The 129990-nt window shown below is 34.4% G+C and overlaps 10 protein-coding genes, 1 non-coding gene and 1 pseudogene across 18 annotated transcripts; 7 read left to right on the top strand and 5 right to left on the bottom strand.

The window, feature by feature from the left end:
- Window positions 1-1757: 1757 nt before the first annotated feature.
- LOC133298630 (small nucleolar RNA snoR117) lies at window positions 1758-1836 on the top strand. Its single transcript, XR_009749834.1, has one exon. It is a non-coding gene; the product is annotated as a small nucleolar RNA snoR117 (small nucleolar RNA).
- A 9444-nt stretch (window positions 1837-11280) lies between these two features.
- Window positions 11281-15415, top strand: LOC133298356 (growth-regulating factor 5-like). 2 transcript variants are annotated; one of them, XM_061497634.1, is made up of 4 exons: window positions 11281-11656; window positions 12570-12924; window positions 14670-15076; window positions 15150-15415. In XM_061497634.1, the coding sequence occupies exons 1-4, from the start codon at window positions 11434-11436 to the stop codon at window positions 15155-15157; spliced, it is 993 nt and encodes a 330-aa protein (XP_061353618.1). In that variant the 5' UTR covers window positions 11281-11433; the 3' UTR covers window positions 15158-15415. The 2 variants fall into 2 exon arrangements, with proteins under 2 accessions (XP_061353618.1, XP_061353611.1); XM_061497627.1 differs by having other exon boundaries at window positions 14670-15415.
- Window positions 15416-17960: 2545 nt separating this feature from the next.
- On the top strand, window positions 17961-20732 carry LOC133297678 (disease resistance protein RPP13-like). The gene is made up of 2 exons (XM_061496848.1): window positions 17961-19788; window positions 20482-20732. Exons 1-2 carry the CDS (start codon window positions 17961-17963, stop codon window positions 20730-20732), a joined length of 2079 nt encoding a protein of 692 aa, XP_061352832.1.
- A 9230-nt stretch (window positions 20733-29962) lies between these two features.
- LOC133297469 (GPCR-type G protein 2) lies at window positions 29963-40015 on the top strand. Of its 4 annotated transcripts, XM_061496632.1 has the most exons (14): window positions 29972-30373; window positions 30475-30683; window positions 31067-31187; window positions 31844-31973; window positions 32909-32987; window positions 33633-33721; window positions 34614-34706; window positions 36211-36237; window positions 36380-36466; window positions 37135-37206; window positions 38601-38731; window positions 39255-39406; window positions 39524-39574; window positions 39680-40015. In XM_061496632.1, coding segments are annotated over exons 1-13 (1407 nt in total). In that variant the 5' UTR covers window positions 29972-30158; the 3' UTR covers window positions 39526-39574; window positions 39680-40015. The 4 variants fall into 4 exon arrangements, with proteins under 4 accessions (XP_061352635.1, XP_061352630.1, XP_061352616.1 ...); XM_061496640.1 differs by lacking the exon at window positions 36211-36237; XM_061496646.1 differs by lacking the exons at window positions 39524-39574; window positions 39680-40015 and having other exon boundaries at window positions 29967-30373; window positions 39269-39334.
- Window positions 40016-43084: 3069 nt separating this feature from the next.
- Window positions 43085-50921, top strand: LOC133297376 (protein PARALOG OF AIPP2-like). 4 transcript variants are annotated; one of them, XM_061496518.1, is made up of 11 exons: window positions 43085-43505; window positions 44048-44862; window positions 45146-45231; window positions 45336-45430; window positions 45637-45939; window positions 46101-46610; window positions 46851-47535; window positions 47649-47879; window positions 47989-48113; window positions 48729-49132; window positions 49539-50921. In XM_061496518.1, the coding sequence occupies exons 2-11, from the start codon at window positions 44086-44088 to the stop codon at window positions 50565-50567; spliced, it is 4245 nt and encodes a 1414-aa protein (XP_061352502.1). In that variant the 5' UTR covers window positions 43085-43505; window positions 44048-44085; the 3' UTR covers window positions 50568-50921. The 4 variants fall into 4 exon arrangements, with proteins under 4 accessions (XP_061352502.1, XP_061352493.1, XP_061352506.1 ...); XM_061496509.1 differs by having other exon boundaries at window positions 43085-43968; XM_061496522.1 differs by having other exon boundaries at window positions 43085-44862; window positions 48729-48920; window positions 49019-49132; window positions 49539-49720.
- A 3483-nt stretch (window positions 50922-54404) lies between these two features.
- Window positions 54405-57793, bottom strand: LOC133298138 (8-hydroxygeraniol oxidoreductase-like). The gene is made up of 7 exons (XM_061497377.1): window positions 57646-57793; window positions 57352-57494; window positions 57191-57228; window positions 56689-57094; window positions 56345-56581; window positions 56032-56190; window positions 54405-55017 (listed from the first exon to the last, which is right to left on the bottom strand). The coding sequence occupies exons 1-7, from the start codon at window positions 57677-57679 to the stop codon at window positions 54907-54909; spliced, it is 1128 nt and encodes a 375-aa protein (XP_061353361.1). The 5' UTR covers window positions 57680-57793; the 3' UTR covers window positions 54405-54906.
- Window positions 57794-60069: 2276 nt separating this feature from the next.
- On the bottom strand, window positions 60070-63637 carry LOC133297666 (8-hydroxygeraniol oxidoreductase-like). Its single transcript, XM_061496837.1, has 7 exons — window positions 63523-63637; window positions 63240-63382; window positions 62825-62862; window positions 62296-62698; window positions 61955-62191; window positions 61630-61788; window positions 60070-60180 (listed from the first exon to the last, which is right to left on the bottom strand). Exons 1-7 carry the CDS (start codon window positions 63635-63637, stop codon window positions 60070-60072), a joined length of 1206 nt encoding a protein of 401 aa, XP_061352821.1.
- Window positions 63638-70578: 6941 nt separating this feature from the next.
- LOC133298218 (uncharacterized) lies at window positions 70579-75066 on the top strand. Its single transcript, XM_061497475.1, has 7 exons — window positions 70579-70892; window positions 71673-71750; window positions 71875-71950; window positions 73120-73193; window positions 73330-73400; window positions 74516-74559; window positions 74723-75066. The coding sequence occupies exons 1-6, from the start codon at window positions 70863-70865 to the stop codon at window positions 74556-74558; spliced, it is 372 nt and encodes a 123-aa protein (XP_061353459.1). The 5' UTR covers window positions 70579-70862; the 3' UTR covers window position 74559; window positions 74723-75066.
- Window positions 75067-84010: 8944 nt separating this feature from the next.
- LOC133298552 (putative gamma-glutamylcyclotransferase At3g02910) lies at window positions 84011-84842 on the bottom strand. Its single transcript, XM_061497877.1, has one exon. It carries the CDS (start codon window positions 84757-84759, stop codon window positions 84163-84165), a length of 597 nt encoding a protein of 198 aa, XP_061353861.1. The 5' UTR covers window positions 84760-84842; the 3' UTR covers window positions 84011-84162.
- Window positions 84843-85513: 671 nt separating this feature from the next.
- Window positions 85514-92648, bottom strand: LOC133297651 (spindle pole body component 110-like). Its single transcript, XM_061496821.1, has 6 exons — window positions 92634-92648; window positions 90788-92534; window positions 89459-89974; window positions 88946-89118; window positions 88078-88858; window positions 85514-85605 (listed from the first exon to the last, which is right to left on the bottom strand). The coding sequence occupies exons 1-6, from the start codon at window positions 92646-92648 to the stop codon at window positions 85514-85516; spliced, it is 3324 nt and encodes a 1107-aa protein (XP_061352805.1).
- An 87-nt stretch (window positions 92649-92735) lies between these two features.
- On the bottom strand, window positions 92736-93800 carry LOC133297642 (cilia- and flagella-associated protein 58-like). The gene has a single exon (XM_061496812.1). The coding sequence runs from the start codon at window positions 93798-93800 to the stop codon at window positions 92736-92738; it is 1065 nt and encodes a 354-aa protein (XP_061352796.1).
- A 6892-nt stretch (window positions 93801-100692) lies between these two features.
- LOC133297634 (phosphatidylinositol/phosphatidylcholine transfer protein SFH6-like) lies at window positions 100693-114307 on the top strand (annotated as a pseudogene).
- The last annotated feature ends 15683 nt before the right edge of the window (window positions 114308-129990 follow it).

Genomic DNA, 129990 nt, shown 5'->3' with positions numbered 1-129990 from the left:
TTATAAATATAATCTTCCTTTTAGTCCTTTTCCCATTCATTTCCCCCTCTTCTTCTTTTCCCATTCTTTTTCTACTTTTATATATACACATACATATATATATATATATATATATATATATATATATATTATTACTATTCTATTCTATTTATTTTTATTATTTGTTAATTTTTATTTATTAATTTTTTTATTTTTATTTTTTTTAGTTTATTTATATCTTTTATTTGAGTTCATCTACCACCGACCTCAATTAATTTTAAATAAAGGTATTGTTGATGTTGATGTTGATTATAAATTGGTTCATCACTTCATAAATAATGTGATTTAAACTAATTTCAGATTAAAATTTTAAACCCCTAAAAAAAATGAAACTCATATTCTTATCCCATTTGATGAATTTGTCGACCCCAACATCATTTGGTTAAAAAAAAAAAAACAACACTTTAGTTTAAAGAAACTACGAATATCAGCGCATTTGATTGTGATTTTTTCCAGGGGAAGAAGTATTTTTTGTTTTAACTAAAAATGATTGAAATATTTTAGAATAATTAAATCAGGTTCCAAAAAATAATTACAGTAATATTCTCATAAAACAAGTAAGCGTAGATAAAAAAAAAACTAAAATTATGGGAAAAGTGTTTTTTTTTCCTGCATTGAAAAATGAAGTTATTTTCTACAATTCAAAATTACATAGTTTTGGGTTTAATTTACTATACTTTACCTTATTTTTATATCATAATTTTTTTTAAAATACCTTATATATATATATATTTGTTTTTTTTTTAATTTGCTTATATATATTTTTTAAAACTTCAAAAGAATATGGTTTTGGAGATGGTAAGAGAAACGTCAATTTCTAAAATTAATATAAAAATGGTTTTTTGAGATTCATTCAAATGAAAATTCTTAATTATTTTTTTTAAAATTAATTATATTGATATTTACATATTAAGCTTAATTGCACTTTTAATTCTTTATCATAACTAATGTGCAACTGTAATTCTCTACTAAACTTTTGTGCAAATTTGATATTTTTATTTGTTAACTACTATAATTAAATATTTTCGTTAATTTGTGTTTTTGGTAAACTCGTTAATTTGTTTTTACTTAATGATTTCAATGATTCAGAATTTAGACATTCAAATAATTTTATAAGAAAAGAGGTTAGGGATTTTATGAAGGAAAATAGATTTTCTTATGAAACTTAATGTTTTTCTGAAATTTTTTTGAAATTTTTTTTGGTAAAAATGAAATTTAATATTTTAATTGGTGAATTTTGACCTGAAGTGGATTAATTTTCTGATTTTCAGATTTAATTGTAGCAATTAAAAAAAAATATTAATTTTGAACAAAAAATTATTAAATGTTACCAATGACACATTAATCAAAGAACGAAAATTATAATTAAAACTAAATATTAAGAGATACTAACTCTATCGCTTTAATGAAGTTATTTTTTTTTTTTTATTGTTCTGTTTTTATTTTATTTTATTTTTTCTTTAAGGTGGCATTGGGCCAAGAAGCCCAGCATGGTCCTCAACAACGGGCGAAGAGAATAAAGGATACAAGCGTAACTTCACTCATGGTAGACAATTAGGGTTTCATTTCATTTACGCCTATTTAATCTCCAACACTGGTTCACTCCAGGTGCGCGCGCCACCCTATTCTTCCATTCTCTTCATCTCATCTAGTTTAATTTCATCCCTAATTTTTTCCTATTTAGTTTTAGTCTTTATGCGTTCGTGATTTTTCTCTCTGGCCTGTGATGCATGAATAATTTGTCCGTACCATCTGAGACTTCTCTGATGTATACTCCAATTCTTGAATCTGAGGCCTCCCATACTCTCTTAAATAATTTAACATTTTTTAATAAAATTGTTCTCTTTCTAGTTTTTGTGCTGTTGACTGGGTGCAGCGATGGCATAATTATATATCATCGAATCACGAATGGTTTCCTATTTTTATTTTTACTTTTTTCTTCAGTTTTTTTATTTTTTATTTTTTTACTTAACTTTTCCACACCAAGGCTTGATTGTGAATGAAAAGGCAATAAATTAGAGTCTCTGATTTGCTTAATTAATAGCATTATCAGTGCTGTACGTTGCCGATAATAATTCGGACCTGAGATTTTGACATTGGTCTCCTTAGACTTGTGCATTCAGATGTTCCTACAGTTTTTTCCCTTTTTATATCAGTAAATCCTACTTTTGGAATTCACTTGTTTAAAAAACAAAAACAAAGGATAAAATGTGTGTCATTTTAAAGTATGTAAGTTGTTTAATAAGATAAACACTTTTCCTAAAAACAAAACATGAGAACTATGTTTTGTCTATAACATGTTTTAAAAATGGAGCGAACTTGTTTTTATAATTTCTTTTTTCTTAACATTTGTTGTTATTATTTCAACGGTAACAAACTAATACTAACCGCCGTTTTTTATTTAACATGCATTTTTGAAATTAAGAAATATTTTACTTATATACATTGTGTATTCATAGGTTTTGAAAAAAATAAAAATTGGATCTGCATGTCTGTGAAAGAATTTTACAAAAAAAAACGCAGGCTTTTGCAAAACCTCCGTGTGTAACCCCACACACACAAACAGCTTTCTCTGCTAAAAGACTAGTTCGTCAACTTTATCTTTCAGGCTGAGATCATGGACCCGATTAGATTGTGATACTCCACAAAATTTATTATACTTAAGCGATGTGATAGTCCTTCAAGATGGTATTTATTGAATTGTCGAGTATCACACTCGATCAGGTCTTGCAGAATTCAGCAACTTGAGCCGTTGGAGGCTTCAGCAACCACTCCGTTGGTACACTCGATAAGAGCTTTTTTTTTTTTTTTTTTGGTGAGGAGAGCTTTTTATTTTTATTGTAAACTACAAATAGAGGCATTATTGTTATGTGGGTTTAATATTTCTTTATTTTTTGTTGTACAAGAAAAAAAAATTATTAAACCCACATAACAATACTGATATATAAAAAAATTTCTAGTTCTGTATATCATTATTATTTTGAGGGTTTAATATTTCTGTTTTAATTTTTCATAATTTTTTTTCTCTTTCTTTTCTTTACAACAGCGAGAGACCTAATTTTTTCTGCAAATATTTTTTCCATTATTGTAATTGGCGACAATAATTTATCAAAATTTGGGTTCTAGTGTTCAATTTTCTGTCAAGAAAATTTGGTAATTTTTTTTTTTTTTGGTAAGCTGATTTTGTAATTTCTTTTTAATTTAGTATTATGTTGTATACAAGTTTTTGGTTTATTATTTAATTAAAAAGTTTCACTTAATCTCATTCATCACTTTTAAAAAACAAATTAACGGTTTGGTCCCGAGCTGAAATTGGTATTCGCGTGTTATACTGCTAAAGAGCATATTCTATTTTGATGGGAACAAAACTCGCATTTTTTAGTGGGAAAAATGTGTTATTTTAAAAGACTTAAAGTTGTCTCATTTTAAAGAGAGAGATAGATAAAAGAGGATGAGAAAGAATTGATAAAAAAAATAAAGGTGTGAGTCTTACTTTGAAATGACACAAGTTGTGTCGTTTAAAATGACAAGTATTTTACCTTTTTTATTTGGTCAAGAAAGTTGAACGAATGAAAGGGAAAATCATAGAAACATCAATGGAATAGTATTATTCGCCCATTTTTTATCGCGTATGACAATATGAATATGAGAATTTATTTAGAAATAATTTGGTATTTATTATTTTATTTTTGTTTGAGGGGGAGATTATTTCCCAGATGTTGGGTGAAGAGAAAAGAACAATACGAGACCAATGTATTATCAAAATTATGCAATCTTTAGATCAGATAATGAGAGGTTTTTATACACCTAATCAACACACTACACATCAACCTATTCCCATGCTCTATTAGCAACTAACTGCAATTAACTCCTAATGCACAGTAACTAACTAACTTATTCACATGCTCTGTTAGCAACTAATTGCAAATTACTTGCCATCTCTTCACTTTACACGAAGCCATGTAGAAGTCTTTCTCTGTCTCGTTGGTCTTGCTGTCTCAGCTACAGCTGGTTTTGCTTCCATTGCCGTAACATTTGCCCTGCCTTCCAAAGGGACCTTGTCTTCAAGGTCTAAATCAAGATAAACAGTAGCAAGCTCTGAGGCTGGTTCCCACGAAGCATCTTCAGGAAGTGAATAAAACCACTGGACCAAAAATTCCTTACGAGGATGCTCACCCACCATACGAGTCCTAGACATGAGCAAGGCAATTGGTTGCTGAACTGGATGATTGTTAACACTAGCCTCTGGAAAAGAAGGAAGATGAGGCGGAGGTTGGCCAGAAAAAGCTTTCAGAACTGACACGTGAAATATTGGATGGATACGAGAGCTTTCTGGAAGTGTCACTTGATAGGCTACAGAGCTAATGACACGCTTTATAGGAAAGGGTCCAAAATAACGTTTGGAGAGCTTGTGACATCCACGGCGAGCGACAGAAATTTGGCGGTAAAGTTGCAACTTCACCAAAATTAAATCACCTTCCTCAAATATGTGTTCGCGACGATGTTTATCAGTGCTCACCTTCATACGGTTCCTGGCCTGGTCCAAGTTCCTTTTAAGACTAGCGAGTAGCTCATCACAATGCCTCAAATTAAAATCAACAACTTCGACCGAAACTTCAGCAGGCAAGTAAGGGGAAATCATGGTGGGAACCTTACCAAACAAAGCCTGATAAGGAGACATTTTAATAGAGGAATGCACAAATGTATTATAGTGCAACTCAGTCCAACACAAATAGGTAGACCAATGGTTGTTTTGCTCACTGCAAAAAGCCCATAGATATTGCTCCAAATACCGATTAGTTACCTTCAATTGTCCATAGGTTTGAGGATGATAGGAGGAACTAGTCCCAAGGTTGTTCCACTGAGTCGAAACAAATAAACCCAAAATTTACTAAGGAAGATACTGTCTCTATCAGAAATAATTGTCTTTGGGAAGCCATGATGCTTAACAACCATTGTGCAGAATAATTGAGCAACCGTAGAAGCATTATTTGAAGATGGGAGGCCTCCAAAATGAGCGTGCTTGGTGAAACGGTCAACAACAACCAAGATGGTGGACAGACCTTTGGATAAAAGTAAACCAGTGATAAGTCCATTGTGAGGTCTTCATAGGCTCCTTCAGGTACCGGAAGAGGTTGCAACAGACCTTGAGATGGGATGGTACCAGACTTCACTTGCTGACAAATAATACAATCACGGACAAAGGCCTTGACATTACCATGCATGGTTTTCCAATAAAAAGATGTTGAAAGTCATAAGAATGTGTGTAATGCTCCAGCATAGCCCCCAATCTGAGTGGTATGAGCCTCTTTAATCAGCTCCAATCTAAGGGGGGAGTGTGGTCCCAAGAAGAAACGACGGTGATGGAAAAGGATACCATCCTTAAGAGTAATAGCAGGGTCAGCACAAGTTCCCACAGATAGCTGCTGATGGATGACCAAAAGCTCCTGATCAGTGGCATTCTCCTCACGAATGCGTTGCACTATATCAAAGGTAGGAGAGGAGATTAGCGCAAGTAAACCAGCAGCCTCGGCATCTTCAAATTGTCCGGATAAGGCATCAACAACAATATTACTGCTTCCAGACTTAAAATCAATTGAAAAGCTATAACCAAGCAACTTGCACACATAACGTTGTTGCTCAGGTGTTTGAATAACCTGAGAAAGCAATTATTAAAGTAGAAATATTTTAAATTTTTTTACCCCATTACTCCCCCTAAATAGAAACAGATACATCTTCGAACGGTTTTAAATGTCTCCTTTTGGTTACTGGAATTCTAATTTAAAATTTCGTAATCTCTTATCACCAAGAATTCCTTTCAAAACAAAAAGTTAGTTATAATTAATATTTTAAAAACAATAATTCAGTCAAATATTAGACATGATGTGATATATTTTTTTAGGCAAATCATGCATGATTAAAACCTATAATTTAACAGATTACATAAATCTCTTATTACTTGTCCAGTTCTAATTTCACATGGTATGGCAATGTAAATAATTTGATAATTTGATACAAATAATTTGATAATTATTGCATTAAATGTCATATTTTTCGGTAGTAATTACAACTTTAAAATTTTATAATATCTTTGATTCCATTCAATGTCTATCACTATTCAACATAAGTAGTATAAATATCAGAGACGTCTGATTCATTGGAAATTCTATCAACTGAAAATGGAAATGTAAAATAACATCTTTTGACAAACACTTTTCCATTGATTTATTGTGTTCCACCGAGCCAAATAACATCTTTTGGTCATAGCTAAAATAAGCTACAAGGACTTATAATTAAAAAGTAACAAAACACTGAGATAGAGGTGGTGAAAATTTAACCGACAAAAGCAAGGAACCTAGATGAGATATAAGCACAATAAAATTAAGATCAGAAGTCACAATGGTATAGTTTCAGCAAGTACACGTGACTTAAATTGATTTTTTCCCTTGACTTTTGCCAATGTGACATACTAACATTAATACGTTTTAGAAGTCTTGCAAACCCTTTCGAGCTCCATAAAATTGAGAAATTTATTTTCATATATGAGAAAGTGATGCTGCAGCATGACAGTATGATATTCGCAGTTTAAATATTGTTTTTTTAATAACAAATTAGGAAAATATAGTCATTTTAAATGTATTTACAAATATATAGCACTAGAACCCCACGGGGATGTGATCGGTTGGTGAGAGACACTTCTCACAAGGGCGTGTTTGATGAGAGAGACACTCCTCCAAGGGGCGTGTTTGACACGTGATACAAAAGTCAATAGTTTGACCGTAAAACTTTGAAAGTCCATAATAACTTTTGACTTGGATGTCTTAATTAGGTAAAAAAAATTTGATTCCACATAACTTTTCGATATCTACGCCGCAATGACACTCCATTTGACATATTTTGTCTCTCACAAAAAAGTTTGAATTTACAACTATAATACTATAAGAACGTTTAAACTTAAATACATCGTTCACACTCACAGATATAAAAAAATGTAATTCGAAGCACAAGGAAGCATTTTTTGAAAAAAAAATTTGACCAATGGAACTTGCCAACACGTTCGTCTCAAAAGTTATACGGAGTAAAAAAAAACTTGATTTAAGCACCCGAGGCAAAAGTTATGACCTTCCGAAGTTTTATAATGAAATATTCAAAATTTTGAAATGTTTTTCACCAAATCCCCTTCAAGAAGATCTCATTGTGTATATCTCGAAAAGTTGTGTGAAATTATTTTTTTTTTACCTGATTCGGACACCAAAGTCAAAAGTTATGGACTCCCAAAGTTTTACTATCAAATTATTGACTTTTTGTGCCACATGTCAGCACCAAGTGTTACACCCCCTATATGGCGTGTCTTTCTTCTAAAATTTTTAAAGTCCATAACTTTTGACTCGGGTTTCTGAATTAGATAATTTTTTTGTAATTCAAACTTTTTCAATAAATAACACAATGGTACCATAATTATAAGGATCTTTATTATGAATGTTTCTAATCATAACAATAGTTTTCTCTTTATTAATTTGGGTTTATTTCACCCAAAAAAAAAAAGGGTTTAAACGTTCTTATGATATCATTGTTGTAAAATCGAACTTTTTTTTTGTGAGAGACAAAATATATCAAATGACATGTCATTGCGTAGATATCAAAAAGTTGTGTGGAATCAATTTTTTTTTACCTAATTCGGACACAAAAGTTATGAACTTCCAAAGTTTTATGGGTATATTGTTGACTTTTGTGCCACGTATCAGCACCAGTGAAACATGCCCCTTGAGGAGTGTCTCTCTGATCAAACATGCCCTTGTGGGGAGTGTCTCTCCAACCGTCACGCATCTATGGAATGTATTTGAGTGTTATACATTTATAAATACATTTAAAATGATTATATTTATGTAATTTTTTATTAAATTATTATTTAATTTTTTTCCCCATCAGGAAACCACAAACACTGGGAACTTGCTTTATAGGGTGACTTTTTCTTCCGTCTCCTGAGCAAAGTCATGTAAATGTAATATTGATTTCTTGAGGAATGATGCAATTAGTTGACGTTATCTCATTCCTCACGAGGAATCGTTGGTGAACCATGCCAAAAACACAAAAACAGGAACCAACAAATAGTAGATGCTATAGAGGGCCTAGGGGTGTGGTCCATGAATGAAATAAAAGTATGGGTACCAGCAACCCATGAATAATTAAACCATTCTTGACCATGAGTTGTAAAACGTTGGCTGAGTTCATCCATTCATTCATCTAGATTTGCTAAAACATAAAAGTACGATATGGGAAAAAAAAAGTACTTTATTTAATTATTTAAATAATAGAAAAAATAAAAGTGAAATACAAGAGCCCGTTTGATTGTGTTTTGGTTTTTTTTGTTCTTAAAACTGTTTTGTAGAATAAGTATGGAAACATTTGTTTTCTGTGTTTTTTTGTTTTGAAAGTTAAAAACCAAAACAAAAAACAAAAACAACTCAGACATGTTCTTTAAATTTGATTCTAAAAACAAAAAAATAGTTACAGTTTTTAATTTTTTTTTTACAAAATAAGTCTTATCAAACAAATTTTTTAGTTTTTTTGTTCTGAAAACTAAAAAACTGTTTTTAAAAACACTAATCAAACAGAGAATCTCTAAATTTTTATTGTTCACTCAAATTAAGATATAAAATTTTACCCACGACACACAGTGAAAAAATCAGTAATTTTTTATTTCATTATCCCATGAAATGGCTTGGAACAGGGGTGGAGAGGTTGTTTGTTAGAAAATGATACTAGCTCAGTGATCACTTTGCTTATCAAAAGTGGAGGAGCAGCTCGAGTCTCAGTGAGCACTTTGTTCATCAAAAGTGGAGGAGCAGCTCGAGAGTCTCGTTTGATGATTCACATTCGAGCATGGTTACAAAAAGATTGGAAGGTGCAACTGGTTCATGTCTTTAGGGAAAACAGTAGTTGTGCGGACTGGCTGTCTAAATATCCATTGGAGTACCATTTGGAGAGTAATTATAGAGTCTTTGATTCCCCTCCTCCTGGAATTTTGCCACTGTATTTGACTGAAATTTCTTTGGTTTATAATTCTCGTAGGGTGTTTCTGAACTGAGTTTGTGTTTGGAGTTTTAGCCCCTTCTTATTTATCAAATAAATAAATATATATATATATATATATATATATATATATATATATATATATATATATATACGATACAAAGAGCATCATAATAAATTTTGCTTTATTTTATTAATGGAAATCACAAATTTTTGGTTCTCTATGTTTATCATTAAACAATTAATAACAAAAAAATTAAAGAAATATTATACTTATTATTTATTTTCTCTTATAAATTTTTACAATTTTTTTCTTACTCTTGAATTAAAATCAAATCAACAATTTCAAAATGATATTAATTTTAAACAATAATTATAAAAAATTATTGCAAAAAAAATTGTAAACTTAATCTTTCTCTAAAAATTATCCTATTATTCAACGAGTTCATTTTTTCTGCAGATAAGTTATCTGTACTAAACTCAATACGACGTTATTTTGGGATAGAAATCATGATATTTTTGTAATCTTAATTTATTTTAAAGTTATTATAATTTTTATAATTATAATTTTTTAAACTTTCCCGTAATTATCTGCATTAACTACACAGATGTTTTTCAGTTATTCAATATACCTATTCTATTTGTCGTCTCCTTCAATCTCAATTATAAGCATGAAACGCAAGGACCATGATACAGTGCCTACGGCCAAAGGTACAGGGTACATAGACAATGATACAGAACCGAGAAGCGTAAAACTGGAATTGCAAACTTTTGTATCGCTTTGTACCACATTTTGGTGATTTACGATTTTGCTTTTGCCAATGTCAGAGTTTGAGCCCCACATCAAATGTTACCTGCATTCCGGCAACCAGTGGATGGTTTCCTCCAGCGGTGGCCATTCCAAAAATCACCGTCACTTGGTGCTTTGGGCCACTGGGCCCGGCCTTACTCCAGCCCATCACGTGTTGTTGCTGTCCGCCAACGGGTAGCATTTTAAAAGAGTAAATGCCCTCGCGATAAAATGAGTAAAATGATACTTCACTAACAAAGCATTTTGCTGGTAATTTTTTTTTTTTTTATTGAAATATTTCGATCGATTTATCACTTCATCACAAGTCTGATTTGGGGTGGTCTAGAGATTTAGACTTTAAATTTCTCTTAAATACAAGGAAGATCAAACACATACTTTTATCTAACCTACTCAATTCTTTTTTTTTTCTTTAATGTCAATTAAATTATCATCATTTGCTTCCGTGTTCATTTTTGGTAATGGTTTCTTTTGCAAATCTCCGGTTGACAGCAAAAGAAGTGGAAACCACTCTCACCGCGAGAAAAAAATCTTCTCGTATAAGAAATTATTATTTTTTACATTTCGATTTCATCTTTCATCTCGCTTGATGTTATAGAAATGGATTTAAATAAGAATTTTTTTTTAGCTGTGAATGCAAATAAGTTATCTGTATTGAGTCTAAAATAATATTATTTTGTGATAAAATATTAATGTATTTTTATAATTATAATTTATTTTAAATTTATAATAATCTTTATCATTATAATTTTTTAATCTTTTAACTCAAAATAATATAGTTTATCTATATTAACTATATGAACATTAAAGCCTTTAAATAATTAAAGAAAAGTAATCTTATGTATGCAATATTATTAATTTAGATGGATTACATTTATCTTATGTTACATAAGATAATCAAATTTCTAGCACACACAAATGAGAGATTAATTCAACCTCTATTTTTTTTCTTCTCTTATTATAATTTTTTATTTTTTGGTGAACTTCTCTTATTATAATCTTTTTTTTTTTTGGAGTTACTCAACCCTAATTATCTCTTTAAGACGAGTTGGCTCCCTCCGGTATCCCCACGAGCTTCGACTCTTTGAGCCGGCTATAGGACTAATCCGGAGTGCGGGGGAACAGTGATGGCTAAAGGTTTAGCCCCCCAAGAATGCATTTAGCGGGAATCGAACACATATCCAACCCCACTAACTCAGCGCCAAGTTACCAACTGAGCTGCACCCGTTGGGTCTCTTGTTATAATCTTATTTCTACTAGATAATATAACTTTTTTTTTTACGATATAAGGAAATTATTTTCCATTTAAATAAGAGAAGAAATTATAAGCGTTAAACATATTAGCTTACTTTAACTTGGGAGCATCGCCATCCGGACAGAATCCACACGCGCGGAGTGTTAAAAAGGAAGAAACAGAGCAAAACCAAATGGCTCCGACAAAGCTCGATCTGAGTGTGATAACATATTTTTGTGTCTGACTATGTTTGGTTTTGATATTGACATTGAAGAAGAGTGTTGTATTATTCATAGGAGTAGTAAAAGTAGTGGAAAATATGAATGTGAGTAGCAGTGGTGGCAGTGGGGGAGGGATGATGATGGGTTTCAGTAACAGTTATAATAGGTCGCCTTTCACAGTGTCTCAGTGGCAGGAACTGGAGCACCAAGCTTTGATCTTCAAGTACATGGTGGCGGGTCTTCCTGTGCCACCTGATCTTGTGCTTCCCATTCAGAAGAGCTTCGAGTCTATTTCACATAGCTTCTTTCACCATCCCACTTGTGAGTTCTCAAATCCTCTTCCTAACCATTGGTTTTCTATTGTTGTACATGAGGAATTCGTTTTGATAATGTTTTCCTATTTTCATGTTTTAAGATTGAAATAAATAAATAAATAAAGAGACTGAAATATTCTTTTTTTTGTTTTTTTTTTGTTTTTGTCTAAATCTCTATTCTTTAATTGGCATTCGTTAGTTCCTTTAGGAATCCAAACATGACATTTATGTGCAAGTAACAGTAATGTTTTCCTTTCAATTTTCAACCCTAAAAAGTGTAAATGGATATATAGCCCTTTTGTCCCTGAGGACCCAATAAACTTATGGTAAGGATCCATGAAGCTTGGTCGGTGGATTGTTATCTAAGAAGGTGGAGGGTTTTCTTTTATTTTTGGAAATTAAACACTATATCTTAATAAGATATTTGCAATCATATTCCGTATCTTTCATAGGAATTTGCTTTTCCCTTTCTGGATGAAATTATTGAGAGACACAGATTTCTAATTGTTGATAGGTTTGTTTCCCTTGTCTTCATATTTTTATACTTATTAGTAAATCTTACAACTGGTATAATATTTCATGATAGGTTATATTTACAATTGCTTTTTCCTTACAACCACTTACCACCATTTTTGTTATTGTTGGACTAAAATCAACTGTTCTCATTTTACATCATTTTGTAACCGTTGATTTGATTTTAATCTAACGATGGCAAAAATGGTTGTAAGGGAAAATAGTTAGGTATAACCTACCCCATATTTCATATTTAGTGCTGGAGTTTTCACCTATAGCTATGTACACTTCTAGTTTGTCTTTATTGCTGCTAAATGAATGTCTCTAATTCATTGTGGCATAGGATGTGTCTGGAATGTTGTTAATAAAGTACCTATGCATAACTAAGCGTGCATGTAAATTTGCAGTGAGCTACTGTTCCTTCTATGGGAAGAAGGTGGACCCAGAGCCAGGAAGATGCAGGAGAACTGATGGAAAAAAGTGGAGGTGCTCCAAGGAAGCATACCCAGACTCCAAGTACTGTGAGCGCCACATGCACCGTGGCCGCAACCGTTCAAGAAAGCCTGTGGAATCACAAACTATGACACCATCATCATCCTCTGTGACATCACTGACTGTCACTGGTGGCAGCAGTGGAACTGAAAACTTCCAGAACCTTCCCAGAAATGCCTTTGGTAATCTCCAAGGTACTGGTTCTGGAACCGAACATACCAACTATCATCTAGATTCCATTCCCTATGGGATTCCAAGTAAAGAATACAGGTATAGAAATCCTTATTATATTTCACACCAGTTGATTGCTTGGAATTGGAAAAAAACCTTTAGCTAGAGAGAACAGAACACAAAATATGCCCTTAATTAAGGTCATATTGCTTGGCATATTTAATGGAACTGCCTTTACTTCTTCATGTTCTCGTGTTTTAATATTTTCATCTGAATTTGCTGCAGTTCTTTTGAAATTTATTACTGTACAGACGAATATCTGTTATGTGGATAATGGTATGCTTGTACCGTGGATTTCTATTTTTTTGTTAGAATGTTATTCACTGCAGAAGTATCTACTCCATTTTTTGTCTGTATATTGTCAAGAGTAAGACTGGAGCTGTTAGCTATCTATCTTTGCTTCATCTTCTGTATTTTTATTTATGTTTTTTGAATATTTTAGAGGGAAATTGTAGCTCTTTCACTAAATCTTGAACTGTTATTTTGTTTATGTCCGGTTGCTGCTTTTTGTTCTCTTTTCTAGTGTTGGGTGACACTTTGACATGTGGACTAGGTATTAGAATCAAGAGACCTTCATCAAATCGAAATTGTCTCCAAACTACTTATTGTTGGGTACTTTGACAAAATATTGAGGGTGAAAGATGGCCCTTTAATTGCATTCTGATTTTCTTTTCTTTGCATTCATTTATTCCTTAAATATGAAGGGCATTGTGAAACTTTTCTTTTGGGTGAAATTTTGTGGAACATTTTAGCATGCTAATGTGAGGCTCTGTTGTCCGCCTACAGTATCTGTCACATGGGGATAACGAGAAAGGTAGGCACACTAACTAAATGTCTTCTAGTTTTCCTTTTGGTAGAAAGGATGCATTTCCTTCAATATATGTCAACAAAAGTTTGTCTAACTCGTTCTCCATACATCGTTAAATATAGCTGTGAATCTTGTTCTGTACTGCAGCCATATTTCTTTGACTTTTTGAAATCATAAGTTATAAATCAAAATCACCCCCTATGAAACCCCAACTTGTGAGGGTAGGAATCAAGGAAATCTTTTTACATAGCCCAATTCTTACATTTTTGCAAGAGGTTATTTCCCGGATTTGAAACCTTCACTTTTCGGTCTCAAAGGAGCTGTTTTACTACTCCAAAGAAAAAATAATATTTCTATTCCTTTGAATATCTATATAACTTCACAATTAAATATCAAATTAATAATGCTCTGCTGTTGGGTTTGTGGAAGATACAAAAGAAGAAAAAGCTTGGAATTTATTCAAGTTTTGACTTTAGCCAAATTTGTTAGGGAGACTGCGGTCACTGATTCAATTCAAAGATGTCATTGCACTCTGAAGAGTTTGAACTTCTGGTGGTTTTGATCACCTTTGCTTTCTACTTATGTTTCATTCATCCAATTTAAATGGGATTTTGATTTAGGAATTTCATATAATATTCTTTAAGTCATTGTAGCATCCACCATATATATTTCAATTTTACGAGTTTATTCAAAATAATGAGACCTAAATTGTATTAATTTCATTCAATAATAGTACCTTCGTAACTTGGATAGCATTGGTGACCTTGTCTAGTCTATTGCTCTTTGCCTTCTTCAATTTGTTCTTGTTGCTTATGTCATATAATCGACGTCATAATTATTTGTTTGTGCTATTCAACTTTGCCAATAAGGCACCTTGCTCCATGATAAGTTTCAGTATAATTAAACATGACTATGGAATATGTTAGCAATATCACTCATCCCCTGAACCGTGGGTAATTTTACTTGAACTAAACAGGTATCTTGAAGGACTTAAATCTGAGGGTGGTGAACATAGCTTCTTTTCTGAAGCTTCAGGAAGCAACAAGGTTCTCCAAATGGAGTCGCAGCTGGAAAACACCTGGCCTTTGATGTCAACCAGAGTTGCCTCTTTTTCTTCATCGAAATCGAGTAATAATTCCATGTTGCAGGGTGATTATCCCCAGCATTCATTTTTATCTAGTGAATATGTGTCAGGAGAACCTGTGAAGCATGAGGGTCAGCCTCTTCGACCTTTTTTTGATGAATGGCCTAAAAGCAGAGAATCATGGTCTGGTCTAGAAGATGAGAGATCCAACCAGATAGCATTCTCCTCAACTCAACTCTCAATATCCCTTCCTATGTCATCTTCTGGCTTCTCAACAACAAGCTCTCAATCACCACATGGTGAGATTTGAATTAGATAAAGTTTCAGCTTGTAAGCATCAACTAGCTGAATCCTTTAATTAAATTGTTGCAGATAACTAGGAACAGGATTTTCAGTGCAATGTTATGCAATGCCCAAACAAGTCCTTGTCGGGTATGTGTGGTCCAAACTCCAAAGTAATCCCATGTTTGTGTATTTTCATTTAAGCTGAGCTATGTACAACTTTATGGAACCTCAGCCGTTTGATATAAGCAAGACCAACATCTACTCTCATCTAGTGGGTGGCTATTTGTGGAACCCTGGAACACTCTTCGTTTTGTATCTAATGAGCGAACATAAATATTTCAACCTGATTTATTGCATGCTGAATAAAGTTACTGGTTTTGTTCGTGAATTAATGCATCCCTAGAAATTAGAACTCCGAGTTATCCAGTCCTGTGCTTTGCTTTGACTTTTGGCCAGTTTGGGGGAAACATTGAGACTCAGTTTTACTTTTGCAATATAATAATAGAGTTTTATTAGTCTCCTTTCACTATAGATAACTATTTTATGTTTTAGAGAGAAAATGAGTGCGTCTCACAATTACAAGAAAAAAGAAAAGAAAAAGAAAAAGGTGGGATGTGAAAATCGAAGTGAGAGAACATGAGAGAAGTTATCTTATGTAAAATGAGAGTAATATTTTTTATAATAATAATACAGAAAAATGTCTTTCCTTGAAAAAACATATAGAAAGCCATTTTTTTTTATGTTTGTAAAGAATTAATTTAATCCAAAAATTTCTTTAATAGTTTATATTATATTCTAACACGTTCCGTCACAGAAGAGTTCATTGGGCGTCTTGTGATAAGAAGTTTTATAAGAGAAAATGGGGGACAATGAGGATCAAATCTGGGATACCGAGACTTTGATATTATGTAAAAAAATCAATTCAATGCAAAAGTTGAAAAAATTCCATTTGCAGTTACCGTATAAAAAAGGGACCCATGATAATAAGGGTTTAATATTTTTAATATTGTAGGAAATAATTTTATCTCTCATGTACATATAAAAGTATATGTGATCCATATTTGTCTCTCTTTTTTTATATGGATTCACATGGGGTTCTACAAATTTTTATGTGTGTATAGAAATATGAACTAATAATAAAGATTTTTATGAATATAATGTTGCATGACACTTATTGTTGTAGACACATAAATATTATAGGTCTCATTGCATAGAAAAAAAGAAGAAAAAAGAGAATCGGTTTCACACCTTTTATTTCTCATAAAGGGCTTTATTAATATCATGTTATAGGAGAATACTCAAAATAGTTCTCTCTTAGTATAGACAATAGACATAATTATGGGTCGAACCCATTCACTTATAAAAAATAAAAAATAAAAATTGAGGTATACAAAAATATTGATATATACAAAAAGAGCTACTCTCTAACAAAGAGAAGCATTATTTTCGCATCACGGATGTACAAGATTTTCCTAAGAAAACCGAAATTAAAAAAGAAAGAAAGGGCAATTAGAAAACTTTTAAAAAGCAAATCATTTTTTAAAAAAATGTAGATATATAAGGCAAATTAGTGGAAGGTGCAATTTACGCGCCTAACCGGAAGGTGCAATTGAGCTTTGCCGTGGACGCAGACTCACGCAGCAAAACAAAAAACAAAACAAAACTCTTGACCCCAAGTCTTTCTGAATTATTGAGTGCAATTGCTTCACCTAACGGGAAGGTGCAATCAAACTTTTATGGTTGACCTCAAGTCTTTCTGAATTATGGAAATACATACACAATGTAACAGGACAGAAAACAAATTTTATGGTAAGGCTCACTCAAATAGCCCTATCTTTACATTTTTGAAAGAGGCTATTTCCTGACTTTAAAATTTTGATTTTGTTTTGAAAAGAGCAACTTTACTACTAATCGAGTGAAAAAAATATATATTTCTATTCTTTTGAATATTTATATAACATCACAATTAAATATCAAATCAATAACGCTCTGCTGTTGGATTTGTGAAAAAAATAAGGAAGAGCTTGGAATTTATTTTTGACTTTAGCCAAATTTGTTAAGGAGACTGCGATCACTGATTCAATTCAAAGATGTCATTGCACTGTGAATAGTTTGAACTTCTGGTGGTTTTGAGCACCTCTGCTTTCTCCTTATGTTCCACTTTCATCCAATTTAAATGGGACTTTGATTTAGTAATTTCATATAATATTCTCTAAGTCATCGTTGTATCCACCATATATATTTCAATGTTATGAGTTTATTCAAAATAATGAAATCCAAAATCCATTAATTTCATTCAAACTTCTACGGAAATGGATCCTCTCATGTCTAATTTAACATGATCATGTCATGTGAGAGGATCTTAACCATTAATAATTAAATCAACGGTGATGATTGTGTAACTTCTTATCCTTATATTTTTCTCTCTCCTTCCCTATCACCATTAACTCACCCATGTATGATTATGATTGCTCCACATGACATGATCATATTAACTAGCACATGAGAGGATCCACTCCCAACTTCTACTATAAAATAGTAGGTTACAAAGAAATCAAACTTCAAAAGCTTTCAAAAGCTTTGTGTCTCTATATTCCAAAAGGTGTTCATATGTATATATAAATATGAATGAGGAGGGAATCTTCTTTGATTAGGTAGGTGGGTAGCATTTCTTCAGCCTTGCACCAAGCAAGGGATGTCTTGAGAGGCTTGCAACAAGCAAGGAATGCCTTGAACCTTGCACAAGTCATCAAAGGAAGGAATACCTACGCAACACCCTTGGCATAAACCCGTGCCAATCAATGCTTTATAACACCAACTATCAGTTTAATTTCTTTCATCAACAATCTCTTTCTATTTATAATCACATATCTATTCTCATACACTCACATCCCTATAATGGCTGAGAGCGTGGTTCCCTTCCTTCTAGAAAAATTGTCCCAACTGCTGGAACACGAAGCCAAGTTGCTCTTGGGCGTGGAAGGCAAAATCAAATCCCTTCACACCGAGCTCCAATTTATAAATGCTTACCTCAAAACCTTCGATGGGAATAAGAAGAGCAAGACGGAGATAGAACAAGAATTTGTTAATCAAATCAGAGATGTCTCCCACGAAGCTGAGGATGTCATTGACACGTACATTGCCAACATCACCATTCACAAAAGGAGAAGCATGCTGACTAGGATGCTCTGCGGCCTTGGCAACGCAAAGTTGCTCCACGAAGTAGCCGAGAAAATAGAGAATATAACAACCACTCTCAACAACATAAGCGACAACAAGATCAAATACAACTTTGAAAAAAGTGATGATCAATCCACATTAAGAGAAGAAGAGGAGAGGGCGCAGTTAGTGCACAAGCGAAGGAGAGATGTGGAAGAGGAAGATGTAGTTGGCTTTGTCCATGCCTCCGAGGTAATCATCAAGCGCCTCATGGAAGAAGGGGGTTCACGGCGTAACATCGTGCCGATCATCGGCATGGGTGGATTGGGCAAGACCACACTTGCTCGAAAGGTCTACAAAAGCAACGAGGTGAAACAATACTTCGATTGCAGTGTGTGGGTTTATGTGTCAAACGAGTACAGAGCTAAGGAGCTTTTGGTTGGTCTTTTCAAGCAGTTGACGTTGAACCCTGAATATGAACGTAGAAGCAACAAGAAGGGTAAGAAACACAAGGAAATAGATAAGCCTCAAGACTTTTCTATATTGAGCACTGATGAGCTGAAGATAATAGTGCGGGAATGCTTGAAGGGGAAAAAGTATCTACTTGTGCTCGATGACTTGTGGAAAACCCAAGATTGGGACGAGGTACAAGATGCTTTTCCCGATGAAAACACAGGCAGCAAAATATTGATTACTAGTCGTTTGAAAGAGGTGGCCTCGCATACCAGCCAAGATCCTCCACACGAACTTCAATTTCTCAATGATGAAGAAAGCTGGGAGCTCTTCTCCAAGAAAGTGTTTCGGGGAGAAGAGTACCCTACTGATCTAGAGTCTCTAGGTAAACAAATAGTTCAAAGTTGTGGCGGTTTGCCTCTCTCCATTGTCGTATTGGCAGGGCTTCTAGCAAACAAGGAAAAGTCTCACAGAGAATGGTCAAAAGTGGTGGGCCATGTCAATTGGTATCTCACTCGAGATGAGACCCAAGTCAAGGATATAGTACTCAAACTCAGCTACGATAACTTGCCAACAAGATTGAAGACACGCTTTCTATATCTTGGGATATTCCCTGAAGACTTTGAAATCCATGTTAGGCCACTGTTGGAAAAGTGGGTTGCTGAAGGATTTATAAGAGAAACGGGGACTAGAGATCCAGATGATGTTGCCGAAGACTACTTGTACGAGCTCATTGATCGTAGTTTGGTCCAAGTAGCACGAGTGAAGAGTAGTGGAGGTGTGAAAACATGTCGCATCCACGATCTTCTGCGGGATCTCTGCATATCTGAGAGCAAAAAGGACAAGGTTTTTGAAGTTTGCACCGATTATAACATTGTAATCCCGACAAAACCTCGAAGACTGGCCATCCATTGTAGCATGTCTCGCTACATTTCTTCAAGCAACAATGACCAGTCATGTGTCCGTTCTTTGTTCTGCTTTGACCGAGATCTCCAACTTACTCGCGGCCTATGTGAATGGCTTTTCAAAAGCTTCAAATTGGTTCAGGTGTTAGAGCTTGCTGGGCGCTGCCGAATGAAGATCCCTTCCAACTTGGGGAACTTTATTCACTTAAGGTACTTGAGAATAGAGTTGGTAGATCCTAGAGCCATTCCAACTTCTATATACACCCTTCGGAATCTACAAACCTTAGACCTGTACCACTATTGGGTCAAGCCTTTCCAGATTTATTTCGCCTATGGAATGTTGAAGCTCAAGCAGTTAAGGCATCTGTATATAAATGGGCCTATCATGCCACGTGGCTTCGGTTCAGAATCAGCTGGTGAAGTTATGTGGAATCTTCAAACCATATCTTCCATTGTACTCAATAGACAAACAGCATCTCTCATAGAGGAAGGAAAGTTCCCCAAACTAAGAAAATTGGGCTTGCAAATCTCCTCAGACTGCAAGGGTGAAGAAGCCCCCCAACTGTTGCTATGTCTACAACATTTAAGTCATTTGAACAAGTTGCAAATTAGCCTCAGAACAAAACCAATGAAACAGAACATAAATGCTAAGCCAGGAGAACTCTTACCAAGCCTACAGCACATGAGTCATCTGACTGCGTTAAAAATTTCCGGTGAATTGGACCTTACAATGTGTGCGGTCGCATTTCCTCCATTCATTACCAAGTTAACATTGAAAGGTATTACTTCCTTGAATGACCATTGGATGAATGCTTTGGGAAATCTTGCCGAACTCCGAATTTTGAGACTATCTGGAGGTTCTGTGAGAGGGTCTTCCTTTGACCTTAATTGCGTTGCAGGTGGGTTCCCACAACTGAAGGTGTTCCAGATGAGATATTTGTATGTCCAAAACTGGAAATTAGCCAATGGTGCAATGCCATGCCTTCAAAACCTGGTCATTGAAAGCTGTCCTGAGTTGAATGATCTCCCAAATGAACTGTGGTCTTTGACTGCCTTGAGAAAAGTGCAAGTTCGGGAACCCTCAGAAGCAATGGCTCACATGCTACGTAATTTGAAAATGAAGGGTGGGTGTGAACTCATAGTGGAGGGATGAAACCAGAGCTTGTTTGTGTCAAATTATGTTTTAATACGTTTTTTATGGATTATGTTTTACTACGAATGAAGTTTGAGAAATTCTTCCAAACTCGTTGAATATGTATTGTAAAGTTTTGCATGTATGTGATGTGAGTTGTTATGTAATTTCATGTTCTTCACTCACAAATCAATAACATGAATAAAGATTTTACAAATTTATAGTTTTCATATTCATATTCATATCTAACCTTGATTCATGATGCAAAAGCTAAGAGGACTTATTTCTTGAATTTTTTTTTCCGCTATGTTCTGTTCTTGATGGAAATTATGGAACGTAATTTTTTTTTTTTGGAACGTAATTTTAATATAGGATGAATGGATTGGTTTATTTTCAGAAGACTGTTCACAACCCAAGGATATAACTGCTACCTTCAAATAGTTAAGAAACTCCTCCTCAAAAAACAGGTTCATAATATTTATTTTGAGTCCGTTAAGAGTCAATCAGTTTTTTTTGTAGCTGATTGGCCACTATTATTTAATTTAAAAAATATTAAAAAATATGATTTGAATATTATTTATTAAAGTGATATATTTTGATCATTTACGGACTCCATAAACGGAACAAGTCCGATCAAAGTAATCAATCTATATGACTTTCTTACATAATTTTCAAAGCATATTATTTTAATTCTTAAAAAATTATATTATATTTATCAATTAACCAATTTTTTCATACAATAGTTTAGATGAATAAAGTTTGAAAACTTTCTCCCAAACTCACTATCACGTTCTTAACGTGATTATGAAGTCTGAGTACCTTGCAAATTGAGGCAAAATGATTCTACCGTTTTGGTTAAAAAGTCAGCTAAAGGTTAATGACGTTAGGGGCGTTTGGTTGAGGAGAAATTTTTTGAATATTACGGAAATGTAATTACTAGGGAAATAGTTGGAAAGTGAGTTTGGTAGGAAAATGTAAAAAAAGTTGTTTGGTTGACCGAAATATTACCAGGAAAATTTATTTAAATTTGCAAAATCTATGTTCGGGAGAAACTTTGCACCTGTCTTTTCACTTTCTCAGTTATCTCAAAATACCACATCTCAAGTGGTATTATGTAACAGTGAATTTCATCCAAAAATTAACACAAAAGTCATTTCCCTAGTATTTTTTTCAAAAACCTGAACCAAACGTGATATTTTTCAATATCCACTTACACTTTCTCATCAATCCCAAAATAAATCTTCTACCGAACACTACCTAATAATAATATCTATTGAAAATCCCATACTATACTAGGGGGAAAAAGGTAAGTGCATATTACGCTCTTGAAATTTGGTTCATTTCAAGTTTAGAGTACAAAATTTGCTTTCTAACATATAATTTTCCAAAATTTAGTCAACTGTAAAACTGTGAAACGGTGTGTTAGATTTGTTTAAAAATAATAATTCCTAAATCCTTAAAAATGACCTCAGAGTTGAATCAATCTTTATATTTAGTTCATAAAGTTCTTGCTTAAAAAAAAAAAAAAACATATTATCCCCTTGTGTGATAAAAACTCGGGCAGCTCTATCTTAAATCTAACATTACTTTTGTCAATAACTTTTGTTAAAACATCGATGACAGGTCTTAGATCTTAATGTCCATTGAAAGCGTCAAAGGGTAAAATACATATTACATGCTTGAAATTTGGCTAATTTATTTTTGGTGTACAAAATTTGTTTTATAATTCATAAAAAATCCCATCTTTTATCAATTGTAAATCTCTCAAATGGTGTATTAGATTTAACAACAACAAAAAAAAACCCCTAAATCCTTAAAGATAACCTCTTCAAGTTTAGCAAGTCCTCATATTTAGTGCATATATCCATGAAAAAATGGTAACAATCACTAGGGGGTGTTCGCGGTCTGGATTGGATCGGTTTTGGAAGCAAAACTCATCCGATCCAATCCCTTCGGTTTGATCATGTAATCATCCATTCGGTTTAGATTTTTTTTCAAATCCGATCCGATCCAATCCAATTTTTTTCGGTTTGGATTGGATCGGTTTTCAGTTTTTTGAATATCCTAGAATTAGTTTCATGATTATTGTGCAAATAACATCTTTTGTATATATTGGCTTTGTAAAAAAAAAAAATGAAATACAAAAATATCAGTAAACAATACTATAGTTGATGAGACGTGACTAAGTTTTTTTTTGGATTTAGTTGATGAGTTAATGGGTCTTGAGTTTAGAAATTTTTGGGCTATGATTGGAGAAAGGACAAGTAGGTAGAGAGTAATTAATATATTGGATCGGTTTGGATTAGATCGGTTTTCATCAACCCATCCGAAAACCGATCTAATCCAATTAAAATTTGCGGTTTTCTTTCGGTTTCCGATTTTTCGGTTTTCGGTTTATTCGGTTATCGGTTTTTCAGTTCGGTTTTCGCGGTTTGAATCGGTTTGGATCGGTTGATGAACACCCCTAACAATGACCATTTTGTCACGCTTGGCCAAAAAAATTAACAGACTACCACGTCAACAATAAATTTTCTCAGAATGTCACGTGGTATAATTTGCTACAATGTGTAGCGAAATATGCTTGCAAATAATTCGCTACACAGTGTAGCAAAGTATGTCACGTCAAATGCACAGTCAGCAAGAATAACACGTGTCAAGCAGGGCGTAATTCGCTACACAGTGTAGCCACTAGCCAATTATGTTCGCGAATGATTTTTGGACACGTGGCACACTTTCGCAGGAAAAAGATAACGTGTCATAATTCGCTATGGTAGCAAATTTGGTCTGCAATATGACCACGTGTCACGAAATTATTGGCCACGCTATCAGTGATAGCGAATTATGACACGTGGTAGTCTGGGAAAAAATATTGTTCGCGTGACATTTGAGTAAAAAATTTGACAAAACGTGACATTTTGGTCACTGTTCCGAAAAAATGACGTTTTGTACTAAAAATATTATATTTGATAAATAATTTTTTTATATTATTAGTTTATTACTACTACTACTATTTTTTTATGGAATAGAATATACTTACTACCATAAAAGTTTACCACTCTTACAACCAACCTAATCGCCGTTGATTTCCATCAATCTAACGATTATAATTTATTGGTAATTATTGAACTGTATTTATTAATTATTTATTAATTCCCACTAAATTACAACCCGTTAGATTGAGAAAAATTAACGATGATTAGATTGATTGTAAAAGTGGTGAACATTTTGTGTGGTAAGTATATCTTGCCACTTTTTTTTATACGGTCACTAATATTATTAGTTTATGGGGCAGGATAAATTTACTATCAAAAAAATATACTACCTTTACAACCAACTTAATCACCATTAATTTTCGTCAATCTAACATTATAGTTTAGTAATTAATTATTAATTCTCAATAAATTTAATAAATTATAATCATTAGATTAATAGAAATCAACGATAATTAAATTAATTATAAAGATAATAAATTTTTTAAATGATAAACATATGATTTATTACTAGGCTTTTTGACCATTTTGCCCCTAATTAAATAATTAATAACCAATTTGCCCCTCCCCCAGAACTATCCACATCCTGCCCCCATTTAGTTGATTAAGTTGCACTTTTAATCGACTAAATGGGCTAAACTCAGAAATCATGAAACGCGAATTTTAGTCGACTAAAAACTCCCCTTAGTCGACTACATTGTTTGCACTTTTAGTCGACTAAGCACATTATTTACTCGACTAAAGATCGCGGAAAACCCTATATCCAGACCTCTCTTGGTCTCATTTTCATTATATTCGAATGTAAAACTCCTCCATTGGTCTCTTTCTCTTGTTTGTCAGCTGTGAACCTTCCAATCACCCTTCCATTTCATCACACCACCTCTAAGGCATAGTAATTGTGAAATCATTTTCATTTTCCTTTATTTCTCAATTTTTCCCCCAAATCCGAACCCAAAACCCTAAAATCCGATTCCTACCCCCAAAATTCGTGTGAAAGATGAGCTCAAGTCCAAACATGTATGTTACCATGATTTACTATGATGGAAAGCATTATGAAGGCCCCAACGGTGTTCAATTTGAAGGAAAAACGAAAATGTTGAAAATCAAACGGGGCACTACGTACAATGAGCTGAAGGGGAGGATTCACCAAAAATTGGGGCTACACGGCAGCCATGGCGTTCAACGGATGATCGCCAGGGTAGAGTCTACAGTTGGTAAGGATGCTATATTCTACATTGGTAATGATATATGTGACGATGAAGATGTGGACTGTGTCATAGATGCAATTGTGGACCGAAAATTTCAAAACTTTATTGAGATATATGTTGAAATAGACTGTGGTCAATCTTCATCTGCACCTGTGCATGGAAGAAGTCAAAGTCAAGAAGACAGAGTGGTCGGTTTATCTGCACCTGCACCTGTCTTAAGTCAGATACCACTGAGGGAAATAGACGAGGATGAGGATGAGCATGACGAGGATATGGACAGTGAAGACGATGGTGAACCCGAGAGTGTTATTCCGCTGGGTGACACCTCAGATACGGACGTAGAGGGGAATTTTGACGCTGATACTAGTTCAGGAAACTTGAGTTCCCAGGTTATGCCACCGCTCCGTGTTGACCCTGTTAGCAGTGGTAAGATTGTAAATTAAAGTTTTAATTTTGCATATATATATATATATGTGTTTTCTATCGTACTGACGTATAAGTTTAAATTTGGACGTAGGTTATGAGATTGAGCCATTTTGGAACGACAGCCCACACTATTCGTTCATTAATTGGGCTCACCCTAATGATGAGACGGAGATATTGTATGGCGACGATGACATCCACGGTGGCTGGCATTTAGGGGATCCATTATATTTGTACCAGGAGTTTCGAACTAAATCTGAAATGCAACATGCAGTCAAATTATATTGTATGAAGTCTCATCGTACTGCTGTGGTGGCAAAAAGTGATGACCATAGATTTGTGATGAAGTGTCGACACCATAATGATGGTTGTCCCTGGTACGTGCGGGCTATGTTGCCCAAGAATGGAAATAGTTGGGTTGTTAGTAAGTGGGGTAAAAAACACACTTGCCTAAACCAAGGCCTTACTCGGGACCATAGACAGCTGGATTCTGATGTAATCTGTGCAGCCATTATAAGTATGTATTACAGAATTTTTGTTTATGGTTTAATTTTTTCGGTATATTTATTGATTGTGTTGACTTCGAATTTTGTATAGGTATGTTAAAAGAAGATCCATCCACGAAACCAGTTCTTATTCAGGAGAGGGTACAAAGTTTGTATGGATACAACATATCTTATAGGAAGGCTTAGAAGGATAAAATGAAGGCAATTGTGAAGTTGTTTGGGGACTGGGAAAAATCATATGCCATCTTACCTGGTTGGCTGACCTACATGACACAGATAAATCCTGGTTATGTGTTCAAGATTGATACGGATCAATGTTGTGACGAACGACGTGTCTACACCGATAAGGCTGTCTTTCGCAGGGTATTTTGGACTTTTCACCAGTGCATTGAGGCTTTCAAATATTGTAAACCCATAATCCAAATTGATGGCACGCACCTGTACGGGAAATACAAAGGTACCCTCTTGATTGCTACGTCACAGGATGGTGATGGATTCATTCTGCCTATTGCGTTTGCCATTGTTCCACCGGGTGAGAGATTGGATGATTGGTTGTGGTTTCTTAGCCAGATGCGTTTCCATGTCACACGTAGGCATGGTATATGTCTAATATCCGATCGTCACCCCAGCATCATCAGGGCTGTGAAGGATCATGCCGGTTGGCAGCCTCCATTTGCGTATCACGTGTTCTGTCTTTGTCACATTGGAAGCAACTTCAACACTAAGTTTAGGGACGTGGAACTGAAGAAAACGCTGATGAAACTAGGTAACCTATTTACATGAATGTGTACATGTTGTTTGTAATGTTGTTTATGTATAACTCATTGCAATTTGGGTTCATTTTTTGCAGGTTACATGTGTTCGAAGATTCACTTTGATTTAAGATTTCAAGAATTTGTCGACAGTAACCCACAAGTAGCCTCATGGATAGATCAGATTCCCAAAGAGAAATGGTGCAGGTCTTACATTGGTCAAGATGACGCAAAGTAGACTTGTAGAGTATTTTGTGAAGAGGCGTTAAAAGATCCAAAAAGTAAAGGACAAAGGCTGGAGAATTGCAAAAAAGGTTGAGGACTTCTTACAAAAGAATGATCAGTTAATTGTCAGTCTCCGTGTCCGTGTTTTTGATAGAGACTTACAGTTGTTTGAAGTTGAGGATGCCTACAATCAATCTACGCATGATGCCGGCGACATTATGAGGGTTGACTTGCTAAATCGTAAATGTCAATGTGGACGGTTCACAGCTAGACGATTTCCTTGCAGTCATGTGCTAGCGGTGTGCAAGGTTGAAAAATTGAACCACTATGACTATGTCGATCCTGTGTTCTCAATTACACAAATTGAGAAGGTCTATGCTCGACTAAATAACTGGTTTTGACACCCCATTCTGTTTTGCACGCGTTTTTTTGGCACGGAATCGATCGAATATCAATGTACACGCATATAATGACTTGGGGAACACACTTTCAGGTACAAAATAGTATTGTACAGGTTATAAACCACGAATGTACATGTATTGCATAAATCTTGGGTTAGGGTATCCGAAACTTGTGTTCTTCATTTAACTCTGTTATGAGCACCTGTTCTGAATTTCATTGGACATTTTAGACCCGTTGGACTGTGATTATACACAAAATAAAAACAAGAAGGTAAAACATATTTGTTCCTTCATTTGGTAAACAAGAAAACAACAATAATTACGTAAACGGTTCACAACATGATGTGAACATCAAATAGTTCATTACATAACCATAATATTACATAAACTACAAATGTCAAATAGGAAGACCGAAGTCAATTACATAACAACATACACTACAAACGTAAAATAGAAACATAAACCCTAAATCTAATCCTCATCCTCCTCCGACGCCGTCTCCTCGTCATCCTCATCTGACACATCAGCCCCCTGCCCTGCAACATCCTCAATCTGTTGTCCTCGTCCAAGCTCTAGACGAGCAAGCCTATCTTCAACACCCTTGAACCGTCCCTGTATATGTCTAAATCTTTCATTTCCCTTCTGCACGTGACTCTTCCTCCATTTTTTGTGTTTCAGCGCCATTTTTCCTATTTTCTTCAGCGTGGCGTTTATGCCCTTCATGACATCACGTAATGAAAACCCACCCTCAGGCTCAGCTATCTCCTGCTGGTCACCCTCATCATCATCGTCATCATCATCCTCCACCTCGGGCTCAACCATGTCTACAACTGGACCAACATCAGGAACCTCAACATCAGCCGCACCTGTGAACTGCCACACTCCTGTTTGTGGGTTCTTTGTCATCTTGCACTGCTCCAGTAGACGTTTTCCAGACTTATGATTATACCCTGTGGTCTTCTTCAAGGTCACATCACCCATGGGAACATCAAAATGCTCCAATATCCTCTGAACAAGACAAGCAAATGGAAGTGCACCCTTGTGTTTGGCCTTATACATCATCCAACAGATGTAGTGCCTCCAGTTCACCGAAGTACCATGTCGGATAGCCCACATGATGGGAATGTCATGCTCCAACACCCTGGAATGATTGAACGCTCGCGGAAACAGAATGTGGGTGATGACATAGTGTAGTATGCGGGACTCCACAATAAGCAACCCCACCGTATAGGAAATGTGTTGCCCACGGGCTCTTCTCTGCTCCTGCACGGCATCACCGCATGTATATCCTGGAAGTATGGTCCCGCTGTCTGCGTCATATTCCACAGTCTGCGCAGAATCAAAGTCATACCCCAGTAACTCCAACCATACCGGAGCCGTCATGATGATCTCCACCGCGCAGACCCTAGACCTCCGCTCACCCTGATGGTAGCTGAGGTTATGGTAGAAGGCCCGTACATGCAGCTCAGAATATGAACACGACATTTCAGCCAAGGTCCTAAGATGTGATTCCTCCAACCACCTCACAATGTTAAAACCTTCTTGTTCAAAAAAGGCTGTATCAAGTGATTTGGCCCCACAAATCGGTCGGTTAACAAAGTCACGGACAAAAGATTCATGAACCACCGGGTCATTCTCGAACAAGTATCCGAATGGGAGGTCGACAGCAGCGGGGTCTTCCTCTTGTGGCCTTGACGAAGACGGACGGTCTTGTCGTAGCTTCTGTCGCCTCTCATTTCCAGTGCTAGACGATCTTCTACGGCCAGCCATGGAACAACTGTACCTACAATGCAAGTGGAAACAAAAATCAATGAACAATAACAATATCAAAAAATTTAAAATTCAATATAAAAAACAAAACCTAATCCTAAAATAAAACAGAAAACAGAAACCCTAACCCTAAAATAGAAACCCTAACCCTAACCCTAACCCTGACACATCACAAAAACCCATTCCTTGCCCTAACACTACAACCCAAACAAAACAGCAACATAAACCCTAACCCTAACCCTAACCCTAACACTAACCCTACCACTACCACTACCATAACCCTAACCCTAAGCCTAAGGCACCACATCAACCCTAACCCTCACCCTCACAACAAACTTAGCACCCTACCCCTAACCTAAATCCACAAAACCGCAAACAGAAATCAAATGCATGGAGAAAAAAAAAAAAAAAACTAAACTTAAAACCAAATGCAAGTCAGAATACGTTACCTAAATGTCGATTTCGCAAGTGTGAACCAAGGAAGCTTCAATCGCACCTTCAAGGGTTGAGATTCGGACTTGGTTGGAGAGACGTGACGAAATGGAGCGATTTAGTCGATTAGGGTTTGAAAATAACCCCCTTTGCGAAATGGGGGGTTTTTAAAAAACCTGATCTGCGACATTTAGTCGACTAAATAATGTGCTTAGTCGACTAAAAGTGCAAATAATGTAGTCGATTAAGGTGAGTTTTTAGTCGACTAAAATTCGCGTTTCATGATTTCTGAGTTTAGCCCATTTAGTCGATTAAAAGTGCAACTTAATCGACTAAATGGGGGCAAGATGATGAATAGTTCTGGGAGAGGAGCAAATTGGTTATTAATTATTTAATTAAGGGCAAAATGGTCAAAAAAAAAAACCTTTATTACTACTACTACTATTACTATTTTGGGAGAGTATATATGGTCATTAATTTATTTAACCTTTCAAAATTGGCGTAAAAGAAAAGGAAAGCGTAGCGGTGATTAAATCGATTGGCTAGTTCGGACAAGTTGATGAGACTCGAGAGAGCATTGCATTCTGTTGGTTCTTTTCCCTCCCTCCCTCCCTCAAGATCCACAGCCAGTAATTGACTAGGAATTTTCAGTCATTCATTCATTCATTCATACATCTTATAAAAGAAATGGTCGATTTGATTGATTTGTGAATTGAGAGAGTTGAAGCTAAGTAAGGAAGATGGGTTGGGGAAGGGGAATATACGAAGGTGTGGTGGTCTTGGGAAGTTTGTGTTTACTCGGTTGGGCCGGTCTATGGTTCTTGAACCGTCGCCTCTACAAAGAGTACGAAGAAAAACGATTCCTCGTTCAGATCATCTTCAGCGTCGTCTTTGCCTTCTCTTGCAATCTCCTCCAACTTGTTCTCTTCGAAATCATTCCCATCCTCTCCAAAGAGTAACCTCACCTTTCAAATTCTATACAATGGAATAATCAATTTGCAATCTTAATTTAACAATTAATTAATTGCAATTTTCTTTGTTGTTGTTGTTGTGTAGGGCAAGAGTGGTGAACTGGAAGGTCGACTTATTCTGTTTGATCTTATTGCTTGTTTTTCTCTTGCCTTATTATCATTGTTACTTGATGCTTAAAAACAATGGTGTGAGGACCGAAAGGGCTGCACTTGGTGCTGTTTTGTTCTTGCTGGCATTTCTTTATGCATTTTGGCGCATGGGCATTCACTTTCCAATGCCATCACCTGATAAAGGTAGGAGTTCTCAGGATCCAATTCCTGCATAGCTTCGTGGACTCTCATAAGCTTTGTCCCTGACATTTGTTGCTTGTGTTGAAAAAGATCAGAACCATGCATTTTTTTATTTTTTTATTTTTTTGAATACTTTGTTGGCTTTGTTCTTGTGCTGTAGTGTAGGCTATGATATACTTACTAGAAAGCAGTGTGGTAGTGGAATTAGGTGCAAGTAATTTAGTTAATAAAATGTAATTACCTGACTGCTTATTGCCTTACACTATAACTGCAGTTAAAGAAGTAAGGTTTTTATTTTTTATTTTAGTAATGTACAGCCTTTCTTGCTAAGTTGATCCTTATTTTATTTCTTCTTTCATATTTGCAACTTGTTATTCATGTTTCAGGTTTCTTCACTATGCCTCAGCTGGTGAGTAGAATTGGGGTGATCGGTGTTACGGTCATGGCTGTTCTTTCTGGTTTTGGTGCTGTAAACTTGCCATACAGTTATTTATCGCTTTTCATCAGGTAATTACTTAATTTTTAAGGTTCTGTACTGTGTGTGGCCACTTCCACCACAAATTTTTCTGTGGACTTCGAGTAGTTAATAGTAATCTATTTTTTGAGTTCAAGGTAATTTTTCGATCTGAGATGGACTTTCTGTATTTTCGAAGAAAAATGGGTTCTTTCCAATTTTTTGGGTTCTTTTTTTTACTTCCATGGGTTTGGGAAAAGAAATGGGGGTAAGGCCTTGTGGAAGTACGCTTTGTTTACAAAATTGAGGTATATTTCTATTGAACATAGTGCAAAAGTATATTGCGAGAGATTCCTACCCTTGCAATTTTTGTAGGAGCGTGTTGCTTTTAGACTTTATTGGGAGTTTTATCTGATGAATCTGCATAGAGATTAGGATATCTTTTCTGCTGATGTGTTTTTATCTTTCTTTTGTTCTCCTTATCAATTTTGGAGTATTCTTTGTCTTCCTTCTGTATAATCTTCTTCTTCCTTTCAGTAATTGCATTTTTTAAATTTAAAAATATAAAATAAATTAAAGGAAAGTTTAAAAGTCATATAAGAAGAAGGAAGTTAGCCTAGGTTTCCATATATATGAAGGCATAATGTCATGGTTTCTTATTTTTTATTTATTCTCATGGTTATTGATGTTTATCACTTATATTTATTAGAGAGATTGAGGAAACAGAGATCAAGGCCTTGGAAAGACAACTGATGCAGTCACTTGAGACTTGTATATCAAAGAAAAAGAAAATTATTCTTTGCCAAATGGAGATGGAGCACAAGCAAGGAACTGAGGAGGTTACATTCTTATCTTATGCCTTTCAGCATGTTTCTGGTGGATGGAGTTCTTTTAATGTTTACTTTTGTGCTTCATCTTTTATTCTTTTACAAAAGAATAACTTGAATGGGAAATTATTGAATATTATTTCTGAATAAATACTGTTCATGGGGTTCATTCTAATATATAGACCTAGACAAATATCTATTTCCCTAATATAGTGACCAAACTTTGGTAAAAGAATATTATACAATAATTACAATGATTTAAAGATAATAGATCAAAGGAGAGAAACTACATTCGGGGGAGGATATGAAATCCTAGAGAAAAGATAAGAGAAGAGTGAGTCAAAGTGGCCTAAAAATGCAACAAAGATGTCCAACTTATTTGTATATCAGTTATAGAAATTCCCTTGAAGCAACCATAAGTAGAGTTCCAAAGAGACGCCATGAACACAATTATACCAATAACCAATATAAGGGTAAAGTGACACCCTTAAAATACTGACTTTTTTTTTACATTTGCATATACAACACTGCCATAAAATTTAGCCTCCTTGTTCCTGCCAAAATATTTAAAAAGTGCTATGTACAAGTCAATATTCAATAAGGGATGAGAGGATGTGTGCCCTAATAACAATTAATGATTTGTTTGTTGAATAAATATGTTGATATTTTCATTCGTTAGTCAAAAAAGTACTTGTTATCCAGTTCTGACTTACGCATTGTGTAAAATTCTTTTGATTTTCGCTTGATTAAGTGTATTTTACTGAAACCAGTTGCATTTGATTTTCCTTAAGGTTACACTTAGCAGGATGTTGGAATAAAAAACATATAAATGTTTGTTTGTCAAGGCGTGGTGGTGTTAACCTGTTTTATTTGTCATTTCCTTTGCATACATGTTCTTGCTTTTCAATCCCTACAATTTGAAACTCATCTGAACTTGTATGTTGCAGAAGTTGAATGCTAGATCCTTAATTAAACGTTTAGTTGGTACGGTTGTTCGATCTGTGCAAGAGGACCAAAAGGAGCAAGGTTAGTTTTCTTTTGCGCTTAAAAGGCCATTTGACGCTGCCACTTCCGAAATCTAAATTTGGGGCAACCATAATGTTAAAGAATTATATGATCAACAAAGAAAGCAAAAGTTGTGTTCTGAAGTAAGACATAAGAGACTTAAAAGTATTCATGTACTTCTTTCGTAATTATATGATAATGGAGTATTTATACAGTGATTTGATGCCTTTGGTCGGAGACTAGTGCTTGAGTTTCCAAGGATAATGAACCATTACCACTTCTTTGGGAGAAAGTGTTTGTAGTTTTTTTGTAGTGCTTGGCTTGTGGCTATTTTATAGGGATTTCTTTATTGGATGTTCAAGTATATTGGATTACATTGCTCAGTTGATAAGTTTTTCCTTTTTATCAAAGATTCAAAATGGGGCTGTCCTATCTTAACTCTTGCAAATACATAATTGTGTTTAAATCTGTTTGGAATTTGAAATCAAGATTTGCTCTTTTGGGGGGGGGGGGGGGGGGGGGTTCGAAGCGATATTCTTATTTTATTGAAATACTTATTGTGAGGTGATTTCTTCGATAGTGGTATATCTAATTGTATAATCTTTTTTTTCCTGTAATTATGTTATTAGTTACAAAATTTAAATTATTCTTTTGTTACATGTGAAGATATCAAAGGAATGGAAGCAGAGGTGCTGGCTTTAGAAGAGCTTTCAAAGCAATTGTTCTTGGAGATCTATGAGCTTCGCCAAGCAAAGGTATACTTTATCTGATATGCTGGATTTCCCTAATTCACTTCTTAGAATTGTGTATGTGACTATGTTTACTTTCTTGTACTCCTTTGTAATTTGTATTCAATCCTCACATTATAAGCCCAGTTCTCATTAAGTTAAATTTCAGCACAAAATAATGTTGGCCTGCACTTTGTTTACACTTCAAAGCCCAAATGGCTTACGTGCAAGAGTTTGTTAAAGATAAACCTTTATGTCCCCTTTTAGATTAGTTTGGACTTTTGCTTCTCCTGGTGATTTTTTTTTTTTAAATCCTTCAGTCACTCTTCCAATATAAAGAAGTTTCTCGTTGATAAACATAAACCCCTTTGGAAATGTAAAGATTAACAAGGTTTAAGTTCTTCATGTGGACAATGTTATGTTTCTCAACAAGATCAATACTGCGAAAGTAATAAGATGGTGCAAAGACAGAATGCTACACAAAGCTTTATCGCCTGATATCTATATCATGTACTGAATCAGGTTCTACTTAAATACAGAGGAAACCTATCTCAAATGTGAAATTGATGTCCCATTGCAAAGCCAGCACTTCTGCTATGCATGCCTTTACAGCGAAGTCCTGCTTAAGGGTTCTGCAGCTGCTGGAATGAAATCCTGAGGATAAGAAACAACTACCCCCAAACCATAACTATCTTCACCAATAACTGTGGCATCAACCTTTAGGAAAACTGGAAAGCTGTGTGACTGACTTCTTTTTGAAGAATATATGTTACAGTGACTGATAAAATTACATAACTGATATTGTATTAAAAAAATGGATGATTTCTTTTTCTGTCAAAAAATTATGTGACTGAACTTTGTTGCACTTATATTTTCTGCTAAAATCTGCTTATTGGGAAAACTGGTTCTCACTTTGCAGGAAGCTGCTGCTTATTCTCGAACTTGGAGAGGACACATGCAGAATCTACTGGGCTATGCTTGTTCTGTGTATTGTGTGTATAAAATGATCAAGGTATTGTGATGTAGGGCAGCAAGAATTGATATTTTATAAGCTAGAAGTAGGGTTTCTTGGAGGACTAATGGTTGTGATTGATTGATTTAAGCTTTCTTGAGGTACAGATGGTTCACAAGCAGTGTATGGTCAATCTGGAAATCTATTTACTGAATGGTACTGCTAAAACTAATCATTCATTTGTTTGATAGCAACACGTCCATATATAATAAGACCTCGCCTAACTCATTCCGCAAGACTTGGAGTAAATTGCTTGCTATATTTGGATTCTGACTCACAAATCTGAGCCCAAATTAAGCTCATGAAGTGGAATTGAAAATACTCCCATGGCTGGACATGTGAGCATACTTAAAGTAGCAGATTGGTACAGCCCCATGACAAATATTTGGGTAAAATACAGATTACACACCCCTGAAGTTTGGCTGATTTTCACGTTTGATATTCTTCGTTCTGTATACCCTATCCTCCCTGAATTTTAGTGAACCGTGAGATTGTTAAATTGGGAGTTAGACTTATCGGAGAGCTACTCACTTGTGTCACATGGGAAGGGTAATATGTTAAAAGTGGCACTTTATGTAGTAAGTGTGAAAATCAGCTGAACTTCAAGCGGATTATCTATAAGGGTTTAGAGTTGCTCCATTGATTCTAACACCCCATTTGACAGTTCCACATTTTCCCATAGTTAAGGGGAGTTACATGTTACAAAACAAACGTGAACCAAATGCAAAAATAGGCCAAACATTAGGAGTGTAATCTGTACTTTATCTTAAAAATTGAATGGAAATGCTTGGATGATTTGACCTTTAAACTTATGATCTCTTGATGCTAGCGCTGTCTTGCATCAGATAAATTTACAAATACTTGGATTAAAGATGTTTTTGTCACAGCTTTGCATTCTGATATGCTACCATCTGTATTTAGGGACCTCAGCCCCTTAAGCTGCCTTCTGTGTTTAACATATGAACTGCTGGAGTTTGGTGAATTTAGTTAGAGAGGAATGCTATAACTTTTAAGAAGTGCAAATATGGTTTTCTTGTCTGTTTTCGCCTTTTAGGAAAGATTCCTTGTCCTCTCTCTATTTTACTCTCTTGTTTTAGTTCAATCCAGATAATGATAGTAATAAATAATAATAGTTATGGGTAGAGAGCATATACATTTCTTGGAGGATCAGCCTTTACTGGATGATGCTATTTCTGGATCATTTCTTTCTTATTGCAATTAATAGGTAACTAGGAAATTATGCAAAGAAATTTATTTGTATCTTATCATAGCACACCATGCAGTTATAGCTCGTATTGCTTCTCTCTATTGTGTGTTTTATTCTTGTGTTGGAAAGTTCAATTCATGCTGAGTTAACATATGGTGCTTTCCGTTGGTGGCATCTATCTGGTGTTGGTAGCGTTAATAGTATTTTGACAAAGTATTTCTCTAGCAAGTGAGATTTTTTATAATTTTGGAATTCATTGTAGTTAATATGGCTAATCTATTTAATCGTTCTTTGCAGTCATTGCAAAGTGTTGTTTTCAAACAGGTAAATTGTATTTCTCAATGGTGATCATATCTTTTATCGTCATTAATATTTTCCAAATGTAATTACTTTTTTCTCAGCTTTTGGACTAATTCTTAATATACTGTCAAATTGCTTCTTTGGTGATAATGTGTTTCTATGACAGGCTGGTTCAGTTGATCCTGTGACAAGGACAATAAGTATATTCCTACAGTTTTTTGATATAGGAATAAATGCCACCTTATTATCACAGGTTAGAGTCCATTTCCTAATAATTATTTTTGTTCATAAATTATTCAGTCATTCATAACTTCCTTAATTGGATTAACTAAATGAATTCTAGTAAGACGACCGTATTTGTTTTTTCTAGTTCTCATTTTTTACTCATCACATGTCTTTGCCGTTTTTATTTTGGATTTGACCATAAAAAGTTCTGTTAGAGATATATAAAACTATTAATGCAGCCTCATCCATCAGCTTAAGTTTTTGGGTTAAATTGGTTCTTTACATGGTATCAGAGCCTTATTGTCATGGGTTTGACCCTCACCGCCCCCCATTTAATTAATAAATAATTAAGCCTTGTGGAATTTCTTAGCACAAGTAGGTGGGCCAGTGCATTATCCACCCTTCAAGCCCAGTGGGTTCCTGTGTGAGGGGACATGTTAGAGATATATAAAACTATTAATGTAGCCTCACCCATCAGTTTAAGCTTTTGGGTTAAATTGGTTCTTTACAAGTTTATTGATTCGTAGATACTTTTGCCATTTGTAATAAGAATATAAAGAACTTAGCAGGTTTTTAGGGTATATATTTTATGAATCTTCCAATTCCTTTGTTGTTGACTTATTCTAAAAATTTGTGGTTTTGCATGGTTTGATATTGTATTTTTTTTTTTTAATTTGTTTTGCAATTTTTGTACAGTACATTTCCTTGCTATTCATCGGAATGTTGGTTGTGATATCAGTGCGTGGATTCTTAACAAATCTAATGAAGGTATTCCTGCTGCTTTCAATTGCTAATTTTTTCCAATTGATGTTATTTAGATTAATTATATTAGTATGTTTTACTGTTAAACAGATTCTTGAAGAATGTTCTTGATAAAACTACAATTTTGTGTCCCTCCTCTTTTTCGGATGGTGGGTCTGTTGAGTTGTTGAGGAAATATGTAAAAGCTTCATTAAAAGGCAGCTAATCTTATGTGCAGTAATATGGTTTTGCATAACCTAAACAGATTGAAGTCTGAATTTGTATACTCTCAGGGATGATCTACAAAAGAATCAAATATGCTATGGGAGAATAAACATTGTACCTTCCTGGCAAGTACATAAATGCATAAGCTACCTCACGAGAGGCCCAAATCAACCTTCCCCAAGTCCCAAACAATATTGATATGCTTTTGCAATAGTGTTTTTTTTAAAAAAAACAAATTAAAAATAAGATCTCTACGCATAAAACGAAAATAAAACATTCTTATCAGCAGTCTCCAGCAGAGATAAGCAGGTGTCATCAATAACTTACAATGTCAATATCTCCACTTCTACAGAACCTCTAATATGAGATGCCATCCTCATCACCCTTGAAATAATGGCCATCCAATATGAAGAAAAATTCTTTTACCGATTTCAGTCAGTCATATGTGGGCCTAAAGATGTACACTTCCGGTATAAATCTCCAACATCCAATTTCAATTCCAATTTGAAACAAAACACTCAAGAAGGAATGACCGCACGTGATGTCATCTTATGATGCTTGGAATATGGGGCAATCAACAATTAAAGAGCCTAAAAATCAAGTTTTTTTTTTTTTTATACTGAAGATCTTTATTTTTGTATATTGGTTGTGGATAAGTAATAATCATAGTAATATTTTTTTGGAATTTATCTGTTTATTTTTAGTTTCATTTGGAGTAATTCTGATAGAACTAGAGTTATAGCAAGTTACTATATGTCATATCGGTTACAGTTATTTAAGAAGGAATTGCACTTGGACAAGATTTATTAAAAAAATACTCGCCATGAAACCCCAACATGCGAGGGTAGGAGTTAGGGAAATTCTTGTACGCAACTTACATTTTTATTTTGCAAAGAGGTTGTTTTCTGGATTTGAATCCATGACCTTTCGATCACAAAGGAGATCTGTTACTGTTACCTCTAGGACAAGCTTCATTATTAGTTATAAACCAAGAAAATATCTTTTTTCAATTTTGAGTATAGTTTCAAGAAATTTCCTTCTTTTGTGGTTGATTTGAGAGTTCTTCTGCTAGGATGATATTTAGTCCTATATCATGCTTCTAGGTACAGTTTGGCTTCAGTAAATATAGTAACAGATACAGTTTATCTTGTCTTATTATGAAGTCTAACTTCCAATTTTTTTGGGGTTGCATGCAGTTCTTTTTTGCTGTTTCAAGAGTTGGAAGTGGATCTTCAAGCAATGTAGTTCTGTTTTTGTCTGAGATAATGGGAATGTATTTTGTATCTTCTATTCTTTTAATCAGGAAAAGCTTAGCAACTGAATACAGGTATAAGTCGTTATCTGTGCGTTAGTAATGTTTTAAATGATTTGCATAGTAGAAACCTGCCCAGCATAATCAGAACTACAAATTTAGGTGCTCTTAATTTTTACCTGTGGCTGGGGATAACAATGCATGAACGCTAGGGTAAGAAAGGTACACTGAAATGTTGAGTCTTTGGCTAATAAAGAATTATCTTGTACTGTCAAGGAGAGAAAAGTAAGAACATAAGGCATCCTCATAAAAAAAATATGAATGCAGAAACACTGAAGATTAAAGTAAACAAAAGAATGAACAGCATCGTCATAATAAAGCCTTTCAAACTACTGATATCTTTACAATCCGCAGACTAGTTTTTACTGCTTAGAATTCAACTCAAAGTAGTAGCATTCTGAAGTATGGGCCTGGTAGTTTGTTGCCCTAGTCTTGATTGATGCAGATTTGGCATGTGTAAGCATAGTTATTATTTCATTGAACTTCCCAGGATGAACAGCATTTGTCTTGATGATGTCTGATCTGAGTCTCTTGGCAGGATTATTATAACAGAGGTATTGGGTGGTGATATCCAGTTTGACTTTTATCATCGGTGGTTTGATGCAATTTTTGTGGCTAGTGCATTCCTTTCGCTGCTTTTACTATCTGCGCATTATACATCTCGCCAAATCGACAAACATCCAATTGATTGTGAGTGTAATTATGCCAGTTAAATCTGAGTTAATCTTCTTTAAGGCATTGTGAATTATAGATCTAGTTGCTACGTAAATGAATTACTTACCATGTTCGCGTTTTATTTCAATGTAGAACAAGAAACATACTACCTTGATGCATGTATAGTTTCTATTGCCACGGAAGGTATGATATCAGACCACTAAACGTACAGTTTTAAATCTTCTAGATGGGTTCATTTGAATTTATTTTGATAGCTGATAGAGGTTATTTATTGTTTTCATATGCCAGTGCGTAGCTGATTAAACATCTATGCTAGAAGAGATCACCGAGGAGAGGGGTCATATTGATTCAGTTATTTCAACAGATGCACTGCTGCGAAACCTAATCGAATATCCGTTTTGGGATTATCTTCTTTGGAAAGTTGAAATTTCTGAGCAGAAATATTGTTGTCGGGTAATATGTTGAATGTTGATTTGCTTATGCTTTATTAAGTATAGAATGAATTGGATGTGAATAATTTTGCACTTGGGATTGGTACAATGGGCCTAAGGAACAGTTGCAGACTTATTGGTAATTTTAGATTCTCTGTAGTTGAAAATTTGAAATTCCCACTCAAATATTTTGGCCGTTTTTCATGAATATTTTTCTTTTCGGGTCTCAATGTATTTCTTCTCTAACTTATTAAGCGAGACTAATTGAAAGTATGCGTATGATCATTTGTATAATGTTGACGTGAACGTGATAATACAATGACTACTTGGTTATGATATGAACGCATCACATAGAAAAGCACGATCGGACATAAATATGTTGATCATTGGAGCTTGGTTTCCCACAGGTAGGATTGATAATAGGAAATCATCTAGCATTTGCGTGTTCCTTAAGATAAGGAACCATCAACCGTCTTGTATTATCCTCCTACAAGGCTATTCATATCTTTATTCATAGAAGTCTCCAAAAAATAAAAAATAAAAAATAAAAAAATCTTTACTCATAGCAAAGAATAGGATTTCATTTCAGTGACCAATCTTCCAGTCCCTAATAAGAAAGATAAAACACATCCATGAAACCAATCAACAAGTGTGCTGCCTCCTCACTGTATTGATAGACAAAGATAAAAGACGATAAAGAAATGTTACATGTGGCTTAAGTGGCTTTTAAGTTCTAAATTATTTATGGATTCAATCAATCATCTATATCTTATGTTCACATTAAATGTTAATTTGACAATAATTGTTGACAACTTCATATTTTGTTTGTTTAGTTTAGTTTGAGATAGATGCGTTCTTGATGTTGATAACTTCATATTAGTTTTCGGTTTAGACGGCTATTTGAATGGTATTAAATTGAACACGCATTTTTAGTGGAAATATTAAATTGTGATAAACCAAACAACTATTGGTTAAGTGACAAGAAACTTATTCCGTTAACCAAATGTCTAGAGTTCGAATAAAATGATGTTGAAGAATCGCCCCAATATGGTCCCAACATTACTCGGATTGGCTTGAATTAAAAAATAAAATAAAATAAAATAAAATAAAAAAAATTGCAGCTCAGGAACACTACGTTATAATAAGATTGTTGTCAGCCCCGTGGAAATTGATCAGTTAAGGCTCGTATAGAAAAGAATATTTTAGGCAAAACTTTATATATATGGTTGATAATACATCGAAATGGGGTATCAGTACAAGAATGTTGTGAGAAATTCAGAAGACGATTTGATCACCTGTTGCTTTCTTGTTTGATTGGTGGGTGTGGGTAATGGTTCTCGTGATTTCTTTATGATGTACTGTAAGAATGTAAGATGCAGTGAGTAGTGACTTCAATGTGTTTATTTACCAATGTATGTTTAAGGTCTGTTTGGTGTGACGTATACGGCATGATAGTATAAACTTATACTATATGTTATGACATTTTTAGTTGTTTGGTGTGACCACCGTATAGTATAAGCTTATACAGCATAATCCCTTAATACATCAAAACGATGTATAACTTAATTCGGCCTAAGGGTGAGGGATAAGACCTGATAAGAGATTGATGTATTAACATCGTTGACAAATGTAATTCTCAAAAAATAATATATTATTTTAATATTAATTTATTAAAATAAAAATTTATTTTTCAATATATTAATTTTTAAAATATTGAATATTTTTATTTTTATAAAAATTAATTTATATTATGGACACACTGATCAATAAATTTTTATAAAAATTAATATCATATGACATTTTTTGAAGAATTATATAAATTCTTTATTAAAGGATATTTTTATTAAAGATATTTATTTTTATCATATATAGTATTATACAGTGCATTACCAAATACTAGATGATATTATCTTATACAATATATTAATTTATACAATACCGTGCCAAACGCTTGATAGTATTAAAATTCAATCAGGTCTTATACAATCAGGCCTTATACTATCAGGTCTTATACTATCAGGCCTTATCCTATACTATGCACCAAACATGCCCTTAATGTTTTGCCTCCTACCAATCAGCTTGTATGTACCCCCAGCAACTACCTCTGTTTTATGTACTCTTCCTTCACGGGGGGGCCTAGCTAAGTTCATCTGTGATATTGGAAATTATTTTCACAAGAGTAAAATGGAAATGGGATAAGATAAAATCATCATTCTAATACGTGATAATTTCAACTATAATGTTAATCCAGCATTCGGTATGAGTATTGTTAGAGAATAATATAAATCATTAAAAAGGCCTTTATCTAACACCTTAAAATTTTGAGTTGAAGTGATTCTTTACAAGCATGTGAAGAACGAATGCAATAAAAAGGGGACTAGGGCCATTGTAGCTTCTATTGTGCTTACTTGTGAAGATGATTGGGAGTGAGTTACACTTGGTACTTTCTTCTCGTTATTTTTTGTATAGATAAAATGACGTTTTAACTTTTGATTAATTGAGACAGTATTGCTGGTGTCTCGGAATTTTTAACCCAACCCTTTTTGTGAGAGGGGAAAAAAAAAACAGAAGGGAAGGGAAGAAACAATTTCATTCGTTCAATGTATAAATAGTAAGAAAAAAGTTATCATTGATTTAAATATAAATAACTGATATTGTGTTAAATGTGTCATGAGAAGATTCATTTCTATTATTACACTAATGCATGTGGTGTGCGTCATGCATGAATTGCATTAATCGTGTGTGTATTTTACATGAAATCATGCGGTGTAATTCAACTATTCAAGTAACAACCCTTTGCAGTTGAAAAAATATTTTGACTTGAAGACGGAATGCAAGTTCATTACCCTTCACTACTCACTTGTTTGTTACTTCTTAGGCAAGAAAATTTGAAGATGTACGCAAAACGTGAGGCCCTGACGCTTGCCACAACGCCGTTACTGCTGACTCACGCAACCCTCACGCGCCCCTTTCCCTCGTGTTCACAGTGACTTCACACGCAACTCACAATACGTGTTTCACAATCCTCACACGTACACAATGCACCCTTCATCTACGTTATTTCGAATTTTTAAATAATAGCAAATAAATAACCAATAACTGAGAAAAATTAAAAGAAAAAAAAAGAATCTTACGTGGAAAGAACCGTATGGAATCTACCCGGAAAAAAATAATATTAAAATTGCAGGTTTTTGCATTTTCTTCCATTTCCTCTGATTTTATTTTCTAGCATGTAGAAAATCTAGAGAGAGATTGAAATCTGAACCCACAGAAAACAAGAAATTTAGAGAGAGAAAGAGAGAGAGAGAGAGCTTGGTTAGATGAAATTCTCATGAGAAAAACCCATTTCTGAGATTTAAATTTTCACCCCCTTCAGATCACAGAGAGGAAAATAAGGAAGAAAATCTATGCGTTGATGTGCTAATTAATTATTAGTTATAAATGCAAAAGGATTGTATCAGATCCTCTGTGATTTCAATTTGCATATATTCTTCACTTTGAATTCGCATTTGATTGGTTGTCGTCACATATAGTGAGAACTTTGATTTTCCTGTTAATTCGAAGAGAGTTTATTGCGACTCGAAACGAAATCGCAGGAGGCACTTTTCCCTGGATTGCCATACGAAATGGCTGAACGCGAGGGAACCTTGTGCAATGCGACGAACTTGATTTGGAAGCAAGAGGCATGTCAATTCATTCCTAGTTAGGGTTTTTATTTTGATTATTCGGAACTTATTATTATTTTTTTATAGATTTTTTTGTATAATTATATCTGGATTTTGTTTTTCGTTGAATTGATACGAGAACATTGGAGAAGTTGGGTGCTTGTTCTGATAGGATGAGCTAATTCAGCGTGTGGTTTAGGGTTCGATTTTGTCATTTGTAGAGACTTTAGGAATCGGAGAAAATTTTCGCTTTTTTGGGGTCATTAGTTCACTAGACTCAGCATTTTTAGGTGGTTACAAATTTGCAATCACTGATTTAATTTTTGGGTTTTCAGAGAAGTACTTCATGGATTTGTACTTGCACGTTGTTTTTTGTTGTAAGAGTTGGGGTGATAATTGTTAATGTGGTTTGGATTTACTTTCTAGATGACTCAGTTTTGAGAGGGAGTTTCCGTATGCAAGGTTTCATCTAGATGACTCAGTGAGAACTAAATTTTGATTTGTAGGAGTCTGAATTGAAGGTTTCATCTTTCTTTAAACTTATGCTTTGTTTATATTAGGTAGCACCTGAATCTGGAAGAAGTTTGCCAAACATTCTATGATTCAGAACACTGATATGGGACTCGAATCGGGGACTTGTAATGTATGCTCAGCTCCTTGTTCATCTTGCATGCATCTTAATCGAGCTTTCATGGGCTCAAAGGCTGAAGAATTCTCTGATGAAAACTGTCGCTTAGGGGAGGCTAATCAGCACTCTATGGGTGAAACCAGTAACATGCATAGTGTTAATTCCAGTCATGATTCTCTATCTGAAAATGCCGAGAGTAGACGTGCCTTGTCAGAAAACTATCAGGATTCCAAGTGTTTAGAAGGTCTTGATGACAGCACTTCTTGTATCAGTAGAGTAAGTAATGCTAGTTTAGTGAGTGGTAGCCATCAAATAAGTTCAGACAGAATAAATATATCTTGTAGTTCAGCTTCAGTTAGTCGCTTAGGGGCAGAAGGATCTAGAAGTGGGCCATCTGTTGGCATGTCTGAGATTCTCTCTTCTAAAGATGCAGATATCCCCGAAAATTTGTCAGAATGCTGTATGGAAAATGTTGATTCATCTTTGACCAAAGAGAGAGCACCTATTATTGTTTCCAGTGAAAAATCTCTTGCAGATAGGGATAACCCTATTAACGGTACTGCCAAAGTTTCAGTAAAAATATATCCAAAGTCAGAATCAGATACTGACAACAACGTTGGGGATGCTAAAGATGAAGATCATAAATTTTCAGCCCATGATGGACTGCATGAGAAGGCTGAGGAGCAGGTCAAATCACAACCTCAATCAGAAGATGAGAGTGATGACTCAGATGTTGTTGAGCATGATGTGAGTACATTTCCTTTCATTATTTTAGTTTATTTTTCACCAAAACTAAACTTGATGGAGATGAAAATGGGAGGAGTAAAATGTAATTGTTTGAAATTGGACGAAGATTTATATATGTATGCTTACTCTCAATGATTCTGAGCTTCAGGGTAATGCTGAGCAATCAACTCAGTTTATAAATATTCTCTTTATTTCAACTTTGCTTTTTTAGACTTCTCTGATGTTGCTTACTGAGGGTGAAAGTTCTTTTTCTTTCCCCTTGATCTCATTGACTGTTAAATAGATAAAAGTATGTGACATCTGTGGAGATGCTGGTCGTGAGGATCTACTTGCCATATGTAGTAGGTGCAGTGATGGCGCGGAGCACACGTATGCATAAGAACCTTTCATATTATCTTTTCTTAGCTTCTATCACATTGTTGCTTAGTCCTTTCACTAAAATGAGCCTTAACATTCTTATTTCTGTGAATCAGCTACTGCATGCGGGAAAGGCTTCAGAAGGTCCCTGAAGGGGATTGGTTATGTGAAGAATGCAAATATGCAGAGGAGACTGCAAATCAAAGGCTTGGTAAGATTGAAGTTGTGCATGCTACTTTTTATTTGTAAAATTTATACATAGTACTTAAAAAGAAAGTGTTCATGGGTCTCAAATGCTGCACCATTCATTCGTTCTGGAACTGAATTTGCACTATGTTGAGGGTAGCATAAGCATTCAAAGACCCATATCTATCGGTATGTCCTAACATATTTATGAAATTCAATTTTGTGGTTCAGATGTTGAAGAAAAAATAATTCATAAAGTTAGTTCAACTTCACAAATTTGTGGCAAAAGGCCTTCTGAAAGCGTGGAAGTAGCTACATCGTCAAAAAGGCAAGCTCTTGAATCAAGCACAGGATCACCAAAGTCATCAAGTCCCAAGAGAATAGTTTCACTGTCACGTGAATCTTCATTCAAGAGCTTAGATAAAGGAAAGGTGAAACCTGGTCGTCAAATCCCCATTCGTAATCGCCCCGGTGGTGGTGACATAGAACTTGCTCGTTCTGTCTCCACTGGCTCTCGGAGCCAAACTGCAAAGAGTATGGAATTATTTTACATCTGTTGTGCTTCATTACAACTTCAAATTTGTTTTTCTTTGTTCCTTTTAAACTGCTGTGGATTCCCCGGCAAAGTTTGTATCTTGTCTCCAATCTCGATGCATTTCATTTATTTCAAGCATAAATTTTGTTTCTATGAATAGGCACATTGTTGAAGTCTAGTTCATTCAACAACTTCAATTCCAAGCCTAGAGTCAAACCTTTTGATGAAGTTGTTCCCCAGAAGCAGAAAGGGGGTGGCGAACATACTTCTAGGAACATGGATTCACCTGCTGGGATGATAAGCAAGTCAGTGTCATTTAAATCCTCAAATTTGGGTCGTTCAAGTGCTACTGAATCAAAAGTTAAAATGCTTTCTTCTAAGTCTGGAACTGCTCATGATTTAAAAGGATCAAGGAATGGAAAAGAATCAGGTGCATTTGACAGGAAATTTCTGTCTAGGGTTGATCGGCCTCTTGGTTGTTCAACCATGGCTAGTTTGGTTTCCACATCTAAGGTTGATCTGAACGTTACACCTCGTGGTGAAACAGCAAAACCTTCAGCAGTTAATAACAATCGAGACTTTAAGGTCAATCAAGATGGAAAATTAAGTTCATTGTCAAAGTCTATGAGTAATATAAGCCATAGAAGTCCGGATCCCCAAGTTTGTTCAGGTGTGATCTCGCATATTATTCCTGTTATATTATTTTTAAAATTTTACATTGTTTTTAATGATTCAATTAGCTGCTCTTGATATTTTAGTTTCTGTGTAGTAACAGCATTATATATGAGTTTTTCTCTTATTTTACTTTCGATAGGAACATCTTTCAGTGATGGATTTTGAGCTTGGAACTAAGTTGTCTTTGTTATCTGCAAAGATGATTTCTTATTTAATTATTCTTTGAATTTTGCAGAGAGAACATCAACCAATGTTGATGAAACTCAACAGGATGGGCTGCCTCGATCACGAGAGACAGCAAACCAGGTTGACAAAACCAAAGATAGCTGTAGTGATCGTGTGTGGTCAGGTGTTACTGATGCTTCAAAAGGCCCATTCTGCCATAAATGTAAGGATTTTGTCCATGCTACGGAATGTTGCATATTTGGTAATACACAGGAATTTGGTGTTGAAGTATCAGTCACTGCCACAAGTACTTCCAAAGAGGATATTCATAAAGGTAATAGATTGAAAGCTGCAATCCAGGCAGCTTTGCTTAGAAGGCCTGAAATACAGAAGAAGAAAGAAGTACCTGATCAAACTGATGAGTTTCCTACATCAGGCGCAGACTTGAATTGTGAAATCACTTCTCAAGACCAAGTGTTGGTTTCCAACAAGAATAGTACATCTACTGCAGAAATCAATGCGAGTCAGGAAAGACTTGAGAATTCTGGGTTTGAAACTTCCAAATGTTTGTCCACCTATGATTTGAAGCAACATAGCTTTTCACCAACTGATTTTTGTTCTCAACCGAGAAAGTCAGATTCTGTTGGTCCTGCTTCTGGAAAGCCTGCAGTGAGAGACTTGCCTAATCACGCTTTGGCAATCTCAAGAGTTCTTTCAAAGATATCTGCGATTCCAGAATATGAAAACATCTGGCAGTAAGTAACATCTAGTGATGAACTAGTTTGTCTTTTGTTTTGGATTGCTCTTGCTGTATTACTATTCTTGTTTTGCTATCAAGTGTATTGTACGAGTTTTGTTGTTCATGCAGGGGTGTCTTTCAAGTGCATAGAAGTGGAAAGCCTCCTGAGTTGTATACTGGAATTCAAGCACATTTATCCACATGTGCTTCCCCTAAGGTTTTTGAGGTAGTGAACAAGTTTCTACCTGAAATTTCCCTCAATGAAGTTTCTCGCTTGAGCACATGGCCTTCGCAATTTAATCAAGGTGGTGCTAAAGAAGATAATATTGCTCTTTACTTCTTTGCCAAAGACATTGAAAGGCAAGAATATGAATATCATTCTTTTTTGTCAGTAGGGTTTGAAGTGCAAACATGTTTCTCTGTTTTCTATCTTGTAATTATTTACTTTTTTAATGATGTTTTGATACAGTTATGAGAGACACTACAAGGGTCTATTGGATCACTTGATTAGAAATGATTTAGCGCTTAAAGGGATTTTTGATGGTTTTGAACTTCTCATATTCGCATCCAATCAGCTTCCTGAAAATTCACAGCGTAAGGAATTGTTCTAGACTCTTGCTAAACAATCCTCCATAGTAGGAAATTTGTGAATGAATGCTTCTATTTTTGGTGCTGGCTTAAAGATTATGCCCGCATTAGTATTCAAGTTCTGCAGAAATTTAGTTCATATGCAATTTTGCATGTCTTGGAGCAAGACAGAATGGAAATTCTCTCTTACAAAGATTAGCTTGAATTTGTTCTATAGTGCATGTTATAATTCTTGTTATAAAGGATGGCTACATGGGAGGACTTGGGTGATTTATACCTGGTTGATGATCCCCATTCAATTTGAATCAGGATTCTATATATTATTTTATAAGATGTTTGAATTCTGAGTAAGACTAGTCTGGATGAAGTGCTTGAAGATCATAAAGAATGATAATGTTTTATGTTGAATTTGGTTTTGGTCAAAAGTGATGATTTGTTGTGCTTCTAGTAGGCATTAGTTTTCAGTAGTGGTATGCTTTGGCCAACTAATTTTCTCCCTTTTGACCATTGAAGGGGTGTGCTGAGTTTTGCAGTTTACTTGGGTGAAATCTTAAGTGAACATCTATGTAACAACATTTTTTAATAAGAAAATCAATTGTTAAAATCCTATCGTTTCTGCAGGTTGGAATATGCTGTTTTTCTTGTGGGGCATATTTAGAGGGAGGAGGATTAATCATTCAGATTCTGCAAAAAAGATATTTATTCCCAGTTTGAATGTGATGTCAAATGAGAATAATTTTCCAACTGCTGTTATGACTTTGTCTGAAACTCGTTGTTCACCAAAGCGCATGGATGAAGAACCAATTACTTGTGGTAAATTTTGCAGTGCACTTCTCCCATCCACTTCCGTTGACCAAGGTCATAATATGGTAAGTAGGAATTTTGATATCAAAGAAACTATTTTTGATCAGACACATTTGGGTTCACAAAGTCAAGATATGAGAATCAACACCAAATTTACACCAAGGATTCTGACAAGCAGTTCGCAATTGTGCCAAGAAATAAATTCCACTGGTTCATCCCAGGTAATGTTTTTATCCTTAAATGTGTAACTTGATAGAAACAAAAGTTGCTGTTTGCTATTTGATATAAATCTGCTTGCATGCTATCAACATCGTGATCTTATATTAGAAATGCGATTTTGACTGCCTAGATTATAGAAATGTATATATTGGTTTGTATAAAAAATTTTAGGCCTTGATGGTCCTATAATGAGGTTGAGTTGTTAATTATATAAATTTACCAATCTTTCTATTATATATCCAAGGGAAGATGAAACATAAGTATAATAAAGTAATACTGGTATGAGAGACCTTTTTGATCATTTTTGGGAGGGGAGAAACCAAGTAGTTTGTAAGTGTTCTATGAAGAGCAAGTGCTGCTGCTTATCATCTCTCATTATTTTTCTAACAGTGTTCTTGCTTTGTGCAGAAAGATACTGTACCTGCACATGGACAATACAGAGAGTCTAAACCTCCTGACGCAGTGGGAGCAAGTGTAGGCTGTAGGATTGTGGAAACAAAAACTGATTATGATATCTCTATTAAGCAAGAGACCTCCTTGTCTTCGGGGTTTCCTTCTTTTGGCAATCAAGAGATAGGTACCGCATGCAATATCAGTAAGGCTAAAATTTCAGAGAGGATGAACAGTGATGAAAATCAACTAAGGCCTAAAAGCAAACAGATTGAAGATCTCAATATTAACATGGAGGCAACGTTTCAGGGAGACCTGTCTGTAAAAGGAACCATCTGTCAGCAACCTAATGATAAAAAAGTTCAGCATATAGATCTTTCAGTTACAGTTATGGAGGCTTCAGCCATTAGCTGTCAGAAAATGCCTTGGAATGAGGTAAATGGCAAACTGGAAGACGGAGAAAGTTCTAGCAAGAAGCTGAGGACAGGTTTCAGTTATGGATGTCACAGTTCTGGAGGTAGGGACTCTTTTAATGGCAGTTTTGCGTCAGTTGCAAATGATTTTGGTTCCTGTTCTTCAGTTGAGGGCAAAGGATGCAAAGAAGCTTGTGATGAGAAAATCATCCACGAGGACTTGGGAACGATGGAAAGAACCTTCTTTCCTGTTGATACACACAATAAAAATGACTCGCGAATGGTGCTGAATAGCATGTCATTGAAAGGGCCTTATGAGTACGGGGACCAATTTCAAGTTGGGATTCCTAATCTAGAGCTTGCTTTGGGGGGTGAAACGAAACCGTCACATAAGGGTATGCTGCCTTTCTTTGTTGGGGCAGTTGACAAGAAAAATAACCACGAAAAGAGTCCTGATATATTGGCAGATGAGCAAGAGGATGACAATGTTGCTGCATCACTTTCCCTTTCTCTATCCTTCCCTTCTTCAAACAAGGAACATATCAAACCTGTTTCAAAACCTGAGCCTTTGCCTGATGATGGGCAACATGTGAATACTTCGTTGCTCCTTTTTGGGAGATTCACAGATAAATAAATATGCTGGTATTTCGAATGATGTACATTATCTTGTTCCAGATGCCTTCGATAAAGCTATAGCCCATCATGCATGTAATCGTCCAGTCCTTACTCCTTATACAAAGTGGACATTGTTCCCCGGTTCGTGTGCCCTTCAAGAGTCACTAAGTTTTCTCTTTACTTCTTTGCCAAATCCATACTTTATAGTATTGTCATTTTTGGTTTCAGAATGCATAGTTACGGTTGTTTGTATATAGAGAGAATTTCAGCCAACATAATTTCAAACATATTACTAGGAACTTGTGGATGACTATTTTTATGACAGGGTTTCCTCTGTTCCTGGTTTCAACAGTCTTTACTATTAGTATTACTATAATTGACGAACGCTAAATCTTGCTCTATTTGGTTTAAATAGATTAGTGAAAGCGGTAAAGCTAGATGACAGATCATGTTATGTTTGGCGCGTGTGACATCTTAATCTTGGATAGAAATTTAAGTGTATTTATTAACGAAAATTTCTGTTATGATGATTAAGGAGAGGAGAGACTGCATGTTATGAAAGTATGATGGTATCAAATTTCATTTAAGCTGAACGTGAACTAGGCTTAGAGCATAGAACAATGAAGTATTGTGCTCTGTTTTGCTGTAATATTTGATTGCAACTTGTGGCGCTAATAGAGGCTTGACTTGAGACTTGTGTGCTCAAACAATCATGGTTCAAATGGAAACTAAATGAATTGCATAACAAGCACCTAAGTAAATTATAGATATCGAGAAAATAAAAGGAATAAAGACGACAATAATATTTTACCAAAAAAAAAAAACGACAAAAATTTGTTTTATTTGTAAGAATTTTATTTAAAACTAGAGTGTATAACTCAATTAACTTAAATTCTATTTATGTTAGTATTTAAAAAATTTAAATCTAACGTCATGTAGGTGAGAATGAGACTACTTGATTTACCTTTGACCACTTCGACCATTTTGATAATGTGTTAATAAAAAAAGGGAGAGTCAGAGAGACTTGAAACTAATTTTAAACTCATAAATTTGTAATTTTAAAGAGAAAGTAAACATTATATGTGATTTATGACTTAGAATTGAAAGGAATTGTATTTCATTATTATTCCTTGTTAAAATGGGTTTTGATCAGTATTTTTACCAAAAGTTGAGTTTTGAGGAGTTGCCGAACCATAAGCAGGTCAGTTGATGGTGGAACAAGCCAGTTTGTTACAATTCTTAAACCAAAAATCAAATTGTAGCCACGGCTTGCAAAACCTGTCACGACTGGTGGATTCGACTCATAACATATCACGTCAAAATATGGGCCATGTCGATCAATGAGATAAAACAGGTTGTATGTAGATTTGGGTAAACGATATAAATTAGTGTCGGGTCATATCACGGGTTGATATGCCTGACCAACGTGTCAACCAACAAAAACTTTTTTTTGTTAAAAACATTGAAATTTTGATGATTTTGACATACTTCGTTACGGTTCACAAGTCAATCTATATACTTTATTTGATTTTTCTCTTTTATTTTAATTTTTTTAGAGAAAAAAAATTAAGTTTTCAATTTTTTTGGATTAACCCGTGTGACCCACAAAAAAAAAAAAACGTATCGTATTCGAGTTGAACAATTTAACCCACAAATTAGATTTAACAAGACATAAACGCCATACACTGACACGCTGTGTTACCCTAATTGTAGGTGTCATGTTCCATCTCCAACTTTTATATAATATTATAAAAACCAGTTTTCTAGTTAATCATGATTGAGGGATATGATTTTATAAAAATAAATATTATAAAAATAATGTTTAAGTAATTATTTGTTAACAGTCATGCTTTTTTTTTTTTAAAATAAGAAAAATTACAAAAAACACCTAATTAGGTCGGAACCTGAGGCTACTAACACCTCTAAATTCCATTTCTAACAAGTTCCTACAAACACTAAGAGGATCCTGAATAACTTGAGTATCCCAACTACTATCCGCGTAAGGAAAAGATGTTATCCAATCTGCCACCATATTCCCTTCGCGAAAGGTACCAGTGACAAGGTTTCTCCAGTAACCTATGAATTTTGTCAATAATAGGAGTCATGGGGTGATTTTCTGGACAACCTTTGTTAATGAAATCAACAACCACATAAAGAACCTTTCAACTAAAAAATTTAAGTCGTAGAATGAGGTTACATTAATAATTTTATATACATCTAACATTCCCCCCTCACACAAGCCCACTCGACTTGAAGGGTGGATAATGCGTAGATCTAACCTGTGCTAAGAAATTTCACAAGACTTAATTAATTATTAACTAAATAGGGAGTTGTGAATATCAGACTCTGATACCATATAAAGAACCATATTAATACAAAAACTTAAGTCGTTAGATGAAGTTAGATTAATAGTTTTATATATCTGTATTATCTAACACAGGAGGGAGTCACATTCTCCAAACTCGACGATAACCACCATTCCACACAACTTTAAGCCTACAAAGAAAGCCCCAAAGTTCAGCAACTAAGACGAATCAAAGTCCATATATCTATAGAACCCCAAAATCCAGAGACCTCTGTCATTTCTAAGCACACCTTCACAACTGGATTTTCTTCCTTCGTTTGAGCTGGATCCATCTACTTTAACTTTGATCCATCTCTCACGGGGGGAAAGGTCCAGCGGATAAACTTTTCAACTTTTGAGGGCGTTGTTAGACCAACAGAACAACCTCTGTTCTGTGCATACATAAATTATAAATGAGGCCTTCTATAGCATGAATCAATTCTAAATCTTGGGTAATTTTCCCATCAAAAACTAGTTTGTTTCTAGCTTTCAACAAGCTCCAGCAAGTAACTCCAAATCTTAATTGCCAGTCTTGAGTGTCACGAGTGTTTGCTTCGAACTCCAAGCTCAAAATTATCCACTCCTCAAGTCGCTAATTGTAAAAGGCTGACTTAAGATAAGTTGGTAGGATCCTCTCCCACACCTTTCTACACCATATGAAGTCCCTCACTACATGACGTTTGTCCTCTACATAATTTTGGCATCTAGGGCATAGATTGTAGCTAGTAAGATGTCTCTCTACTCTCCTGTCATTAAGAAGAAGGTTACGGCCTTTGAGTTGCCAAAGAAATATTCTAATCCTCTGGGGTCGTTCCATTTCCAAGTAATATCCCAGTCATCTGAACCGTGAACTAAACTGTACTTAAAATAATTTTGATTTTTAAAAATCAGTTCATGAACCAAACTGGTTTTCAAAACCAGTTCTAGAACCGAATCATTTTTGAATTGAATTGAATCGAACCGTTTTTGAACCGAACCGAATGGATTCTTATTTCTTTAATTTTTTAATTCCTTTTCTTTTCTTTTCAGAATAGGGTCGACCCGAACCGGTTCCGAACTGAACCAAACTATTTTTTACCAAACAAAATCATTTTCGAACAGAGCCGAACCAGTTTTGAACCAAACCATTTAAGTTAATTTGGTTTGATTTTTAAAAAAAATTAGTTCAATTCGACTCATGCACATCTCTGCATAAGCTGATTTGATTGAGAAGGATCTATCATTTGAAAGAGACCAAATCACTTTAATAATCAAGAATTGTTTTTTTTTGAATACTAATAGTCGCTTTAATAGTTACAATCAAATCACCCTAAACCTAAAATGTAATACTTCGTTGTTCACTGGTTTGTTAACATTACGTATACTATTTAGCGCAGTTATAATCACGGTAATTGAATTAAAATACGGATGAACTTTTTCCTTTTCATTAAAAACGTTTCAGTTTAAAATCACTTCCATAATTAAAACAATTACAAAAACTGTAATCATAACTTAAACTGTCAAATAGTTCCCTTAAACCAACAAGGCTTAAAGCTCATTTTATTCATGTCAACACTGAACCGTCTTCACTTTTTGTTACACTGGAATTCTCTTCTTTCTCTATGATTCTCGTCTCTTACTATGATATAGATTTCTTTATTAGCTTGCGTACATTCAAATCGTACTCAGTTTGGAGTTCTAAAAAAAAAGGGGGTCACAACTTTGAATCAGACTTTTGAACCCTAAACCAACATCCTTTAGTTTTAAATCACTAGTTTATTAACTAATTTAAAAATAACAATACCTTGTTTTAAAAAGCAACTACATTACGGAGATAAAAAGGCCGAAATTATCTACTAAAAAAAATTAGTTAGCGTGTCATGTGAGGCGATTTCGATGGGAGGGAAAGAACCGTGCAGGTCCCATTTTGGGTTCAGGTTTTCCTCATTGATAGACAATTCTTAAATTATAATTGCACTCATGTGGTCTTTATTGAAGATTTCCTGTCTTGTGGACACGTACAGTTGCTAGAATATCAGAACTTGATGACAACTTTCACACAATCAGGTTCTTTCAATAGCTCAAATGCTTTGTTTATATCTGCCAATTGGACCTCATGAGTGAATAGTTCTTGAAGAGGGAATTCCTGTAAAACGAGAAATAGTTGTTTCATTATCATTGTATAGAACTAAAAATTTTATATTATCCATCATTTGATAAGCATGAGTACTGAAAAATCTCTTTGTGTTGGGGGGGGGGGGGGGGGGGGGGGGGGGGGGGGGGTGTGTCTTTCACCTATGTGATATTCGTGTTACCTTATTCATGATAGAGTATTTAGAGTTTGAGTCCTGAATAATGGGGAATTTTTTTTATTTTTTATTTTTGCAAAGATTGGGAGATAACTTTCAATTGCTAAATTAATTATTTGTGGAATGTTATTTCTCTATTAGTTGATATTGTATTAAATTTCTCCTTGTGTATAAATAAGGGTTGTTGAAGGATTAGTGATGAGAGAGCCGAGAAAATTCAATTATATAGAAATAATAAGATGGTGTATATAAGGTTCTTAGTTTTTTTAAAAATAAAAAATAAAAAAAATTGAGTGTTGGTATATTGTGTATTCTATAATTTTTCATAGTGAATTTTAATCTTTCTTGTGAATGTAACTTGATTATGGGTGAATCACGTAATTTTTATGCTTGTGACTTGTCAGCTTATTTATTTTTTTATTTTATCAATGGTATTTTACTATTTTTTTATGAAAGAAATAATCAAGTGCACCTTTTCGCAAATAGGAATATATAACACTAGTGATATTAGTTATAAATATTCGGAATAAATTTATTCAAAACATGTATAACGTAAAAATTATTGCAATATTTTCTACTAACAGTTGTTGGTGCAAAATTCATTAATTTTTTTTTTCTTTTTTTGGTGTAAACAAAATATTATTACTTGATTTGGTGGTTAATTTAGGTTGTCTCTTAAGCAATTTTATCAAACTTAAACTATTTTAAAAAACAAATAAAATATAATTTTTTTAATTATGTTGTTTCTTATTCTTTATAGAAAACCTTTCAAGACTCTAGCATCAACATATCTACATTAAAATATATGCAAGAAAGAATCATCTGCTATAGTTAAATGTCTAGAGGATTACCTCATTTTGGCATTTGTTAGCTATAATGGAAAGGTCGGATATGGCTTTTAGCCCTCCAAAAGCAGAACCTTTCAAAGTTCTACCATATATAATGGGAAGAATTCCAACCGGTACAACAGGTTCTGATCCTACGCCAATTGCTATTGCTTTACCTGTTCCCTATATATACAGAAACACAATAGTATAGAAGGATGGGGGAGAACAATAATATGAGTAGGTTGATGGAATATATCATACAAATCTCAGTGATAAAAAATCATTTGACCAAACCAAACAACTGAACTTCTTGATGAGGTGAAACTTATTAACTTACCACTTTTGTGGCTTCCAATGATTCTGTAAGTAAAGGGGCAACTCCAGTGCATTCAAAGGAATAATCCACACCCATTCCACCACTCAGTTCCTTCACCAATTCTGAAGCAGATTTAGCAGAATCACCAGTATTTATAAAGTCAGTCATTCCAAAAGCTTCTCCTTTTTTTCTCTTCATCTCATTTTTGTCAATCCCAATTATCTTAGTTGCTCCGTGCATTTTAGCTCCGCTTATAGCCTGCAGCACAAGGTCATTCTCATTTAGAATCAAAATTCAAGCTTCAAAATTAGATGGAAAAAAAAAAAACTGACACAAACTAATACTATTGCATAATGCATATATACCCCTAATCCAACAGCCCCAAGACCGAAAACAGCTACACTTGATCCACTTTCAACCTTGGCTTCCTTCCAAGCAGCACCAAAACCAGTTGAAAACCCACATGAAATGAAACTAGCATGGGCTAGATCAATGTTTGGATCAACTTTGAGAATATAGTTGGCATCAATAACCATGTACTCTGACCATGTAGCGCAACTTAAAAGGTGGTATAGCCTCTGGCCTCCAATATTGGACATTCTTGAAGTGTTATCTGGCATTAGACCACTCAACCTTAAAGGGTATGTCAGACATAAATTGGTTTTATCTGAAACACAATTCACACATTCTCGGCACTCGCCTATGTATGTTGGAATTACCATATCACCTTCTTTCAGATTTGTCACCTGATCACCGACACTCTCTAAAACACTGCAATCAATGCATACATAACAAAAAAAGTTTTGAGTCCTTTGATTGGTACATATAGGAACACGAAAAAAGAAAAGTACTATTTATCGAGCTTACCCAACTCCTTCGTGTCCAAGTGCTAGAGGAAAATTACCCTGCAAATTAGTTTGTAGTAATCCATTAGTGGAAGAAATATATGAAGAAAATAGATATATAATTTTTATAAGCTAAAGCTAACTCAAACTCAAAGCATATGATTAATTGAAAAAGGACTTAACACTTGGGAATCCTTGAGTGCCTAAGATGTCTGTATGGCATAAACTCGCACAAAGCATCTTAACTCGAACTTCTGTTGCTTTTGGTGGGTCTACTTGTATCTCTTCCACCGTTACAGGTTTTCCTAACCCCCAGCATATGGCAGCTACAATATCCAAACCAAAATTTATACAAATATATACATATATGAACCAGACGTATCTCACATATATATATATATATATATATATATATATATATATTATATTTGAAAAGATGAAAAATCAAAGTAGTAAGCATGCTTGATGATTGATCACCTTTGCATGTAATAACCTCTGAGGTATTGGTCATTGTAGATAGAATACTGTTTTCCTAATTAAAGCAAAAATTCAGACTTTGGACTGCAAAGAGAAGAGGAGGTGCGGTGGTTACTTTTTATAACCAAAAAGAATTGAGTAATGAACAACAACCATTCAACGCTGATAAGGAGTTCGTCCCTTAATTAGAAGTCTAAAAAAATAGCGAGTAATGCTATTATAAAATAAGATTGATGTCAATAATAATTGGCACAATGGCATTGGTCCAACGTTTCCCTCTTTAGCAAGTAATATATATATATATATATATATATAATTTCTCTTTAATTTATTTTAGAACAAATTGCACCCTACTACGGAATATAATCAAGTGAGGGGACCAAGATTTGGTAGATAATAAAGCCATTGTTGCTTTGAAAAGTCAAAATAAATAAATAAATTTAAGTCAGTTGATGAGAGAAGCAACGATGTATGGTTTTGTAGTGTAAACGAAGATGGTTGTCAGTTTAATTCCTAAACCACTGCCTTTATTGCAACTGTTAACTCCCAAACTGTTTTTGAAAGCCTGGTCCCCAGCATGTTTAACTTTCAATAAATATTCCTCAATAAGGAAGAATTTTTTCTTTTTTATTTACATTTTTAGCTCATTTTCAGGACACGTGTCAAGCTTGCAATAATTCGCTACACAGTGTAGTGAATTACTGTCTGATTGACACGTGACATGTTGCTGACTGTGCACTCTGATATTTTGACCACGTATTTCGCTACATGTGTAGCGAATTATGCTACGTGTCATTTCGAAAAATTTTACTGTTGACATAACAGTCTGGTAAATAATTTGGTGAAGCGTGACAAAATGATCACTGTTCCCCAAAATGACCTTCCAGAATCCAGTAGCTAGTGTTACACACCACCTCTACGTCATGCAAAATGCCCCGCGAGACGTTTATTACAAGGTTTTTTTTTTGAAATTTTTAAAAATTCTAAAAAAATTCAGAATCTGATTTTTCCATAATTTTATTTTATTTGTAATTTTTTTTGAAAATATCATCCAGGGGAGGTATTCTAGGATTTCTATGATAAGGAAAAATTTAATATTACTAAACATAGCATCAAGAAAATTAATTCAATATTCCGGAGAATATTTTAGTCTACCAAATAATTTTTTAGTAATATTCCCAAAAAAACTCATCTTTCTATCATATTTCTGAAAATCGTGATTTTCGGATAAAAAAATTTCTCTTCTATCAAACACCCCGTAAGCTCAACTTTAAATGCCGAGTATCTTTTTTAATTATGTGGGCAAAAATGTGAGAATCTAAAATTGTACATAGAAAATGGGTTCATATTGTCTAGTTAAGTTTATTTAGATTTAATTGATTTAAAATTCTGGTAAGGGTAATAAATATTTGCAAGAGTGTAAATAATACTGCATAAATAATTAGATAAAAATTAACGAGATTCAGAAAAATTAAAATAAAATTGCATGTTTGATTGGCTGACGAAAAATGTAATGTCCCACATCGATTGGAGAGGGGAACGGAGCATGCCTTATAAGGGTGTGGATACCTCTTCTAGTGTGAGGCCTTTTGTGGGGTGTCCCAAGAAACAAAATCGTGAGCTCGACGGTGCTTGTGCGCGGGACAAAGCGGACAATATCATGCTACAGGGTTTGAGACTGTTACATTTGGTATCAGAGCTAGCCCTGGACCGGTGTGTACAACGGGGACGCTGTATTTCTATTGGGGAGGATGTAATGTCCTACATCGGTTGGAGAGAGGAACAAAGCATGCCTTATAAGGGTGTGGATACCTCTTCTAGTGCGAGGTCTTTTGTGGGGTGTCCCAAGAAACAAAACCGTGAGCTCGACGGTGATTGTGCTCGGGGCAAAGCGGACAATATCATGTTACAGGGTTTGAGTTTGGGGCTGTTACAAAAAAACGCAAAGGGAGAGATATCGATGGTTAACGTAGGCGGATCAACTATAAAACTCCTCAATTTGGGGTATGTTTGGTTTTAAACAAAATAGTTCACTGCTACGCTTTGAGTAAATACTAAAATTGATTATTCAAAAATATAAATGATGTTATATTAGTCATTTAAAGATTTTGGACATCAATTTAATCCCTGAATATTTAGAATAAAAAAAATAATATTTCTTATATCAATTTGTTTTTTAAATTGATATTTATTTTATACTTAAAAAATAAAAATGACATCTAAAAATCCCTGAATGACGAATTTAATGTCCTAATATATCTTTTGATAACTGAAATATTTATTCATACAAATTATTAAAAAAATTTAAAAGCAAAGACAACAGCCCCGTACATTTTGCTTCTCTGAAGCCACTCGGAATTGCAAGTGAATCTCTGCAGCCATTATTGAAGATTGTCAGTCTTATAGGAAACAGATGCTAGAACATTACATCTTGATGACAACTTTCACACAATTGGGTTGCTTCAATAGCTCAAATGCTTTGTTTATATCAGCCAAAGGAACCTCGTGAGTGAATAGTTCTTGAAGCGGAAATTCCTGTAAAATGAAAAATAGTCCAACACCATTATTATCATTCGTTTATGATTATTAGGTAGTGTTTGGTAACAGATTTTTTTTTTTTTAATTTCTAAGAAAGTTTGCTTGGAAAAATTAGAATGTCTCGTTTGATAGCAAAAATTCAAGTTTTTCGGGTATATTTTTTTTTCCTGGATTTTGCTATTGTGTGTAAAATAGCGCACAAAATTATAAATAATTGAGTTACACAATAGTTTTTTGTGATTAGTTTTTAGGAAAAGTGTTTATCATTCTAAAGAATGTAAAGTTCTGTCATTTTAAGAAAAAGAAATAGAGAAAAATGGAGAGAAAATTGACAAAGAAAGTAAAGGTGTGGGTCCCACCTCTTTGTGTGAGTGAAATGATATAAGTTGTGTCATTTAAAAAGATAAACTTTTTTTCCTTAGTTTTTTTATGATCAATACATAGGATTAAAAATTTTGAATTCTCTTTCATTTGATACATATAAACAATAGTTTCTCTTTTCTCATGCTATATGAAATAACATTTCTTATGTCATAAACACATTAAGTGATAGGATCCCTTACTTGTTAAAAAAATAAAAAGAGGATAACACAAATTTAGACTCACAAAATAAGAAAATAATTTTCAATAATACGAGAAAATGATTTCACAATAAAAATTGATAGGATCTCTTATGTCATATTCTTTGTTACACGCGGTTGATGCAAAATCATTGATTTTGTTCTCTCTTTTTAGGTGTAGATTAAATTGTTAGTGATCAATAAAAATTTAGAGCTCTATGCAATAGGATTGTTTTTAAACTTTTTTTTTCTTTTTTTTCGGTAAAGGTTTTTAAACTATTTTAAAAGTCATACAAACTAGAATTGTTTTTTATTATGCTGTCTCTTATTATTTTAACAAATGATTCATACCGTTGCACACACATACATTAAAATATGATTTTTATTAATATCATAAATAGGAAAAAAGCTCTCTTATACTATAGACATAATCATACATAGGGTCCACCTATTTATTAAAAAAAAATTAACACAAAAATCAATATATATATTATATAGGAAAAAATATTTCTACAGCCACTTTAGATAAGCTTATCTACAACTACCTATTTATGACTATGTTTTTCCCGGAGAACATAGTTATAACATTAAAGTTGTTTTTTTTCTCTTTCCACGTCACCAGACAAATTCTGAAAAGTAAATGAGGAGAGAGAAAAAAAGTAACTTTTAATGTTATAACTATGATCTTCCGGAAAAACATATTTACAAAGGATAGCTGTAAATAAGCTTATCTAAAGTGGCTGCAGAAATATTTATCCTATATATATATATATATATATGAGAAAAAAATACTTTCCAACAACATCATAATATATTTTCCTTTAAAATATATGCAAGAAAGAATCTAGACAGTACATCTGCTATAGTTAAATGTGTAGATTATTACCTCTTTCTGGCATTTGTTAGCTATAATGGAAAGGTCTGATATGGCTTTAAGCCCTCCAAAAACAGAACCTTTCAAAGTTCTACCATACATAATAGAAGCAAGACCAAACGGCACAATAGGATCTGATCCTGTACCAATTGCTATTGCTGTACCCGTTCCCTATATATACAGAAACAAGATTTAGAAACACAATAGTATAGAAGGATTGGGGAGAACAATAATACGAGTAGGTTTATGGAATATATCATACAAATCTCAGTGATAAAAAATTATTTGACCAAACCAAAAAACTGAACTTCTTGATGAGGTGAACATATTAAATTACCACTTTTGTGGCTTCCAATGATTCTGTAAGTAAAGGGCCAACTCCAGTGCATTCAAAGGAATAATCCACACCCATTCCACCACTCAGTTCCTTCACCAATTCTGAAGCAGATTTAGCAGAATCACCAGGATTTATAAAGTCAGTCATTCCAAAAGCTTCTCCTTTTTCTTTCTTCATCTCATTTTTGTCAATCCCAATTATCTTGGTTGCTCCCATTATTTTGGCTCCACTTATAGCCTGCAGCACAAGGTCATTCTCATTTAGAATCAAAATTCAAGCTTCAAAATTAGAAGAAAAAAAAAACTGACACTAACTAATACAATTACATAATGCATACATACCCCTAATCCAACAGCCCCAAGACCGAAAACAGCTACACTTGATCCACTTTCAACCTTGGCTTCCTTCCAAGCAGCACCAAAACCAGTTGAAAACCCACATGAGATGAAACTAGCATGGGCTAGATCAATGTTTGGATCAACTTTGAGTACGTAGTTGGCATCAATAACCATGTACTCTGACCATGTAGCGCAACTTAAAACGTGGTGTAGCCTCTGGCCTCGAATGGACATCCTTGAAGTGTTATCTGGCATTAGACCACTCAACCTTACAGGGTATGTCAGACACAAATTGGTTTTCTCTGAAACACAATTCACACATTCTCGGCACTCGCCTATGTATGTTGGAATTACCACATCACCTTCTTTCAGATTTGTCACTCGATCACCAATAGTCTCTACAACACTGCAAGCAATGCAATACATGTAATTAATTGCAGATACAATTAAGTCACAAGCAAAATATGTTACACTCTCTTGATTTGTTCTTATATGATCACGTAAATAGAAAAATACTAATTTTCGAGCTTACCCAACTCCTTCGTGTCCAAGTGCTAGAGGAAAATTACCCTGCAAATTAGTTTGTAGTAATCAATTAGTGGAATATTCAATAGTGAAATATATATATATATATATATATATATATATATACATATAGAGGATAGGTTTTTTTTACAACAGTATAAGATTCACAAGTCTTACACCACATCTCAGTTGTTAATGGACGAAAATCATCGGTTGATATTTGTAATGTAATTAATGATTAATTAATATTAATTAATTCATATGACTTCCTAAATTATAACTGTTGAATGCACAGAAATCAATGGTTGAAATGTGGTATAAGACTTATTAATTTTGCAGCGGTACAAAATGATCCTAATCATATATATATATATCGAAAGGAAAGTCAAACTCAAGAGCATAGGATTGAAAGGACTCTTAACACATGGGAATCCTTGAGTGCTTGAAATGTCTGTGTGGCATACACTAGCACAAAGCATCTTAACTCTAACTTCGGTTGCTTTTGGTGGATCTACTTGTATCTCTTCCACCGTCACGGGTTTTCCTACCCCCAAGCATATGGCAGCTACAATATCCAAACCAAAATTTATACATATACATATTTATATGAACCAGAGGTATCTTAGCTACTATGGAAATGCTGCATAACAATGTTTGGAAATCAGATAAAAAATTGAAGAGAAAAACATGCTTAATGATTTATACCTTTGCATGTAATAATGCCCGGCATTGTAGATATAATACAGTTCCTAATTAAAGCAAACAAATCAGACTTTGCTCTGCAAAGAGAAGAGGAGTCGCGGTTCCTTTTTATAACCATAAACAGCCGGCAATGATATTATAAAATAAGATTCAACGCGTAGACCAATTAATTCTTCAACAACTTGCAACATACCATGATTTTATAAATAATAATGCCACTTGTTGCTTTGAAAAAAGTAACTATATAATAACCAAATTTTTTGGCAGCCCATGTTTTTCAAAACATTTTCATTTAAAAACAATTTGTGTGTTCCTATATGTTTCTAAGTTAATCCACCCTTCCAAATTCTCGTCCTTTCGAAAGTAATTCTAAATAATTAAAGCAATTACAAAATTAATTTAATAAAATCTACATGAGAAATTTAAGATGTTTACCATTTTTTTTTCATGACGATTTGATGACACCCTCGAGCGTACTAAATTTCACAACATGCTTTCAAAGAGAAGGATATCTGTAGCTCCTCTACAAGTACAACACCTGTTGGCTTTGAAAAAATTTAAAATAAACAAACTATAAAGCACAGGCAAAATCGCCTGGTCTAAAAAGGTTCCTGTATGATTATAATAGTGTCATAAGATTTAATCATTTTGTGAAATATTTAATAAACAAACAATGATACTAAAAAAATAAATAAATAAAATAAATATAAATTGATCTAATCTCTCTTCCTTTCTTTCCCACTTTTCCTCGTTCCAGCATAAACTTTTAAACACTTTTTGGGAGGGTTGAAAAAAAAATTTACTAGAAAAATATAATTAATGGGAAAATTGAGGGAAAGTAAATTTGCTGTTAAAGTTGAAAAAAAATTATTTGGTAGGACATAATATTATCAGAAAAATTGGTTAAATTTTTTTGAATTTATGTTTAGTTGAAGATAAAATATTGATGAAAAAATATATTAAAATTAGAAAATTAACCCCTTTTTAATTTTTGAATGTCAATAGAAGTACATATTTACTGCGCTTACTGGGTTTGATATGGATGAAGAAACAAGACACAGAATGATTTTGAGTTTAGAGGATTATGCAAGGGGTCTGGTAGAAGGAAAGGCTAGGGAAGAAGCTGAAGAGTTCTAATTCGTATGAAGGACAGGTATGAACCTTCTTCAACATCCAAGTTGGCTTTTACTTTTTCCTTCAAATCTTACTTTAGAGGCTCTTACTTATGTTAAATTTGAAAGCAGGTTTACGTTGTTGTTTAACCATGATTCTGATTCAATGCCTCGTGTTTGGACATGGAAAGAAGATATTTGAGCCATCACCATGACTGCTCGCTCTGTTGTATGACACAATTATGAACATTATTTTGTTACTGAGTTTGTATTACATTTTGTTATATTCTTGACCAAATTTTTTCCTTTGCAGTCTTTGAAGTTGCTATCTGTTATGGCTGCAATTCATTTGGCTGATGATGATACTGATAATATCGAGAAAATTAGGCTTTGAACAGTGTTAAAATGAGGCTTTGCAGAGATGTATAGGAGAGGGTATTTCTATCACATTTTTTGTTCTCACTTCTCAATTTAGCCGGTCATCTTACAATACCACTTCCAAAGGACATTTTGGCACAGTGTATGTGGTCACTTTATCCAAACAATTCTAAAAGTCTGGACCAATTGGTTTGATGCCAAAATTGTTAAAAAAACTTGAACCAAAAATGGTCGCCATAAATTCCTAATATGTGATGGTTGGGTATCCTCTAAGAAAACCCCAACCCAACATCCTCTTATTTTTACCTCTTAGTGTGGTTACTTTATAAAATAATACTTTTTTTATTGATATATGAAAATAAAGCAAGAAAAAAGACAATAAAAGAAAAACAATAAATAAAGAAGCAAAGTCTAGCCCTGCCCAATCTGGATGACAAACACCAGTAGTTAGAGGAGCTAAACAAATCAGGAGCTTTTCACTCGGCTCGTGAAAGTCTGAGTTTACATGTCTAAAATTGATTGTTGGAACCAGGCTTGGACTTGTAAAAAAGTCAGTTTAATAAAAAAGCTTCAGGCTCCAATTCAAAAGTCGAGTCTGAAAGCCTCTTAGACTGGCCTAGTATACTAAATTTTATTTTTATTTTATATTTTTTATACGGGGAAGGATATTGTAACATCCAAGTTGTATTACAACCATGTTACTATCAATCAATCTCACAGTTAGATCGATTATGTTGATCCAACGGTTATATTTATTTTCATCTTTGTATGCTTGTGATTCCCCATATGTAAAGTGAAAGCATTAAATATGAGAAATCATAATCATACAAAGGTGAAAATAAATGTAAAGTATTAAATTTGGAAAATCATGACCATACAAATATGGAAATAAATATAACCGTAGAATCAACATAATCGATGTAACAGTGAGTTTGATTGGTAGTAACATGGTAGTAACACAACTTGGTTGTTACAATATCATTCCCCTTTTTATATTACTCATAATAGCCCTCTCTTTCCTCAACTCATTTCACCTCATTTTATTGGTTAAACAGACTTTTTGAATGCTTTTGTTCTGTATTATGTATTTGGATAGGGAGAAGTTATATTTACTGCTGAAAATTTTTATAACTCTTATTACTAAACTAATTCTCGTTGATTTCCGTCAATCTAACGGTTATAATTTATTGAGTACAATTATTAATTAATTTAAATTTCCAATATATTAAAATCGTTAAATTGGCGAAAATCAACGGTGATTAGTTTAGTAGTAAGAGTTCTAAAACTTTTCAGTAGTAAGTATAACCGCCCTCATTTGGATATACATGGCCTTTTGACCTTGGTAGTGTAATATTTATAATGTTTGACCGAAATAATTTCTTGGTCAAATGTATTACCTAAATAATACATAATGACGCGGTAGGGAGAGTAACGTTTTAAGACATGACACATAGGCAACCGCGTCCTGTGTACTGGTTCTGGGCCCACTGGGACGCGTTACTCTCTCAGCCGCGTCCTTTGCAAATATATATGCACAGGACGCAGTACTGCATCAACCGCGTATCAATACGCCACATCCAAAAAAATAATGCAAAAGACATGGTACAGTGCGAGCCGCGTTCCAGTAAGAAAGATAAACAAAGACACAGTCCTATATGTATTGGCTGTTGCCCTTTGAGACACTGCTATATTCAAAGTGTATATACTTTATCTAAATTTTGTTATTATCTATGTACCAAAAAAGTGACACAAGTTACATATATATATATATATATAGGGTTTTATAAGAGTTATGTTGTAGAAAAAGTGATTGTGTAATGTTATAGAGATTCGTTTTGCGTGCCGTAATATCTTTTTTTTCTTTTTTCTTCAAAAAGTGTGGGCCCCACAAAATGTTGTGTGTGTAGGAAAGTTTGTTGTGTCATGTTAAATGACAAATGCAAATCCCATATATATATGTGGTGCGTGAGTTGGATTTTGCATGACTTATATATATATATATATATATATATATATATATATATATATATATATATATATGAAAAAATGTTTATCCTTTTAAATGATACAAGTTATGTCATTTCACTCTCAAAAAGAGGTGAGACTTACACCTTTATTTTTTTTGTCAACTCTCTCTCCTTCTTTATCTATCTTAAAATGACATAATTTAAAATTTATTTCTTGATTTACTGGTGTTTGTTGTGACCCTGCTATGTTATTCAATATTGTGTTTGTTTGAAAAAATTTGAAGAGCCGGTGATGGGATTTTTTTTAAATGTCGGATTTTGTTATTTTTTCTTGGGGAGGGTTCATGTTATTTGAGAAGTATCTTTTCAGAGATTTATTTTTATGTCATGCAAACATGTGTCATTGGACTGAAGCTTAGTTGTTAATCCTTCTGAATATAGCAGTGTCTCAGGTAGTGTTTGGTTGGAGAGAAGTTAAAACTTTGCTAGGTAAGTGCATGTGGAAATTTGAGTAAATCACGTTTGGTTGGGGATTTTTGAAAAATATGCCCATCAAACCCACTTGCCCTGCAATGTAAGAAGAAGTGTAAAAATTGGATTTGAGCACTGTTGAAGAAGCCCTTTCAACAGGTGGTATTGGTTTAGGAAATCAGATATCTGAAAAAGGTGAAGAATGGGGTGACAAATATACCCCTCCTTCTTAACCACACAAGTGATATCCAAAACCACATTCTGACTTACACGAGCAAGGGATAACCATTGTTAGTAACATCTATAATCCTGTAACTCGCATTAACACACAGTTAGCTTATGTGTTCCAAATTTCAAATGAATCAAGTATACACATACATATGGTATATCGCTAAATTTAAGAAACAGAGAGAGAACAAAAGGGATGAACTTGGGTAAAAAAAATGCAGGATCAAACCCAGAACCATGAAATCTTAAACCAACAAAAAAAAAATTCACAGCAAAGTTATATCCATAGCCACATGAACCGATCTTACTCAAATATCTCCAGACTCAATCACCGTGCGCGATGAAGCTGGCAGCTTGGAGGTAGGACAATGTAATGGAGACCGAGACTTTTATAAAAAGAACCGAGAATACATGTGAGAAAATGTTTAATTTTATAAAAAGGTTAATTTCGTCTTTTGTATTCTTTTTCCCATCACAATTTTATTTTCAACCAAACACACATCAGGATTTTTAACCCAATTTTTCTAGTAATATTTTGCGCTACCAAACAATTTTTTTTAAACTTTCCTACCAAACTAGCTTTCCAACATCTTTCCTAGTAAAGACAACTACCCACTTAAAAAAAATTTCTCCCCAACCAAACACTACCTCAAAGGGCAATAACCAATACATATAGGACCGTGTCTTTGTTTATCTTTCTTACTGGAACGCAGCTCACACTGTACCATGTCTTTTGCATTATTTTTTTGGATGTGACGTATTGATACGTGGTTGATGCAATAACGCGTCCTGTGCATATATTTTTGCAAAGGACGCGAGTCGCGTCCCAGTGGGCCCAGAATCAGTGCACAGGACGTGGTTGCCTATGTGTCATGTCTTAAAACGTTACTCACACTATCGCGTCGTTATGCATTATTTAGGTAATACATTTGACCAAGAAATTATTTCGGTCAAACATTATAAATATTACACTACCAAGGTCAAAAGGCCGATATACATTGAATTTATAAATCTTTGTGAAATTATTAGTATTGTTGATCATACATTCTGTTCGGATAAATTTTTGTTGTCTTGTTTTTAACAGGCTAAAACCAGTCTTTTATTTTTTGTAAATAAGACAGACTACAGGCCAATAATTATATTCATAATAAGTAACAGACTAGGTCAGACTAACACATTTGAACACAAGCTTAGCCTTTTAAAACCAAAGTCAGACTCAGCTCTGCCCGTTAACATATCTATCAGCAGTGTCCAACTAGAGAAGAAGAAAGTACGAGGAGAATTCATAAAATATGTAATGCGCTTACGGTTGGCCCATTGCACATGACTTAACCATTGATTCAGGAAGCCCAGAGTCAACAAGAATTATGGCTCAATTGTTAAAAGAGGCGTTAATTTGAAATATAATAAATTACAATCAAATTCAAATCCGAATGAAGCAGCAGATATGATTGCGTTGTTTAACAAGTAAAGGAAAGCAACACATTTGATATATAAGATTTGTGACGTATTTTAAATGATTTAATTATAATTATTTTTATTTTTAGAGGTTAATTATTGTTGTATTTATTCTAGGAAATTTTATTATTTTTAGGATTTTAGATTTTGAATTTTGGATCAATTTGTAAATAGTATATAAAAGGATGCTTAAGATCTTTATTTTAGGAGTTGAATATTTTGTTATTTTGATAACTAAAATTGAGAACCGGAGAGTTACTCTTTTATAAAAATCCTAACTTTCTGTCTTTTCTGTGTATTTTCGGCATCAATATGACTATTAAAGTGTAGTTACATTTCAAAATTATTGAGATGGAGTGACTTTGAAATAAATTATAAAACTAATGTAATTTTATTAATAATTTAAAGGTAGTCATTTTTTTAAATATTAATCTATTCTTATTTTTCAACATTTTTCCAAATAAATATTAATAGGAAAACGTGTTTGTCATTTTAAATGACATAAAGTTATGTCATCTTAAGAGAGATAGACACAAAGTAATTTTTTTTATTTAAAAAGTGTGGGCCCTACAAAATGTTGTGCGTGCAAGAAAGTTTGTTGTGTCATGTTAAATAACAAATACAAATCCCTTAGATAATTACAGAAGAAAAAGCATAAAGTTAATAAATATAAAATACCATAAGATATAAGGGTACCAAAAAAAAAAAACGATAAGATTTATTGTTACTAGCAAATAATTTTATTATCAATGTTACTATTATATCTTAATTGTTAATTTTTGTCAATTAATGATTATTATTTTTATAAATCAAATTTATTAATTAATTATTAATTCATAATAAATAATAATAGTTGATTGACGAAAACCAATGATTAAGATATAATAATAACAGGGACATGTTATATTTACAGAAAAAATTTATTTACAAACTACACTATCTTCTCTCTAGATTTCATTATTTTTTTCAAGAAGAAAACAGTATAATTTATAAAAATTTATTAAAAAAAATCCGTAATAAAATTGATGATAACCTTATTTTTTTGAGTTACCCAACCCTAATTATCTCTTTGAGACGAGTTGGCTCCCTCCGGTATCCTCACGAGTTCGACTCTTTGAGCCGGCTATGGGACTAATCCGGAGTGCGGGGAAACAGTGATGGCTAAAGGTTTAGCCCCCTCCCCAAGAATGCATACAGCGAGAATCGAACACATATCCAACCCCACTAACTTAGCGCCAAGACACCAATGATAACCTTATTTAGCACTAACAATATCTATCTGGTATAAAATTTCAAACCCGTAATTTCTTAAGAATAATAAAATACATCCTATTTCCTTTCTTTCTCCTTCGGATAAACCCTTCACCCGTTAGAATTTTACCACGGTGAACATGCAGAACAACGCATAACAGTACAAAGAACCATACCAAATAAAAAATAAAAAAAATCTGAGAAACCCCATCCAAATTTCCCAGTTGTGGCACAGGAATGTCCTCTTGTTTTTTCTTTCACCACAAAAATCCCTAATTCTAATACCAAAAAAAAAAAAAATCCCTAATTCTGAGTTTGTTTTCTCCATCCCTCATTTCAATCTACAATTATTTTTTCTCGAATTTCAAGCATGTCTGCAGTTGGTTGAAGCATTGTGCTTTTGGTGTACTATATTTTTGTCCGATTCCGATGAATTATGTAAAAGAAGCTGCACATGTCGACCCCGTTTTTGTAGCACATGGCTGCCGCTGATAATACCAACCTAAAGGTATTAAAAGTAATCGCAAATTTTCAATCTCCCATATCATGTGATTTTGTTGCTTTATTTGATTCCTGTTAAAAAAAAATAAAAAATTTGGTGATTAAATTTAAGTTTGACCGAAATCCATTGCCTATTTGTGATGTATGAAAGTTCACATTTTTATTCCTAGTTTAATTTTCTCTATCTATCCCACTTTCCTGCTTTGTTTTCAGCTAGGAAGCTTAATGGTGAGACCCTTTGGTGAAGAAGTGGACTGGTTAAAAGGAAAGTTATGTATTTGAATAGAATGTAGTTTGGAGTTGAGAGGAAGAAAAAATATTGAGCTAATCTGCACAATTTCGGTATTCATAATCATAGGATGAAAAGACAATGCTGAAATGAGTAATTCAAGTGTCTTTGTTTGATTAATAGTGTAGTTAGGCTTCTGGCAGATTGTTGTTGTGGGCGCCAACTTAGATGGTGAAAATTGGTATGTTGAAGTGCTGAGGAAGTGGGTTTATCTATTAATTGAATTATATAGATATTAATTGGTTGATGCTGTGGTTCATATTGCTCTTGAGCTTTTACTGAAATCTGTCTCTGATTATTGTGCAATACAATCTTTCTCTTGCTTTTGTAAAACTGAAAATTATGTGCAGCTTTCCTATTTGCACTTGTAACTATCATGCTGTGACAATGTCATCATTACTGCATATAGCAAAAATGTTACATGATTAGCAGAAAATGTTTGTGACTCTGATTGCTGTTTTTATGTGTTCTTGATGTGTCACTTATACTTATTTCAAGGATTATTACAAAGTTCTGGAGGTTGATTATGATGCAACTGATGAAAATATCAAATTCAATTACCGAAGACTCGCACTGGTTGGTAACTTTACCTTTTTTAGTAGTTCCTGCAAAGGCTCTTTCCATGATTTTTCAAAATCTGAATATATTTCTTCTACAAGTTTGACTTACTATGTACACATGATTCCACCACATTTGATAGAAATGGCATCCTGACAAGCACAAAGGTGACAGCGCTGTTACTGCAAAATTTCAAGAGATAAATGAAGCTTACAATGGTAATTATTTCATGTAATAGTAAAAAATTTCATGCCTGTACTTTTTCCTTGTGAGCACATTATTTAACAAGCTTCATTCTTCTGGCTGGAATGGTCACCCTTATCATTACAGTTCTTGAAAATGGAATATTTCTTTTTCTATCTTCAACACAATCACAAATATACAAATGGTTAGAATAAAAGGACAAGTGATTTTAAGCACAGAGATTTGTGGTCCTTCATTAGTGTGGATATGAAGTTTAACCTTTGTTGTCTGGCTTTCAGCCTCTCAGTTCCCGCTAAAGGGCCAGAGAGTAGTTAGTTAGAATGGTTATGTTTGGGCGGTTAAAGCTTTTAGAGCTAGGGAAATAGCTTGAATAGGAGGAGAGGGTAGAAGAGAGGAATTCTGATTTCAGTTGTCATCTGGGAATTGAGCATTAGCTCAATTATGGAAAGGTGATACCCTTGGAAGGGAAATTCTCTCCTTGGGTTTCTGTTATAATTCAATAAACACTGCAGAAGTATTGTTCTAATTTCCTTTCTCTGTGTTTTTTAATCTCTCTCTCTGTTAAAACTTAGAATCTGTTTCTGGGTTCCTATCATTTCCCACTTGTTGTAATACTAATTAACTATTTCATTAGTTATTCTCTTTCATATCCAGATGTTAACGTAATTTTATGAGCATGTGAACTTAATTTTACTCCTAGTGCTAACTGGAAAGTTTAGAAAAATGATGGAAGGAAATTTTCACACAGATGAACATGATGATAGCAAAACTCAAATCCAAAACAAAATTGAGGAAAACCCAAGTAATATAACATATATATTTCCCATCTGTTTAACTTAATGATATGATAATGAATTTATTCTTTATACATATATATAAATCAACAATCAACTGTTTGAATTTAGGAATAAGATATTCAGATGAATATACTGAAACTTACAGGATTGTCAACTTGAGCATACTGGCAAACCCAAAATTGTCTAGTAATGGAAGCTACTTAAATGTAATAAATCGGTCTGTAAGTGATACTTCATGGATTAAATTTTCTCTGTTGAACCACATAGTTTGACCTAGATGTGTGTTTCTCTTTCATATGGTTATTGTTTAGAAAACAGCAAACGGCTGCTTGTAAATAATAATAATGGATTTCTGTTGATTCTAGTCTTTCTTTGTTATTTCATAGTATTGAGTGATCCTGCCAAGCGTTTTGACTATGATTTAACTGGGACGTGTGAGATTGAAAAGTATAGCTTGCAGGTATGCAACTTAACTATCATTCAATGTTAGTAATTATTTACTTAGATTTGTTTATAATTGTTTCAGTGTATGCTCTTGAATCATAACTGCTGGTTTGTACTTACCTTCGGTTTGGGCATGTCTAATTGCTACACAGGAATATCTTACCAGATTTAAAGGAATGATCCTAACCTGCAATGGACTTGGTATCAATCATACAGACAGATGGTATTTGGTTTGAATTTTTCTTCTTTCCAGTCTTTCTGTTCTCTTGTATTCTATGGTAGGAGTGGAACTCACCAGCCATAATGTCTTCAATGTAACCATCACACGGCCTGTCAATCCAAGAGGATTTTCAAAATTACCGGGACTAAAATCTTACTAATGAAAAACTCTTACTACAGGATGTAGAGCTTTATAATTGGTTCTTTCCATGCAATCCAATGAGCTTTATTTTTTTTTTTCAAGCCCTATATTTACTGCAGAGATTCTCAAGTCAAAACAATATTTTGTATGTTAATGAAAAGTTTTAGCCATTATTTGGTAGTGTAATGTTATTTTGAATTTAATGGACACAATTGACTTAAAACTGGCACAGGTCGTAATTTAGCAAAGCTGTGCTTTAGGAACTTGATAATTTTCGATGCCTCAGCTTTCTCATGATACTTTTTAATCCAGCAAGGTCTCAAACTACGTTGTACAAAAGAGCTGTTCAAGTCTCACTGATGTCAAACAAATTTCTTGTTTTACATTTTTTCCTTGTAATCCATGTGCAATTTTTGCCCTGTTCGTGGATATTTATAGTATCTATTCAACATCTGCAGCTTTAAGATAGGAATTTCACTTAATGTAGGTTTAAGGTTACATGTATTGTCTACATAATGTTTTGAGCCCTTCGAGCCATTCAATTCAACGTGGAACTGTGTTTGGGGAATTTATGACACATGGATCGTCTCTTGGATTCTGTCATGCCATCATGTCTTAGCCTCTTAGGTTAGACAATTTAGAACCAAAGCTTTTGTTTTTTCTACTTGAGATCTTTCCCCGTTCGATTTTTTTAATTCCATAATTCCGTTATTTCCAAACCTGCTAAACTCAAAACCACTCGTTCATGATTTATTAATAAGTCTCGAAAACATCAATACATTGAAATTACTTTCTGAATATGCTGATCACAGCCTCGAAAAGTCCCAACTTCAGTCCTTGGTTGCATTTTTTTTAGTCCCCCAACTGAACATCTATTATTGTAAACGGACCTGCGCTGTATCTGATGTCAGTTCTTTTATTTTTTATTCAACTCTATTCTTACCTAACCTGAATTTTAATCTTGTGATGTAATGCAGGTCACCACAATTAATTGAAAGTTTTGAATCCGTCGACAAATAAGGTTAGTCCTTTGCTCTCTTTCAATTTAAGTTCCCTTGATTTTGATCACTGCAACAATATATAAACCACTTCCCATTAAACCCTGACTGACGAGGGTGGAGTGAGGACAATTCTTGTATACAGCCTTATCTTTACATAATTTAATTGAGAAACATTTCTGACAGGGATCCTGATCTCAATTTCGGCCAGCAGGGTTATGACCAAGGATACCTAAACATGGATTTTTTTTCTTTGAATACTTGAGGGTACACGATATGGGTACCCTAACCCCACCCGGTTTCATTGAGATTTGAAACCTTCATAATTGAGTATCCGATGATCAATTGGCAATACCTAAACAACCTGGTCTGATTGAATAATATTGTAATATATTCAGTATCAATATTGCTTTTGTATAATTTAATGAACTACAACGTACGTTTAGAATAATTTATTATGAACCTGTGTCCTTGTACAAGTTCACTTTCATGCATCTTCCCTCTTAGTTTGATGACCTTGTAGTTAATATGCTGCCTTTTACCTGTATATTTGATCTCAGTTATGAATCTCTATTAATTGAATCGGTATCAGAGTCAGAATTCTGAACGCATGTCCCATGCAGCACACTAAAGCAAGGAGCTTAAATGGTTGAATGCTTTTTGTGGGCTGTAATACTGGTAAACAAATGCGACCCCCAAAAATATTTTTTCAGTAACTACCAAATATTTTATGTATGAAAGATAACGACACTGAACCTTGAAAAATGCAACAAAAAAATTTAAAATAGTAAAGTTGATCCTTTATCACCCATAATTCGGCTTTTTGACCCTTATGCCCCTTAATTAATAATTAATTACCAAATTGCCCTTCATTCAAAACTATTTCGAAAATTTACCCTCCCCAACAAACATAACACCAATCTGCCCCTGTTTGACCGTTGACCACGAAGCCTACCCGGGTACACCATTACCTACCCGGGTAAATTTTGAAACTTTTTATCTACCCGAGTATGTAGGGGTGTACCCGGGTAGAGTTCTTGAATCTGGGAAAATGTTTGAATTATTTACCCGGGTAAGGAGCAGTGTACCCGGGTAAATCGCGACGGTAGGGTTTTAAAATACCCCAGCAGCCCCATTTCGAAAACCCACAAAAGGGGTACCCGAGTAGAGCTGCTGGAGGAGTGTCATCTTGAGCGATTTCAGGCATAATCTTGCACTAATTCGTCTTGTTTGTGATCATCATTCGCGGACCTTGCAACCTCTGTGCCTTCTACCGATTGAAATCGATCAAAGGTGATTTTTTTTTTAGTTTTTTCAATTATGTTATGATTTCTGTTCTGATTCATTGTATTTTCGTTTATATCATTTGATTCTGTCCGAATTATTTTATCAATTTGTATGTCATACGCTTACCCTAACCCTGAATCTAACCCTAACCCTAACCCTAACCCTAACCCTAACCCTAACATGTATCTAATTTCTGATTTTGGTTATTTTTTCAGTTTAATAGTGTGACACAATGACCTCTCGACGCGTTTCAAAGCTGCAAGTGACCCATTCCGAGAGAAGAACCAAGAGTCGTCACGATGGGTCGTCATCCTCTCAGCCCCAGGCTGCTTCGAGTCAGGCTCCGGACTTGACGTTCGGATATTTGTTTGAGGATGACATTCCTTCACACGAGAAGTTCGTGAAGTTTTTCATGACCCGGAAGATCTGCGAACCGAAATCACTGGATTCAGCATTCTTCAACCTAGAGCGTTTTGACATTGTGCCGCTTCTTGAGCAAACACATTTACTTCACCTGGCGGAGATGCGGTGCCCATACTCGGAGGTTATGGTAAGAGCCTTCTACCAGAACCTTGGCTACTCGCAAGGCGAGCTGACTTCCCGTGTCTGCGGGATTGATATCATCATGACTGCTCCTATCTGGACGGAGCTACTGGGGTTCGATTTTGATGGTGTCACAGGAGCAGCACTATATGATGGAGACATCCATCATATATTTGGTGATTATAACCGGGAGACCATTGTTACAGAGACTAGGAGGGCAGACGCTGAGCCCGGTCATTTTGCTCATTATCCTGTTAGCAACTTGTCAGTTTCTGCTCGCATTCTTCATTATGTGGTGACACATATTATTTTCCAGCGCCCGCATAATCACTCAAAGGTGCTGGAAGGGGACTTTGTCATCCTGTGGGCCCTCCTTCACAGTCAGCAGGTGAAATGTGGCTGTCCTGCGCCCCTTCATACAATGTATCTTCACAGCATGTTGCAATTCTGGTTTGGACCCAAATTCTTGTTGCACAAATAACGGATCTCCTAACTTCCAACCTCCGTGCAAGTCATCATCGCCATATAGGATCTCCAACTCGTCATTAGGGTGCGCCCAGTTAATGAATGAATAATGTTGGATTTCATTCCAGAATGGCTCCTCAGACCCTGCATCTAAAGATCAACTCTCATTTGTCTGAATGAATACCACCACAAATAATAAATTGTCTAAAGCAAATGTTCAAATTTAATAACTTACCACTACTGACTGGGTCGACATGAAGTGGTGACAAGGCTGGGGTACCGAGACTTACGGCGCTCATGTCAGCCTCAAAATTACCGTCCACGTCAGTGTCTGACGAATCACCTTCTGGAATAGCACTTTCAGGTTCTCCCTCATCTTCGCTGTCCACATAGTCCTCGTCTTCATCCTCTTCATCCTCATCCAATGCTACCTGAGGAGGTGCAGAAGATCGTACAACTGTATCTTCTTGACCGGTACAGTGTGCAGTAGTGGTTGTATGCACCGGTAAAGATGAAGATTGTCCAACATCAACTTCAACATATATCTCAATATATTTTAATACTTTCCATTCAACAAACGCATCTGTTACGAACTCCACATCTTCATCATCATTTATATCGTTTCCAATGTAGTATATTGTATCCATATCCACTACAGTCTCTAACCTGGCTATCATGCGGTGGATGGAATGTATGCCTTCTGACCCCATTTTTTGAAGAATTCTCTCCTTCAGTTCATTGCATGTAGTGCCCACTTTGATTTTAATCGTTTTTGTTTTTCCTTCAAATCGGACACCGTTCGGACCTTCAAAATGCCTCCCATTGTAGTAAATAACTATAGGAACCATGTTTGGACTTGAACTCATCTTTCACACAAAAATTAGATCTAGGTTTTGGGTTTGGAGGTTGGTTCGGATTTTTTAGCACAAAATGGGAGTGTGGAGATGTAATCTCAATGTCCCACCAAGATTCAGCTTTCTGAAATGATGAGATGAAATATGTGTGATGTTTCGGATTAGAGAGGGTAAGAGAGAAAGATTTGGGGTTTCAAAAACCCTATACCTCGCAACAATGGCCGAAACCCATACATATTGGGGTTTCTGGACGCGATTTACCCGGGTACACTGCTCCTTACCCGGGTAAATAATTCAAACATTTTCCCAGATTCAAGAACTCTACCCGGGTACACCCCTACATACTCGGGTAGATAAAAAGTTTCAAAATTTACCCGGGTAGGTAATGGTGTACCCGGGTAGGCTTCGTGGTCAACGGTCAAACATGGGCAGATTGGTGTTATGTTTGTTGGGGAGGGTAAATTTTCGAAATAGTTTTGAATGAAGGGCAATTTGGTAATTAATTATTAATTAAGGGGCATAAGGGTAAAAAAGCCCCCCATAATTCACCATGTTGTTTTGTTTTATTTTGGTGCCATTATCAGTATGTTGTCCGCATCTACTAAGATGTATGGATGCCACACAAAAAATGCTGCGTAGGACATTTAACTTTTGCTGTGTCGTCTTGTATTACAGTGAGTATTATTAGTTACGGTGGGTCCATATACTACATGTATGATGTATCACATGGTATGTAGCACCGATACTGATACGAGACACGATACTCTGACACGTCAATTCTAAAAAATGCAAGATTTCAATACGTTAGGACACGTTTTGATATTAAATATTATTTTTAATTTATGTCATGTATATTATATTTAATACTCAATAATTTAACAAAAAAATGAAGTTAAATTTATAATACCCATCAATTTTCAAAGAAACATAAAATATTTCAAATATTTATATTAAACTCAATAAAATAATAATCGTAATCCAACTAATCAAATAATTGGAACTAAAAACACAACGCAACACAACCTTTAAACTTTTTTTTGAGTTTCTAAAACGCATGTTGGAGTGTCGCGAACACGACACGTCAAGGCTTTTGAAGTGTCGGTACTTCATAGATCACATGTATAATGCATTGCATTTTGCCATTAAGAAAGTGAATAATTACTTTAAAAATTACAATAACAAGTGACAATTACAAGGATGAGACTGCAAATTCCTTTCAATCATAATGGTAGACTGCAAATTAAAAAATATATATTTAATAAAACAAAAACACAAACAAAGTTTCGGCCATTTGTATTAGTTTCAATTGTCAACGATGAGAATCTTCCAATATTGTTCAAAAATTGTGGCTTGGGTCATGCGAAATTATTTAATCAAGAGTAGTTAATAAATAAGTGAATGTTCATCACCGTAGCCAGTGATTGCACCGGCAAGATTCCGTTGACGTAAAAGCTACTGAATTAAAATATTTATACTTATGGAATAAACAATTCCAATAACAATTTTTTAGGATTGAGAGAATCACTAACACAATTATTGCCGTAATTTTATTTTATTTTATTAAAAATGCCCTAGTTCATTGACGTTGCTGAACCATGGCCACTGCAGAGAACTTTTCTTGAATGACAATTGCAAGGATGAGACTTCAAAATCAAATTCCTTCCATTCTTAATGGCAGACTGAATATAAAAAAAAAACTTCGGCTATTAGTCTTTTGTTTCAATAGTCATGAGAATCTTCAAATATCGTTCAATACTTGTGGCTTCTGGTTAGTTAGGGATTTCAAATGCCTACGTCCTGACTTAGGTTAGATCAGGTATGATTTAATATATTTAATAAAATAAAATAGACTCAAGTCTTAAAAAATGTTCTTTGGGCTGCTTTATATCCTATTATTTATTTTAATTAAAAAAAAAACATAAATTCAAATAATTTTAATTAATAAATTTATTTTATTTTATTTTTTAAATTCTTAATAGATATTGAATGGTGATAGGCTTGTCAGGCTGACAATCTTAAACCAAGTCTTTTGATTTTCTAATGTAAGTTATATTAGACTTATAATTCATTTTACAACAGATTAATTGATCAAGCCAGACTAAAAATATTTTATACTGGTCATACCTATAATTAGACAAAAGCCTAACCCAACTAATTTATACCCTTACTTCTTGTCACGCTTAGTCAAAATAATAATCAAGTGAATTTTCATGATAACATCATCGCTAGCCAGTAATTACTGTTGGAATAGAAGTGCAGAATCAGCTCAAAACGATTCTCTTCGTCCAGCACGCACACGAAGGCCTCCGTCCTATTTGAGTAACTACAAATGTAATCTGATTGAGGCACATACATACACTCCCAGTCTCACCTCTTCTAGCTCCACCTCAGGTATACGGTATCCAATTGCCAACTATGTGAATACTAACAATTTTTCTTCAAAACATCGAGTTTTTGTTGCTGCTATTGATGCAGGTAGTGAACCTCGGTCATTTAAAGAAGCAATGACCAATGATGTTTGGCGTAAAGCTATGGCTCAGGAGATACATGCACTAGAAGAAAATAATACGTGGACTATCACTGATTTACCTGCAGGCAAACATGCCCTTCCATGTAAATGGGTATATAAAATTAAATATCATTCCAATGGTAGCATCGAGCGCTACAAAGCAAGGTTGGTAATTGCAGGTAATCATCAAGTTCCAGGAGAAGATTTCCATGAAACTTACGCTCCTGTAGCGAAAATGGTGAGTGTTAGAACTCTACTCTCGGTTGCAGCTGCAAAAGGTTGGTACTTGCACCAAATGGATGTTCATAATGCGTTTCTTAATGGAGAACTGGACGAAGAAGTGTATATGCGCATACCGGCAGGCTTTAATCAAGGACAAGGAAGAAAAGTGTGTCGTTTGCAAAGGTTGTTATATGGCTTACGACAATCTCCCAGGAATTGGTTTGCAAAGTTGAGTTCCTCACTTATTAAATACGGTTTTGTTCAATCCGAAGCAGATCACACTTTGTTCACTTTGAAGCGTGGTTCTACCTTCTTGACCATACTAGCCTATGTTGATGATTTGGTGTTGGCAGGCAATGATTCCCAAGCATGTCAAGAGGTTAAGATTTATCTTAACAAGTGTTTTAAAATTAAAGATTTGGGTCACTTGAAATATTTTTTGGGCATCGAGGTTGCCTGTAGCAATGAGGGTATCTTCTTGTGTCAACGAAAATATGCATTAGATATCCTCAAAGAAACAGGTTTGTTGGATTGTAAACCGGTTCAGTTTCCAATTGAACAGAATCATCGCTTAGCTCTGGCAGATGGACCTGACTATGATGATCCAGGTCGCTATAGAAGAATTGTCAGCAAGCTAGTGTACCTTACGATCACTCGTCCTGATTTGAGTTATGTAGTGCACACTCTTTCACAGTTCATGCAAGCTCCAAAGGAAGCACATTATGAGGCTGTCATTCGGGTACTAAGATACATCAAAATGAATCCTGGCCAAGGTATCCTCCTTTCTTCCAAAAGTGATCTCAAAATTCATGCTTTCTGTGATTCAGATTGGGCCAGCTGCCCTTTAACTCGCCGGTCAGTTTCTGGGTTCTTCATTATGCTTGGAACCTCACCTGTTTCTTGGAAAACAAAGAAGCAACTCACTGTCTCACGCTCCTCAGCAGAGGCTGAGTACCGCTCCATGGCTGCCGCGACAGCAGAATTGATATGGTTGAAGTCTTTTCTTGCTTCACTTGATGTTATCCATGATGATCCTATGGAATTATGTTGTGATAATCAAGCCGCTATACATATCGCGGCAAATCCTGTGTTTCATGAGCGAACTAAACACATTGAAATTGATTGCCATTTTGTCCGAGAAAGGTTGGTTTCTAAGACGATTCGAACTACTTTTGTTCGTTCTCATTTGCAACTCGCAGACATTTTCACCAAAGCACTTGGTCGTGTTCCATTTCTTGCCGTTCTTTCCAAGTTAGGCATTTCATTCTTCATGCTCCAACTTGAGGGGGAGTGTTGGAATAGAAGATTCTATATGTTGTTATGATTTGCTGTGATATGTTGTAACCTGTAGTTTGTTAGGATATGTATAACTGAGTCCTATTGTAATTAGGTGTAGTTACTTATCTTTAGGAAATTGTTTTACTATTTGGTAACAGACTGTTTGGTAACAGCCGTAACAGCCTATTCTATTTAAGATACATTGATGTACAGTTTTAAATCAATGGAAATACTATCAATTGATACCATTTATCAATTACACTGCCAAGATTCCGTTGGCGTCATTGATACTAAATTAATATATTTATACTTACGGAATAAAAAATTTAAAATATACTTACGGAATAAAAGATTTAAAATAATAACATATTGGGATTGAGAGAATCACTAAGACGATTATTGCCTTATATATATATTTTTTAATTGGCAGTTTATCTATATTTCCGAGAACTGGTCGTAAGTGTTAAGTTTTTTTTTTGGGCTTTATTAATCTTATGTTGTAGGAGAGAAGTTCTCTCCTACCATAGAGACAATCATGGGTGGGGTCCACTCATTTATAAAAAATAAAAAAATAAAAATTAAACTACACGGAAATCAATGAATATGTAGGAAAGAGTGTTATCTTATGTTGCATAAGAATAATATTTCTCTTTTCTTTTACACATGCATATAATAGTTTTCTTGTTGGCATTTTCTCTTAAGCAGTTTCTGAGTTTGTGAATTTAACTGATAACTTGCATTTGACAAATTAAATGAAAAGCTGGGCAGAAAAAATAAAATAATCAATTGGCAGATTTTGGTAAAGTATTAAGAAATTATTTCATAATCTTTAACATTACAATCGAGAAAGAGGAGTTAGCTAAAGAAGAGTAAGAATAGACAATAAATAGGGAATAGCACCACACACTCCCGTTTTTAAAACCTGAATTTGGAAAAGTAGTAAAGTGGGTTGGGAGGATCAAAGCATGGTCGTTATGCACTTTTCAGAGTATATTTTCATCAAAGACAAATTTGAAGGCAAAATATTCCTGGTTATGGGGCTCTATCACATGGTTACCGTAGACGTTACCATGTTCATTTGTTGGTATATAAAATTCTATGACAAACTGCTTTTGGAAGGTAGAAAAAACAATGAAGAGGTTAAAACAAAAATCTCACACCTTGCAAAACTTAACGAATAAGCAAATCACCTAAAAAACAAAAAAAAAGACAATCAGCTATATATAAAACATGACAAGCAATTAATTAATGTGATACCTAAATGAAATTACGGTTAATGACATCACCTCATGTATAGCTACGCTAGGTACTCGTTGGTACATGGAATCCAAAGTCTGAAGACAAATCACTTTAAAAGCTGAAAAAAAGTTTTTTTTCCCATAAAAACTTAATTATATAAGTATCCAATTCAGGAACAGTGACCGAAGTGTCACTGTTGACAAAAAAAAATAATTACCAAACTGTCACGCTAATAGTAAATTTTGTCAAAAATTTCGCTACACTGTGTAGCGAAATATGTGTGCAAATAATTCGCTACACAGTGTAGCGAATTATGTCACGTCATAATGCACAGAACCAAAAATGTCACGTGACAAACAGGAAGAATTTCGCTACACATGTGACATTTTTGGTTCTGACGTGAGATATTTCGTTATACTGTGTAGCGAATTATTTACACACATATTTTACTATATAGTATAACAAAATATGTCACATGACATTTTGACAAAATTTACTTTTCACTGACAAAATAGTCAGTGTTCCTCCGATTCAACTATAAAATATTAAAATTCCCGTATATAAATTGCACCAATCAACCCGGCGGCGTAAAAGTTAACAGTAATTCCAAGCGAACTTTAGCCGCAAAATCAAGATTTCGAATATGAGAGTAAAAAAACTAAAGAGAAATATTTTTTTCACCTTACAAATTCATGAAATTGGAGTCAACATTTTTTTTTTTTTTTTTAATTGTAAAATTCACCTAATTATGTCTCTATATAAAATAATGTTATCTCATGTAATAAGCCTAAAAACTACATAAATCAACAATTATGTTTAACACCCACTTTTAAATATTAAATTCATTTCTATCTCTGACCCCAAAAAATAAAAAAAAATCCAGCAGGAAAAGAGGGAAGTTTGTTTCACATCGTACTAAACTAAAGAAGGAACATAGATCCAAATCATCCTGCGAAATCATTTCATCATAGTTTAGGCAAAAATCCTATTATAGTATAAACATATACTAAGAAAAGAGAATAGAGAAATATGCATTTGATACTAGAACAGAATCTGAATATCCAGATACCAACCAATCTTTACAACACAAAAGTCTCAAACTCTCACCCACCAACAACAGATACATAACATTAAACACTAAAACACTAAACTAAACCACTTCTTATTGTTTTTTTTTATTTTATTTATTTTGTGTGTGTGAGAGAGAGAGAGAGAGAGAGAGAGGAGATTCAGTTGGAAAGGAACAAACGAATATGATCAAGGAAGGTCAAATGCTGAGGCCTATCTTTGCGCTTCACATATCCTATCGTTTCTTTCTCTGAATAACACCTCAAACCTCTTTTCCCGTTCTTTTTCCACATCTCCATCGCGTAGCTTCCGTGCGCGTAGTACGCCTCCGCGCACGTTAGCCCCACAGCCTCATCGCCCTCGTTTTCTTCTTCCTCCTCCTCCTCCTCCTCCTCCTTCTCATCGCCGTCTGCGCCGCCGGGGATGAGCTTGATTGGGAGACGCTCGTAGTGAGCGCGTGTGGTGCCCTCGAGTTCGTCCATTCGAGCGAGGCCGCGCGTGGAGACAGAGTAGAGCTCGCCGTGAACCCGTTGACCCGACCCGGGGATGTTGAGGAGGAAGGGGACCCGGTAGGGCCCGCATACGAGGGGGTATTTGCAGGCGGTGCGATAGGTTCCGATGAAGGACGCGTCGCCGGAGCGCGTGAGGTCCTGGATAAGTGTGTGGTTTGAAAAACCTCTCTTCAAAGTTCCGTACGAGAATATCAGGGCTCCTTCATCACCATGAACATGAACATGAACATCTCTTTCGGCTACCATTTTTTTAAGATTAGGGCGTTGAGCATTGAAATTGGAATAAGGAATTATTTGAGATAAATTGATGTGAGGAGGGAGGAATGGCTTATTAGATTCAATGGCTATGTAAGTAAATAGAAAAGAAAAGACCCTTTTTATAGTGGGATTGTTGATCATTTCCCATTATAGGTCCAATAAAAAAAGGTTCAATAAAAATAATAGGTCCAATAACAAAAGGTTTCTTTCTTATTTCTTAATATGAAAATAAAGAAAGTTGTATTCAAAAAAATAAATAAATAAAGTATTTTTTTAGTAAAATTAATAATGCTTTTTTTTTCGATTGAATAAAAAGAACCCTCTTTTTTTAGTGGGTAATTAGCACCCCAAGATTTCATAAACTATATAAATTTTAAAATGGTAACTCTTAAATTGTACTTTTATTTATTTTTAGTGCTGTAAAATTGCAAAGGGAGGAAAAATTGCCAACTAAGCGTGGGGTGTACGTGAACCGGGAATAATGACGAAATAAATTTTAGTATATTATATGTGTATATCTTTTTATTAATGATAATTAGATCTCACATATTTAATGCATTTGAAGAGAAAAATAAATATACAAATTTTACATAATCTAATCATATAAAATTTTAACTCAAAAGGATTTATTCCTGAAATCGTCCAAAAGAAAAGACAACGATTAACAAATGATAACGGGAGAACTCAAGTGTGGTGGCTCAGTTGGTAGCATGGGGATTGAGTGATGGAAGAGGACCTCGGTTCAAATCCCATTAACATCATCCATCTGAGGAGGGGCATAAGTACCGTAATCCTTGGACTCGCACCCAAATTCTGTATTAGTCTCATAGGCAGCTAAAAGAGATAATTAGAATCAGTTTCCAAAAAAAAAAAATGATAACGGGAGAAACATTTGAATGACAAGAACTCTAGCTTGCTTCTTTGATCAATTAAATTTAAAATAAAAAAGAAAAAATATTTTTTTTAAATGACACAACTTGTATCATTTTACTCTTACAAATATGTGAGATACATTTTTATTTTTATTTTTATTTTGTCCACTCTCTCTCCCTTTATTTATCTCTTTCTCACACTTAAAATAACACAACTTTATATTCTTCCAAATGATACACATTTTTTTCAATAAATAATTCTATAGTATTAAGAGCTTGTTTGAATTCTCTCTTTTATAAAGTAGAAATTACTTATAAGCTAAAAGTTGTTTCATAATTACATAAAAAATTTAGCTTAAAAACACATATTTCAATAAAATCATTTTCCTCTATGTATATAGCTATGCTATTCATTTAAAAAAAAAAATAATAATTCAAGAAAATAAAAGCGCTTTTCATTATAAGAATTTTTCTCAAAACGTGTATCCTGTTTGCCTAGATTATGCTTATAAGTAATTTTTAACTTTAAAAAATATCCAAATAGGCAGTAAGAAGTCTCTTATTTTATATTAATTGTAATTATAATTAAAATATAATTAAAATATGAAAATAATAACTGCATGTGATATATATTATATAATTAAAAAAATTAGAATTTCCCATGTGACGATAAAACATAACAATTGGTAGAGAACGAAGCTTTTAAGATATCGAGAATAATAATGAGACAACCAGGCACGCCTTTTCAAGCTGGCAAGTGGTGGTCACATTTACTTTCCTTTCGCTTTTGCTTTTGGTACAAAACCGTACCCAAAAATCCAAACCATATTGGTACAAAATCACAAAGTTGATGATGAAAAAAAGAAAGGGAATCCCGCAGGCGTTTCCTATTACGCAAAAACCATATACGTGTGATTCATTGAGGGAGTATCCGTACTTGTACTTTTCCGCATGTACCCATATACTCCAAATGCACTTATCCCTATAACGCCTATTTGCCATAGATGATGGACAACAATTGTTGTGTTCTGCACCTTGGTATTATATACAACTCAACTTTCCCTTGCCATCCCCACAAGTATCTTCCAAGAGAGGGTGGTTACTTTGTCATCGTCACCACATTATTAACCATTCTTTTTCTTATTTTATTTATGTGATTACTTCTTTCATATAATAGAAGAAAAAAAATTCATATTAAAATGGTTTCCATTATTTTTTTAAATAGAAAAAAGACATATTTTTTTGATATGAGTATAACATAAAAAATCAATCTCATATAATAAGAAATATGATTTTCTTTTATTTATATATACAACAATGCTAAACACACCTACTTATGCATATATTATTTTTTATTAGAGTTTAATGTCTCTAATATTATAGAAGATGAAATTATCTTATATACACATAAAAGTGTATGATCTCATTTTTTTTTTCTCTTCTCTTCACATGATTTTATATGGATCTGATATATTTTTATTTATATGTATGAGATGATTTTATCTCCTATAACATATGATTTTATATGGATCTCATATATTTTTATTTATATGTATGAGATGATTTTATCTCCTATAACATGAGAAATATTAAACTATTTTTATCATGTAATTACTGTAATTTTACTATATTTTGTTCATACTTATATTTTGAGTTTGTCAATTCACACAAATATAGAACAATATAAGTTAAGAAAATGATCTCATGATTCATATGAAAAATAAATAAAAATCGTGTTAATATGCTATGTCAATTAGATAGAAGAAACATTATGTATAAGTAGTATTTAACAACAGATAGTTATTTGCATACTGTAATTTCAAATGATCTTTTTATTTTTTTAATATACTTTTTAAAAGAACATTTTGTTGATTTTGCAAACTGGATATTTCTTATTTTGTTAATACATTTCAACAGATAGAAAATTTAGTAACGTTACCACTCTCATGATGAATGCTACTACCATACAAGAATAGAAGCATCACCAGGAAGGGATTGAAGCAGCTTCACAAACCAACTCCACAATAAGCTCCCACTTTATTCAATACGAGAAAATAACCCCTTGATCGTCCAAAAGATACTTTATTCAATCAAGGGCCCTTTTTTGGTGCTCATTGCAACGCAAACATTGTGAATAAAATGCCATTTCCCCTTCAGAAAAGGAGGAAACCTTTAGTAGACTCTGATATTTTATTTAACCATTGTGACGTGTAGAGACATTTTTAGCGTAAGCTTTATTATACAAGTTATGTTAGAAATACATTATTAAATTAGATGCCTAAAATAAATAATATACATTATTAAATTAAATACCAAGAAACAACGATAATTTTATTAAAAATGACACAAAATTATGTAATTTAAAACTACAAAGAATTAACCCTTTATTGTATTCACGTGGGTCATCTAAAAGGAGGATAAGGCCGGGAGTTACCGAAGTAGTTTGTTCCAGTATTTCCACGCCATTCTGCACCTATAGGATTGGGAAAACCATAGTTCGGGGGTGGCCTAAATTGTGCAGGTATTCCACTAGGTCTAGGTATTATACCTCTTTCATTGCCAGGCATAAATACTGGATTGTGTTGAGGAGGGAAGACGGAAGGCACAGCAGTCCGAGGACGTTTGCTGTTGTTACCCCACTGTTGTACTTGATGATCATTGGGGGCTGCTTCAATAGCACGTTTCTTTTTTTGAGGTTGTTGCACTCGAACTTGATTCGTGGTAACTGCTTCACTTGCAGGTTTCTTTTCTCCAGGTTGCTGCACTTGATTCTTAGTGACTGCTTCATTAGCATGTTTCTTTTCTTTAGGTTGTTGCACTTTAACTTGATTATTGGTGACTGCTACATTAGCAGGTTTCTTATTTCCATGTTGTTGCACTTGATTCTTGGAGAGTGCTTCATTAGCAGGTCTCTTTCGTCCAGGTTGTTGCACTTTAACTTGATTCTTGGTGACTGCTTCATTAGCAGGTTTCTTTTCTCCAGGTTGTTCCACTTTTTTAACTTGATTCTTGGTGACTGCTTCATTAGCAGGCCAAGTAATTGCAACTTTGGAGGAAGGCTCTGATGCAGAAAGAACAATATTTTCCTTTATCTGTTCTAGCACAAGAATGCGATCTTGAATCTCATTAACTAGGTCTTGAGATTCTAGATTGTTATCTGAAATACACTGTAGAATAGTTTCCAGACTAGCAATTTCTTTATCTCTGCCCATAACCTGAGTTCACGTTCAACATATTACTAGAATGCAATTATATGATGACTAATAACTTAATGAAATAGAATTTGAATAGGCAAAAGGAACCTTTTTTTCAATGGACTTTTTTTTACGGCAAATTCTCTTGGAAATCAGTTTAGCTTTCAGCATATGTTGTCGCAATAGATCAACTGGTTGGATCTTGTAAGCCAACTTATATGCACAAATGAATCTAACAGCTTCAATATGCTGCTGGTTCTGGACAAGATTCTGAACAAAATCTGCGAGACACAAGACAATTTCACTTTGTCAAATCAAAGCAGAAAAATCCTATGGTATATTACATCAGAAAAATCAGCAGAAGAATTAGGACATGCTCGTAGTGACTAGTTCAAGGCAAAAAAAAAATACAGGCAAATGGTATCCAAAAGTTGTTAGGGAAGGAAAAACAAAAAGCAAATCTTAGATTTAGAAAATTCATATAGCTGTCTTATTTTATTTTTCGATAACATTTTTAATATATATTTTAAAAAAAAAAATCCCCTCAATTATCTACACCCAAAAAGAAAAGAAAAAACAGGGCTACAGGTGACTAAATAAGACAATTGTTAATAAACATACCAGAGATTTTATCCACAAAACCAAGGGTCCGAAACAGCGAAACAGCTTGCTTGTGTTGTGCAGCAAATTCAAAAAGCTTTAAAACTTCATCTTCATTAAAATAAGAAACTAATCCATAAACAGACAAGAGCAGTAGAAAACCCAAAACCACCAAAGAATTTTCAGTATTAGCTCTCATGTTAGCTTTCAAATCAAGTGCTAGCTTCATTGCCTCTTCTCTCAAATCAAGTGCTAGCTTCACTGCCTCTTCTCTTACATGAGGTTCAATACGTGGTGACATTCTCATCAGCTGTTCTAAAAGAAAGATGTGACTCCCGTCAATCATTACACCTTCGTTTCCCTCCCTATTCTGTGGAACAATAGGGTTCTGTATTATATCCAAAACGAGTTTTGCTGGATCTAATGATGTTTGGAGATGAACAGAAATTTCGTTGTCAATCAACTCAGACTCATTTGTTTGCTCATCAGAGAGCAACTGCAAATCTCTTCCATCAATGGTCGGACTTATTTGATTATCTGTGTAAGACAAAACTGAATATTTAGCTAGCAGATATTTAAGCTTCCTCATGTTTATAAAAGCATCAGAAAATCAAGGTGACAATTGGAAAATAATGATCATAGAAAGCAATATGAAAGTATGCAAAGCTCTCCAAGATTGATATGCATGGGTGACAGAAGGAAAGCCGTTTTATAATAATATCTGCAAAATTCGGTTTGGTTCGACCCATGCACATCCCTAATCATACGGTTGAGGTCAACTGAATTAGTGCCATTTGACATTAGGTGCTACAGAAGTTATTAGGAAAATGTTAACCTAGAAATGCTGCTATATTATGCCCCAAAAAATAAAATAAAAAATCCTTGTGGACAGAAATGTATTGGTATATATGAAGGCTCTTTTGCTAACTAGTCAGAGATTAACATTTACTGAATTTCTTCTCTTTGATCTTAAGGACTATTAAGTGCCCCCATTGTTTGTCAGGAAACTGAACAAATGTTGTAACTTGTAAGCCACACACCATTTCGAATATAGTTTAAGAATGGACTACATTAATTTATTAAAATCGACTTAATGAAGGATGCAAAGTAAGAGTTTCTACAACTGTTTAAAAAGGTCCACAATATAATTCTAGTCACTTGGACAACAAATCATTAAAGATATTTATATACCTAACTATTCTTTCAATTTGATCAAGATATACAACATTAACCTGACTACAGAGAATTTCAACAAAACACAGATCAGGTGAATAAAAAATATCAGTATAATTAAAGGCAACAGTTGAGATGAAAATTGTTCCAACAAACTAGAGAAAGAAGTGCATATACCTTGTAGTTTTTCAATACAACCAAGGGCTTGTGGAGTCTGACAATGGTGGGCAATTATGTCTAGAAGATTCTGAAGTTCATTTTCATTGAAAGATGAACCAATCTCATAAGTAGCAACAAACTTCAAAAAATCTAGGACCCCCAAACAATCCTTATCACCTGCAGCTATATTCACCTTCCAGTCACTTGCCAATTTCATAGCTTCTTGTTTCACATGCAAACTAGTTACTGGTGAAGACTTCTTTAATTCATCCATCAAAAAACTACTGCATATTCTCCTTAAAATATTTGCATCATATTCAGTAAGTTCTTGCCTCAATTGAGGAGAATGAAAACCTTTTATTGTATCTAGCACCAACTTAGCAGGGTCAGCTGATGTGTGAAGAACATCAGAGACTTGACTACACAGCAACTCATATTTTTTCAGAAGATTAAAAAGCAATTGTAAATCCTTGCTGTTGCTTACACTGTCAGCATCTTTAAAATACAGCTGCTCAGTCTCTACTTGATGAAGGAGGATATTGGACTTCTTGATCAACACTTTTTCCTCTTCAAATGATTCATATTGCTTCTCTTTTAAATCAAGTTCCCTTAGTTGTCCTTCAAACTGTCTCTCTTTTGACTCGAGCTCCTTTAGTTTCACTATAAATTGTGCCTCTTTCAAGTCAAGTTCCGTCACTTGCCCTTCAAATTGATTCTTTTTGGACTCAAGATCCTTCATTTGGCCTACAAACAGCTTCTCTTTTGACTCAAGTTCCTTTACTTGGCCTTCAAAATGCTTTTGTTTTGATTCAAATTCCTTCACTTGACCTTGAAACTGCTTCTCTTTTGAGTCAAACTCCTTTACTTGGCCTTGAAACTGCTTCTCTTTTGACTCAAGCTCCTTTACTTGGCCTTCAAAATGCTTCTGTTTTGATTCAAGCTCCTTCACTTGACCTTGAAATTGCTTCTCTTTTGAATCAAACTCCTTTACTTGGCCTTCAAAATGCTTCTGTATTGATTCAAGCTCGTTCACTTGACCTTGAAATTGCTTCACTTTTGACTCGAGCTCCTTTACTTGGCCTTCAATATGCTTCTGTATAGATTCAAGCTCTTGCAGTTGACCTTGAAACTGCTTCTCTTTTGACTCCAGCTCCTTTACGTGACCTTCAACATGCTTCCGTTTTGATTCAAGCTCCTTCACTTGACCTTGAAACTGCTTCTCTTTTGACTTGAACTCCTTTACTTGGTCTTCAAAATGCTTCAGTTTTGATTCAAGCTCCTTCACTTGACCATGTAGTTGCTTCTCTCTTGACTTGAGCTCCTCTACTTGGCCTTCAAAATGCTTTTGTTTTGATTCAAGCTCCTTTTCTTGAACTCCAAACTGTTTCTCTTTTGACTCGAACTTCTTCACTCGCACTTCAAACTTAATCTCTTTTGACTCGTGCACCTTTACTCGCCCTTCAAATTGCTTCTCTCTTGATTCAAGCTCCTTTACTTGGCCTTCAAAATGCTTCCGTTTTGATTCAAGCTCCTTCACTTCACCTTGAAATTGCTTCTCCCTTGACTTGAGCTCCAGCTCTAGCCCTTCAAGTTGCTTCTCTTTTAACTTAAGCCCATCTTCTCGTCCTTCAGTTCGCTTTTCTTTTGATTCAAGCTCCTTCACTTGTTCTTCGAATTGTCTCTCTTTTGACTTGAGCTCCTTCACTTGGTCTCCATATTGCTTCTCTTTTGAAGAAAGCTCATTCAGTCGTTCATTAAGTTGCTTCTCTTTTGCCAAGAGAGCTCATTCGATCGTTTGTTAAGTTGCTTCTCTTTGAACGTTCTTTAAATTGCTTCTCCTTCAAGCTCCTTCAGCTCATATTGCTTCTCTTTTGATCATTCAGTCGTTCTTTCTTTTGAAGAGAGCTTTCGATCTTCTCTTCTCTTTCAAAGAAAAGAGAAGCAATTTAAAGAACGATCGAGCTCTTCAAAAGAGAAGCAACTTAACAAACGAGCTCTCTTCAAAAGAGAAACAACTTAATGAACGTTCTTTAAATTGCTTCTCTTTCAAAGCCAGCTCATTCGATCGTTCTTTAAATTGCTTCTCTTTCGAAGCCAGCTCCTTCACTTGCCCTTCATATTGCTTCTCTTTCGACTCGAGCTTTTTCACTTGCCCTTCGTGTTGCTTCTTCATTGACTCAAGGTCCTTCACTCCTTCAAGCTTCTTCTCTTTCTTTTCAATCTCCAAATTGCTTTCTCTCATCATCCATGTGAGAGTATCAATCTCTTTCCTCTTTGATCCAAGCTCACGAACAAGCTGATTGATTCTTACACGCATGGACTTAATTAAGTCCTTCCTTTTAAAATCTAGTTGGTTACCTTTTCCATTAATTAATCTCTTCATTGCATCAAGCTCTTCCTCTTTCGTCCTAAGCTCCATATTACATTCAACAATTTTCTCTGATAGAGCCCTGAGTTCATCTTTCTTCGCTTCACTATCTCTATGAATGTTATCCAGGAATTGATGAAAATCCATATCTTTCGCCATGAGCTCTTGCTCGCGCTCTCTAATCAAGTCCTCAATCAAAACTAGCCGTCCTTGCTTCGCTCTGAGATTGTTGACACATTCTTCAATTTCCATCTGCATTTTGTCGCGCTCAATGATCACCTGGTGCGCCATATCATGTTGCCAGTTACACGCTTCCTCCTTCAACCGCAGCTGCATCTCACACTCGCTAATGTGCTTCTGTATCAACTTGAGTTTCTCTTCCTTTGCTTCAAACTCTCTGTTACGTTCTTCCACTCGTCTTCGAATAGCATCGTATTCTCTCTCTTTCGCATCGATATCTCCACAAAACAAGCTCAATTGTCGTTTGATAGAACTAACTTGTTTGTCCTTAGTCTCAAACGCTTTGGAACGCTCCTCGATGTGTATCTCTAGGGAATGCAATCTCTGCTCTTGTGCTTCTCTCTTAACGCGACACTCCTCAATCGATTTTCGAAGCAATGCAAGTTCTTGCTCTTTCAAATCACGTTCGTAAGAGGATCCCATAATTGATTCCTGGAGGCAGGCAGGCCTGTGCGATTACTGCAAATTATGATCAAAGGATGTAAATTTTTCGGTGATGGAGAAAGACGATGACGGATTAGGGTTTATCACAGTAGTGGGATTTGATTGAATTAGGTCTCATTGCGAAAACTTAAACAAACCTATTTATAACCGTCGTATAAATAAAAATAAAAATTAACAGCTGGTTTATGGATAAATCTTTATTTAGTATAGCATATGCAGTGACCCAGCATCTATCCATTTAGTATAGCATATGCATTGACTCAGCATCTATCCATTTATCTCGTGTAGATAAAAAAAAATGGGGACGATTGTTTGTTATTTTAAATGATAAAAATTTATGTTATTTTAAAAGAGAGATAGACATATAATTTTATTTTTTATTTAAAATTTAAATTAAAAAAAATCACTCACTTTCTCTCCCTCATGATTTTCATTCTCTGTGTCTATCTCTATCTTAAAATGACATAACTTATGTCATTTTAAATGACAAACATCAAACCCTAAAAAATATCATATTATTTAAAAAATAAATAATATGATATTCTTTTTATCCACTGTTACAAAATAATAGGATAAATACATTGAATCTTATGATATCCTAAAGATTTATTCCTAATTAGCAGTGTGAATTAAAAAAAAAAAAAAAATCTCTGTCTTTAGAAACTGGACTACTAAAGATTTATTTCCTTTTGGATTGAGAAATTAATGAAAAATATTTTGAAATTTTTAATTTATTTTTTATATATAAATTTTACCAAAAATTCTTCATTAATTTCCCCATTTATCACAAGTAGATAAAAAAATATTATATTATCTAAAAAACAAATAATGTGATATTTTTTTATGCATGTTACAAAATAATTGGATAGACACATTGGATCTTATGATACACCAAAGATTTATTCCTAATTAGTAGTGTGAATTTTAAAAAAAAAATCTCTGTCTTTAGAAACTCGTCCATTGATATGTCACAATTTATTGATGCGATATATATACAACTGGACTACTAAAGATTTATTTCCTTTTGGGCTGAGAAATTAATGAAAAGTATTTTGAAAATTTTAATTTATTTTTTATACATAAATTTTACCAAAAATTCTTCATTAATTTCCCCATTTTCAAAATAATATAATTTGGCAGTTGATAGAAATAATTTTATTTCATATTAATGGAGAATTATAAATCGGTAAATAAATTAACAATTAAGAATAAAGTAACATTAATCATAATAAAATTCGGCTATTTAATTTTAAAATAAATAATTTAAACATTTAATAGTTATTATAAACACAAATAAAAATAAATAGATTTGAATGTTAAAAGTCACATGTACCAATGAAATAATTGATTTTAGGGAAAAATATTTCTGCAGTTAATGCAGATAAGTTATCTGCATTTATTACCAAAACAATGTCGTTTTTCGTATTTAAATCTTAAAAAATAATAAATATAAAGATTATTATAATCTTGAAATAAATTAAAATTACAAAAACACTATGATTTTCGTCTCAAAACGACGTCGTATTGAACTTACTGCAGATAACTTATCTGCAGTAATATTATATTTCAAAAAATTATATCACATAAAATAAATAAGGAACTCGTATCTCAAATCAGAAGTAATTATTCTGATTCTTTGAGAAAAGAATAAATTAACTTTTTTCGAAAGAAAATGAAAATAGAAGATTCTAAATAAAGTCATAACAATTTTAAATTGACTAAATTTAAGAAATATTAATATTTATTTATTCAAAATTTTGAATGAATAATACAATATCCTTCATTATTACATTATAAATAAAAAATACTAATTGATAATTAAATAATTAATTACAAAAATGACATAAAAATATAGAAAAAAATTCAAATACCCTTATTGTTTGCCTTTGAATCACTTTCAACCTTATATATATTTTTATCATTTATATCCTTATATATTTTTTTATCCAAATTCATCCTTATTAGAAACTTAATCAACATGTATATTTTATTCTTCTTATAAGTGCATCATTAACAGAGTAACTTAATCAATAATTCTCCATTTAGATTTCACATTTGCAACTGGGTAAATTCTGCATAAATTAACAGGAAATCAGCTTCACAAAAAACTAACGAAAGGTGTAACGACCCGAAATTAATTTCGATAGATAAAAATAAACAATGGATTAGTGGGACACAACAATAAGCGAAAAGTTCTATCGTGCATGCAAGAAGTAAGGGTGTCGAAACGGGTCGACACGACACGAATTCGACACGACACGAATACATCAACACTAACACGATACGGATTTTTATTCGTGTCAAAATCTTCAACACTGACACGATACGAATTTTTTGCGGGTTGACACGACACGACACGAATAACACGCAAAATAGGGATTAGTACTTTCTGTTTGTGCCCCTTTTGACGACCAAGTCACAATGGCAACAATGTATCTATCTGGGGATGCGCAGCAGTGGTGACGGACGCGATATGAGGACATGCTGGAGGGCCGTTGCGAGATCAACGCCTGGGATGGGAGGAACTAAATAGGGAGCTCAAGGAAAGGAGCAGTTCCTGCCTGGGAACGTTGTATGGCTCGCACGAGAGTCCCTGATGCGGGCCGGCACTGTTCGAGAAAATCAAAAGCAGACCATGGGGGGAAGCTTGATAGGAGCCCGAGCTATAGACAAAGAAGGACTTTGATAGATAGAATAAGGCACTAAGACATCAAAAAGAGGGCTACTTCACTATGAATGGTAACATATGAATTGAAACTTATGCGACGGGTGTCAATTACCAAAAACGACTCGACCACTAACTCAGTCCCGCGAGACATTTCTAACACAAGGCCATGGATGCGAGGATTTTTGAAACCACTCTCGAACCATCACACTCCAACCCAACTGCCCATGATATAGTAAGAACGGAATGGAAAGGCATTGATCATGTCTGATCTCCTTCTTACTAGAGGCGGAAATCGTCCTCATGGGAATCTAAGCTGAAGGTGAAGAATTGTCCGATCTTATTTATTCCATTTTGAGTTAGCGTTGAAAACAGCTTCTTCGGGAACAACGTATTCTGTTCCGAAGGAGCCTATTCTTTTTTCGTGGGTGTTGGACTAGTGGTTATTTCCTTTTTGCTTTCATCCCTTGTGGCGAACTAGAGTGAAAATTGACAAAAAAAATTTAAAAAAATGGATCGATATTAAAAAAATAATAATAAAAAATTAAAATAAAATAATTTAAAAAAAATACGGGTCGACACGAACACGAATACATCAACACGAACACGACACGAATTTTTTACGTGTCATTTTTTCAATACGAACACAACACGGATTTTTTTGCGGGTCAACCCAAATACGAATTTTCGTGTCGTGTCACAGATCGACCCGCGTGTCAAAACCTATATTGACACCCCTAGCAAGATTGCAACCAAATTTCTTTATTAAAAACCTGTTAAAGCACGTGGTGAGCTGATGTATTCGACCAAGAAAATAAAAAAATTATTCATCTTACATTGATACAGTGACAAACCACTATATAGTATTTGACTATTTGGAATCTACTTTCAATAGCTAATCAACGCAATATAATATTAGGAATCTAGATTAAAGAGATGTGCGCCTACAATTGTTAAACAACACATATAAATTAAAAATTGAAATTGCACGATAACCCTGGAAGTTGATGATGATTTCAACTTCACTAGTGCTCCCCTGCTTTTCTTATCCTTTCCCTAGTATCCTGAACATGTTCACGTGGGGTTATCTGAAGATAAATAAATTGATTGACTAGAGATAGGTTTTTGATAGTCGGTGAAGGAGGGATGACGGTTAAGTGAGGGGTTATGGGTTCAGACTCCTCTTTCTTTAAATAATAATAAAAAAAAAAATATCATTTGGATTATCAACAAAAATCACGCGCACAATTTAATTTCTTATGGAAAAAAATCGACTCGTGGTGCATTTGAATTTTAAAATAAATTTGATTAATCAAAATTGTGGTCCTTCTGAAATTCAAAGAAGATTCACGTTAGTCTTTCAAAAGAATTAATATAGGTCTATTTTGAATTCAAAGATATCACGAGTCGATTTTTTTTCTAAATTATTAAATTGGGCCCATAATTTTTAGTAAGGACCCAAAAGATATTTTATTTTAAAAAAATATATCATGTTTAATAACAAAAAGAAAATAAAACCCAAAACAAATAAAAATAATAAGTAAATTAAAAGATTATAAAATAAAGATAGTAAAAAGTATCTTATCTTATATTATAAAGGAATTCCATTCTGTGGAAACCTTGCTAACGTGTCGCACTGTGGTTCAATTTCACCAATGTGTTCACACTACAACATTTAAAAAAGTTTCCTTTAATGGTAAATCGGTGAATATAATAAATACAAAAAAGAATTATATTTTCAATTGACAGGATTTGTTACTTTAAATCAATGGTCAAGATTGCTTATTCATTGATTTATAACTACTAAATCACTCTTTGTCGTTATCTTTGTTTTTTAAATAATTGATGTTGATCATGTAATCTAATCGTTTTTTTAACCTTTATTCAGTTTAATTCAAATCTTTACGTTTTTTGAAAAAAAAAACAGGATATTCATTGTTATTAAAACAAATGACTGTTTTATTCCATGAAATAACTGTTAAAAAATGGGATATTCATTGATTTATAACTACTTAATCACTCTTTGTCGTTATCTTTGTTTTTTAAATCTTTATTCAGTTTAATTCAAAAACTTCACATTTTTTAAAGAATACAATTCTATTTACTCGAAAAAAAATTAATTAGTAAAAAAAAAAAATTATACATATCCCGACCTTTGTTCCTTATTTTCAGATTTTTAAATTTGAATCTTTTATTAACCTCTTGATTCAGTGGAATCAGGTATGAGTGTTTTGTTATTAGAAAAAATTTCTGTTTTATTCCATGAAAATCTCATTTATAACTACTAAATCACTCTTTTGTCGTCATCTTTGTTTTTTAAATAATTGATGTCGATCATGTAATATAATCGTTTTTTTAACCTTTATTCAGTTTAATTCAAATCTTTACGTTTTATGAAAAAAAAAGGGATATTCATTGTTATTAAAACAAATGACTGTTTTATTCCATGAAAATCTCATCTTATATTATAAAGGAATTCCATTCTGTGGAAACCTTGCTGACGTGTCGCACTGTGGTTCAATTTCACCAATGTGTTCACACTACAACATTTAAAAAAGTTTCCTTTAATGGTAAATCGGTGAATATAATAAATGCAAAAAAGAATTATATTTTCAATTGACAGGATTTGTTACTTTAAATCAATGGTCACGATTGCTTATTCATTGATTTATAACTACTAAATCACTCTTTGTCGTCATCTTTGTTTTTTAAATAATTGATGTTGATCATTTAATCTAATCGTTTTTTTAACCTTTATTCAGTTTAATTCAAATCTTTACGTTTTTTGAAAAAAAAAACAGGATATTCATTGTTATTAAAACAAATGACTGTTTTATTCCATGAAATAACTGTTAAAAAACGGGATATTCATTGATTTATAACTACTTAATCACTCTTTGTCGTTGTCTTTGTTTTTTAAATCTTTATTCAGTTTAATTCAAAAACTTCACATTTATTAAAGAATACAATTCTATTTACTCGAAAAAAAATTAATTAGTAAAAAAATAAAATAATTATACATATCCCGACCTTTGTTCCTTATTTTCAGATTTTTAAATTTGAATCTTTTATTAACCTCTTGATTCAGTAGAATCAGGTATGAGTGTTTTGTTATTAGAAAAAACTTCTGTTTTATTCCATGAAAATCTCATTTATAACTACTAAATCACTCTTTTGTCGTCATCTTTGTTTTTTAAATAATTGATGTTGATCATGTAATCTAATCGTTTTTTTTAACCTTTATTCAGTTTAATTCAAATCTTTACGTTTTTTGAAAAAAAAAATGGGATATTCGTTGTTATTAAAACCAATGACTGTTTTATTGCATGAAAATCTCATTTATAACTACCGAATCACTCTTTTGTCGTCATCTTTATTTTTTAAATAATTGATGTTGATCATGTAATCTAATCGTTTTTTTTAACCTTTATTCAGTTTAATTCAAATCTTTACGTTTTTGAAAAAAAAAACAGGATATTCATTGTTATTAAAACAAATGATTGTTTTATTCCATGAAATGACTGTTAAAAAAAGGGATATTCATTGACTTATAACTACTAAATCACTCTTTGTCGTTATCTTTGTTTTTTAAATCTTTATTCAGTTTAATTCAAAAACTTCACATTTTTTAAAGAATACAATTCTATTTACTCGAAAAAAAATTAATTAGTAAAAAAAAATAATAATTATACATATCCCGACCTTTGTTCCTTATTTTCAGATTTTTAAATTTGAATCTTTTATTAACCTCTTGATTCAGTGGAATCAGGTATGAGTGTTTTGTTATTAGAAAAAACTTCTGTTTTATTCCATGAAAATCTCATTTATAACTACTGAATCACTCTTTTGTCGTCATCTTTGTTTTTTAAATAATTGATGGTTATCATGTAATCTAATCGTTTTTTTTAACCTTTATTGATTTTAATTCAAATCTTTACGTTTTCTGAAAGAAAAAAAAATGGGATATTCATTGTTATTAAAACAAATGACTGTTTTATTCCATGAAAATCTCATTTATAACTACTGAATCACTCTTTTGTCGTTATCTTTGTTTTTCAAATCTTTATTCAGTTTAATTCAAAAACTTCACATTTTTTAAAGAAGACAATTCAAAAACTATAAATCACTCTCATTTATACAATTCCTGATACGCATTATTCTTCAACGTCGGTGATTGCTTCTCTGTTTTTTCTTCTTACACAAAATATGAGTTCAAAATATGATTTTCTGAAGGATGTTAATCCTGCCAAGGAGGACTGGAGGATTAAGGTGAAGGTGGTTCGGACTTGGAAAGTTCCTAACTTTCAGCGTAAAAATTTGGAGGACAATCTTGAAATGGTTTTATTGGATGAACAGGTTGTGTTCTGTGTTTTAAAAATCTTCCATCTTTGTTTTGATCATTTTAGTTAACGTTGTTGACATAAGTTCGCTCCATTCTTTTGTAGGGTGGTAGGATCCACGCCACTGTCAAAGGTACCTTGCAGGTGCGGAATAAAATTACCGAAGGAGAGTGCTATTTTATAAAAAATTTGGAGTTGGATTCAATAGTGATGTGTTTAGGCCAACCAAGCATCAGTGTCGTTTGTCTTTCAACTTGAGGACTGATGTTAAATCGATTGTTGTTTCTGATATTTGTGCGAGTGATTTTGATTTTGTTGATTATAACATCATTGAGAAAGAAACGTCTGACTCCCCTTATTTAGTCGGTAATAGATTCTTCCTCAGTGTTATCCTTTTTTTAATTATTGTGGGTTTTAGTTTTTTCCCATACTCTTTGCTGCCTTTTTTTAATTTTTAAACGTCATTGGTTTATTCTGTATCATGACTATTTCCTTATTTTTAAACTCTTTGCGGTTATAGTTTTGTGTTTTTAATGTTTTGTCACGAGTAATCTTATTCTGTATCATTATTTTTTTCATTAACTGTATTTTTTATGTTTCTGTATTCGTTTTTTATTATTGCATAATTTTTTTCACAAACTCTTTGCTTCATTTTTTTTTTGTAGACGTCATTGGTTTAATCTCAGGAATTGGGAAAGTTTGTGATCGTATGGTTTCTGGTAGGAAGACAAAAATGGTGGTGTTGGAGCTTGACGACCTGAGGTACTTACAAATGTTTAGTTAAATGAATTATTTTTGTTCAGCTCTGTTAGCTTATATTTTACGCGTATTAACGTTGTGCTTGCTGCAACACACGTGTAGGGGTCATAAGTTGGAGTGCACTTTGTGGGAGCATTATGTGGATGAGGTCCAATCTTTTTGGCAGACAACCACGATCCTCATAACGTCCTGATAGTCCAACTAGGAAGGATTAAGTGTTTTAGAGGTATGTTTTTTTCAAACAACGTTGTTTTAATTTCATGAAAATCTCATTTATAACTACTAAATCACTCTTTTGTTGTCATCTTTGTTTTTATAATAATTGATGTTGATCATGTAATCTAATCGTTTTTTTAACCTTTATTCAGTTTAATTCAAATCTTTACGTTTTTTGAAAAAAAAAGGGATATTCATTGTTATTAAAACAAATGACTGTTTTATTCCATGAAATAACCGTTAAAAAAACGGGATATTCATTGATTTATAACTACTAAATCACTCTTTGTCGTTATCTTTGTTTTTTAAATCTTTATTCAGTTTAATTCAAAAACTTCATATTTTTTAAAGAATACAATTCTATTTACTAGAAAAAAATTAATTAGTAAAAAAAAAAATTATACATATCCCGACCTTTGTTCCTTATTTTCATATTTTTAAATTTGAATCTTTTATTAACCTCTTGATTCAGTGAAATCAGGTATGTGTGTTTTGTTATTAGAAAAAACTTCTGTTTTATTCCATGAAAATCTCATTTACAACTACTTAATCACTCTTTTGTCGTCATCTTTGTTTTTTAAATAATTGATGTTGACCATGTAATCTAATCGTTTTTTTAACCTTTATTCAGTTTAATTCAAATCTTTACGTTTTTTGAAAAAAAAAGGGATATTCATTGTTATTAAAACAAATGACTGTTTTATTCCATGAAATAACTGTTAAAAAAGGGATATTCATTGATTTATAACTACTAAATCACTCTTTGTCGTTATCTTTGTTTTTTAAATCTTTATTCAGTTTAATTCAAAAACTTCACAATTTTTAAAGAATACAATTCTATTTACTCGAAAAAAAATTAATTAGTAAAAAAAAAATAATTATACATATCCCGACCTTTGTTCCTTATTTTCAGATTTTTAAATTTGAATCTTTTATTAACCTCTTGATTCAGTGGAATCAGGTATCAGTGTTTTATTCCATGAAAATCTCATTTATAACTACTCAATCCCTCTTTTGTCGTCATCTTTATTTTTATAATAATTGATGTTGATCATGTAATCTAATCGTTTTTTTATCGTTTATTCATTTTAATTCAAATCTTTACGCTTTTTGAAAAAAAAACGAGATATTCATTGTTATTAAAATAAATGAATGTTTTATTCCATGAAATGACTGTTAAAAAAACGGGATATTCATTGATTTATAACTACTCAATCACTCTTTGTCGTTATCTTTGTTTTTTAAATCTTTATTCAGTTTAATTCAAAAACTTCATATTTTTTAAAGAATACAATTCTATTTAATTCAAAAAAAGGATAACAGTGAGGAAGAATCTATTACCGACTAAATAAGGGGAGTCAGACGTTTCTTTCTCAATGATGTTATAATCAACAAAATCAAAATCACTCGCACAAATATCAGAAACAACAATCGATTTAACATCAGTCCTCAAGTTGAAAGACAAACGATACTGATGCTTGGTTGGCCTAAACACATCGTTATTGAATCCAACTCCAAATTTTTTTATAAAATAGCACTCTCCTTCGTTGATTTTATTCCGCACCCGCAAGGTACCTTTGACAGTGGCGTGGATCCTACCACCCTACAAAAGAATGGAGCCAACTTATGTCAACAACATTAACTAAAATGATCAAAACAAAGATGGAAGATTTTTAAAACACAGAACACAACCTGTTCATCCAATAAAACCATTTCAAGATTGTCCTCCAAATTTTTACGCTGAAAGTTAGGAACTTTCCAAGTCCGAACCACCTTCACCTTAATCCTCCAGTCCTCCTTGGCAGGATTAACATCTTTCAGAAAATCATATTTTGAACTCATATTTTGTTTAAGAAGAAAAAACAGAGAAGCAATCACCGACGTTGAAGAATAATGCGTATCAGGAATTGTATAAATGAGAGTGATTTATAGTTTTTGAATTGTCTTCTTTAAAAAATGTGAAGTTTTTGAATTTTTAAACTCAAGACTATGTAGCCCATAAGCCATCATCATCTGATTATACAACCCGTCCCTTGTCTCAAGCTAGCCTGGGGATCTACCATCTGTTATTAATCAAGGCTCCTGATAATCAACGAATGATTATCTAATTCGGTGCTACTCCACTAAAGGCCCGAACTTGAACTCCAAGATTAACAACACTTATAACATGAATATGCATCGCATAGGGTTGATTGTTGAGTTTAATATGCTCTTTTCACTTAAGCCCAATAGCTTTAGTGAGAGTGAGCCCAAAAGACTAATTTCAACCCATGAAGCTTAGGGTTAGTCTTGGATTGGACAGAGTATATAAACTCTCTTTTCTCTCTAGTGCCTCCTAGGGTTACAGACATCAGAAACACAAAGAGGTCGACGTTCATCATCTGAACGGTTGCCCACACGAGCACCTGATCCCCCTTGAGTCATAGCCTGGAAGATTAACCGTAGAGCAGAATTGCGACCGTTCGTGGTGTGTTGCTGCAGATCGTGAAGCTTGAGGAGGAGAACAGAACGTGAGAAATTGTCACGCTCGCTGCTTCATCTCAGGTAATTAAAGCGGTGTTCTTCATTCCTCATCACATCGGTACGATGCGCTTCCGCGTTTCTGATGATAAACCTACAGTTTCATAACACAGGCCCTATATGAAATCAATGGCATTAAAATGCGATCAATGTAATATATATATATATATATATATATATATATATATATATATATATATATATGATTCTATACCATTTGCGAATTTTTCAATCATGTTATCTTATGGATAATAGTTAGTGAAATTGCTTCTTTAATTGAATTTTTTGCTGTCCATTTTTTTTACTTGCTGAAAATATTTACACCTTAGGTCCTTTAATTAATATATGGAAGCATTGAAAATTGGTTCATCTTTGACAAACGAAAGGTGAAACATATAGTGGGGCTGGAAAAAAAAATTACAAGATAACAAAAAAATCCATGTTACTTGAATGGTAGTTTTCAGTAGATCATTGACGATAGTGAAGAAAGCAAAGTCTATATGCAGTTTGTTATCCCTTGCTAGCAATAAGGTGTCGAGGGGTTAATTTTTTTTTAAGGATACTTTTGGTATTTTTTTTAAAGACTAACTCCGTTAACTTTAACTTTGGATGGAAAATCAAGTTAGAGGGTAAGTGATAAAAAAAATTTAAGTAGGGGTGTAAATGATTAAAATTTTTGGGGAGGGAAGTAAGTGATTCTAACTAAACTTTCAGGGTTTTTTTTTGAAGTTTTCCATTAAATTATGATAATAGTGCAAATACTTACAAAATTCAAAGGACAAAGAGAAGGTCTAAACAGTTCAACATCGATTTCAAATAATGAAAATTTAAAAGCAACAAAAAGAAAAGAAAAGGAAAATCGTGGTACGGTTAAGGAAGTTCCATATGGACTTTGCCTTATTTTCGGCGATGATCCAGTATTATTTTTTGTTTTTGTCTCTTTTGATGAGGATGATCCAGCTTCATTTGTTGACCCGTTATTATTATTTTTTATTTTTTATAATAGTTGAATGAAAGTATCTAATAAAATATAACAATTTGCAAATACCCATAAGAATTCTTAATGGAATTTATTAAATTTAAAAATGACTTTTGTTCTGGATGGCCCAAGCACTGGAGTGGCCCAATTACTTAGGCTCAACCCTCAGTTGGCCCAGTTACTTAAGCCCAACCCCCAGCCTTGTTCCGCATCAGCCCTTAGGGCTGACGTAGACCCTCGCGATCTCCAAGACTGCAGCACGTCCAAGAGATACACCAAAATGTCCCACTTCGGGACAATAACCACTAAAGGCAGTCGCCATAAGCACTGCAAAGGAACCTGCCCCCTTTGTTCAGCGCTGACATCGCCAGGTGCAGCGGTAGCAGCACTGCCATTGTGGCAGCGCCAACCACGCCTAACACTGCCATCATTGGTGTGCACCCCAAGAAGGGTTGACCCCCACCTCACCAACCCGCATCATCTTCCTTATAAATAGCCCTTAGGGGACACACCACAAGATCATCTTTTATGTACTGTAGTTATGCCCATTTACTTCTAAGTCATGCTCTTGTCATTTATCTGCCATTGATATCAACTTGCTACCTCTTGGAACTATACCTCATAGCCTGGTCTTTACCTCAGCTAGTGGTGTAATCCATATAATAACATTGCCCTCAAGGGTACATAGTGGGCTCACAGAACTGAACGGTACAACTTTAGAATCTAATTGGATGACTTTCTGTTTCAATAAATATCAAAACCAATTTGCATAAGTTTGGAGACGCGTTAAAATTTAAAAAAAATCAGATATAAGGTTTTATTTTATATTTGATGTATTTTAAAATAAAATAAAATAAAATAAAATAAGCCATGAAATTAAAAGGTAGTAGTACTAGGGGTGTTCATCAACCGATCCAAACCGATTCAAACCGCGCCAAAAAATCGATAACCGAATAAATCAAAAATCGAAAAAAAATCACAAATTTTAATTGAATCAGATCGATTTTCGGATGGGTTGATGAAAATCGATCTAATCCAAACCGATCTAATATATCAATTTCCCTCAACCTACTTGGGTCTTTCCTCAATCATAGCCCAAAAATTTTTAAGCCCAAAACCCATTAACCCATAAACTAAACCTAAAAAAAAAATTAGTCACATCTTAACAACAAAATTTCATTTGTTAGCTTCATATCTCATTGCAAAAAAAATAAAATTATATTATCATTTATTAATGCTTTTGTATTTAAAAAAGATTAAAAAGTCAATATATACAAAAGATGTTATTTGCACAATAATCATGAAACAAATTTTAGGATTTTTAAAAACCGAAACCGATCCAATCAAACCGAAAAAAATTAGATTGGATCGGATCGTATTTAAAAACAAAATTCAAATCGAATGAATGATTACATGATCAAATCGAAGGGATTGGATCAGATGATTTTTGCTTTCAAAACCGATCTATCGAGACCGCGAACACCCTTAGATAGTACATCTTATTTTCATTAAATAAAATAAAATTAAGGAAAATAGAACAAATTTTTTTTTTATTCATTTCCATTTTTCCTATTCGCGTACCAAATGCTATCTTTAAAATTTTTCCACTATTCTTATTTTAAAAAAATTGTATTATTCATAATTTTAAATGAACAGATATGACAATGTATACAAGTTGCTTAAGAAAGGTAACGTAATGTATTAAATATTGATTGATTCTGTTCTGAACCTAATTTGTGATCTCACTCTCAATACTGTGAGTTGTATTTTATTATACAAGAATTGATAAAACGACGCGTTTAAATAGATGAAAGTTACCACCAATAAAGCAATTAAAATATTTTACTCGATTGTCATGTCACGTATGCAAATGAAACAGAAACACCATTAACTTAAGTTAATAATTGCGCAACAAACAAACGAAGGAAGTAGGAACTAGGAACATAGTTTTTTTTTTTAATTGAAAATTCAGAAATTTAATTGTTAAAAAAAAAAAAAACAAATTAATTAATATAAAGAAACTAAAAGTGCTATTAAGTCTTTAAATTTAATTGCCTTATTTAATTTTTTTTTTTAATGTTTTGATTTTGCTAGGTTTTGAGGGGTTCTCCGTAGTGATGAGAAAAAAGAAAGGAGATCTGATTTGGAGAGCTCGGAGGATGAAAGGAGGACGAGAAAGAATGCTCTTAATGCTTCTTCCGAGTTAAAACATTCTCTGAAGAAAAAGAGCAGCAGTAGAAAAAGTGATGGACGGATTAGCTCAGTTTCCGTTGAGGAGCTGCAGGCTGTTGATGCATTTCGCCAATTGTTGGTTATGGATGAAATGCTTCCTGAAAAACATGATGATTTCAATATGATGTTAAGGTGATCATTACGTGTGTTAAGTTACTTTGATGATCTTGGCTCAACAGATGGTCTTATACCTGTATTTTCTTACTTTGTACATTATACAGATTTCTGAAAGCAAGAAAGTTTGATATTGAAAAAAGCAAAGCATATGTGGGCCGAATGCTACTATGGAGGAAGGGGTTTGGTGTTGACACTATTATGGAGGTAAAGGTCGATAGAATTTGGAAAAAATTCACTTGGCTTATTTATGTGACACGATTAACCTATTTAGTGATTGATTTCCTTACCATTGCATCCTCTGCGCTTCAGGATTTTGAGTTCAAAGAGTTAAATGAAGTCGTGAGGTACTATCCTCATGGTCATCATGGTGTTGATAAGGAGGGAAGACCTGTTTACATTGAAAGACTTGGAAAAGTGGATCCAAACAAAGTTATGCAAGTTACTGTAGGAACTATTGGATTTATGCGGAAGCTGTTTAGGACTTAGTACATTGGTATGCTTACCGAATCATCTTCGTTCACGATTACCTCTTAGTGTCTTAGTGCGCAGATCTCGTGTAGAATCTTCCCTTATATGATTCCTCTTCACGAACTGTTCACCTCTGCGCCGCAGCACGAACAAATCCCTTGATGCTGGACTGTGACAGATCTTCCAGACTATGTCTCAAAGGGAAACGGGAAGTGTGTGGGCACTCTCTCACTTTCAGGGAGATGACCTTACCTCAGCCTCTGCAACCACCAAGAAATACCTAGAGAGGCTGATGACCATATGCGTAGAATAAATATGGGTTCCAAGAAACTCTAACCCTAAGCAGAATGGTCTTTAGGTTTCTTGGGCTCTTCTTACACTCTAGACCCTATTGGGCTTTAGTGAAAGAGCAAAAAGTAGACCAAACACTTTAGTAGACCAAAGTGTTTTGATTTGAACACCTACATGCTTTTCTGCCTTAGACTAAACCTCTTGGAAATTTTCAAAAGCTTTAGAATTATGGCGCACTTGGTTCATCTGCCCAAATCCAGAGTAAACATTCATGTAATGAAGTACTTATCACTTCTTCTAGTCTGAACGCTAATTGGTCCACATACATTAGTATGTACCAGTTCCAGTTGAATAGTTGCACAAATCTTTTTGGCCCCTTGTAGGATTGCTTGGCCATTTTACCTTCCAAATAGAACTAACATGTGGCTTTTAGTTAAAAGATTCTTGGACTTTCAGTCCCTCTTTTAACTAAAACACGTTTCCTACTTGAGGTAATGTGACTCAATCACAAAGGCTAAAGTTATGTTTCATTTGAAACTTTTATTTCTTTGGTGAAAATCCTTGTTCATCATCCTTTCCATTCAACATAATAAATTGAATGAGATATATAACTCAAGTAATAAAGACAATTTAATATACCAGAATAAAAGAAAATGAACTTCTTATTGAAACTGAGGAATTAAATCGTACTATTAAACCATGTTTCCACAAAACAACTAACAGAAATAAAATTCCTCTTCAAATTCAGAATAATTAAACAGTCATTCAAAACTAAAGTCATAAATTATCAAAAGATAAAATAACTTGTTCTACTGCGAATGCAGACACAAGCTCCCATTTTCAAGCTTAAAATATCTTTGTCAATTGCTGACAGACATACCATGTTTGAACTACTGCAAAAAGTAACAAACATAATCTGTGATTCTTGAATATATGATTCATTCACTGATCAGGCCTTAATATACCCATGTCTGGTTCTTTTCATCACCTCTGGAAAAATTTTCTTTCAGTGTCCCTTCAGTCTGCACTTGAAGAACTTGCCTTGCGACTTCTGCATAGCAACTGGCTTGACAACTGATAACCAAGTTATTTTGTTCTTGTTACCACCCTTAGGTTTTCCCTTGGATTTAACAAGACTTTTAGCAAAAACTGCGTTGACTGCATTCTAGACACAACAAACATGTCATTAAGAGTCCGAAGCATCTCTAATCTACTCTTAACCATGTACTTTTGCTTATGCAAATGTTTGGAAAGACCGACAAGAACATAATAGTGAACTACCATATTTGTCCTTTTCTAATCTGAGTATTGCGTCCTTAGACGCATCCTCTGCAGGTTGCTATGGCCCTTGTACTGTCATGACAAATTTTAGCTTTCATGTTTTTTAGAACAATATAAAAAATTATTTTCCATTCTTCAAATTTAGTTCCATCTAGAGGTTTTTGACTCAAAATCATTTCTAAGATATTTTCTGAAAAACATATAAAGCACACAATTACAAACAAATAATGCAATAAACAAACGAAGGACAAGTAGATTCTCATAACTACTCTTGTTTATTGTTAACAAACTTTTAGTTTATCTTTACAAGGCTTACGATGGGCAAGTCATTTGTAAAAACCAAAATTGTTATTTGGGCCTTCAGTGCCATTGCCAGAGCCTCGATGCAAGGGTTAACAATTTTACCAAAGTTGAATGTAATTAACCATTGTTTAATTTCAAAATTATCCTTAGTGTCTAAGCATTGCCGACGATGGGCCTTTACTAAAATTTTGAAATTATTAAGATTTAATCTAGTGAAATCTGATTATCCTTATCCGATGGGGCTTCAGCGATAACCATTTCACTAATAAACCCACATGGAGCCCGCATGTTTTAAAATTAATTATTTAATTTTTAAAACCTTCACCCATTCAACATTTTTATTTGAGAATTTTCATAAGCCCCGTCGAATTCATTGTTTAATTTCAAAATTATCTTTAATAACTTAGTATTATCGACGATGGGTCGTACAATCCTTTATTAAAATTTTGAAATTATTAAGGCCCAATAAAATCCAATCACGCTTATTCGTTGGGGCCTCACATGATTATTTTATTGATAGGCCCACAATGCGCCTGGAGGTTAAATTATTTCTTAATTTAAATCTCCTCCCATAGATATTTAAGTCCAATCTAATAAAATCCAATCATGCTTATTCGATGGGACTTCACATGATTATTTTATTAATGGTCCTATAATGTGTTTGAAGATTAAATTAATCTCTTAATTTAAATCTCCTTCAATTCAACATAAGCAACATTTTCCAATTTTCAAGAATTATTTAATTGAGAGTATCCTTTGTTTGATTTCAAAAACTATATAAGCAAGAGCGCCGATAAACGTGCACTAAGCTTAACATAATTTTGAAAGCATTAAGGCCCTGAAATCCGGTCACTTTACGTCAGCGTGTGCTCCAAACAATCATGATACATGAATGTTGTATGCAGCGTGTGTTATTCAATGACCATTTCAGAAAACTCACAAATTACTCGCAAAATAAAAGAATTCTCCTAGAAAATTTTCTCTAATTATTTTTCTAGATTTAAATCATCCAAATAGCTGACTTAATTATTAATCTAGATTGTAACAATCATAATAATTATCATTTATGAGGATAATTTGAAATCAAAATAATTTCCATAACGATTATTTGTCTTGATGTTAATTATCCAAAATTAATTAATTCAATTATTAATTTAGATTTTTAACAAAAATATAATAATTATTAATTAAATTTTTTTAGGATAATTTAAAATCAAAATAATCCCATAATAACTATCATACTAGTCGCTGAAGACATAATAGCTATTATGCTCATGTAATCATACAAGTTATGCAACAATATGGCACCACCTATTCTATATGGCAAGTTATCGCAATAAAACATGTTATCAATCATATAATTCATACCAATCAATAAAAGCATTAAATAATAAAATCTAATTACTTTAATCCATGGCATTCCTATTTTAAAGAAAATAAAAAAAATGTTACAACTTTGGAATTCAACTTTCGTCTAGCCCATAGTATCTGTCTCAAGCCCTTTTAGGGTTTCCATGGGCCCAAAAGCCCAAAGACCCAATCCTTTGGCGAGAAACCCTAGGACGCGAAAGAGGAACCAGAGGAACCATAGCCGTCAGGTCTGCTGCGCCGTCACCCAAAGTCAACTCAAGCCGAAACTCCGAGGGAAGGATCGCCACATAGAAACGAGTGCACCGCCGCTGGAATCACCCAAAAAGGTGGCCGGACGCTCCCTCACTCTCTCTTTCTTTGCCGGAAAGTGGTGGCCACTCTCAGCCGATTGTGGCAGCGCGGGAAGTCTCTGATGGAGGCAATCCACCCACCGTTGCATTCGTCTTTCCGTCCTCTTTCCAACCATATATAGATCATTCCATTCTGAGATCAGGAAGTCCTCAAAAAGTCTTCGACAGTGCTGACTGCGCATCTTCCTCGTGATTTCTCGATCTTGAACTTTTACAAAATTTTGAAAAAAATACACAAAAATTCCTAAAATAAACAAAAACAGCAAGGAGGAAACCTAATCATATGGGATTAGCCTCCTTGTTACAAATTGAGAAATACACGAGAGACCCTAACCATGGATTAAATCATTTTTACCGATTAAAATTTAAGCTTTTATGAAAATGAATTATAAAATACACATGCTAGATTCATACCATAATCTTAGAACCCTAGGTGCCATATTTCAAGAAGCAAAACTAATTACATGAATAGTGAAACTAGATTCACATACCAATGTACAACCAAGGCTCTGATACCAATTGTAGGAACTATTGAATTTATGCGGAAGCGGTTTAGGACCTAGTACATTGGTTTGCTTACCGAATCATCCTCGTTCACGATTACCTCTTGGTGCACAGATCTTGTGTAGAATCTTCTCTTATATGATTCCTCTTCACGAACTGCTCACCTCTGCGCCGCAGCATGAACAAATACCTTGATGCTGGACTGTGGCAGATCTTCCAGACTATGTCTCAAGGGAAAACGAGAAGTGTGTGGACACTCTCTCACTTTCAGGGAGATGACCTTACCTCAGCCTCTGCAACCACCAAGAAATACCTAGAGAGGCTGATGACCATAAGCGTAGAATAAATATGGGTTCCAAGAAACCCTAACCCTAAGCAGAATGGACTTTAGGTTTCTTGGGCTCTTCTTACACTCTAGACTAGACCCTATTGGGCTTTAGTGAAAGAGCAAAACCTAACAGTTACTACTATGGATAGATATATAAAGTATTATGTGCAGGAGTTTGAGAAAGTTTTCGCCATCAAGTTTCCTGCATGCACAATTGCTGCCAAAAGGCACATAGATTCAAGCACCACAATCTTGGACGTTCAAGGCGTAGTATGTTGCTTTTAATTATTCCTTGTTGCATTGCATGTGAATTTCTATAACATTCAATATAATTAATGTTATAGTGTCAACTTTTAGAGCCTTAAGAACTTTACCAGGTCTGCCCGGGACCTTGTCATGCGATTGCAACAGATTGGTGATGACAATTACCCTGAGGTGCGCAATCTCAGTTCCTGTGTGATTTTTTATGTTCCTTTTTTTTGATTTCATCAGTTATCGAAAATTTTAAAGAGGAACATGTACTAATGTCTCAGTGATTAATGATTTATTTGTTCTTTTATTAAGTATACAGACTCTCTGCCAAATGTTTATCATAAATGCTGGCCCTGGGTTTAGGTTGCTGTGGAACACTATCAAGTCTTTCCTTGATCCCAAAACAACTTCAAAGATTCATGTATGTAAAAATGCTATATTTTAGCTGTCCAAGGCTCTTTCATGATGGTGTAAGGCCGCTGATAGTAAGGGTGTGCATAGATCGAATTGAACTGAATTTTTTGAAGAACTGAATAGAATTGGTTTAAGCGGTTCGGTTCAGTTTGAAACTGGTTCGGGTCGAACCTATTTTGAAAAGAAAAGAAAAGAAATAAAGTAATAAAACGGTTCGGTTCGAAACCAGTTCGGTTCAGTTCTTGAACTGGTTCTTTAAAAACCAGTTGGGTTCATGAATTGGTTTTCAAAAACTGGTTATGTTAAGTGCAGCGGTTCAGTTTACAGTTCAATTTTTTGCTTCTTTTGCATACCCCTAGCTGACAGTGCTTGATGCTTCTTTGGAAACATTACTTAGGTTCTTGGATACAAGTACCAAAGCAAATTGCTTGAAATAATTGATGCCAGGTACTTACTGGACCTTTTTTTTTTTACATGTTTTTATTCTTTCTGTATCTTTGAATTTTTGTAATTTTGTTTGTTATTTTAACTGACCAATTTTAATTTATTAGCATCGCTACCAATTTGTAATTTGTGTTATCCTTCAAAATGGCTAATACTTTTGTGAACTTAATGAAGTGATTTGCCAGAATTTCTGGGAGGTAACTGCACCTGTGCAGATCAGGGAGGGTGTCTCAGATCTGATAAAGGGCCCTGGAAAAATCCTGAAATATTGAAGGTTATATGCTGGCCTTGCCTTTTGATAGGTTCAACTGGTGTTCTACTATATTTATCTAGTTATATGCTTACTTTAAATTGCATGCGGACATTTTGCAGATGATTCTCAGCGGTGAAACATGGGGGGTAAAGCAGGTAGTAAAAGTTCAAAAGGACTGAAGGGAAGGTTATTGCGTATGTCGAACCACGATATCCAATGGTAATTTGTTGTATAACTTATTATTGCTTGAACTGACAGGAGGCCGATTTCTTTCCTTAATACCACTTCAGTGTCCTTTCATTACATAACTTTATTGATTATGTCACTTCTTTCTTGCAGTTAAAAGGCAGTGATACGTCCACAGCTGAATCAGGGTCTGAAGCTGAAGATTCTCCATAAGCTGAAGATTCTCATTCTTCAAAAGCTTAGCAACTGTATGTTAACATTTATAGTAGATATAGCTTTTCTATGAATCTTCTCATGGTGCTTATTGACCCAAAGTCAATAAGATTCTTCAAAAAGTAATCCTGTACATCAAAATTGTGAGTGCTTTCTATTCTAAATCTCAATAAAAACCCATTTCATTTTCAGCATAGTGACACTAATTGTCCCCTAACCTTTGTATAAAATTTGATGGCGGGGAATGTATTGATGTCACAACCTTCAATGTATAATGTGTCATGATATAAAAGATTATGTTGAATTAAATCATGAATTCCGGACTAATCAATGTTGGATTGAAATTAACTGATATTTTGGTAGGCTTTATTGTCCCCTATACTGTGTTTTTGTTGTAAGTATGCTGTGCTGTGCACCATTCGCCTATTGCCTTAAATAGCACAATGCACTCCCTTGTTTTTAAAACCTAATATTTTCAGTTTTTGAAATTTGAATTTTGTCACCAACTTTTAAAACAAGTTAATTTATTTTAACTTTTTTTTTCTTTATACAGACCCTAATTGCCTTTTTGAGGCGAGTTGTCTGTTATCTTCATAAGTTTTAACTCTTTGAGCTGGATAATGATTAATCCCAAGTCAGGATTAGTCAATGTATTTTAATTTATGAAAATGGTGTAATTACATCTGTTGCATTGAATAATTTGTCGGTGGTTCGAGAGAAGTAGGGGTGTTAACGAGCCGAGCCGAGCTTTGGTCTTAAAAGGCTAAGCCTGTGTTTAAATGTGTCAGTCTGACCAAATTATCTGTTAAAAATATAATTATCGACCTGTGGCCTGATTTGTTTACAAAAAATAAAAGTTTGGTTTAGCCTGCTAGCCTGTTTTAAAAAAATAAGACAATAAAAATTTATCTAAAGAGGATATACAATCAACAACATTAGTAATTTCATAAATATTCATAAATTCAATTTATATCCAAGCGACTTAATATAGAACTAAATCATTCAAAAAGTATTTTTAACCAATAAAATGAGATGAAATGAATTGAGAAGAAAGAGATGGCAATTACAAGTAGTATAAAAAATATAAAATAAAAATAAAAAATAATATATTAGGTCAGCTTGAGAGGCTTTAAGGTCGAGCTTTTGAATTTGAGCGTGAGACCTTTTTATTAAACGAGTTTTTATCCAAGTCCAACCTGGTGCCAACAACCAATTTTAGACATGTAAGTTCAGGCCTTTACGAGCCGAGCCAAAGGCTCCTGATTTGTTTAGCACCCCTAGAGAGAAGCATTCGAGGGCTTGCACTTAATAAATTTTAACTTAATAATTAATTGATATAATTCTTTTTTGTGTGTAGATAATTAATTAATATAATTTAATAAATTATAATCGATAAATAGATGAAAATTGATGGATTATATGAGAAATAATTTTTTTTAATTTTACATGGGAGTCAAAATCCCTCCTCTTTCTCTCTCTCTCCATTTATGTATAGGCAAAAGTATTTATGCAGTTGTAGCAGAAATATTTTTCTATGCCACATACACAAAATTGTTTATATCTTCCAGGATTGTATGCGGATCTTCAAAAATTTCTTTCTTTTTTAAGAAAAAAATGAGTGGGCCCTAATTTATTGTGTCTATAGTAGATAAAATTGTTTCCCACTGTTGCAAATTTGAGGACCCTTATATTTATATATATATATATATATATATATATATATAATTATTTATGAAATATTATATTGATCATGATGATTTTTTATAAGATTATGTAGAAAGGAAGAAATATGTATATAAAATAAAATATAAGGAAGTACAAAAAGAGGATATTTGAAATAACTAGTGAATATAAGTATATGTAGATTATACAAATTTTGAAATTTAAAAAAGCAGTTATTGCTTTTTTAAAATGCGCCATTTTTATTTTTTAATCAATATTAAAATAAAAAGAAGATATTATCAAGTAATAAAATTCAGATTAAATAAATAAAATGGATTTAATAAATATATTGCTAGAAGAATATTATTCTTGCATCTAACGGCTCACATATTTATTAAATTAGAGCCATTAGATATGAATAGAATTAACGATCAAAATTAAAAATGTAATTTACATCGGTGTAAAATAATTCTGATTTGTGTGTGTGTGCGTGCGTGCGCGCCCCCACACGCTACAACTTTTATATTATTTATCTATTGTTGATTTTATTAGATCTAATCATTCTAGTTTTTTAAAGATGAAGATTATTTAATATAAATATAATCAACTATTAGTAAGGACTTGTTTGGATGAGCTTGCATAAAAAAAAATGCCTTATTTTAAAAATATTTTTTACAAAAGCTAAACCTACCTAAAAGCACAATTTTAAAACCAGTTTTTAACTCCGGATAAGAGTGCCTGGTTTCAATTTGACTTCGAGTTGAGGGAATTTGGCCATGTTGACTTTTGACAATTTAAGTGTTTTTTTTAAGAAAAATTTTTTAGATGAAAATTTAAGAAATAAGGATGTTACATTATTACAAAATCATTGCATAACACAAGTCTCAACAATGTCGTACATGTTAACTAATATTACTTAATGTTACCAATTACTTGTCAGAAATAAGATGTTTACTTGAAGGTTCTTCTCAATTGGCCGAGCTTTAATACTTTCCCACAAAAACTTTGAATGATTTTTTTTTTAGAGAAATGGTGTTCTCCATTTGATGGAAAAGGAAATAGTATTCCTACAAATAGTAAAATAGGGTGGGTTTCATGCCACATTATTTCTCTCACTTATTCTTTTTTTTCTCTCTTATTTTTTTTTTAAACGAAATATTGTTTCATGCAAATAGAGAATAATATTTCCCACTTTTTTTTTATAATAAAAGGATATTATTTTGTAGTTTCCCAAGTAATTCCCTAAATTTTACAGCCTCTGCGGAAATGGAACTATCGTAGTTATGTGCATAAAATTGTAAGTGCACAATATGTGGAAGCATGCCAATAATTTTGCATTTTGTCCTGCACTTCCCCAAAAACATCAAGCGTTTTTTTTATAAACAGATCAAGTGTTTTGTTTTTGGTAAACAGATCAAGTGTAACACCTCGTTCTAGAACCGGTTTGTTAACATTACGTATGGCATTAGGCGAAGTTACAATCACAGATATTGAATTATAATACGGATAATTTTTTTCCTTTTTTCCGGTAGTAAACGTTTATGTTTAAAATCAAATCTGTAATTAAACAATCCCAATGACTGTAATCATAACTTAAACAATGTGTGGAACACCTAATGTAATTTTGTGTAGACCATACGTTGCTACCTTAGTGTGCCAATTAGTCCCCTTAGACCAACAAGGCTTATAAACTCATTTTTATTGTTATTTACCACTAAACATCTCCAATCTTTATTTATTTACGAAATTTATATACTACTTTTATGGTCCCCATCTTCTAATATGTTATAGAATTCTTCATTAGCTACGTGTGGGTTCAAACCGCGCTCAAATTGGAACACCGTAGCTCAAGTTATGAATTTTTGAAGAAAAGGTGTTGAATTTCACAGGGGTCATGCGCTGTGAGCGCCAACCTTACTGTCATTTTCGCACCCAACGGCGCCGAAAACTGGGCGCTGAGAGCGCCACGGTTCTGTAGGTTTCATCATATTTTGGTATTTTACCCATAACTTGAGCTATACATATCCGATTGACACCATCTTGGTCTCGTTTGAAAGCTAAGAAAAGGATCTATAACTTCCATTAAGACACAAGGGTCCAAATCTATCATATAGGATATGAAAAATGGACGACAAGACATGATTTCCTTATTTTGCACATTAATACTCAAGCTATAGACCTTCTTCCACCTAATTGACACTTTATAACTACTATAAGATGTCATCCTTACAATTTTAAGACATACATTTATCAAATAGGCATCCATGCCCTTCAATCATATATACAATGAGTACAATATTCAAGTATCTCTAATACATAATCATGGGACTTAGATACAAAACACAATGATCAAATCTTTGGCTCCCATCAACAAAAGAGATACCAAGGGAGATGAGCATAGGCTAAGTCCATCAAAATAAAGCATGACATACATATAACCAATGGCTATCAAATATCAATCCTATACATAGGAACTACAAAATGGCATGCATAATCCCAAACGATGCAAAATATTCATATATCAACTAGTCCAAATATGGCCACTTGCCATTAGAGGCTCCTGCAACATCTTTACCTGAAAGGGGGTCCCCACAACACGGGGTGAGATTATAAATACATTTCAGTAAACCAGGGGTCCTTGGAGCATTTCTCCACCCCATAGTTCACTCACAGTATAATAGCAATAATCAGTAAATAATGCAGTAAATACATATCCATGCAGTGTGTAAAAACATTTCTAGGAGACATCCATCGAGCTCTCATGCCGTTTTAAGGATACTCAGATGCAAAATAGTCCTACTGGCCAGCTAAACTACCGAGTATGAATTATGCATCGTCATGTAACATACAAAAAATAGGGAAACACCATCCTATGCCACACGAAATGCATACACATACGTATAACAAAGCATTAAACTACCTTATTCCATATACAACACTACTAATAACCACTACCCATTCCGGGCTTGGTGGAACAATAAAAGGATCAATTCCCAAGGTCCGAGGGCTTACCTCAATGCTTCCAATCTCAACCTTTCTTCACCACCAATGAGCAATTAACCAAGCTTTCCAACAATACCAACAACCTTACAAACAAACACCTACACAAGGTGTAATGCAATCAATCTATTGCATCCAAGAATATCTCAATAATCATCAACCAAACCATCAAATTCATACCACAACTAAGGCTTGAACTTACCAATTCCAATGAGCTAATCAAGCTCCATAGCTTCCTCCAATGGTTGGCCACTCAAGGGTGGTCCAATTGCCTCAATCCTAGCAACACAAGGACACAATCAACCATCACATTTACAATTTGCTCAAAATGCTAGAAAACTCACAAACCCCAAGCATGAATTTTCTAATACATGGAACAATAACTAAATGACTATCTAAACTCATTTCTACTGATTATTTATCATCTACAACAACTTTTACAAAGGGCTTAAGCTTAAATCAAACCCAAACTCATATTACTCACAATGACACTATTCATCATCTTCCTCTATCATACAAACTCCATGAAAACCAAGCTTAAGGAGTGGAAACTTACCATAAATGCTTGCACAACCATGGAATGAGTGCTCCCTAAGTCCCCAAGAAGTGAAATGCTCCCAAACCCTTTCAATCTTCAAAGGGGGCAAAATTTTGGGAAGAAAAATCTCACACCACAATGCCCCCCACTCAAAACCAAGCTAGGATTAAGGATGAGAGGAAGATTCTAAGTGGTTTTGGCTTTTGAATCACTCAAAGTGGTTGAGAGATGATGAAACTAGGGTTTTGGGCATGAACATGGTTCTCTCCCTTTCACTCTCTGCTTTTCAACGGGAAGAAGAAGGAAATGAAGTGTTTTTATTTGCTTTGGTCACTTAACATAGGTTAAGTGACTTTAATCGGGTATGAGCTCATCTATCTACTCAACTCCGTTCTCTTTCAAACTTTACCCAAAGGTCTGTAATATTATTCTAGGAATATTTCTAATTTTACTTTTGTATTTTGGGTACTTTTGCCTACGCCCATAATTTTCACTAAGTGCACTTTTTACCTCAAAAGTGACCCTAATTAATTTAATAGGCACTACACTTAATTTTATTCACTAATACATGCTTAATTACTTAATTACATGTAATTACTAATTAATTAGGTTGGGGTTATTATAGTCACCCCACCTTTTAGCGATTTTGTCCACAAAATCATGAACATACATGTCCTTAAACTCAGGATATTGCCGGAGAAGCTCGTCATCCCGCTCCCTAGTGGACTCTTAAGGCGTCCTTCCTTCCCATTGGACTTTCACCATAGGAATGGATTTATTCCTCATCCTCTTCTCATCTCTTTCAAGTATTTTCAGTGGCCCAACTGGAGTTTTCAAATTTTCCTGAATCTCAACATCATCAGTTGAACCACATGAGAAGGATCAGCTACATACTTCCTTAGCTGAGAAACATGAAATACATCATGCAAGTTTGATAATTGAGGAGGCAAGGCAAGCTGGTATGCAACCGGTCCTACCCTACGTAGAATCTGGTAGGGTCCAATAAATCTCGGACTCAGCTTCCTCACTCCAAGGGCTCGTCCTACACCCGTAACCGGCGACAACTTTAAAAATACATGATCTCCCTCCTCAAACTCTAGAGGCTGATGTTTGAGATCATAATAACTCTTTTGGCGATCTTGAGCCTTTTCAGACGATCCCTAATCATTTTAATCTGCTCAATGGTCTCCTGAACAAAATCCAATCCAAATCGCTCTGTGTCCCCAACCTCTGACCAGCAAGTAGGTGTTCTACATCGGCGACCATACAAGGCCTCGTAGGGAGCCATACCCAAACTAGCATGAAAACTATTATTATATGAAAACTCAACCAGTGGAAGATATCGATCCCATGCAGTACCCTGCTCCAGGGTGCAAGCCCTAAGCATATCTTCCAACATCTGAATGGTCCTTTCAGTCTGACCATCCGTCTGTGGATGATAGGCGGTGCTCAGTCTCAACTGAGTGCCAAGAGCCTCCTGCATTGCTCCCCGGAAGCGAAAAATGAACTTCGGGTCCCGATCACTAACAATGCTCTCAGGCACCCCATGAAGCTTCACAATCTCCTTCACATAGAGCCTAGCCAATCTCTCAGCAGAGAAATCTACCCGTATTGGCAAAAAGTGCGCGGACTTGGTCAATCGATCCACAATTACCCATATAGATTAATAAATAGCATGTGTTCGTGGCAAACCCACTACGAAATCCATAGAGATACTGTCCCATTTCTATTCAAGAACATCCAGAGGTTACAACATTCCAGAAGGCTTTTGATGCTCAATCTTGACCTTCTGACATACGAGACACTTAGAGATGAATTCCGCAATATCTTTCTTCATACCAGGCCACCAAAAATTAATCTTTAGGTCCTGATACATCTCTATAGCTCCCGGATGGACTGCGAATTGACCCTTATGGGCCTCTATCATTACTTCCTCCGCCAACTGTCTAGGTACAACAATACGACCCTGATATAATAGTATACCCTCCTCATTGCAGGATACACCACTTTGACCTTTCAGTCGTTTAGCACTTTCATTTTGCAATTGAGCTTCTTTAATCCTGGTCATCATTTTATTTTCGATTCTTGTAATTTCGATGTCACAAATTCTTCCTGGAAAGACTTCAGACAATTTCATATCTCTGAACCTTTCAATCACATCAAAATCTCTCATCATCATGCTCGTTATGCTCACAGATTTACGGCTCAATGCGTCAGCTACAACATTAACCTTGCCGGGATGATGTTTCGATTCGAAGTCGTAGTATTTTAAGAACTCAGTCCACCGTCGTTGTCTCATATTCAACTCTTTTTGATCGAATAAGTACTTCAAGCTCTTGTGGTCACTAAATATGACAAACTTCATTCCATACAAGAAATGCCTCCACTGTTTCAATCCAAAAACAATTGCAGCAAGCTCCAAGTCGTGAGTTAGATAGTTCTCCTCGTGCGATTTCAGCTGCCTGGATGCATACGCTACCACTCGCTTATCTTGCATCAGCACACATCCTAATCTTTTTTTAGAAGCATCGCTGTATAACTCAAATTCACCTTCCGGATCAGGAAGTACTAATACCGGAGCAGTCGTCAATTTCTCCTTAAGATTCTGGAAACTTTCTTCGCATTCATGCGTCCAAATAAATGGAATATCCTTCCGAGTCAAACGGGTCAATGGCAAAACCATTGCAGAAAATCCTTTAATAAATCTCTGGTAATAACCAGCCAATCCCAAAAAACTCCTTACTTCCGTTACAGTCTTAGGTATCTCCCAATCAATAATCGCCTCTATCTTGCTAGGATCAACCGCCACTCCTTCCGCGAAAATGACGTCACCCAAGAATTGCACTTGAGAAAGCCCAAATTCACATTTTGAAGGCTTTGCATACAACTGTTTCTCTCTGAGAATTTGCAACACAGTTCTCAAGTGATCCACATCCTCTTCCTTACTCTTGGAATATATCATGATATCATCAATAAACACAATCACGAATTGATCCAGAAACGGCTTAAAAATACGATTCATATAATCCATAAACACCGCCGGAGCATTAGTGAGTCCAAACAGAATTATCCGGTACTCATAATGTCCGTATCTAGATCGGAAAGCAGTCTTCGGAATATCCTCCTGCTTAATTCGGATCTGATGATAACCCGACCTTAAATCAATTTTTGAAAATACATAAGCAGCCCTCAACTGATCAAGCAAATTATCTATGCGAAGGAGAGGATACTTGTTCTTAATAGTAACCTTATTCAACTGACGGTAATCAGTGCATAATCTCATGCTACCGTCCTTCTTCTTGACAAATATAAGTGGTGCTCCCCACGGGGACAGACTTGGCCTGATAAACTGCTTAGCCGAAAGCTCTTCAATATGCTTTTTTAACTCGGCTAATTCCAGTGGTGACATCCGATATGGAGCCAAAGAAATAGGCCCCACACCAGGCAACAAATTGATCTTGAACTCAATCTCTCTATGAGGTGGAAGTTGCGGAATCTCATCCGGAAACACATCCACAAACTCCTTCACTATGAGAATATTGCCGATCTCCTCATGACTTCCACCTACTAAACCCCCCACAAAGACATATCCCAATGCCCCGACCCTCAAAGGCTTTCTAACCTGCAACACAGATAGATATGGGGAAGAACTAGTAGCAGAATCATCAGCAGAAAGCACAATCCTTTTTCCACAGCAGTCTATCATAGTACAGTTTTTTAATAACCAGTCCATTCCCAAGATAACTTGAAGACTGATCATAGGCAAGCAAATAAAATTCAGCACGTAATCTCGGCCTTCATACTTAAATTCAACATCCTTGCATAAAACTAATGTATAACACTTCTCTCCAGTAGCAGTCACCACTTTCATTGGAGGAGAAATTTTGTACATATGTAAATTTAGCCCAACAGCCATAAAATCAGACATACATGAGTGTGTAGCTCATGAGTCAAACAAGACTTCAACATCAATATTATCAATATAAATTGTACCTTTCACAAGGTTTGGAGCCTTTCCTGATTGCTGACGGTCCATGGTATATACTCTACCAACCGTTTGGGACTCTATCATAGGTGGAACAACCAAAACAGGAACGGCAGCTGCTTGAACTGTCATAGTCCTCACTTCATTTTGAGGGCACTGTCTAGAGTAATGGCCGGATCTTCCACATTTATAAAAAATAACTTCACCCGTAGCACACGGACCTCGATGCTCTTTTTCGCATTCTCTATCAATAAAACTCTTTTGGTGTCTGGGCTTCTTGAATATATCAAGTGGATTATTCACACTCAGCTTCTTACCCTTCATTTTCTTATTTTTCTAATAATTTGAGCCAGTTTCTTTACTCGCATTGGATGTCTGGGCCTCAGAAGACTTTTTGTTCTTAGTCACACTATAAACTTCTTCCACTTTCCGGCATTGGTTCACAAACTTGCTAAACTCACGGATATCACAATTTGACATCTTTCGAGTCATTTTCTCATTTAGACCCCACTGAAACTTGGAGGTCATCTCAGCTAAAGTAGGTAGAGCTCTCCCATAGTTGGCATACTTCACCAATTCATTGAACTTGGCAAAATATTGGTCAATGGTCATCGTCCCCTGCTTCAAATTGTTATACTCATTTTGCTTCATTTCCCTAGCCTCCCTAGGGAAGTAGTTATCCAAGAACATAGTCTCAAACAACCGCTAGGTGATTTCCTGGCCTTCAGCTTCCAACGGTTGCACCGTGTTCATCCACCAATCTTCGGCTTTACCTTCAAGCATATACACTGAGTAGACTAACTTCAGTGCATCAGGGCATCTAATAACCCTGAAAATATCTCCATGGCCTGAAGCCATTTTGCAGCAAGCAATGGATTATAACCTCCAGTGAAGGATGGGGGTTTGTGCTTCCGAAAAGCAGTCAACCGCCTTTCATACTCGTCTGGCCCACCAACATGTTCTGCATGTGGTTGACGAACCATTGTATGATGACTAGAGCCATCATAATGGTGACTAGCCTCTTCTTCATTGTTACCCGCTCCACCCTCTTCATGGAGAGTGGTGGAGTAGGCGTGGAAGTGTGAGGAGGAGGAGTGGGTTGTCGATTCTCAGGTCTAGCACCCCTCAAAGTCCTCAACTCATTCATCATCACGGCCATAGCATTCCGCGTATCTTCATTCGTTTTCATCAAGTTCTCATTAGCTTGATGACTATCAGCCAACTCCCTTTGCACAGCTGCCAGAGTTTCAGCCACAGGATCGGACTGTCCACCTGTTGCCCTACGACCACTTCAGGGCCTAACTAAAGCAGCCAAAACAGGATCTGGTTGTGCATTGGCATTCGATGGTCCAGGGTTATTCCGGTTCCTCGTCATGACACTACACATGTTACACAAAGAAATGAGTTGACTAGGCTTACACTTAGTGATCACAAATGCAATAATCATAAAGAGTACCAAAACAACTATAAAGCATTAAACACCAAGCAGATATAACAATAATCCACGAATTTCCCTAAGAAACTGCTCTGATACCATTAAATGTAACACCCCATTCTAGAACCGATTTGTTAACATTACGTATGTCATTAGGCGAAGTTACAATCACAAATATTGAATTATAATACGGATAAACATTTTCTTTTTTCCCGGTAGTAAACGTTTATGTTTAAAATCAAATTCGTAATTAAACAATCCCAATGACTATAATCATAACTTAAACTATTTGTGGAACACCTAATGTAATTTTGTGTATACCATACGTTGCTACCTTAGTGTGCCAAATAGTCCCCTTAGACCAACAAGGCTTATAAACTCGTTTTCATTGTTATTTAACACTAAACATCTCCAATCTTTATTTATTTACGAAATTTATATACTACTTTTATGGTCCCCATCTTCTAATATGTCATATAATTCTTCGTTAGCTACGTGTGGGTTCAAACCGCGCTCAAATCGGAGCACCGTAGCTCAAGTTATGAATTTTTGAAGAAAACGTGCTGAATTTCACAGGGGTCCCTCGCTGTGAGCGCCAACCCCGCGCTATGAGGGCCAACCTTACTGCCATTTTCCCACCCAACGGCGCCGACAACTTGGCGCTGAGAGTGCCACGGTTCTGTAGGTTTCACCATGTTTTGGTATTTTACCCATAACTTGAGCTATGCATATCCGATTGACACCATCTTGGTCTTGTTGGAAAGCTAAGAAAAGGATCTATAACTTCCATTAAGACACAAGGGTCCAAATCTATCATATAGGATATGAAAAATGGACAAAAAGACATGATTTCCTTATTTTTCACATTAATACTCAAGCTATAGGCCTTCTTCCACCTAATTGACACTTTATAACAACTATAAGATGTCATCCTTACAATTTTAAGACATACATTTATCAAATAGGCATCCATGCCCTTCAATCATATATACAATGAGTACAATATTCAAGTGTCTCTAATACATAATCACGAGACATAGATACAAAGCACAATGATCAAATCTTTGGCTCCCATCAACAAAAGAGATACCAAGGGAGATGAGCATAGGCTAAGTCCATCAAAATAAAGCATGACATACATATAACCAATGGCTTTCAAATATCAATCCTATACATAGGAACTACAAAATGGCATGCATAATCCCAAATGATGCAAAATATTCATGTATCAACTAGCCCAAATATGGCCACTTGCCATCAGAGGCTCCTGCAACATTTTTACCTGAAAGGGGGTCCGCACAACACTGGGTGAGATATATAAATACATCTCAGTAAATCAGGGGTCCTTGGAGCATTTCTCCACCCCATAGTTCACTCACAGTATAATAGCAATAGTCAGTAAATAATGCAGTAAATACAGATCCATGCAGTGTGTAAAAACATCTCCAGGAGACATCACTCGAGCTCTCATGTCGTCCTAAGGGTACTCAGATACAAAATAGTCCTACTGGCCAATTAAACTACCAAGTATGAATTACGCATCGTCATGCAACATACAAAACATAGGGAAACACCATCCTATGCCACACAAAATACATACACATACGTATAACAAAGCATTAAACTACCTTATTGCATATACAACACTATTAATAACCACTACCCATTCCGGGCTTGGTGGAACAATAAAGGGATCAATTCCCAAGGTCCGAGGGCTTACCTCAATGCTTCCAATCTCAACCTTTGTTCACCACCAATGAGCAATTAACCAAGCTTTCCAACAATACCAACAACCTTACAAACAAACACCTACACAAGGTGTAATGCAATCAATCTATTGCATCCAAGAATATCTCAATAATCATCAACCAAACCATCAAATTCATACCACAACTAAGGCTTGAACTTACCAATTCCAATGAGCTAATCAAGCTCCATAGCTTCCTCCAATGGTTGGTCACTCAAGGGTGGTCCAATTGCCTCAATCCTAGTAACACAAGGACACAATCAACCATCCAATTTACAATTTGCTCAAAATGCTAGAAAACTCACAAACCCCAAGCATGAATTTTCTAATACATAGAACAATAATTAAATGACTATCTAAACTCATTTCTATCGTTTATTTATCATCTACAACAACTTTTACAAAAGGCTTAAGCTTAAATCAAACCCAAACTCGTATTACTCACAATGACACTATTTATCATCTTCCTCCATCATACAAACTCCATGAAAACCAAGCTTAAGGAGTGGAAACTTACCATAAATGCTTGCACAACCATGGAATGAGTGCTCCCTAAGTCCCTAAGAAGTGAAATGCTCCCAAACCCTTTCAATCTTCAAAGGGGGCTAAATTTTGGGAAGAAAAATCTCACACCATAATGCTCCCCACTCAAAACCAAGCTAGGATTAAGGATGAGAGGAAGATTCTAAGTGGTTTTGGCTTTTGAATTAGTCAAAGTGGTTGAGAGATGATGAAACTAGGGTTTTGGGCATGAACATGGTTCTCTCCCTTTCACTCTCTGCTTTTCGACGGGAAGAAGAAGGAAATGAAGTGTTTTTATTTGCTTTGGTCACTTAACATAGGTTAAGTGACTTTAACCGAGTATGAGCTCGTCTATCTACTCAACTCTGTTCTCTTTCAAACTTTACCTGTAACACCCCGTGTATACCCGGTATGTTAACATTACATCGTATTAAGCTGCGCTTAATTAAAAATGCGGAATATTCTTTTTCTTTTCAATTATGACGTCATTATACTTAGCCAAGTTGATTACTTAATCAATTTCATAAAATCATCGCCTGTATGTAAATTGCAATAGACATCTAACTGAAATACCTCAATATATAAATAGAGTAAGTATCTAACATCACGGATCTACAACTCGTAGCCCGGACAATAATCCTGATACATTATTACAACTCCAAATAAAGCAAGACATAAACAAGTCTATGTGGCATGGACAATCCCCATGCTCACCAAATCACAACATCTCAACTAGATAATCCAAAGTCATGATGAAGCTAAAAGCATAAAAGCAACATGCATAACCAGCATCCAACAAGTCAGCATATAATAACAGCAATATCTAACTCAGCTCCGGCCTCCTGCCGCCTGAGGTCTCAACCCCAATATTACCTGAACCTGAAATAAGCATTCCCCAAACGTGCGGTGAGATCCCTAAACCAGAAATCTCAGTAAGACAAGGGGTCCTCAAGGATTCTCCACCCCAAGATCACTTACATGTGCAATATAAGTTCTAAAAGCATTAATTCAATATAATTTCCAAAATAGTGCAATGCAGCAGATAATCATGTCATGTGGGTTATAACTATTCTACTGATCAGAGAAATACAGGAATACGTCTATTACCCACACAGTACCAGCCCATGTTGTATCAGCCCATACTGTACCCACCCCTAAAGGACCACCCCATGGCTTCCCTTTAAGGTAAACACCACATAAATATCATACAGCAATTGCACTTAACAGCTCCATAGCATTTCAATAAAACAGTACATGAAAACACATCATGCATATAACCATCCCCCCATGGGACATGTTGGAACCAACAATGGCTAAACCGAGGACACAAAAGCTTACCTTCTAAACTAGCTATCCAAACCAAGAGTCCACACAAGCTCAAGGCCCACAAACAGTACAATCACAATCTGCCCATACCATAATTAATCATCAATAATCATAGCACATATTACACTAAGTGATTAAGTCTTTCTTACATTTTAACTTATTACATGCTGTTTCTGCAGGAGGTATTCGAATACTCCACGAGTAGTATTCGAATACTCCAGCTCTCCAGAAAGTATTCGATTACTTTCATTTAAGTATTCGAATACTACCAAGTATCCGAATACTTTTTCCCCCAGTATCCGAATACCACAATATTCGAATACGAAACCCCACTGTATTCGAATAATTTCCAGTATTTGAATACTTCTTCAAAGGTATCCGAATACTTTTCTTCCCAGAAAAGTATTCCAATACTCCTACAAGGAGTATTCGAATACCAATTTAAAACTACCAATGAAAATATTTACTAAATACTCTAAGATTTTACTATGTTAAATTAGACATCTCAAGCTTTCCAACGACATATTTTATGCCTCAATCGGAGTTGTATAACTCTGGTTAAGATTTTTGCAAAGTTCCTACAACAAGCTGAATTTCCAGCAATAGGGTCTTGACTTCAAACATACACTGAGAGAAATAAATTTATCCAATGGATCTGAAAATTTACAGGGTTGTATCCCTATGTGTTAGCTTCACATAGGTCCAAACCTAACTCAATTTAGAGCTCTGTAGCTCAAGATATTGCACTTTTACTAAACTAGGTCGCTGCTGTCTCGCGAAGTATTCGATTACTGCATTTTCCCAGAAAAGTATTCGAATACTGCCCGAAAAGTATTCGAATACTTCTTCGATAGAATGCAGAAAACTGAGTTTTAAAGGTAAAATCGATCTCCAATGATCCCAACTCGATCTGGAGTCCAAGAACTCCATAAACAGATGTTTATTAACATGTTATGAACCTAGAAACACATTCCTTTTATCAAATGGTTCAAGTTATGATTTTTAATTGTTTAAACAAGCTTAAATCATCAAAATGCACAAAAGATGATCATGTATACCTCCAATGCACCATAACTCCGAAAATGGTACAGCAAAGAGGTCTCCAACTACACACCAAGGTTCTGACTTTGTCAAGCCACGAATTAACACCAAAGCTTAGACCTTTCACCAACAAAATGACTTCTTGGAGCCTCCAATGCTATGATCAAGGCTCACACCACCTCATACCCCAGTAAACAGCTCCAAGACAGCAACTCCACCTCACCACAGAGGCCACAATCTCAGAAATGAGACACTTCACACTCTCACTAGACCAACTCTCACAAGCTATAGTGTTTTGATAGAGAGAAAAGGAGGAAAGATGATTTCTTTGGTGAGTTTACAAAGAAAGGAGCCAAAGAATCAGAGGAAGGCTGGTCAGCTGCTCAAGACACTCACGTAGCATAGCATATGGCCTAGGGTTTTGGGC

Source organism: Gastrolobium bilobum, unplaced genomic scaffold (assembly GCF_033153095.1).
Source record: "Gastrolobium bilobum isolate Gb01-03AN ecotype WA unplaced genomic scaffold, APGP_CSIRO_Gbil_v1 utg3870, whole genome shotgun sequence".
Lineage (NCBI taxonomy): Eukaryota > Viridiplantae > Streptophyta > Magnoliopsida > Fabales > Fabaceae > Gastrolobium > Gastrolobium bilobum.
Note: the sequence above shows the minus strand (reverse complement) of the source record. Positions and strands in the feature narration are given on the sequence as shown.

What these genes read in the sequence shown, in the direction of transcription:
- LOC133298356 (XM_061497627.1), top strand. Translation starts at nt 11,434, where the DNA reads ATGAATGTGAGTAGCAGTGGTGGCAGTGGGGGAGGGATGATGATGGGT. An exon ending in CTTCTTTCACCATCCCACTT is followed by an intron (nt 11,657 to 12,569) that starts GTGAGTTCTCAA and finishes GTAAATTTGCAG; the next exon opens with TGAGCTACTGTTCCTTCTAT. An exon ending in ATTCCAAGTAAAGAATACAG is followed by an intron (nt 12,925 to 14,669) that starts GTATAGAAATCC and finishes TGAACTAAACAG; the next exon opens with GTATCTTGAAGGACTTAAAT.
- LOC133297678 (XM_061496848.1), top strand. Translation starts at nt 17,961, where the DNA reads ATGGCTGAGAGCGTGGTTCCCTTCCTTCTAGAAAAATTGTCCCAACTG. An exon ending in GGGGAACTTTATTCACTTAA is followed by an intron (nt 19,789 to 20,481) that starts GGTACTTGAGAA and finishes GCGTTGCAGGTG; the next exon opens with GGTTCCCACAACTGAAGGTG.
- LOC133297469 (XM_061496632.1), top strand. Translation starts at nt 30,159, where the DNA reads ATGGGTTGGGGAAGGGGAATATACGAAGGTGTGGTGGTCTTGGGAAGT. An exon ending in TATTTATCGCTTTTCATCAG is followed by an intron (nt 31,188 to 31,843) that starts GTAATTACTTAA and finishes TATATTTATTAG; the next exon opens with AGAGATTGAGGAAACAGAGA. An exon ending in ATGCCACCTTATTATCACAG is followed by an intron (nt 36,467 to 37,134) that starts GTTAGAGTCCAT and finishes ATTTTTGTACAG; the next exon opens with TACATTTCCTTGCTATTCAT.
- LOC133297376 (XM_061496518.1), top strand. Translation starts at nt 44,086, where the DNA reads ATGATTCAGAACACTGATATGGGACTCGAATCGGGGACTTGTAATGTA. An exon ending in CAGATGTTGTTGAGCATGAT is followed by an intron (nt 44,863 to 45,145) that starts GTGAGTACATTT and finishes ACTGTTAAATAG; the next exon opens with ATAAAAGTATGTGACATCTG. An exon ending in GAATATGAAAACATCTGGCA is followed by an intron (nt 47,536 to 47,648) that starts GTAAGTAACATC and finishes TTGTTCATGCAG; the next exon opens with GGGTGTCTTTCAAGTGCATA.
- LOC133298138 (XM_061497377.1), bottom strand. Translation starts at nt 57,679, where the DNA reads ATGACCAATACCTCAGAGGTTATTACATGCAAAG. An exon ending in CATTGGAAGCCACAAAAGTG is followed by an intron (nt 56,191 to 56,344) that starts GTAAGTTAATAA and finishes CTGTATATATAG; the next exon opens with GGAACAGGTAAAGCAATAGC. An exon ending in CTAACAAATGCCAAAATGAG is followed by an intron (nt 55,018 to 56,031) that starts GTAATCCTCTAG and finishes CTCGTTTTACAG; the next exon opens with GAATTCCCTCTTCAAGAACT.
- LOC133297666 (XM_061496837.1), bottom strand. Translation starts at nt 63,637, where the DNA reads ATGGTTATAAAAAGGAACCGCGACTCCTCTTCTCTTTGCAGAGCAAAG. An exon ending in GGGCATTATTACATGCAAAG is followed by an intron (nt 63,383 to 63,522) that starts GTATAAATCATT and finishes TGGATATTGTAG; the next exon opens with CTGCCATATGCTTGGGGGTA. An exon ending in TTGGGGCTGTTGGATTAGGG is followed by an intron (nt 62,192 to 62,295) that starts GTATGTATGCAT and finishes CTTGTGCTGCAG; the next exon opens with GCTATAAGTGGAGCCAAAAT.
- LOC133298218 (XM_061497475.1), top strand. Translation starts at nt 70,863, where the DNA reads ATGGCTGCCGCTGATAATACCAACCTAAAG. An exon ending in GATAAATGAAGCTTACAATG is followed by an intron (nt 71,951 to 73,119) that starts GTAATTATTTCA and finishes GTTATTTCATAG; the next exon opens with TATTGAGTGATCCTGCCAAG. An exon ending in TTGAAAAGTATAGCTTGCAG is followed by an intron (nt 73,194 to 73,329) that starts GTATGCAACTTA and finishes ATTGCTACACAG; the next exon opens with GAATATCTTACCAGATTTAA.
- LOC133298552 (XM_061497877.1), bottom strand. Translation starts at nt 84,759, where the DNA reads ATGGTAGCCGAAAGAGATGTTCATGTTCATGTTCATGGTGATGAAGGA.
- LOC133297651 (XM_061496821.1), bottom strand. An exon ending in TTTTGTGGATAAAATCTCTG is followed by an intron (nt 89,119 to 89,458) that starts GTATGTTTATTA and finishes TGTGTCTCGCAG; the next exon opens with ATTTTGTTCAGAATCTTGTC. An exon ending in AAAAGTCCATTGAAAAAAAG is followed by an intron (nt 88,859 to 88,945) that starts GTTCCTTTTGCC and finishes ACGTGAACTCAG; the next exon opens with GTTATGGGCAGAGATAAAGA.
- LOC133297642 (XM_061496812.1), bottom strand. Translation starts at nt 93,800, where the DNA reads ATGGGATCCTCTTACGAACGTGATTTGAAAGAGCAAGAACTTGCATTG.